This window comes from Protopterus annectens, chromosome 3.part1 (assembly GCF_019279795.1).
Source record: "Protopterus annectens isolate FY-2018-M chromosome 3.part1, PAN1.0, whole genome shotgun sequence".
Classification (NCBI taxonomy): domain Eukaryota; kingdom Metazoa; phylum Chordata; order Ceratodontiformes; family Protopteridae; genus Protopterus; species Protopterus annectens.
This window is the reverse complement of record NC_056732.1, coordinates 190,450,277-190,594,455: the sequence shown is the minus strand read 5'-3', so window position 1 is coordinate 190,594,455 and position 144,179 is coordinate 190,450,277.

Below are 144,179 nucleotides of genomic sequence, written 5' to 3'. Positions count from 1 at the left end.
AGAAGCATACAGGACACACTTTTCATGATATCCAGCCTTACACAAATAACATATCTGCTGAGTCATACTAATCATTACAAAAGATGTATCACACCTTGTTATTTGTAACAAGCTGTACATGCAATTAACTTGTGAGTTGTAGTGAGGGCTGCAAAACCGCTACTGGTTGTATAAGTGTATTGAGACAGACATTAGCAATACAATTTGGTGAAGACACATACTTTAGTTTACTCACTAATAGTCACATTTTCATTCCGGACACAATTGTAAAAAACAAACAAAAAAAAAAAAAAACAAGAGAATCATCTGGATTTGAACACTGGCTCAAAGAAAAAAGAAAGCTGTGCCATAATTGCATTTTCTACACTCAGTACTGTCCAGAGTGCTTACAGCCATGCACCACTGCAGAGACTATTTGTGTGAAGTAAATTAAATTTTGCATTGTTTTCCTTAAGCAAAGAACACATTTGCTCAGCACTTAATGTCAGGAAAACAGAGAATGCATGGCCAACAGTTATTTATGTAATAAAACTTTGGCCCAGACATTTCAAAGATAGACTACAGAATGCACATCATACTAGATGCCAGCAATTTCTCGAATAACCTATTTTGTAAGCCAAACACAGGGTGCATTAACAACAAACACATGTATTCTGCAATTAACCCCAGTCAGTTCAGTTACTGTGTGTCCCTATTTGCATACATTTGGCAAGGAACACCAGTGGACACTGCTGCTTCTGCCATCATCTGCGTAAATCAGCTTTTCAATTATGTGCTTTGTGAAAGACGTGGATAGCATGTCTAATTGTATCTTCTTGGCTGTAATCCTCCAATACATGGTAATGCATTCATAAACACAAGAGAAAGGCCATAACATGTGCTTCATCGGACACATACTTTCTGATATTCATGTGTGTCCTGCAGCAATGCTCTCCCAAATGATGTATCAGGACTTGGGCCATTATCAAACAGACTCCAGTATTGCAGAGCATATCTGCATTGTTACATATGGGTTTATAGTGACACTGGCCATTGGTCATCCATGATCATATCCGATTGATATTGTCAGTAATTTGTATTAACGGGGACATAGCTTCATCTGAGTATGAAGACACATCATTCTATCATTAAACTGCTGGTGTTTCCAAAGTGTGTGCTTAAGTGTGTGTCTCATCTACACAATATCCTGAGAAAAAAGGTACATGTCTGTCTCACTTATGCAATAAGTATACATAATCGTATCACAAGTCCTTGCTTTGCAAATAAGTCCCATAACAGTAATGTCACCTGTGACACTATGATGATGTCATCTTCTATAAACTGCATTGTAACAGTTAAAATCAGAATTCTGCAGTGGAGTGTGTGCTACGCAGTATGTTCTCTAGCTTGTGCATATAGAGAGGTAAATGTTCTAATTTCACTGTAGTTAACATCTGTGTGTGTATGTATGTCTATGACTGAGTGTGTGGGTCTGTGTAGTCAGAAGAGGCTGAGTCTAGGTCCTGCAGGCCTCACTCAAGTTGTATTCAGAGGATACTTTAACACTGCTACATGACTCAACAGCAATTTCATACAGCTCTCCCTACATCCTCTTCTCAGCATACACTGATGATGTCATCCTCTATAAAGTGCACCGTGACACTATTAAAATCAGACTTCTGTGGTGGTGCGAGCCTTAAGTACAGTGTTCTCTAGCTTGTGTAATTAGATATGTAGGGATTCTAATTCCATAGCAGGCAAGCTATATATGTGAGTAGTCAAAAGACCATGACTCCATGTCCTGCTGCCTTCACTCAGGTAGTATTCAAAGCATAGTTTTACACTGTTACATGACTCCACAGCAATTTTATTCAGCTGTCTCAACATTTACTTTTCAGCATGTACTGCTGATGTCATTCTCTATAAATAGCACTCTGATTGTGTTAAAGACAGACTTTGTGCAGTGGTGCTAGCAACTGTATTCTACCACTTTTGTAACTAGGTAGGGGCTCTAATTTTGCTGCAACCAACATGGGCATGAGTGTGTTTTAACTATTAGGCTGGAGACAATTTTACAGCAGGATGAGAGTCCACATCTATGTCACACACTCCTTCCATAATTTTCTTCTTAGCAGATGCTGATGATGTCATCCTCTCTTAAGTACACTTTCTATATTCAAGCACAACTTATATCTATCTATGGGAAATAAAAAATTACCCCATGACTGTCCCCTGTACTACTAATGAAAGAGGCACCTCCTAAATGCTTTATCCAATGGATGGCTCCTCTCAAATTACCTATGGCATGATCCCATTTATTCCCATGGGATAATATATAATTATTGACCATGGCATGGGTAAGGCCAATCTATATCCAATTATTTTGAGCAAAAAAGGGAAATTGGCTAGGCATAAAATGGCCAGCAAGCAGAGCTAGCCCAGTACTCATCTAAGAGCCTATGAACCTATAGGATATGAAATGCTAATGGATGGTAGTGATGTATTATAATGTTACTGAGAGTAGTTCTACAACAGTTAAGTATGTGCATGCATATTACAATAATTAACCTGCTATTTTTTGCATCACCCTGCCGCAGAAGAACTTCTAATGAGATCACTATCGTGCACACAAGAGGCCTTACTTAATACATATATTGATAGGGATTTATGCTTCAACAAATACAAGAGAAATTACAGATTTGTTTGAGAAAATGAAATCTTTTGTAGTAGTTAATATGAATATTATCATAATGGGAGATTTCAATTGTGGGTTAATAAATAATAAGAAAAAGATAGTTATAGATTTAGAAAAAATAATGGAAGCCATTAAATATGTTAAATTGAAAATATGGTTTAGCAACTTGAGTACATTTAGAAGGGGTGAAAAGAAAACAAAAATTGATTACTTTCCTTTGATATTTTGATGGAGGTTGAATGGATTGTAGTCAGTAATGATTTCTCTGATTATCAAGCTATATGGCTGGAGATTGTGGAAATGGAGACATTATTTATGAAGGAAAGAGGTATAAAAAGATTGATGAAATAGATCAGTTATTGCTTGATCACATATCTGTGAGGCACTTTTATCTGCTAAGGTCACAGTGGTGGGTAATATTTAAAAATAAATACAAAAAGATATTTTTAAGAAATGGAAATAGATAAAGGCACAGGTGATTTTGTTTCTTATATAAATATACACAATTTGTTAAAAATTTAAATAAAAATTCTGATTTGTTTTAGTAGGAAAGGAACATTTCTGAGGAATATAAGAGGAACATTGGCTATTATATAAACAGAGATATTTTATAAGGGATAAGAAAGAGGCGGTGTCACCATTTTGCCACATTGATAAAAATGAAGTAAGTATCATTATGGAAATTTGAAATAAAGAGAATGCTATAGAAATAGTTATGGGCATAGAAATATATAAGAAAGTTCTTTGATAAAGGAAATGAATCTTAAGGATGAAATGGGGTATTAGAAAATGTTCTAAAAAGCTTTAGATAGTATAGAAAAAATAGGTTAGTTTGTTAGAGTTAGATTTTGTATTGAGGAAGGTAAACGTGGAATCAGTGTTAGGTTAAGATAGTGTGAGTTATGAGATATATAAAAATTTAATGAATGGCAGAAAAATGTCTGTTAAAAAGTATTTCATGAGTGGTAAGACAAGGGTGAAGTCTGTGGGGAAGTGTGTGAAGGAACTGAAAAATTTATTTGGAAGGACAGGGGAGAGAAAAGAAGATTTAACATTGGAGTGTTATCACATTAAATAATTCAGATTATAAACTATGTATGAAAATATTACAAATAAAGTTTAATGGAATTTTGCATTTGATTTTGGCAAAATGAATTTTTGGTGTTAAAGGCAGGAAATGTTAAGATTTGTTAGTAGTGGTAAGGAAGCTTTGCTGATGACAAACTAAATGGTAAATATGAGGCATGGTTAGTTATAAAATGCAGATGTCAAAAAGACATTTGATTATGTTGAAAATCATAAGTTATGGAACACTTTGGAGGAATGTGGACTGGGAGGGAAATTGTTGAATGTTATTAAATATGTATATCATAAAGAAAACATTTGAATTTTTGTTAGTTGGTGGCTAGGTACTGAAATTTTTATGAGAAGAGGTGAGAAGTTAGGTGGTCCTTTGAGAGCAATTTTATTTGCTCTGGTTATGAATGCTATTGGTTGTAACGTGAAAATATGAGGATGGATCATATGTAAGAGGAACTGTGTGTGTTCCTTTTTTTTGTCATATGCAGAAGATATTATAATTATAGCTAAGAATAGTAAGTTGTTGGGGAGAATGGTACATGGTGTACAAAATGTATTGGCACATATTGGGGTTACACGTGAGTAAAGAAAACAGTAAGGGTGAATGGAAAAGTAAATAGTAAATCTTAGTTTTTCTATGGATGAAGTGATTTTTTTGGGGGGAAATAAGGTTGGAAAAAGTAAAATTATTGATGAACAATGAAGAGAAGTTATAAATACAATTTCAGGTATAGGTAGATCTTGGAAAGCATTTACAATGTCAATTAAAAAAATAAGATAATTGATTAATTCAGTTATTTTGGGTAAAGTAAATAATTTAGCCTTCAAAGGCTAAAAAGTATCTGTTACAAGCTGTTTTTTTTCAGAGATCAAAATCAAATCCTGTTAAGAGAGGGGTATTATATCTGAAAAGTAATGAAGGTAATTTATGGTTAATACATCAAGTTGTTTATATTCCTTCATTAAACTTATGGTATATTTTGGTTTATAAAGAAGGGGAGATTCTGGGGACTGCAACAAAATGACTGTAGTGTCAGTATGGTGGATGTTATGGTGAATGGAGGGATAGTAAAGGGAAAGTTAAAAAGAAAACATGCCCTTTGAGTGCAGAAATAGGGGAATAAAACAGAACCCAACAGCTACCACAGCAGTAATAAAATATGTAGTAGCAATCAAAGAATCACTTTCAGCATCTATGGTAAAATAAAAAGGCAATGTTTAATGAAAACGAAAATGATAACAAAGGTTAACCCTTTCTCAGTACGACTATGTCTTCAGACCTAAAATAAACCAATCCTAAAACACTTCATTTCTCAGAACCTAATAATCAATTAAATAACAATGATCAGTGGTGCACTCAAAAACTTTCATGAATTGTACACTGAAAACTATATAAACAGAGGGAAACTCACCAAAAGCATGGCTGAAAATCCTAATGTCATATAGCTGCATTTACAAAAAACTTTAATACAAACTCAAATTCATGTATCTAAACAATACTTCAGCACATCCATGAAAGAAACCATTGAAAGCGGGCATGTTAACATCTGAAAAACTGCATTATCCAATAATAGCAAAAAATTAAATAAAGACTGACATTTCACCATGCATGTTTAAGGGGAGACAAGCGGATGCACTTATTGATGAATAAAATTAATAAACAGACTCTATATTTAGTTAAACATAAGTACCCTAAACTAAAACAAAAGTTATGAAAACAATCATATGCACATTCAATGAGAAAGTGGTCATGCTCTATGTACAGGTTTTAAAGAAACAACAAAATTTAATCCTGGTGCCTTATAGGAGCACAGTTGTAGTATCCACTTCTGCTCTACAGACTCAGTTTTGTTCTTAATATCTCCAGCTATCAAACCCAATCAAATTAAATTTACCACAAAAAATTTAAATATCTGTTACTGACCATATACATTAACATGTCTAGCTAACACAGTACTCATTTGGTTATTCCTAATATCACTTAAATGCTGCAAAATCCTGCCTTTTAAACATCTGTTCAGTTTTCCTATATAAAACATAAAACAAACCTGACAGAAAGCATAGTACACCAAATCCTTAGACTTTCAGTCAGCATAAAATGAACAATCAATACAATGATGTAAACTAGGATGCTCAAAAGAGCTACAGCAATAAATATACTTACATGCCTTACACCTCTTGCAAGGGAAAGTTCCCTTGCACTGTGATGGAACAGGACAAATATCTAAACCATAATGCTTATAGCACAGCTGCCTCTTCAGAGAAAGATTGTTATGGAAACAAAAATTAGGTGTTTCACTGACCACCTCTGTAAGCTCAGGATCACTAAGTAATATACCCCAATTACAGTTAATGATATCACATACTAAATTAATGTTACTAGAGTAAGTAAAAAGACACCTCAAAGCTCCTTATTTTTCCAGTTCACCAGCATCCTTGGGTGGGAATGATGCTGAGTTATGAGAGAATAGAGCTACGATGCACTACCAGCATTGGGCCTCACTCCAGTCCCCTGTGCTTGCCATTTATATTCTAAGGCCTTGTACTACAAGCCTTGAGCCTCACTCCAGTCCCCCGTGCTTGTGATTTATGTTCTAAGTCCTTGTACAACTAGCACTGGGCCTCACTCCAGTCCCCCGTGCTTGTGATTTATGTTCCAAGTCCTTGTACAACCAGCACTGGGCCTCACTCCAGTCCCCCATGCTTGTGATTTATGTTCTAAGTCCTTGTACCACCAGCAATGGGCCTCACTCCAGTCCCCCATAATTGTGATTTATGTTCTAAGGCCTTGTACCTCACCAGCAGCCTGTAAGAAATATGTATGGGCATTATCTGCAAAACAAGCATTAACGAGTCAGTTGGACTGCATTAATCCTTAAAGAGATGGAAATATATAATTGTTGTGTTGAAATTGCTCACATTTCCTATTTGGTTATCTGCTTCTGTGGTTGTAACCATAGCTCATTTTTATTCGTCAGAAGTGAAAGATTATCCATAACATTCCCTCTGATTCCTTTTTAGTGTAATTACCCAATTAACTCTCTGATAAAAAGAAAACAAATGCAGGTTCTTACCCAGTTGTAGTAGTGCAACAAAACTTTCACTTTGGGACCTAGCATAACATACAAACAGCTAGGGAATGTAATGATCTGAACCATAATCCTAGCCCATTTTAGAACTTCATTGCTTTAGAATGATTTGGAATATGTAGTATTCATGCCTTTTCAATGATCCACTTTGGAATCTTGACATCAGCTATGAATTTAACCTCCACCATTTAGTTTGGAAGTACTATAGACAGAAAGGCATACGTTATCATAATGCATGAGAGAATTAAAATGATTCCACTGAACTAATATTAATTTTAGTGAAATTATGTCATGACTAGCCTTATGAAAAAACAGGAAAAATGTGTAAATATTGAAATTGTTTAAAAATAATTAGTCTGTTGCCAGAGTTTCTGTTTCTTTGTCTTTTAAGCAAAACCAAAGTGAGGTTTCTATTTCTTCTCCTTTTTTCTGTAAGCATTTAAATAAGACTTTGTAAGTTTAGCTTTGTGAGGTGATGAGTATTAATGGAGGCACTTTGAACTGCAGGTGGTTAATTATACCATGGAAGTGGAATTACAGTTCTAGTGATGTCAGGAAAGAGATATGACTTACTATTGCCAGAGGAAATATATTATCGTGTTGAAAATGTCTTAATGCAGGAAATTGTATGTACTGACTTGTTGTCATTATAGCAGGAAAAAAATAACTGCAAATGCAATTTCCATTATTTATAGCATACTGTTTGCTCATTTCAAAAATCATGCAGGCCAAACTTATCTGCATATGGCAAAGAATAGTGTAATCACAGAGAAGATAAAAATGCAAAATGATGTCACCTCAGCATTGTCTTATAGCACTTGTTTATTGGATTGATTAATTACTTTCATTTCATTTTGTTAACCGTGGAGCACGGCTGAGCCTAGGGGGGGTTCTTCCAAAGGAAGACAAGCAATTAGATAAGAGCAACACAACATTCAATCTTCTCTGTCTGTCATTATGACCAGTTTGTTGTCTGCTGATGCTCATACCACAGTCAGTCTTCTGCAAGCCTACAGCTCTAACTCAGAAGTGAAGGCAATGGACTAGAAAGCTTGCAGCACTGAGCTTGTACTTTAGAAAATTAGAATGAAAGAACGTCATGTTTCAGCCAATACTTAGGCAGAATTATGCTCATGAAAGATCCACTGCATGTGTGTGTGTGTGTGTGTGTGTGTGTGTGTGTGTGTGTGTGTGTATCTCTCATATATATATATATATATATATATATATATATATATATATATATATATATATATATATAGTGTGCTTGACTATTCGAAGGATTAATGTGCATGCATTTATGTTTATATAGTTGAATGATTAACCATAGCCGTATTACACTTGGATCTCTTTTGAGACTTTACAGAATAAGCCTATCCAAGCACTTTTTTCTTCCTATGAAAACTCATAGCTATTAGTCAATAGTATTTTAGTTTGAAATTGTTGTGTGACTTTATAACTAATATTGTCTCTTAGATATACTTGCATTATTAATACAAATAACTGTTTGCATTAGTTGCCTTCCTATTCGAATGCTAAATCCTAAGACATGTAATGTGTGCCAAAGCTTTGTAATGTCCTAATTTATTTGTAAACATCTAAGTCTTGGTTTACTTTTTTATGTTGTGGAGATTTTCTCCCCGAGCCTCCACTGAAAATGGACATATATCCAGCTGGACTAGCCTGGTCAACAAATGTATTATAATAATAATAATAATAATAATAATAATAATAATAATAATAATAATAATGTATATGCAGACAGATATATATATATATATATATATATATATATATATATATATATATATATATATATATATATATGTACCTATATGCAAACCTCCCCTACACACCCAGCTAATTATATATACCACTTAACAAGGTCACACAACAGTGGGAAAAAGGCATAAATCCTTCTCTACTTAGTTCAGTTTTGTCAGTATTTTGTGTTTAGATATTTTTCAATTTAGATCTTTTTACTTTTGATCTTTTTACTGTTGATCTTATGATAATGTATATATTTATATATATATATATATATATATATATATATATATATATATATATATATATATATATATGGTTTACTATCAAAAGCTCTAAACTTACATGCACAACAGTTGAATGTTCAACAGTCGTAAGTCCAAAAGTAATGATTACGAACATCAGATCACCGACAATCATAACACTGTCAATCCTGTGCTGTCAGACATATAATCATCGATTAACCAGTTATCATGGAAACAAAATTACATCCTTATTATGGTGTGTATTCTGCAGAGGCACAAAATTTAAAGGGCAATCAACAGTTGGTGGATAACATCTGTAAGTGGATTTACAACAGTGGATGGCTGAGTATATCTGGTAAGTGTAAATGAGTTAAACAGATCTGGAAAGAGCTGTACATTTTAAATGATAGACCTAGATAGTGATATCCATGTATTCCACATGTAGGTCAACAGAAAACAGTGAGCATGTCGGATGTCAGGAACTCAACCCCAGGCGTAGTCGGGTCCACATACACCACCACTGAAACACAGAAGGGCAAGAAGCTGCTGAATGTAGATGGCTACCAGTACTACTTGGAGAGAAGTAGAGGTAGTAGGAACTATTGGTGTTGCACTATGAAAATCAAGGCTAAATGTAAGGGCTATTGTGTAGGGGCGACTATAGCAGAAGGTGGACGCCTATTAAAAAGTGCTGGCCATTTTCATAGTCCCACTCTGAAGAGATATGAGGAAGCTCAGGTACATTGTGACATTAAGAGATGTGCTGCTTCCTGTGAGTAGGACCCTTGCAGGATAGTATCTGAGGTGATGGCAAGCACCTCCACTGATATAGTTACCACTTTGCCAAATACAGATGCTCTTAAAGAGTCTGTATGCAGACTATGCAGAAAGAGTAGGGAGGTACAAGGCACAGAATGATCATATTGAGGGACCTGACAGCAGATATTTTGCCATTGAAGTCAGGGTCATTCCTAATAGGCCACAGTGAACATAGTGAGGGTACCCACCAGCTGTCATCATTACTACTGTGAGTAACCTCCATACACTCTGTTTGAGTGAGATAATACTCATCGATGGTACATTCCCCTTAAATACCCATGAATGTAAGCAGCTATATACTGTGCACTGTAATTTACAGGGGAATCTTACTGGGAAGGTATTTCCTGCAGTATATGGGGTGTTGGCATCAACATCTGAGAAGAAATATGACTATTTTTGTAGAGTTTTATTGTAACTTTGTCAGGAACATGGGTTATTTTTCAAGCCTGCCATTGTTTTGAGTGATTTTTGAGAAAGCTGCTGTTAATAGTGTTAAAAGGAATCTGGCAGATTCACATGATTTGGGGTGCTTTTTCCACTTTTGTCAGATCATATGGCATCAGATACAGAAGTTGAGGCTTACTGTGCAGTTTGGCAATGACATCCAGTTTGCTTCATTGTGTAAGCAGATCTCATCTTTGGCCTTTGTACCCCCTAATGATGTCATGGACACATTCCAGCAAATCCAGAGTGATATGCCTGCACATTAGAAGCCTCTATGTGAGTTCTTTAAGATGGATTACTTAGTGGGCAGATCATAGAGAAGTGGCATGAGACAGTCCTCCACCAAAGTCATTCCACCGCTTTTTGAAGTGGCTTTTTGGAATCAGGCTCATACGTGTACCATGGGATATCCACGTACACAAAATAGTGTTGAGGGCTGGCATAGGAGGTTGAGGAGTCTGCTTGGCAAGAAACAGCTATTTCTACATGATGTTCTGCATGTAATTTGCCTGGAACAGAACCATGTTGAGGATATGCGGGTCAGGCTTATGAGTTGTCTGCCATCATCCCCTAAGCGTAGATGACTTGTGGATAGGGAGGAGGTATTTCTAATGCTGCTGCAGAAGAGGGATGACTTCATCCCTAAAGGTTTCATTGAAGTTGTAGCTAAATATTGTAGCTTTTATGGTATTGGTACAGGTATATATATATATATATATATATATATATATATATATATATATATATAAATATATATATATAGAGAGACGGAGAGATATGTCTGAGTGCATGTGTTTGGCTTGTGAGTGCATGTGATTGTGAGTCTATGTGTCTGCTGTGTGTGTGCTATAGCATTAGAGTTTAAATTAAATGGCATTTATTAAAGGAATATCTCAGCAGAGCAACCTATAGCAAAAGGTAGAAATACAAAATGAAGGGCTGTGGCAATTTATTGTAGACAGCCATCCATAAGGCTTAAGTAGCACAAAAGGATTTCTCTTTTTTTACTTCACAGGAATAATCTGTTACATTTATTGCCGAAAAACAAAATTATATTTGCCAGTCTCACTTTAGCCAGTGGATATCATTAAATGTATAAACTGTAACAAACATTGGTTCTTTCTTTCTGAGTGTCTCACTAGTGGGTGTCAGAAACAATGTAGAAAAGGTAACAGTTGACTAACACTTGCTCTGTTTTAGGCCTTGAACTAATGAGTAATGGCAGTGAGTTAAAACTTATAACCACTGCCTCTCTTCTGACGCATCATAGTTTTAAGACATTGTAGCAAACTAAAGCTAGTAAAAGTTCTCTCTCTCTGTCTATGTTTTAAGTTGCACACTAGTGAGCCGGAAATGTCTGCATGCACAAGAGAAAACAAGAATCAGTTTCTTCCTCCCCAGGATTCATCCTGGCAGAGAATTGAAAGAGCAATAAAAATAAAGTTGTTTTCATCTGAGCTTCTGTAACTGTATTGGACTGCTTTAACCAGGATGCAGTTCAAGGAGCAGTCTCACTATTCTCACCAGACCTTTGACCTGCATGCTTTGTCAGTTTTGTTCCTCAGAAATTAAACATGTTAACCAGCAATGCTAACACACTGAACATAAACTGTACTAAATTTGAGGTAAAATATTTTTATACACAAAACACTGCTTAATGAAACAAAAGTATCTTACTACTAGCTTAAATAAAACAAAAGGTATTTTCTGGCAAGCAACAATTAGAAGTTGTCTGGTGAAATCAACTTTAAGGTAATAGTGCAAAACATAAGATAAGTACTCCTCTCCGGTTCACCACTCTGACAAGGAAATACAGCTTTTAACCTGCAAAACATCCACCAGAGATAACAAACACTCAGGGTACAGACTCCTCAAAAACCTGTACAGCTCTGTCTTTGTAGATCCCTCCAGACTCATTTGGAGCTAACTTCAATAGTCCTCTTAATTTCCAAAGTTCTTGCCTTCTGAAAATGTGGTTGTGGCTCCACTTTGTACAAGTATGTTCCTCCTTTTTTGCTTATACTACAGGTAATTTCTTAAAAAGGACAGTCCCATTATTATGTGACCAACTCATAACAAAATGTGGTCTAGGGAGAGTGTGTGCTTAGTGGACTTAACTACAGCTATTGGCACCAGTCACTAAGCCCTCCCAGTAGAACTGTCATGCTATTTTACAATAAAAGCACATACCGCATGCAAAGGGAATAGGAAATATTTAAGGGACTGCTTTCCAAAGATGATCCATATTTACACTAAAATACAGGGAGGGTAGGCCTTGGTGGTGGGTGTTTCTAGGGCTGATGTACTTTATAGTAATTAACTTAGAAGAGCAACAAGTACACATTCTGTAGAGAAGGGCTGTATAGTAGAAAAACAGTTTGAATTAGAAATTTTGGATCAGACCCTTTTATAAAAGTCAAGATTTGTGACAGAGAGGGAGGAGAGGCAGGAAGGTAGAAGAGAAGTCAATCACCTCTAGTCTCATGCATAAGTGAACTATGAGGAGCAGCACAGGCAAATTAAGAATGCCAGCATTGTTATAAAAGTAGGGCAGATACTCAACAGAGCTTCTGGACAAGAAATGATAAGGGAAGACAGCAAACAGTCTAATGCAAGTGGACACTTACAATCTTTAAAGTTTATGGATCAGATAAGAAGGAATTTGGAGATTTAAATAGGTTAACAGCATGCCATGAGGCTGAATAATAGAAAGAAGAGGAAAGACTTAGACGTGACAGTGACAGAAGTGAAAAGAGGTTAACTGAGAGGATGAATAAGCAGAAGAAAGTAGAGAGGTCCCATATACTGAAAGATTATGTCAGGTCAGAAGGGGGTTGCACCCAGTGTGCTTACTGGGGAGGGGGGCTGGGGGAGACTTTGTAAAGCTGATAACAGTAACCTTTCTTTTCTCTCTTATTTTGTCCACAAATGCTAAGATATGGGGTTCTATAAATTTTGTAACTGACATAATGATGGAAGAATGGGCTTGGAAGAAAAAGGGCAGTAAATATTGAGAAAATGATGAATAGGGAAAGGCAGATGTGTGGAGTAGATGGTGGTGTCTGCAATTATTGCCTAAATACAAGTGACCAAAGTAAAAGGCAGCAAGGAGAAGAGTAATATTGCAGAAAATTGCCATGTGAATTTTGTAAAAGTTCAAGTTAATGGGGAATGGGCAAAACAAAAATGGAACATGGTGGGACCATACCTCTCATCTGTCCAAATGTTTGCCTCATATTATTGACATGTTCCTGATAAAATATTTGGTTTTCTGGTGAATCACTGCGGATCAAATTCACTAAATAATGACATATATTTCAGGTTTTCACTTAACATGATTTTTTCTAAAAGATATAAAGACAAATCATATTATAATATTAGCTTTCTAAGTTTATAAAAGTAATATTTAAAATGCGTTCTTATTTTTGGGCCTTTGTTCTGCATTGTTTTAGGTTCTGTTCAGATTCCTTGCACTTTCCCTTCTACCCTGTCTCAACTGCTACCATAGAAAACACTTACAAAACCTCAAACCAACAACGTTAGCAGCTGATAACCTGCCAAAAGAATACTAGAAGCTCACTGCCCATGCTCTAGCCTTCCTTGTCTCAATACTAATTAACTGATGAATAACAAAAAGCCACATCCCAACTACCTGGAAAAAATCATTCACAATATCACTACATAAAGGAGGAAATTCAATTGACCTGTCTAACTACAGACCTATAGATATATTGCCAGCACTATCAGAAATTTTAGGAAAAATGTATCCACTCTCAACTCCTCAAACAATTTAGAGACAAAAATCTTCTGTCTAAAATCCAACATGGTTTCTACCTAGTCATAGGACAACAACCACTCTTCTATTTACCAACCAAAATAGGAAATAATAGCTCTCTAGTCTCTTGGATTTGTCAGAAGTCTTTGACACAGTATCCCATCAAAAACTTCTCATCTAAGTCTTACATCTATGTCTTAATTGATCTACTCTCACCTGGTTTCATAGCTATTTCACAAAAAGACAACAATCAGTAAAATGGAGAATTCGGAGTTACACAAGGCTCAATTTTGGGACCACTACTATTTAACATATTAATTAATAACCACCATACCACTATCAAACAGGCAAGCATAGTTCAGTATGCAGATAATGCAACTATAATCTGCTCTGCCCCAATGCTAAAAACCCTCCAATAAACCACCCAAGTGTCTCTCTCCTGACAAAGAACTTTAGACCTATCCCTAAATGCTAAAAAGATCAAACTGATGATCTTTATACCAAAACAATATATTAATCATCAAAATATGATCCACATTGTCTCATCTGAAAATACAATAACAATAACTGTGACAGAACCCAAACTATTTGGACTAATCATAGATGACAAACTCAAATCTGACTAACATATTCATCAAGCTATCAAAAAAAAAAAAAAAACAAAACACAAGACTAAGGTCCCAATATAGAGCAAAGAAATATCTTAAACAGTCTCCACAAGAAGATCCAAAGCATTCATTTACTGGGTCTATATTACGATGCCGAAAGACAAGTTCACTGAACTCGTCTTAATCAACACGTAAATATCGACCTTTTCAAACGGAGAGCTACCACTTCAGCAAATTTTTTCCTAGGGGAAAAAAAAATTGCTCAGTCATACACAAACAAACCAAACTTTCAAACCCTACATAGTGGGGGGATTCACCCCCCAGCTAAATATACCAATGCTGAGATTGCATTAGAGTGGGGAGAAGGGCAAATCCCCAATGATGGCCAAGCAATATTTTTCCCCAGGAAAAAATTTGCTGAAGTGGCCATTTGGCATTTCAAAAGGTCAATATTTATGTGTCAATAAAGACGTGTTCGGCAAACTCATCTTTTGACATCGTAATATAGACCCCATTTACCTACTCCCAACTCTTTCTATGCATCCCCCATTTTCAAAAATGTTAACAAAATCCTCTTGTCGACACTTGAAACATGCTATAATAAAGCAGAAAAATTTGACACATATTCACCAACCAAACCCCATGTTTGCACAGCCCTGAAGGAGCTAACCTGCTGGAACTCCCAAGCCAGATAAATTACTCTCAACTCACTACAGCCCGCAGACTTATCCATAAAACAGATAGCTGCCCCTTTCTAAAAACTATAGTGCAACCATACAGTAGTAGCAGGACACTACAATCCAATAACAAATCCTTCCAGTCTGAAAGTAAATCATAAAACTCTGTGGGAAACTCACTGTACTCTTACTGTATTAAAAACTATGAAACTCCATTCCACTACAGCTAAAACTTACAGATAATGACAAATTATTTAACAGCCTACTAAAATAGCAGCCCCAACACTCCTGGGCTCTTCTCATGCTCTCCACCTGGTTAACATGTACCAAAATAATTATTTAAGCTACTGTATCTCAGACAAGACCATACCTGACTCTTTCTAACTCATCAGATATGCTAAAAACAGCCAGGAAAGAAAGACGAGAGCCATGAAATCCTGTTATTTAGTGCTTTCGTTTTTTAATAAAAACTTCTTCAGAAGGGGGTTGCACCCAGTGTGCTTACTGGGGAGGGGGCTGGGGGAGACTTTATAAAGCTGATAACAGGAACCTTTCTTTTCTCTTTTATTTTGTCCGCAAACTCATCAGATATGGAACCCATCATAATGATGAGCTTAGCATGATTTTACTTATCTTTCCTACTGTAAACAGTCAATACTTCACTGTTTTTCCCTTTCCTCTCCTTTCCTGCCCCCTCTGAATCTATTTTATTTTTCTTTCTCATTCTTACCTCTACTTTGTAACCACAAAACTAAATGCAAATGTAAATGCATGTTTTTTCCATTTGTTTTACCTTTTTCTTTCTGGACATAGTATTTTTCTAAACAGCTAACTATCATGTTTACTTGCACAACATAATAATCTGAGACACAATACTATCTACAATGTAAAATAATGTAATACAAAAGTCTATGTATTGTGAGCAATTGTAGCTTCTGAATATAAATGTGAATCTTTTCTCCCAAGACCTCCACTGAAGAAGGTCATTTGTATCCCAGTTGGACTTTCCTGGTCAACAAAGACAAATAAATCAATACATTTTATGTCAGTATAGGATGCTTAGCCTAGGAAAGAGCCTGAGGGTGCTGGAAGACATATGGTAAGAGAAAGTTATATCTTATTTATTTGTTATAGTTTGTTATATTTGTTGACTGGGAAAGTCATACCATGCAAAATGGCAAGTACAATACTTGTAAGAATAGCAAAAACAGTCCTTATTTGAAAATACCAAGAAACATAAAGAGAAGATAAGGGAAGTATTGATTTTGTTAATTTACAATACCAGTGGTGAAAGACAAAATCTGTTGTGCATTAATGACTGCAACAAAAAGTGGGGAGGTAACTGAGAAAGACTATTTAGATGTAATTGAAGATAAATGATTTGGGAAAGACCATTGAGACTGGAGTACTTGGAACAAGAAGTTTAGTTGTGAAGGGTAAGTTAGTGGTTAGTAGTGGTACGGCAATGGGAATAAAGTAGGCCAGATGAAATTATTTCCTATGTTGATTAGCAGCACACATCTTTCTTCTTAGCTGGAGTGGTTAAGTGGAAGTTTGTCTTTCTCCCAAAGCTAGCCCTGAGGGAGCAGTAAGAAGATGTAGCATGGGAGGAGAACACAACCACGAGGACTCCCACCTGGAATATGGGAGCATTTGGGAATCCATAAAAGTCAGAAAAGGAAATTTAGACTAATAACACAAGAAGCAGAGGTAGTTCTTATAGGTGCAGAAATAGGCGAGCTAGAAGAAGAAGATGGAGTTTTAGTGGTTAGGAAGGAATACAGGTAAATGAGTGAGGCAGAGAGGAGCAGAGATTTTACTAAAGCGGTCTGTATCATATGTGGGAGAAGAAAAATTGAACCAGGGTGCTAATGCAAGGTGGGTAGTAGGCAGATGGGAAAGACAAAGGCATAATATAGTAGAAGCAGTGTTTTATCAACCAAATGAGAGCAAGAAGCAAGTTAATGAGAAATATATAGACTGTGTGGATATTTTTTTTAAAATGAGGAAACACGTTTGCATTATGAAGGTATTTTAATAAGGTTATGTAACCAGAAAAATGAAAACTTCATTGATAAATGGCTATTTCATTCAAGGTGTGAGGCCTTCCTATTTGAGAAGAGGTGAACGTATTAAACTTAGTGACTGTTTGGAAGGTATTAGGTATAGGAGTACACTTCACATTTTCAAAAGATGAGTAGAATTAGGCTGATGAGTTGGATAGAATCTTGGCCACTACAGCAGGAGGAGTGGAAACAATGGCTATTAAGACACGAGAGAGAGAGAGAGGGAGAAAGTGAGATCTGATTCTAGTGGTAATATCATACTGGGCTACTGAATCAGAAGTAGAAACAAGAATAGATGAAATCCTTGGCATTGATAGGATGTCAGGTAGGTAGAGTAGGTGCAAGAAATGAAGGGAGGTATTAATGAATTGTTTGGTATAAAGGCAGCTTGATGAGGTAGGATCATGAGAAAGACAGAGAGTGAGATGTGAAAGAGAAAGGAAGGAAAGAGAATTTCAGAATAGGTTAAGATGGTTTCAAGAAAGGCCCAAAGACACGATGAGCAGAATAGAAGAGTATATAAAGAGTCTTCGAATATAGTTAACGGAAATGAGATATTTCTCACATAAAACTGGAGATAGCTAGGTAGGGGAGAAGTTGTATGGAAGTGGGGAGGTAAAGGTTAAGAAGATCTGCTGGACTTAATACATTAAAAACGGAAAGCAGATAATGTGAGATAATACATAAGACTAAAAGTTTAGGAAACATTTTAGTGAGCTTTATGGAATGCTGTATTTAATAAGTGAAAGTTGGGGCAGATCTCTGGGAGTGGAAAGGGATGATATTAAAACAAAACCCAAAGCAGCTGTTAGACAGAGACATTGAGACAGGGAAGTTGAGGGCACATTAAGATATCTGATGACTAGGAAACAGGATATCCTAATATTTTCTTCATTAACTTTTATAAGATGGAGGAAATACAAGTAAAGGAGCAACTCATTATAATCTTTTAAGATTTTGGCTGATTCCACATACAAATCAATAGTCATAATTATAAAATGAAAAGGGAAGATGAGGACCCAGGCCATTACAGAAGAATTTCTTTGTGTAATACAGACATTAGAATTTTTGATCGAATACTGGAAATGCATTTGGAGTAGTTGTTACTGGATAAAATGGGGAAGAAAAAGGAAGGCTTACCAAGGGTAGATCCTTAGTTGACCATTGGAAAACCTTGATAAATTTTAACAGCTATGTTCCACTTCAGAGGGAGGGTGCTTTTGTGACAATGTTAAAAAGTATTCAAAAGTCTTTTGATAGTATAATTTTGGACCAGGAAGATGGAATGGAAAATGATTGAATATGGTGTGGGCGTTTTATAAAAACACTGGGGGTGATGATGGTGAATGAGCAATAGTAAGAACTATGTGACCTCATAGAGATGAAGGGGAATCGGCAGAGGGGAACAAACTGGGTGGTTCCTTATCCCTGACTTTTTTATTAGGATTAAAGAGCTTTAATACAGATTGTGAAGATATAGATGAGGGAAGGCGGATATGGTGGGAAAAGGTATGCATTTCTTTTCAGATGATTGCATGCTTGTATTACAAGGTGTACAGTAGCAGTTACCTGGGATTCTGGTGCATTTTGGCAGATATGGGGAGGAGTCTGGTCTGATATTTCATCTGAAGAAGTCAGTGATAGCTACATTTGGGGAAGGATGAGCCAGAAAGTGAGGTTGTCTTGGCTGGAAGGAGAAGACACGTATTTGGGTGTCAATGTGTACGGTTCAGTATGTGACACTTGCAGGAAAAAAAAACTAAGAGGAACTGATAGAGAAAATGGGAAGTATGTTAAACATGTGGTCAAGTAGTGCTGATTCATTGAAAGGTAGTGTTGAAGTGGTTATAACACTGATTCTGCTAAATGTGATATACTTGTAAAGGGATGTGAGCATAATTCTGAGGGATAAGTTATTGTATATAATACAGAAGTTGGGAAACAGAGATGAAATGCAGGCAGAAAGAAAGGATAGTGGCTGGAGGCTACCTGATATCAAAAATTATATTGCTGCTATTAATTTGGAACAAAGTCAAAGGAGGTTTTGAGAATATGGGATTAGGATAAGTGTGTGACCAAGGGACTATGTTTAATTTGATTGAAATTCTATGAATGAGGTGTCATATATGGATATTTTTGAGAGGGGTAGGTAGGTTTATAGAAGGAAGGATTTTTAATGTGGTTTTGAAACTAGGAAAGGATATGTGTAGAACAGAGGATATGGGAGACATGCTAAAACTGCCAGTACACTGTCTGGTATGGATGGCAGAAATGGGATGTGGAGAAAGAAAATCTATTCATGGCATCAGCTAACTGTGGAGAGGATGAGTGTTGTGGATAAGAGTGCGGAGAAGATGGATAAGCTGTGGGAGTTTAAGCAGCTGAAGAACTTGTGGAGGGAATCTGATATAGGTAGAGGATATTTTATGTACGGCTGGAAAAATAATTAGGAATTAAGAGGCAGAAACACTCGAAGAGACAAGCCTCAAATTAGTGACCATCCTATTGACCACAATAAGGACAAACAGGATGCCACTACCAATGAAATACTGTTGGTGTAACAGGCCTGTAAAGGTATCCTTGGGTCCACAGAGATACAAGAATATAGGAAAAGGGTCATAGACTTTGAAAAAAGAAACTAAGGAAAAGAAAATAGCCAAAATCTACAGAGACACTAAAGATCATGAAGAACCCAGTAGCATTTTGGAATGCAACATTAGCAGATGTACCAGGGGTCATCAGCACTCCAACAGGAGATTTTGCAGAAGGATTACTCACAGAACCACCACAACACAGCAGAGCAAGCAAGACAGCAGCGCAATATGAGATAGTACCAACAGGACCACCAAAGCAATATAGGACAGCAAGCAAGAGGACAGAACACTACTGAGGCATATCAGGATTTTCATAGGACTACGTCTTCACCCAGACTGGACTTAACTAAAAAATCAACCATCAGCCCCAATACCATCTTTTAAAGGATATCAACCCAGGAGAAACCCAGCTGCAATGAAATCACACAATGGTGCTACCACATGAAGGAACAAAACCACCAGAGGATCCCACAGTCACCACAGGGACACTATGGGTAGACGATCAGAGTGTGGACAGGGAAGAGAGAACCCAAGGACTTAGGGAACCACCCATGACACAGGGGGAACAGAAGGATGGACAATGCAATGTTAATATCTGGAACCATGTAACAAAACCCCTCACAGCAAAAGAAGAACTGGTTTTAGGTAGGGGAATGACTTTTATCCCTCACAGTTTTTTTTATTTTTTTTTATTTTATTTATGTTTGATGACCAGGGAAGTCCATTGGGCCAAGAAGAGCCCATTTTCAGTGGAGGCCTGGGGAGAAAAGCTCCACAATAATTGCAAGTTACATTTCACATGTTACAGAAGGACATAGCTCCTACAGCTAATTAAACATTTACAGATAACCTCCATAATATTTGCAATTGGCTTGTCACAATGTTACAAAAATGAAAAGACATAATTCAATACAGAAATTTCAACATTTATATAAAGTGAATATTTTTGTTATAAACTTAATTGTAAGTTTAACATTTCAAAATATATAGCTACTAGCCATTAGTAAGTTAGGAAAATATTATTGTCAAAGGAAAACTATACTTTAAAAATGATCAAAACATGGTAGGTTCAGTTTAAGGCACTTTAATCTTGCAGCAAGGAGACAAAAACGTGCTAATACAGAGTTTGTCTAACCAGAAACAGGAAATGCATTCATTTTTATAGGTTATCAAATTAATCCTGTCCTACCATGCTGACGTAACAAATTACCACCTTTTGGTCATCATCTGCTGACCATCTTTCCCGTGATTTTCTGCTGATTTAAACAATTTTTATGGCCTTGGTTACTTTCAGTTAGATACTTGTTATGTTACATTCAAGATACTATAGCTAAATCGAACACAATGCTAGCAGTTCATTTCTCTAATAAGCCTTTGTCTACCTTATCTCTAAACTACTGCAGCTGCAGAGGTTCCCATCCTCTGAACAAGACTGTCTGTCTGGAATCATTACATTTATTAAATGGTATATTGTCTATTCATATGCTTCTGACCTAGCAGATTAACACCTGCTTCTCATGTACATTTCCACAAGGCATAAACAAGAATATTGCTGTGCTAGCAGTTACTAGGTCAGAGGGCAACTTGCAAGTTTCAGTAAGCATGCTGCAGTTTCAATAAGGCATATTTTCAGTCTCATATGAAACTCAATTTATATAAATCACAGTGCATGAGAAATAGAATGAAAAGCGTATTAAAAACACTTGATTATTAATTTGTCATTAAGCATACACATATTAATACATATTTTTCTAACAATTATGCATGGAGAGGGTAATAGTATAATTGAGATTGGAGAGTATAGTACAATAGATATTAGAGAGAAAATTAGTTTTTGGTAGGGGAGGGATTGTTTGGGTGGGATGAAGTAATAGTAGATGTAGTTGGATGAGTCACTGCCAGGTGGAATGAGTGGGGGTTAAGTTGGAGCGTGGCAAGGGCATTCCCATTTGGAAAAAAGATGAGAGAGTAGTTGTGATTTGAAATTTGTATGGTTAGGTAGGTTGTGTAGGTGTGTGGGGAGAGAGTTCCACTGTTTATCTAAGGAGAGGTACAGCAGTAGATGGCCATTAGGTCATGCAGGTTTGTGGGCCTGAAAGAGATTTTGGTTTTTGGATCTGAGTGAGCGGTTGGGATTGTAGGGTTTTAAGGAAGTAGCGAGAGCTATACAGGTGGTGGGATTAAAGATGAGCTTGTGGGCAATGGTGAGTTGTAGGTAACTGAGGAAGTTGGGTAGTTTAAGCCAGTTGAGGGTGAGGAGGGAGTGGCAGTGGTGGGATGAGTTTTTTGAATTGGTTGCAAACTTAGAGATCTTGTGGTAGCATGATTCAAGTTTGGACCAAAGGCAAAGATGGAGATTGGTTAAAAGAGGGGCACCATACATAAAGGAGGGGAGTAGGAAGATGGATGCAAGAGTTTGATGGGTAGAGGGGTTTAGAAAGTGGTTGTGCCTGTAGAGGAGACCTAACTTGTGGTGGGTTTTCTTGATTGTGGAGCGGATGTGGGCGTCAAATTTTAGTTTTTCATCAATAATGATGCCAAGAAGTTTGGTGATGGGAACGATTTCAAGGAGGGTGTTGTTTTGGTTCTGTATGGTGAATGTGGATTTGTCAATGGAGTTTTTGGTAGGGAAAAAAACATTAGTTTGGTTTTATTTGCATTTAGTGTCAGATGGTTAGACTGCATCCAAGTTTCTGTTTTGGAGAAGGCTAGTTGGGTTTTTGCTAGGAGCTTGGAGGGAGAGAAGGCTGAGCAGATGATTGCTGAGTACAAGTAATTTAATTAACACTGTAATAGATCTTAAACTTTATGCTGGAAACCACAACTTGCATGCATTTTAAAAGAACAATATGAACATTCTGAGTAATATAAGTTCAGTCAAGTGGAAATTAACCAACAACTTTTGTCCACCAGTCGATCCACCACTTGCAACTTTCGAAAAACAAATTGTACATTTCATCCCAAGAAGAGATCAAGGCTTTGGCTTTGAGAAAGCTAAGCAATAACAAGACTAGAAAAATCATGAAGGCTGATAATGGTGGTGGAATCATAGTGACAGAAGCTGTCAGTTCTGTTAACAAGATCAAAAGCATGCTTAGCAATGAAAAGTATCATGACTAAAAGACCTAGGCACAGTTCAAATGGCTTGCAATAATACCCTAGAAGAACTTAGAAGGATGCATGAGAATGATCTATTATATGAAACGTTGTTTGAATTTTTTTATCATAGCCCACCTAAACATCCCCAACTTCTTTGGAATCCAAAGCCCTATAAGAATATAGCCTTATAGACTTGTTGTGGCCAATAATAAGTCAACAACATAATCTATCGCAATATTCCTTGAAGTTCAGATCTAACCACTTGCAGAAATAAATCATTAGGATTTCCTTGGAAAAATGTAATGCATATCCATCAGTGATTGCACTATCTTGGTTACAATAGATGTGGAAGCATTGTATGCTGTACTTCTACATCAATACTGCATACAGGCCATCATTGAATAATATCTGAAAGAGATGTCAGCCCTCCATGGAGAGACTGAGATCCTGGGCAAGCTTTTGGACATCCTTCTCAGTAACCTCTATTTCACTTTCCATGGAGTGTTCTACATACCAAACACTGGCATAGCCATGACTGCAACCATGGCACACAGCTTGGTCAATATAGCACTTCAGAAATGGGAAGAGGTGACAGTGTTCCAAAGCAGGTACATGGATTCCATAAAATGTTACCTACGCTTTATAGATGACATTTTTATAATATGGGAAGGAGAAGAATCTACCTTGAAAGATTTTTTTACTTCATTAATCATCCACTAATTGCCTAAAATTCACATGTGACTACAGCTAAACAGCAGGTCGCTTCCTGTACCTCACCATAAATAAAGACCTGGAGATAGGTATTCTAACTAACAACCTGTTTAAGAAACCCACTTGAGTAAACATGCTACTATACAATAGCAGCATGCACCCTCAGGTCACTACAAAGAATGTTGTGAATTCCCAGGGAATGAGAACTGCGAGAGTTCTGAAAGAATTAACAGATTTTTCCACCAATCTAATGAACTTACAAAGGGACTTTCATGTCAGGGGCTTTAGGGAAAAATGCTTCAGAACATCCTGGAGCCAATAAGAACTCTGAAGCAACAAAATGACCCAAGTCTAAATGAGCATCCACATAGGACAAATAGGGAGTTTTGATATAAATATAATGACAAAAATAACAAAATGTGAAAAAGGAGCATGACTTTAATATTCACCACTGAGTAGAAGAAATATATAAAATAATTACAGACAGCTGAATCATTATTTCCAAGAACAAAACAGTTGAAAATATTTGAACCTGATTCCTCTTTTCATTTTAGAAGAGCAAAGAATGTGAGAGACTGGTCGAGAGCAAAGGCAAACCCATGGAGGAAGACAGTAGAACCTTCAAATGCAGACCACTCTGCTGCACCTTTTGTATATATCTGAGTGGTTTCCCTTCAGAATTCTGAAATATCACAATCCTGAATTTCATAAAACTTTATAATCTGGAAGCCCAAAATCCAGAAAACTCAAAATCCTGAATCCCAAAAGGCAGAATACATATACTGACTACAGAGAACACAAACCAGATTACATTCCACTAAATATAAGCAGGAGGGAAATCCACCCTGCACCCCCCCACACCCCCTGCGACTTAAATATATCAACTCCAAGATTGCTCTTCCCTATACTATCATGAGCTATGTTGTAATATAGCAAGTTAAAAGGGACTGTTACTAAGGTTACAACAGGCAGTCATTAACACATGTGATGGTATGTTTGCCATTTTTTTCTGTGGAGTGCAATCTTGGAGTTTATACATTTAATTAGCAGGGGTGTAGAGGTGCAGCGGGACTTGCCCCCTGCCCATACTTGGTGAAAAGTGCTATCCTTTATCTTGCATGTGTTTCTCTGTGTCCTTGAACTGGAATATTGACATTCTTTATGTCCTGTATATTTTCAGTATTTTGTGATTCAGGATTTTGAGTTTTCAGGATTTTGAATTTTCAGGATTTTGGGTTCTGGATTATGAATTTCAAGATTGTGATATTTCAGGATTCTGATGTGAAACCATCTGAGTAACTCTGACCTTCTATATTGCCCCATCTCCAGCAAGACTTACTGGAGTCACAGCAGGTGCAATTGTAACAGTTTGTCATATACAGGGTCCAATGTGGCTCTGGCAGAAGTTTCTATGTGGGCAAAACTATTAACAAACTTAAGGTCAGAATGGCCCACCAGTTATCAAACAAAATACTTAATGTGCCCAAAAAACACTGGTGAAGCACCACCTGGATAAACTTGGAAATGAATGATTCAGCTTTCATGTATTGACAAAACTAGAGATGGGGCCTCTTGAAGGCAACAGAAATGCAATCTTAGAGAAGATAGAGATTCACTGGATTATCAAACTAAATGCCTGCAAACCACTTGGACTCAATACTTGCACTTCTATAAAAAGTGTTTTAATACTTAGAAAGCTAAATCACAGTCTGTTTTATTGAAAACAAGATATATTGGTATGGAAATCAATAAAAAAACGTCTGTTAAAAAAGTGGGTACTTAAGCACTTACACTGCTATGTTGATTTCTCAGATGGATCTGAAGAAACCATAAGGTGAAGTATTTTTAAAGTGTTACAATGTTAGGGAGCCCTTGGTCTCAAGTAGGGCAATTTGTTCACTTAAAGTAGTAACACATGGTTCTGTCTAAACAAGAAAAAAGGAATTATCTTGCTTGAACTGTCTGAGTTACTGTTGGGCTTATTCTGAATAAGATTAACTGATACTGATATATAACACATGCACTGTAAGAGGATGGGGAGGATTAGTCTGTGTGAATAACCCCGCATTGTTGGTAAATATTTGGTCATAGTCAGATAAGGTATGTTTACCTCCATCAATCAAAACCCACCACCATTTTAACATATTCACATTTGGTGTATTTTGCCTCCACCAATTAAAACAGTCTTAAAACTGTTCTGACCCATCCTCTCACAAAGCACTTATAACCAGGGCAGAGCTCACTGTAAAACCATTAAGATTTCACCACAAGCATGCACACCCATCTGTGAAGATTAAATAAAACAATTTGTCTAAACACTGCACCAGTTGTCTTATTCCTCTGGATAGGAGGAGTAGATACTGTAAGCCATCTAGGGCCAGCTGTGGATCAAATTTAATTGTATACCAATTGATATCAATGTATACATTATTAGGTGCTTGGATAATTTAGGGTAGAACATGCAACAGAGCAATTAAGGAAGATGGGAATACTATAAGTGAAAAAGTTGAAGAGAATTTTTGAGAAAAAATGTGGGCAAAACTATTAACAAACTTAAGGTCAGAATGGCCCACCAGTTATCAAACAAAATACTTAATGTGCCCAAAAAACACTGGTGAAGCACCACCTGGATAAACTTGGAAATGAATGATTCAGCTTTCATGTATTGACAAAACTAGAGATGGGGCCTCTTGAAGGCAACAGAAATGCAATCTTAGAGAAGATAGAGATTCACTGGATTATCAAACTAAATGCCTGCAAACCACTTGGACTCAATACTTGCACTTCTATAAAAAGTGTTTTAATACTTAGAAAGCTAAATCACAGTCTGTTTTATTGAAAACAAGATATATTGGTATGGAAATCAATAAAAACGTCTGTTAAAAAAGTGGGTACTTAAGCACTTACACTGCTATGTTGATTTCTCAGATGGATCTGAAGAAACCATAAGGTGAAGTATTTTTAAAGTGTTACAATGTTAGGGAGCCCTTGGTCTCAAGTAGGGCAATTTGTTCACTTAAAGTAGTAACACATGGTTCTGTCTAAACAAGAAAAAAGGAATTATCTTGCTTGAACTGTCTGAGTTACTGTTGGGCTTATTCTGAATAAGATTAACTGATACTGATATATAACACATGCACTGTAAGAGGATGGGGAGGATTAGTCTGTGTGAATAACCCCGCATTGTTGGTAAATATTTGGTCATAGTCAGATAAGGTATGTTTACCTCCATCAATCAAAACCCACCACCATTTTAACATATTCACATTTGGTGTATTTTGCCTCCACCAATTAAAACAGTCTTAAAACTGTTCTGACCCATCCTCTCACAAAGCACTTATAACCAGGGCAGAGCTCACTGTAAAACCATTAAGATTTCACCACAAGCATGCACACCCATCTGTGAAGATTAAATAAAACAATTTGTCTAAACACTGCACCAGTTGTCTTATTCCTCTGGATAGGAGGAGTAGATACTGTAAGCCATCTAGGGCCAGCTGTGGATCAAATTTAATTGTATACCAATTGATATCAATGTATACATTATTAGGTGCTTGGATAATTTAGGGTAGAACATGCAACAGAGCAGTTAAGGAAGATGGGAATACTATAAGTGAAAAAGTTGAAGAGAATTTTTGAGAAAATGCTTATATTAGCTAGGAAGGCTGCAGCCTGTGGTCTGGAAGGTGGTATATTTTGGAGATTTTTGCACAAGTGGTACATGACACCAGTGATGGAAAAAAAGGAGTACAATATTAGATGTATGAGCAAAAAAGAGCAAAGTGAATGAATTTGGTAGGATTATGGAGAGATGCAAGGACTATGGTGTATAGCTCTGAAGGCCAGTGCATGAAAAGCATGGGAAATTAACCTATGCCTTTTTTTTTTGTGTGTGGAATAAAGATGGAGGGTAGAATATGGTAGAAGGAGGAAGGAGTGAAGATTCTAATAGCAGCAGCAGGTATTATGACACTGATAATGCAGACATGGAAGGGAGGAGAAGCAGAGCCATTGGAAGTCAGAGAGTTAAGGAATTGGATGTCAAAGGTTGTTAGGTTCAGAGAAGACAAGAACCCTGTAGACAGTCGGTCTGAAATGGAAGTTTGATACACGGGGAAACAGGGGAATTAGTGTTAAACCCAAGATGAGATTGTAGTATTAGAACACTGATGAGGAACAAATACCAGGGATTAGAAGTGATAATGAGATACCAAATTTAGTAATTTGGGTATGAACTATGGATAAAGAAAAAAGTAAAGGAGGGAAGGAAGGGGAGGTCAGGCAAATGCATTGCTACATGTTACTTGCAGAATAAAATGCATCATGTTTTATAAATGTTACAGCTGTTGTGATGTGAAAAGTAAAACATTTCACATAAGAATGACTTTATAAATTACAGGTAATATAATATAAAAATATGTATAAACAGAAAAAAAGTCAGACTTGCTAACTTACTATTTTTAAGAACAGTTTGAACAGTTCTTATGAGAACAACTGTTTTGGTATATTGGCAGGCTAGAAGGACATTATTCCATATGTTTGAAATATTTGCATGTATGGATGTATGTAAGCAACACCAAAATCAAAAAGATCCCTCCTTAAAACGTCCTTTTGCTAGATGTCAGATACAGTCTTCCTAAAATCACTCTTTACTCATACACAAATTCAAATGCAGTTCAAAAATGTATAAACACTGTTTTCAGATTGTTTTAGTTGATCCTAGAAACCATCACAATCTCTTTGAAAATTGTACTGTTTACCTATGACAAGCACTTGTCGCAGTGATATTAAAAGTAGTCAGCCTCAGTCAATGCCCATCTATAGTTTCCAAAGTAATAGCCAAGATAACTACTTACTCTATTACAGTTGGCAGTGAGCAAGCCACTGGTGAGAGAGGGTGCCTTTCCAAACATAGCACCACTATGTTGATATCAGTGTCTATCTGAGATTAGAAAACAGAATTCCAAGCTAACTGTATGGGCCACCTTTTCCCCAAGTTAAATACAGACATTTCAGAGACTAAGGCTAACATGAAATTATACAAAGTAAAATTAAAAAAATAAGTTAGCATGCCTACTTATCTTAATTCTTGAAAGCACACAAAAAATGATTTACTGTAAATATGTATATACTATAAGGCAGTCTCCCTTTGTTCATTCAAGGATCTTCACTGCAAGCCTCAGAACTGTGAGAATTAAGATGATTATGTGGAAATATATACTAACTCTGAAAATGCATTATTTAGAGTATTCACATTTCTCTGAGGTATAGCAGTTATTGAGCTAGTATATCTAAGCAACAGAGGTATGAGAGTATAACCCCTTGCATCGGGGGTATAGGGGGGTAGCCCCAGCAAAATGTTTAATTTGTTAATTTGTGTAATGGAGACTTTCAAAGTTCTCTGTTACTTGCATTAATCATAAAGTTTTATACTTTTGTTACTCACATTATCAGATTTTAAACTTTCTATAAATGGATTACTGAAATTCCACTTGTGTTTGCATATTTAGCTTTCTCATATGTTTGCCTCTTATTATTCTATAAATTATATGAATTTTAAAATGAATGCAATTGTATTCTGCACTTTACACTGTAAATTTCCTGAAATATAAATAATTATATTAAAACTTGTTTAAATTTACCCCTTTCTTTGTCCAGGTCATGGCTGAAAAGATTTATAAGCCAAGCCCACTTACCAACTAAATAAACGTAAATAGAAAGCTAGATAGTTAGATAGATAGATACACAGACAGAGAGAGAGATAGATAGGTAATAATTAAATATGATAGTAATTTTGCATCCTAGTTTAGACAAAGAACTAAGACTTTTAGCCTCAGGCTTCCTTGTCATTTACTTCTAGTTTTGTACAGAACCACGTAATAAAGCTGAATTTTAAATCCCACCAGATCCACCTTTAAAATACTTTAGTTTGTCTGTAACATTTAAGTCACAGAGCTGTCAACTGCAGAATTCAGTTTTAAATATAGTAAATAGACTTATAAATAGTACACTCACAGTTAAATAGCTCATTTTATATGTACAATTAAAAAAAAAACGAGATTTTAATGACCCTGTTACATGATTTGCTTTTGAATTTTTATGCACATTTTATGTGTTACTAAATCCTACATTTTTTTTTCACTTTAAGCAAGCTTCATAGCTTTTTTTTTCTTAAGGAAAAAGTTATGTTATTGCTGATAAATCTGTCCTGGAATTCAAAAACATAGTGGCCACAATGACATTAGGTTGATCTTGCTTTACCTGTGAGGTACAATGAGGCTCTAAAGCCATTAACAAATAACATGTTGAATAAGCTGTGTGAACACAGCAGCTGATTAAGGAAACCATTCCTAGCCAGAGCAGAGTATATATATTGTGGGGGTACATATTCCCTAGAAGAGGCTACAAATGCAGTCCTATAAAATGTTATAGGTGCAGCCTCTATAAACAGAATCAGTTGTGTATGAAGCACCAGAAAACAAATACAAATAAAATAAAATACATACATAAAGTTATCTTAATTCATTAGGGTAAATGCTATGGAATCATGTAAAAAATCATTGGAGCTGCCACAAAGTTACAAAGATTTGGCCCCATTAAAGTTTCATACAAAGGACTGTGATTGTCCAATGAGATTGTGTGTATGATTAGGATTAAATACAGTAATGTCATCATGTGGAAATATTTAGGCATATCCTACTGAATGCACTAAATAACTTGTCCTTCGTATTGTGTGCATGTCCCATAGGTATCTGCTGTTGAGCATGTAAATTTCATTAGGTCACTGGTCTCCTGCTAGTGGACACCCAAGTAGTGATTCTACTGAGTTTGTGAAATTGCACAGTGCACCAGTGAGTCACTTAACCAGTCACCACTCCAGGATGAGTTTTAAAAAGGTCTGTGGAGATCAGTGCTCAACCCCAGAAAACAAACAGAAATACAAATAAAATAAAATAAATACACAAATTTATTTAATCATTAGGGTAAATGCTATTGAATAATGTAAAAATCACTGGAACTGCCACAAAGTTACAAAGATATGGCCCATTAAAGTTTCATACAAAGGACAGCACACATAGAAATGTTTCTTCTCTGTACTACAGTGTGTACAACGCAGATAGAATCAAAGCACATATTGTGCAAATAGAGTTCACATCCCTCTTGAAATGCAACATGAAAGGTGACTATACTAGCTGCTGAAACACTCTGGAAACCCTACAGAAGGTAAACACCCATAATAACAGACTACTACAATGCCCTGACTGACATAAAAAGCTGACAGGCTATGCACACTAACCAAAAGTTTGTAACATGCTCTCCACGAATAATTTGAATTACAAGTATTTGACTGCATTATAAATGTGTCTGATATATATGCTGATAAATGGATAACTGACCTGAAACTGTACATTATGAAACAAGTGTATTTACCCCTGTTCACAGAAAGGTCATCCAATCACTTCTCCTTTCCTCTGTTGAAAGGACTCTAGTCTGTCCTCCTGTGTTATGATGCAAAACAGAGATGCATAAGTACAGTGCAGTACACATTAGCAGAAAGATATATATATATATATATATATATATATAAAAATGACAGGAGCTCTCACACTGACCTCTTCTTATCAGTGAAGAATATCTTGATGGCAACTCTTCAGGTCACTGTGGTGGTGCCTGTGTTGCTTGCCAGTTCAGAGATTGCCAGTAGCATTTGTAACCACCCTGGAAGATTATGACAAGCGGTTATCTTGAACAGGGGACCCTTATAAGTGTCCCACAGCAAACACTTAATATGGCTCACACTAGAGAATAATGGCTGGCATCTCAAGGTGATACCCATTTGCCATTGAGAGAATTTCCATGCAACATAGAGCAACTTAGTCATATAGTCAGCGGTAGGGTTCAAGATGGATGATGCCATTTTGGACATGTGCAGACGGTGTGAAATATGGCAGTCACAGTTCGGTTATAGAACATGTACTTCAACTACAAGAAAGATAGCGCTTTCTGGTGATCCCATGCCTATTATTATTAGCCAGGAAATGCAGGGTGCTTTCTGATGACATTATCATACACTTTGTAAGTGCGAAGCAACTCAGAGATGTTTAGGTGTGTGAATTACAACTTGTAGACCTAGCAATTCAGTGACATTCCTGAAGTCAGACTTCATTTGCATAACCATCATGCTCAGTGGCAAGCTCATCTCACTATGAAAAAAGGCACAGAGTTGTGTTGTGCAGACAAACTTTACTTGCTGAAGTCAATCAACCCCAAGCCAAGCAGAGCTACTACCTTCTGAATGTTGGTTTAACATTTTCCTTGCATTCACTTTTCTGTAGCTATGAATGAATGTTTTGTATTAGAAATACCTGGTTTGGGGAACTGTGCAGTGTCTGTTAGGTGTTTTATGAAGCATACAGTATGCATCCAGTGAAGAACAGAAAAGTTATACACAAATGCTAAGAAGGTTAACGGGATGCATGCTGTAAAGGAATTGTGAAATTTTGCTCTTAAAGGAGTTAGAACAGCACCACTTTGTGATATTATGAGCCACATATGTACCCTTGTACAATTTTCCCTCGAGACACATATAGGTGTGTATAACATGAGCTTTGCAGCCTAACACTTACATTATACCAGTACTTATAGGTTCATAGGTTCATAGGTTCATACTAGGTTATCTGCCCTGGGGCAATTACAAGCCTAGCCCAATTTTGTTTGGCTTATGCCACCCCTTGATTTGAGTATACTGTGCCCTTTTTAAGGTTTAGTTTACTGTGCCTCTGTCTAATAGTGACACAGAAGTAATCCCCGGGACAAACCTACTATCCCCCATCCACTCATCAAGATTCTTCTAGAAGAGATTCAGTGAGGTGCTCTGCCTAACATGAATTGGAATTCTATTCCAGAGCGAAGGGAGCCTCTGGGTTATGAATCTGTCCCTCCAGCAAGTTCTATTTATTTCTGTGCTGAGGTTCAAGTCCCTTGAGCGTGTGGCTCTAAGGGATTTAGATTTACTGAGGTGGAGCATGTCCATTAATTCTGGATTGGACATAGCTTTATATGTCAGGCATAGAGCGCCTCGAAGTAGGCGATATGCAACTGAGTAGAGCTGGAGTTTTTTTAACCGAGCAACATATGGCATCTGCTTGAGTCCCTTGATCCTCTTGGTGAGGTACTTTTGGGGTCTTTCTAATTGCTGCAGGTGTCGGGTAAGGTACATCCCAAAAGGGGCATTATATTCTATGATAGGCCTGATGAGGGATGAATAAAGGGGCACGATTACCTCTCTTGATCTAGATGTGAATCCTTTCATGATGAGGTGGGCTATGTAGAAGGTCTTTCTAACCACTTTGGCAATGTGGTTGTCAAAGGAGAGATTGCTATCAACTTGGGTCCCCAGATCCCTAATTACTTTCTCTGTACTTAATGGGTTACCACCTATGTGGTAATTTGTGGGCACATTGTTTTTGCCAAAGGGTATGACTATACACTTTTTGGCATTTAGCTTTAGACCATGGCTCTGGCACCAGTTATCCGTCTCTGTGAGACATTTTTGAAGGATGTTTGTGTCAGCTGGAGAGTCAATTATGGCGCTCAGTTTGCAGTCATCTGCGAACTTGGTGAGCCATAGTCCTCAAACGTTGGTCTGTACCTCGGAAAAGTATATACCGAACAAGAGCGGACCCAGGACAGAACCATGTGGAACGCCACTTGTGACCGGTTTCGAGTCTGACATGGCTCCAGCAACTCTCACTCTGTGGGTTCTGTCTTTGAGCCAGTTTGCAACCCATCTTGTGACATAGGGGTTTATATTTAAGCTGGATAGCTTATCTATGATGCCCGAGTGGGGTATTGTGTCAAATGCCTTTGCTAGGTCCAGATAGGCTGTGTGGACTACCTTCCCTTCATCTATGGCTTTGGTGACTGTTTCAAAGAAGTCAACCAGGTTCAAAACGCAGGATCTGCCCTTGACAAAGCTGAATTGGGTAGGATCTGGTGTCTGTAGGTCCCCAATGTCTTTGTTTATGAGCTCCATGATGATCCTCTCCATAGCCTTACAGACTAGGCTAGTCAGGCTTATGGGGCGATAGTTTCCAGGGTCCGTAGAGGCTCCACCTTTCTGGAGTGGGACCACTGTTGCTGTACACCATTCTGTGGGCACATATCCTGTAGTGAGGCTGAGATTGTACAGCTGTTTTATTTGAGGGGTTAGTTCTTCTTGGAGTTCATGTAGGACGCAACCCGGAACGCCATCTGGTCCCATGGAAGCAGTGTTTTTTTGCTTTGGAGAGGGCAGCCTTCACCTGAGCAACGGAGATGTTTGGGAGGCAGCCCTCTGCCAGGATAGATACTTGCTCTTTTGGGGGGGAGGGGGTGGAGAAATTTGCACTGAACCTGTCTGCCAGGATATTGGTGATGTCTATGGGTTCAGTGTATTTTTTGTCATTTAGAATCAACTCAGAACAAGTCTGGGAGTTGCATCCCAGGTTCCTAACATAACTGAAAAAAAGCCTTATGATTGTCTTTAGTGTCCTGTAAAATTTTTCTCTCGAAGCTGGCCTTGGAGGATTTTATGAGGGATCGTAATTTTTTGCTAGTACTGATCAGAGCTGCCTTCCCTATTAGGGATTTTGCTCTGTCATGTAGTAGCTTCCTCCTTCTGTTGTACAGTTTATTTATGGCTGGGGTCCACCAGACTGGACGCCTGCCTTTGGATGATTGAGTCTTGGTTTTGTTTGGGATAGCATGATCCATGCATTCCTGGAGATGGCCGTAGAATGCATTTATATAGGATTCTGCAGTTTGGGCCGTAGTTTCCACTGGCCCTGGGGCCTTGAAGGATTCCACTTCAGTTTTGAGAAGTGAGAAGTTCGCTTTTGAGAAGTTTTTCACTGTGGTTTTCTGGGTTGGGGGTGGGGTCGGGATGTGGATATCCAGTGAAATTAATTTATGGTCTGATCTTACCAATGAGGGATATACTTCTGGTATGGAGCATAAAGTACCCATGTTGGTAATGATCAGGTCTAGTATGTTATCCCCTCTTGTGGGAGTGGTGACTAGTTGTTCCATAGCATTTGAGTTTATAATTTCCAGGAACCTTTGGGCTAAGGTGCTGGGGCTTGAGTAGTGCTCCCAGTCTATGTTTGGGTAGTTGAAGTCACCCAATATAATGGTGTTCGGAGAGATCTTCATGTTCTCCAATGTTTTCAGGAAAGCCGAGTGGGATTCCTGACTTTGAGAGGGTGGTCTGTAGGATGCTATAAACTGAAAAGCAGTCTTGCCCACTGTTAGTTGCACATGGGTGATCTCCGATACTTTGTGCAATGCCACTAACCTGGAGGTGTGGATATCCTTGATAAATATGGAAACTCCCCCTCCTTTTGTGGTTCGGTCTGGGTTTTGGGGCCAAAAAGCATGATATGAGGTATAACCTGGTAGTGCTGGGGTGCTCTCTGGAGCCTTGAACCAGGTTTCTGTCACTGCACAGATATCGATGTTCTCCATACTGAGAAGAGCTTCGAGTGCGTGCATCTTGAGGTTAAGACTTCTGGCGTTTAGTAGCATTACCCTTAGTTTCTTGTCCCTTGTGCTGTCTATGGAGGTGGGTTTGACTTTTGAGCCTTGCCTAAAAAAGACACAATGGGGGTGGCAAGAGCCTTTGCCAATATCCGAAAGCCCAGTGGTGACAGGTGCAAGCTGTCCCTAGCGAAGCAACGTGGCTTGTCGAGCATGTCATCCCAGGCTGACAGACACTGGATCCCCTTTGAATGACACCAAAATTTTAGCCAATTGTTAAAATCGATCATTTTGTCTTTGTACTGTGGCATCATTCTAGGTGAGGGTAAGATGCTGCTCAAGGTCAGGGTCATACCGGCCTGGGCTACATGATCAGAGAGCTCCTCTATGTCTCTTTTCATGTAGTCCAGGGAGGTACGTCTCAGGTCATTCACACCAGCATGTATGATGACTGAGACATATTTGTATTTGCTTTGGAGTGACCTGAGTGCTTGCGTTATGTGGCGGATCTTAGCGCCCGACAGGCAGCTCACTGTGACCTTCTCTTTGTTCAGCTTGGTGAGCGGGACATCAGTGTGTCTGACAATAGAGTCATCTATTACAAGAGTATCAGGTGTGTTATTCAGCCTTAAGGGCTGTGGCTGCTTGGCACACTGACTTTGTGGGCTATGTGTTGTGCGTGTTTTGTTTTGGGGTAGCGTTTGCTTGGATGTCTGCTTTGGAGGTCTCTGTTGCTTAGGTAGATTTTTATTTAGAGCCTCTCAGTATGTATTTGTGTATTTATGTGTTTGGTTCACTGATGTGGTGGGACTATGTGATACTGGAATTGTGTTGTGTGAGGTTACCTTCTCCTCCTGACTGGTTTCACCAGTTTTGAGATGAGAGAGCTCAGCCTCCAGTTTGGCTATATGGTTGCATCTCTCACATATATTTGAACCTGTTTGGAGGAAGAGGGGGTTGTCCGTGTACATGAGACAGTTGTAACATTGCCTCAAAATTCCCAGATTCACCAGCTGGAATGGAGAGGAAACCATTGACTGACCTTTGGACATGCTAGAGTAATGTAGGGAAACTGAATTAAGACGGACCAATAGGGGTCAAGGTAATCGTAGAGAGTATAAGAGTAAGTAGTGCTTATGGTTTAATAGTGCTAACTTGTAAGATTACTTATTTGGACCAGTGAAGGGCCTTAGAATGAGAATATGGTGTTTAATTTGAGAGATAGAGCAGTTCTAAGGGAAAAAGTGAAGAGCAGACTTCGTGGAGCCATGAATAGTTTAAACCCAATTAGGCGGCACTGCCCGTTGTTGCGCTATGCACAAAAACGTACAAAACCGCGCAAAAGAGGGTTTTAAGAGAGGGAGATCAAGGAGTTTGGAATTGACCCAAAATGGCCAATAAAACTACAGTTTCAAGGCAGTAACCACTCCCACAGGGACAGGCAGGCTGCTCAATGTTTATCACTGCCACTGATGAACAGAGAGACTTCCCTTTAGCCCAAGCAAAAAATGGCCTCCAAGAAACTTACAAACAGTTCAGAACAGCAAGCCTGTAACTGCACTTTTTTAAATCTCAGAAAAGTGGGGAAAAAAGCAAGTTGTGGTGGTTGTATACCTGTGGAATGTGACCACAGTGGGTATTTCCTTGTGGTGCGATATATGTTGCAGAATGTAGACATTAAAATACTGTGATGCTGTTGGGAGACCACTGCCAGTGTGCTTAATTGCATGGGTGGTGTTTGTGTGCCTGTTGATTGGGTAAGGTTTTCCAGCTACACCTGCTCTACAACAGAAGGAAGAAGCTGTTGCAAAAAAGAGGAAAATTCCAAGATTGGAGGAACTTTCTGATCAGCCTCAGCAAGAAGCTGAGATCCCTAATAAAATCCTCCAAAGCCAGTTATGAAAATAAAATTGCCACTGATTCCAAAGGCAACCACAAAGCATTCTATGTCAAGAATCTCAGTGGCAACACTCAGATCTGCTCTGAGCTACAGCACAATGGCACTAAATATAGAGAACCAACCAATATTGCCAACATCCTGGCAGATAGCTTCAGTGCTAACTTTACCCACCTCTCACCCCTAAAGGGCCCATCTCTATACCAGAAGAATGCAAAGCCCCTGTAATCATGGATGAACAAGTAAAGACCGCATGGCAACACTCAGATCTGCTCTGAGCTACAGCACGATGGCACTAAATATAGAGAACCAACCAATATTGCCAACATCCTGGCAGATAGCTTCAGTGCTAACTTTACCCACCTCTCATCCCTAAAGGGCCCATCTCTATACCAGAAGAATGCAAAGCCCCTGTAATCATGGATGAACAAGTAAAGACAGCACGCTCCAAGGCCAAGAATAAAGCATCTATCAGACCAGACAACCTCCCAGGCTGCATACTGCATGAACTATAGAATGAACTGGCACCCCACCTAAGTACCATGTTCAATCATAGCCTCACCTCAGGCTATGTGCCTACTGAATAGTGCACAGTGATGGTTATCCCACTCCACAAAGGTGGTGCCACCTTAGACCCCAGAAACTACCATTAGCCCGATGAGCCTGGTCTGCAAGGCCATGGAATGTATCATCTTGGAGCTTATAATCAAAGACATAGGTAACCTCCAAACCTTGGACCCCACTCAGTTGGGTCTATGTCAATTAAATGAATGCTTGAAATGTCGAGCATCATATGGTCAAGACCATATGCTCGACATTTCAAGTGTTCAAAGATTGACTTTTAACAGCACCATATGGTGCAGAATGGGAGAATTTCCCTTTTCTGCACTGACGTGCGGACTCTCAGTAGGTATATTTAAGTAGGGGGTGTGTGTGGGGGGGCAAAGCACTGTATGTTTTTCTTTTCTTTTTTTTTTTTGTTACATATTCGAACTTCCAAATATTGACCATATGGTCTCGAGCATATGGTATTCTACATTTTGGAAGTTTGAATATTTAACATACACCCACTCAGTTTGGGTTTGTAAAAGGTAGATGATGTCTACTAAACCTGATTGACTTCTTTGAAACAGTCACTAGAGCTGTAGATGAGGGCAAGGTAGTGCACACAGCCTATCTTGACCTCACCAAGGCTTTTGATACCATCCCCCACTCTGGAATTATAGATAAACTCACTAAACTGGGCATAAATTCCTATGTCACAAGATAGGTGGCCAACTGGCTCACTGACAGAATCCACACATCAAAGTAGCCAACTCCAAGTCTGACTTCAGACAAGTGACGAGTGGAGTACCACAGGGTTCGGTCCTGGGACCTCTCCTTTTCTGCATCTACTTCTCTGTAGTGCAGGCCAACACAGAAGGTCTTTGGCTAAAAAAGTTCACAGACGACTGCAAACTGGGAGCCATAATAGAATCACCTAATGATGAAGACATTCAACAAAAGTGCCTCACAGCGACAGATGCTTGGTGTCAAAGTCATGGCCTCAAGCTCAATGCGAAGAAGTGCATTGTCATCCCCTTTGGGAAAAACTTGGTACTCATGAACTACCACATAGGTGGTAGCTCACTAAACACTGAAAGTGTGATAAGACACCTCAGGACACAGGTGGACAGTAGTTTCTCCTTTGATAACCACATCGCCACAGTAGTCAGGAAATTCTTCTACGTGGCACACCTCATCACAAAAGGGTTCTCCTCTAGAAAAATGGAGGTCATTGTTCCTCTCTACTCATCCCTCATCAGACCCATTATAGAGTACAATGCCACATTTGGCATGTATCTCACAAGACACGTACAACAATTGGAAAGGCCACAGAAATACTTCACTAAGAAGATTACCTGCCTCAAACAGATGCCATACGCAGACCATCTCAAAAAACTCCAGCTCTACTCCATCGCAAATCGCCTACTCATAGGCGATCTCTGCCTAACAGACAAAGCTATCTCAAACCCAGAGCTGTTGACCATGCTACACTTAAAGAAATCCCAATCTCTCTGAACCACATGCTCCAGGGACCTAAACCTTGTCACCACGATAAACAAAACATCCTGGAGGGATAGATTCCTGTCCCAGAGACTTCCCATACTCTGGAACAAACTACCCATTCATGTCAAAGCAAAGCTCCTCATTGGCCCTCTTTAAGAATAATCTTGATGACTGGATGGGAAATAGAAAATCCACCCTGAGGATCACTTCTGTGGTACTGCTTGACATGGGCATAGGAAATAATTTTCTTGGGTGGCGAAAGCTAGGGAACCTTTTTTTGGCTAGGCTTACATAGGCCCCAGGGCTGATAGCCTAGTACCTACCTATGAGTCTTTGAACCTATGTCTAATATTCACATTCCCAACTGAGTATACAAAAATGGAGCTACACTGTAGATCGACCAGCTGAACAGACAACCCTTACAGTTATATTCACATAGCAGAATGTCTCGCAAGGGGCAAGCTAAAAACAGCAATTTCTCTGAAGCATTAAATAAATTGTTGCTACAAACCTTTATCTCCATGTTAGTGTCTGAGTGGTCAGAAGCCTGCTGACTGGCCCTACGCTGTCAGTGCTTGTCAGGATCTTTTTGTAGTCATCAGTGTGGTCAGTGGCCAGTACTGAAACTATGACCAGGTAAGATGGAGGGCCACCAAAATTATCTGTGATGTAGAAAACCATGCTGTCTGCTTGCAGATGTTAGCAGGGCAACAGGATGTGGGCCATCTGTTGAGTGACCATTGATATTAATAGAGGAGTTTCTGAAGTCTCTGATAGGGATGTTTGTTTAAGTTGTTCTTCTCCTGCTGGTACAAAAGCATTAGTCCCTCTTTTCCTATTATTATTTCTTTCGTCTCCATACAAACAAAAGCAGTGTTGATGTTGTTCTGGCTCTTGGGCAGGTGGAAGTGGAGGAAAGGATCTGGAATCCTGTTCGGAATCTGTAGTATACGCCGTACCTTCAGATGAGGCAAATGAGACAGAGAGCCACAGTGGGGTGTTGAAATTCAGAGCCAAGCTGCAGTGTGCCCCAAGGGTATTTGCTGAAGTTAATTGGAGATACTTACTTTGATTGACTCTTAATTGTTTTCTTAATGATTTTATTGTTTTGTTAATATGTGTATATAAAGGGGATGCTTTTCTATGTATTTTACTTCTTAAAGGCTATAAGAGCCAAGGCGCTAAAGTTTTATAAATAAATCTTTTGGGACTGTTGCGGGTGGTTGTTATTTTTCCATTTTGGCTTTTTCTTTTTTTGTGTGTGGCTGTTGTAGCATTGTATAATGGCAACAGACCCAACTAATAATATCCCTCATGTTTTCGTGATGATCTTATGCCTTCTATAGCTGGTTTGGGAAATGGATGTTCACAACATTCTATGGAAACTTCTCTTTTTCAAAATTCACAAGGAGCTGTGGCAAGTGGTTCTAATGGTCAAAATCAAAGCATTTTAAATGTGGGGGAATCTTCTAATTTTTTTTAACAAGTTTGTCACCGAGAGACCATATAGGGTGAATAACCCTTTTCCTACCATGGGAAGTGTAAGTACTGCATCTTTTTCTACTTTAATAGATTCTCAGTCGGAACAATTTGAGAAACAAAATGCCATTTTAATATTCTTGGGCTGCAGCGATATATAGAGCTGGATATTTCCCCCTTGAGGATTACCTGCTTACAAATCTCCGTTCACTCCCTTTGATGTTAACAATGAGGGAGATAAGATTTTTAGGGATCACTGGTGGGCTGCAGCACATAAGTGTGCAATGGAATAGGTCTCTATTCTTGTTGAAAGAGACCTACAACATCAATTAAATATGAAGGAAGAGATTACTAAGATGCATAGTGACTTGGTGACTAAAATTGGTGTCTCATGTCTTCATGAATTGCTTAATAATAATATAAATGATAAACTTAAAATACTGAAATGGATTAATCAAAAAACAATAAAATACAGAGAGATATACGTGACTATAATGGAGGGCGGGCTTTTCTTTGGAAAGCCAATCGGAAGGTTCTAAATCCGGCAAACCTCCCACGTCAGAAGGGAAGTTATAAAAAACAGCTCTCTGTCTCGTTTGCCTCATCTGAAGGTACGGCGTATACTACAGATTCCAAACAGGATTCCAGATCCTTTCCTCCACTTCCACCTGCCCAAGAGCCAGAACAACATCAACACTGCTTTTGTTTGTATGGAGACGAAAGAAATAATAATAGGAAAAGAGGGACTAATGCTTTTGTACCAGCAGGAGAAGAACAACTTAAACAAACATTTCAAAAGGGTAGATGGCAATAATGCCACCAGTAATAATGATGTATCATTAATTGTTAATTTGTCAAGTATATCATTAACAAATGAACAATGCAGTATTTTATATTTGGGTTAAAGTTTGTGCCAACAGTTTTGCCTTGCTGGCATGTTTTGGAGCAAGAGTTATTTTGTTTTCTTGCAAGTTCATAGGTTCATAGGTTCATAGGTTCATACTAGGCTATCTGCTCTACGGCATTTATAAGCCTAGCCAGAGTGTGTTTGGCTTTCGCCACCCATTTTAAATTAATTTTGCTATGCCCTTTTTCGAGGTTAGTATACTGTGCCTCTGTCTAACAGTGGCACAGAAGTGATACCCGGGGTAAACCTACGATCTCCCATCCACTCATGAAGATTCCTCTTGAAGAGAGTCAATGAGGGACTCTGCCTAACCTGGACTGGGATTTTATTCCAGAGTGAAGGGAGCCTCTGGGTTATGAATCTGTCCCTCCAGCATGTCCTATTTATTTCAGTGCTGAGGTTCAAGACTTTCGAGCGCATAGCTCGATGGGATTTGGATTTTCTGAGGTGCAGCATGTCCATTAATTCCGGGTTGGACATGGCTTTATACATCAGGCACAGATCGCCTCTGAGCAGGCGGTATGCCACTGAGTAAAGCTGGATTTCTTTAACCGGGCAGCATATGGCATCTGTTTGAGCCCTTTGATCCTCTTGTTGAGGTACTTTTGGGGTCTTTCCAGTTGCTGCAGGTGTCTGGTAAGGTACATCCCAAAAGGGGCATTGAACTCAATTATGAGGGATGAGTAAAGAGGTACGATGACCTCCCCTGATCTAGATGTGAATCCCTTCATGATTAGGTGGGCTATATAAAATGTTCTTCTAACCACTTTGGCCACGTGGTTGTCAAATGAGAGATTGCTATCAACTTGGGTCCCCAGGTCCATAATTACTTCTTCTGTACTTAATGGATTACCACCTATGTGGTAATTTGTGGGCACTTTGTTTTTGCCAAAGGGGATGACTATACACTTTTTGGCATTTAGCTTGAGGCCATGGATCTGGCACCAGTTGTCTGTTTCTATGAGGCCCTTTTGGAGGATGCTTGTGCCGGCTGGAGAGTCGATTATGGTGCCCAGTTTGCAGCCATCTGCAAACTTGGTCAGCCACAGTCCTTCCATGTTGGCCTGTACCTCCAAGAAATATATACCGAACAAGAGAGGTCCCAGGACTGAGCCTTGTGGGACGCCACTTGTAACTGGTTTGGAGTCTGACATGGCTCCAGCAATTCTACCCATGTGGGTTCTGTCCTTGAGCCAGTTTGCAACCCATCTTACTGAAATAGGGGTTTATAATTAAGCTGGTGAGCTTATCTATAATGCCCGAGTGGGGTATTGTATCAAAGGCTTTTGCGAGGTCCAGGTAGGCTGTGTGGACCACCTTCCCCTCGTCAATGGCCTTGGTGACTGTTTCAAAGAAATCGACCAGGTTTAAGAGGCAGGATCTGCCCTTAACAAAGCCGAACTGAGTAGGATCCAGTGTCTGTAGGTCCCCAATATCTTTATTTATGAGGTCCATGATGATCCTTTCCATAGCTTTGCAGACCAAGCTAGTCAGGCTTATGGGGCGATAGTTTCCAGGATCCGTTGAGGCACCACCTTTGTGGAGAGGGACCACTGTTGCTGTACGCCACTCTTTGGGTACATATCCTGTAGTAAGGCTGAGATTGAACAGTAGTTTTATGTTTGGGTGTAGCTCTTCTTGGAGCTCATGTAGTACGCAACCCGGGACACCGTCTGGTCCCATTGATGCTGTGTTTTTTGTTTTGGAGATGGCGGCTCTTACCTGAGCATCTGAGATGTCAGGGGGGCAGCACTCTGCTGGGATAGATATTTGCCCTTTTGGTGGGGGGGGGGAGTTTGCTCTGAACCTGTCAGCTAGGATGTTGGCAATGTCTGTGGGTTCGGTGTATTTTTTGTCATTTTGGACTAATTCTGAGCATATCGGGGAATTCCCACCCAGGTTCTTAACATAACTAAAGAAAGCCTTGTGATTATCCTTAGTGTCCTGTGCAATTTTTCTCTCAAAGCTGGCCTTAGACGATTTTATGAGTGCCCGTAGTTTTTTGCTAATACTGATCAGAGATGCCTTCCCTTTTTGGGATTTTGCTCTATCATGTAGTAGCTTCCTCCTTCTATTGTATAGTTTGTTTATAGCTGGGGTCCACCAGACAGGACGTCTGTCTTTGGAGGATTTGGTCTTGGTTTTATTTGGAATTGCAAGATCCATGCATTCCTGAAGGTGTTCATAGAATGTGTTTATAAAGGATTCTGCAGTCTGGGCCGTATTTTCCACAGGCCCGGGGGCTTTGAAGGATTCCACCTCGGTTTTGAGGAGTGTGAAATTTGCTTTAGAGAAGTTTTTCACTGTGGTTTTCTGGGCAGGGGGTGGGGTCGGGATGTGAATATCCAGTGAGATTAGTTTATGGTCTGATCTTACCAGTGAGGAATACACTTCTGGTCTGGAGCATAGAGTCCCCATGTTGGTGATGATCAGGTCCAGTATGTTTTCCCCTCTTGTGGGAGTGGTAACAAGTTGTTCCATAGCATTTGAGTTTATAAATTCCAGGAACCTTTGGGCTAGGGTGTTGGAGCTAGAGTAGTGCTCCCAGTCTATCTTTGGGTAGTTGAAGTCGCCCACTATAATGGTGTTTGGAGAGACCTTCATATTTTCCAGTGTTCTCAGGAAGGCCGAGTGAGGTTCCTGGGTTTGGGAGGGTGGTCTGTAGCAGGCTATAAACAGGAAGGCAGTTTTACCCACTGTTAGTTGCACATGGATAGACTCTGATGCTTCGTGCTGTGCCACCAACCTGGAGGTGTGGGTATCTTTGACGAATATTGATACTCCCCCTCCTTTTGTGGTCCGCTCCAGGTTTTGGAGCCGAAAAGCATGGTATAACCTGGTAGTGCTGGGGTGCTCTCGGGAGCCTTGAACCAGGTTTCTGTTACTGCACAGATATCGATGTTCTCCATGCTAAGGAGAGTTTCGAGTGTGTGCATCTTGAGGTTTAGACTTCTGGCGTTGAGTAGCATTACTCTTAGTTTCATTTAAAGCCTCACTGCTGTGTGAGGTATTAACTGGAAATTGTCCACTTTTATTAAGCATCTGTTGGGTTGTTTGTTTCTGATAACTTATTGCAGTTAAACTCATTTGTCTAGAGGCTCCTTTAGCTGTTTAAAACTTTCATTTAAAGGCTCCCTGCTGCTTTTCAGCTGTGAGAAACATTTCTGCAGTTTGTTTCCCACCCTTACTCCCTGTTGGTATAGTGTTTTTATAGTTGGTGGCCTTGCAGTTGCCCGCCCCTAGTGTAAATTTAAACTGGAACCCTCCTCCCAGTCTAGTGTCATTACCTCATTCTACCCAGTACAGGAAGATCATTTGAGAAGGCCAATCAGCTTAGTTTCTGCTACTCCTTTCTCTCTTTCCTTTCTCTCTTTCCACTTAAAAAAAAAAAAAAAAAAAAAAAATTATCTGATTTTACTGTATTTGTGTTTCTTCCTACTTTACTTTGCTTTTGCGTCATCTTAAAAGTACTCAGTTGTATTTATTACTGCTTGGTGTAACTCATTCTAAGCCTTTTAGTTTAAGCACTTGGGCTTCAAACCAGTTGTTTTACATTAAGAAGGTTTGTGGCCTGCACTGTGGTGGCAGGACAGGTAGCTTATATCCTTCTAAGTTGGGAACAGCTGATTGAGGGCTCAGTGTCTGTTATTCTATAAGTGTATTAGTTCTGGTTTAAGCACTTGGGTTTTAGGCCAGTTATTTTACATTAAGAAGGTTCGTGGGCTGCACTCTTGTGGGAGGAGAGGCTGTACTCTGCCCTTCTGAGCTGGGAATTTCTGGTTAAAGGCTTATAGTGCCTGCATATTTGAACTGTTTCTTACTGAAAATGGTACACCTTGTTTGCTGTAGCATAGACTAGATCCAGGCCTGCTGAATCTAGCTTTGTTTGTATGCTTGTTGTTTGTTTGCTTATTTCCCTGAAATGCTAATTTCACCTAAAATGTGGCTTTTCAGCGCTTCTGTGGATCCCTAGTGATATCTGCATTGATTACTGTACTTATTTCCTTGTTTCACTTGAAAGAAAGTTACTGTTTGTCGTTTTTGCATTTAAGTTACCTGTAACACATTGCATTTAAATCACCTGGCACTTGCTCACTAAGTCAGCACTAAAAAATTAAAAGCACTACACCCTCACAAACTCCCCTTGAGTACCTTGTTCCCCATTGGCCCTTTTTTTTCAATTATAAAGGAATTCCCAATACTATTCTAGCATGTCCAAAGGTCAGTTGTCAATCTCTTCTATGGTCCAGCTGGTGAATCTGGGAATCTTGAGGCAATGTTACAACTGCCTCATGTACACAGACAACCCTCTCCTCCTCCCAACAAATTCCAACACATGTGAGAGATGCAACCATATAGCCAAACTGGAGACTAAGCTCTCTCAACTCAGTACTGGTGTAACCAGTCAGGAGGAGAAGGAAACCACACTCACTACAATTCCAGTCTCACATAGACCTACCACGACAGCAAACCAAACACATAAACACACAAAAACATACTCGGAGCCTCTAAATAAAAATCTGCCTAAGCAGCAGAGACCTCCAAAGCAGACACCCAAGCAACTGCAACCGCTACTGCAAAACAAAACACGTGCAACACATAGCTCACAAAGCCAGTGTGCCCAACAGTCACAGCCCTTAAGGCTAAACAACACACCTGATACACTTTTAATAGGTGACTCTATCGTCAGGCACACTGTTGTCCTGCTCACCAGGCTGAACAAGGAGAAGGTCACGGTGAGCTGCCTGTCGGGCACTAGGATCTGCCACATAACACAAGCACTCAGGTCACTCCAAGGCAAGTACAAATATGACTCAGTCATTGTCCATGCTGGTGTGAATGACCTGAGATGTACCTCCCTGGACTACATGAAAAGAGACATAGAGCAGCTCTCTGAGCATGTAGCCCATGCCAGTATGACCCTGACCTTGAGTAGCATCTTACCCTCACCAAGAATGATGCCACAATATGAAGACAAGATGATCAATTTCAACAATTGGCTTAAGTACTGGTGTCATTCAAAGGGGATCTAATGCCTGTCAGCCTGGGATGACATGCTCGACAAGCCACGATGCTTCACTAGGGATGGCTTGCACCTGTCACCCCTGGGCTTTTGGATATTGGCAAAGGCTCTTGCTACCCCCATAGTGCCTTTTTTAGGCAAGGCTCAAAAGACAAACCCACCTCCATAGGTATCACAAGGGATAAGAAACTAAGAGTGATGCTACTCAACGCCAGAAGTCTAAACCTCAACCTAAGTTGCAGCTTAGATGTTATTTTGATGCCGATATGTTGAATAGTGATGAGAATCTTACTAATGATGATTCTTTTTATTCTTGGGAATCTAATTTTGAAGATGAATTTGAGGTAGATATCAATGAGAATGTGAATGCTTATTGTTTATTGAACACTTGTAAAATTGTGTCTAAACGTTGCTTTATACCACCATATGACAATGAAAGTGTTAAGAATTTTATGGCTATATTACGTTTCTCCTTGGAACAGTTATTTAAGCAATTTTGCAATAACAATAAGAATAAGTGCTATAATTTAACTAAATCTGAATGGGTGGCTCTTAAAGAGCTGTCTAGAAGGAAGGAGCTGGTTATTAAACCAGCTGACAAAGGTAATAAAATTGTAGTGTTACATTTTTCTCAGTATATGCGGATGTGCTACAAACATTTAGATAATACAGCTGTCTGCAAAACTGTTGATATTAATGTTTATTACAACGCCATGGAACAATTCTCTTTGTTATTAGCAAAGGGTATTAGGTTGGGTTATTTTGCTAAGGAGGATGTAAATAAGAAATTGAATCTGGAGGGCTGTGCTATGGCAACATTTTGTCAAAAAATCATAAAAACATGCACAACCCTCCAGGATGACTGATTGTGGCAGCAACAAAATATTTTCTTCATAATATTGGAATTGTACTGCATAATTTTCTTTTACCTTTTGTGCAAAATATGGATTCTTATATTCAAGATACTTCTGATTTTTTACAAAAGATTTCTGTGGTTAAATGGAATTCTAAAATGTATTGGATCACTAAGGGTGTTACTAGTCTATATACTAACATTAGACACCATGACGGTACTTTATTCAATATTACAGGATAGTCCTTTGTCTAACTATATGTTATAGACACACACGCATATATACACACACAAACACATGTAACACACACACTCACACACACACACACACACACACACACACACACACACACACACACACACACACACACACACACACACACACAAATACAGACAAACAGACTGAAAGGCAAACACGCCCATACACACACACACACACACACACACACACACACACACACACACACACACACACACACACACACAGACATACACAGGCTGACAGACACACACAAATACAGACAGACAGATAGACACACATGCATATATACGCACACACAAACACATGTAACACACACACACACACACACACACACACACACACACACACACACACATCACACAAACACAGACTGACTAATAGACAAACACACACAAATACAGACAAACCGACTGAGACAGATACACACACACACACACACACACACACATATACAGACACACACACACACACACACACACACACACACACACACACACACACACACACACACACACAAACACATGCACACAAAGTGCAGAATTATATTTGTCTTCTGTACAGCACATAGACATTTCTGTGTAGAAGACATTGCATACTTGTGATCACTTCCTCACATGCCTGATGTACAGTGTGAGCAGCACATGTATGAGGTAGCACAGCCTGGTCTTATATTTACATTTATCAATTTTATTGCAGTGTATAGGCTTACCTGTGGTCATAAGCAATGTGCCAAACCTGCATCTTTGCCAGTACCATGGCATATTGTAGCTGGCTCCACCTCCGTCTGACATGTTCATCCCCTGCTGCTCAGCCCTCCACTAACTCCTTACTGGGATCACTCTGTACTTTCCTGTGTGCAGGGAGATTTTCATCCTGCAATTTGCCTCCATGTTGTAAATGCTTCTTGATTATCACGTTATGTAACATTGTGCACACCGAGACTGTTTAGCACATGTGAAGGGTCACACTTCAAGGCACCATAAGATACATCCAGTCACAGGCATCAAAAGCTTCCCTTTTGCAGCTTAAACAAACAATCCACATTGATCCAAGTTTGTGATAAGGCATAGTTGTATCCATGGTCTGTCACAGTTTGTGGGTTTTGTATAAACGTCATCAACCAGTGCTTCAGGGCAGATCCATTATTGTTAGTAAGATGCCCCTGGGGAAGTCACCCATCAAAAAACCTTGGTAAAGGTCTGACATGTGCCATATACATGAGTCATGGTGCCTGTATAGTGGCCTTATTCACACAGTACTAGCCCATAATATTTATTTATTTCTTAGCTGGATAACTGAACTGTTCCAAACCCATTTTCAGTAGAGACTGGGGGCAAAAGCTCTAAAAGGTTTATAGTCTGACATTTTATCATTTTTGTAATTGTATACAAATAAACCAAAAGACTAGAAAAAGGTGGATTGTGCATTTGTACATTTGAAAGATACTCAAAGTAGGTAATAGAATAGCATCATTCATTCATTCTGTGATAACCTGCTTAATCCAGGTCAGTTTCTCAGGGCATTTGGAGCTCATCCCAACAATTATTCAGTAAAGGCAAAACATTTAATTATGGGTGTGCTACTGCTACCAGTCCATCTCCGGATATGTGAGTATAATCTAGTACACATACATGATCTCTCAGAAGCATACATATACACATACACACATATACATAAACATACACATGCATTTGCTCACTCACACCACAAGCCTCCAGGCAGTTTTGAAGATTGCTATTTTGCCTATTGCATGTCTCTGGAATTTAAGAAGAAACCAGAGCACCTGGTGAAAATCCACATACATCCAGGACATAAAGACAAGAAACAATAACTATAAAGACCAGTACTGAGGTTAGGAAACCACTATATGCTAAAGGGATTTACACATATTTGGGATTTCTTATGGAGAGAAAGATATATCTGCAAATATTGTAGAACACCACAGATACAGTAGCCATTTTCTAATTAGGAAAACACAGAAAGCTTTCTTTACCTTATCTGTAAATCCTAATTCAATGCCTTTGTTAGTGATGATGAATTTACATGAACAAAAAATGACATCTCCAAAGCTCAGAAGCTCCATTTTCAAAACTCTTATAATCCATCTTACGCAATGTTATGCTGGTGATTTATACTTTGTAGTTTAGGCATTGAAATAGAACTTCCTCACAATTTCCTTGCTGTATCCAGCCAGACCAGACATCTTTAAAAACTAGCGATAATGCCTGATTATGCATCTTTCTATGTGAATCATGTCATGAAAAAGGTGGAACCTCTTGGATATGTTTCCCTCAGCAACCCTCAAACGTATGCTGAGTCAGTCTTGACCATCAGGCAAATAATCATGTAAAACGTACCTGGTAAATGGTTTAATATCATAGAATAAAAAGTGTAAATATAATCTTGTTCTTGAAATATTAACTATGCTAGTGCTATGCAGTACATATTAACTGCATGAGTATTATTATTTCATATTGTGCTGCCACACTGATTAGAAACAGAAATCACTCCATCAGAGTGATAGTGCTTAATCCTCCCCCCATGGATGCATTGCCCTGAACCACTTTTGCATGATATAACACAACTGTAGCTTTTCTTATACCACTAATAATAAATAAATATATGTAGTACATTTAATGTAGTAATATACTAAAGTTTTTTTTGTTACGTTTTACTTTCTAATTTTCATTGTAGCTATGTTTTGCAAGGCTATGCAGGATATGCTTTGGCATTATTAAGAGAAGCTTATTTTTGCTTTAATAGCCTGCATTCACAACTGTTCAGGAGGTATTGTGCAACATGTTCATAGGCAGCATAAACCATGGAATTTTTTTTAACAGGATGGTAGTCTAGAGTCATGCATCTGTGTAAGGTCCCTTTGCTGTGATCTAAGGTATGGTCATGGCTTGTCTACAGATGATATATTATAGTGCATGCATATGTCTGCAACAAGGCAGTACTTGTCTGTTTTCTGTGACTTACAGAATGATACAAGTCATGACAACCTGGGGAGAATGGAAATATACTTTAGGAGACATACATCATAGGCAGTTGTACTGGGGAACAGTAACGCATGCTAAATGAGATTGCTATGGCCCGGATAAACAAAAGTATGGTGTGAGACTAATAAATGAGGAAGTAAAACAGACTGCAAGTGCACAGAAAGGAAAGGCATAGTATTTCAGGAAACATAAGACAACTGAGGGGTAAAACCACATATATCATTTTGCCAATACCCACACGTATGCTGTACCACCCTTTGTATGACAGGCAAGGCAGGTCAGTCTTGAGGCAAATGTCTTGGCACTTATCCAATCATTCACATTTAGTTTAAAGGACACTGTGTTGTCACTTTGTTAAACTTGTAGGGGAAGTTTATTTCAGAGGTAGGGTAGGCTTTGCGTGATCAATTTGTCTCTCTAACACTAAATTTTATTCATGTTTTGGTAGAGGTTTAAGTTCTGACCTTCAGTATTACTGATGTTATTTGGTTTGCAAAGATACAGGAGCTTGAGAAGGATGGAATCCGTACATTATCTTCATTGTAATGTACCCCTGAAGTGCATAAATATGGCTGCCACTTAAAAGCATGAGGGTTATATATTTGGGGATTTTAACTACTGTCAAAAGATACAGTATATGTGAGGAAATCAGTAAGTATCACATACATTATACTAAGAATTGAAAAAAAGAAATTCATGGACTACGCTGGACAAAGGAATTCCTATTACACATTTAAAATATTACTACTTTACACATCTAAATAGTAGATATTATAGTTGTATTATGTCGATCTATCAAACAGAAACAGATGTTGCAGTTTAAATGCAACCTGCAGAGATATTAGAAATAAGAGGGATATCCTTTACCACACACACAGTTGTATACGAAAAATGCCATGCAAATACATGACTCCTCAACCAGTATATGCTGACATTTTAAGAATAGATCACAGCAAATTGAGGTATAAACAGCATAAAGTTAAGACTAACATGGCTGACTGTCTTTCAAACTTTCATTAAAAAACAAGTAGATGGTACAGAGGGCTAGTATCTATTGTTTTGCTCCTGTGCACTAACATACATGGAACAGGCCAACTTCTGATTCAGAAACACCTGTGCAGCATGGTTGTAGAACACTATGTTACTAACACCAGAATGTCAGCTGATATGCAGTACAAAAGCTAATTGTGTACATAACATGTATATGAGTGGGAACACAATTTAATGAGCTATACTGTACAAGAAGTAAGTAAGAAACAAATTATGTCTGTCTTACAAAGTTGCACAAGGTCATACACACACACACACACACACACACACACACACACACACACACACACACACATATATATATGTGTGTGTGTGTGTGTGTGTGTGTGTGTGTGTGTGTGTGTGTGTGTGTGTGTGTGTGTGTGTGTGTGTGTGTGTGTGTGTGTGTGTGTGTGTGTGTGTGTGTGTGTGTGTGTATATATATATATATATATATATATATATATATATATATATATGGAAACACTTTATAATCTTAAAATACTAAAATGTCGAATTTTAGTATTTCAAGACTATAAAGTCGAAGTTTTGAAATAGGAAATGTGCATAATTGCAAATTTGAATATCTTGAATTCGTGGTTATGGCTTTACACTACGTAATGTCTGGGGTCGTATGTGGATGGTGTGCGGTGCCATGTGTGGATTTAAGTGTAATATCAGGTAAGTGAGTGTTTTGTAAGGGTTTTGGGTGGGTGTTTGAGTGTATGCGAGTGTGCTGATATGTGTGATGTGTGTGTGTGTGTGTGTGTGTGTGTGTGTGTGTGTGTGTGTGTGTGTGTGTGTGTGTGTGTGTGTGTGTGTATGTGTGTTTGTCTGTAGAATGTGTGTGTGAGTTTGCTTTTGTTTTCTGTTTGTGTGATCTCCGAATTAGTATATATAAGTAGGGGGAGTGCAGGGGAGATTGCCCCCCTACGTATTTGTGATGTAGGTTTGTGGACGTGTGTTTTATGTTTGTTTATTTTGTGGTGTGTGTGTTGTGGTATAAGCGTGGTCCAGTATTTGCTGTGTTTTCAGTGTTTTGGGCTTCGCGGTTTTGGGCTTTTGGTGTTGTGTGGATTCGATTTCATGGTCTCGAAAAACTGAAATTCGAGACTTCAGTCTTTCGAGATTATGAAGTGAATCCATTTAAATATATATATATATATATATATATATATATATATATATATACACACACACACACACACACACACACACACACACACACACACACACACAAGCAGCTATATAAATGATCTAATCATCAGTCAGAAAACAGAAATTAATTGTTGTGTTGCATTGTCTGCTGAAAATGCTGCTAAAATACATTTTTAACATATATATATATTTTAAAATCAATCATAAGAGCTTTTATCCATTTCAATGAATTACTTCCTTTTGTATCTAACTTATCCTCTAATTCATAGATTCATAGATTGTTAATAGACTAACTACCCTGGGGCCCTTCTAAGCCTAGCCAAGTTTTCCCGAAAGAATAATGATGTCCCGTATATAAATAGCACATTGAGAGCCAGGCATTTATAAGCTACCTCTGTCATGGGTGACAGACCCGGTCTATATTTCCTTTTAATCATCCGCTGGTCCCAGTTGCACTTAGACTGTTTACTAGACAACTCAGCTTCACATGAATGGGAAGTCTGTTCCATAGGAGGGACAGATATCTGTCTCTCCAGCATGCTCTGTTTAACTCATAATAGTACTCAAACTTTCTTTGAAGTCATGTGTTCCAAATTATGTCAGGTGACACACTCTAAGTAATTGCCACTGGAGTTGTCTGCACATGACAAAGGCACATCTAATTCCAGCATAAATAGTTTTGTGTCAACGGCCCTTACCTATCAGAAGTTTACTCACTGATTCTGGATATAGTCCAGTTGCACCAACAGCTAAGCGTATCACTGTTTTTCTTCCATGCTTAGGTACACACTTAACCGTTATCAATATAGAATGTAGAGCAATAATAATAAGGAAATATAACACAGAAAGCAAGTATTAATGGTTTATTCACCTGTCACAGGAAACAATTATCTTTTGAAATAATGTCTCACCTAAAATGTGTCCCCTAATTAAAATACACTTTTTGCCATTTACTACAGAATAAAAACATATAATAAAAGAATTCTGCAGCTAATCTTAAAACAGGTTTAATACAGTCTTAAAACTAAACTACATGTTGGTTCTCTCCTTCATTATAGTGTGACTGTTAGTTGTTAACCATGCCCCTCCTCCCTGCCCCAGCTGCTGTAAGGAGTATAGTTAACTATTCACAGGAGTTATGGTACATGGCGTACTTGCTACAAAAGGAGAAGAATATACCTAGACATCTCCTACATTCAAATCCTGACAGTCATACCAGGAGAGAGAGAGGGAAGGAAGGAGGGTCAGTGTAGCCAGTGTTCCCATGTGGGGAAATGTATTTCAAGTGTAGTTAGATAGCAATAATGGAGAATGTCCGGCTGACGAGGACATTAGAAAAGATCTCAAGAAGTGGGATGCAAATGGAAGAAGCAATCTTAGGCATGGAGAAATGCTGTGGGAAAGGGGATGACTTACTTGAATATGACATGATAACCTACTAATGTATGTGACTGCCTTCCTGCATTTGTGAGCATAAAAGTCAAAACATTCTAGGCAATTCTTTCTGTCTAGACATTGTATTTTATATACCCTATTGGGTGAGATCAGATTGTTAAATCATGCAGTATAGCCATATGTGTGGTGGTCCAATGTTGAACAGGGTGTGACTGTATGGGTCTTTATGATAACAACACTAGCCATGCTGAAGTGATATCATATAGGGTCATGCAACCTTTGTAGCATGTATAGATGTTTTTTCATGTATCTTACTGCTTCAGTCAGATGGATTTGGAGTGTATCAAGAACCAGTATTACAACATACACTGTGACCCTGGGCAACAAACAGACCAGCAAAAAACTGTTTGCTGGAAGGCCACATGCACAGTGAATTTTCAGGATCAGACTGTTTAGCTGGAGTGTTAAGGGGCAATAAAAACATACTGAACTTAATTAGGGTCCTCTGGGAAGGGGCCACTTAATCTTGTTGCTCTGTGAAATGTGAAGCTATCACTTGCCATCATGTATGTGAATAAATTGAAAATTAAATATGTTCTCACCAGTAGCTCAGACGTAGTTTGTCTAACAAACAATTTAAATATATGCTTGATTTGTAGTTGCTTAATAACTGAAGATATCTTGTACATATGCTTGAAAACAAAGTGAGGAATTTCTTGTTTTGTTCAGTTTGATCATTATCACTGTGGGACACTGTCACTAATGAGCAGGATGACCTCTGAGAGCATTTTTAATGTACAAAGGCGAAGAAAATGTAGGTGATTGTTACTGGGGATTTTGACCATTCTAAAAAAATGTAGCTAAGCATGGAGGATATCAGCATAAGCCAGGCTGACCCCGTGTTCTCAATGCAAAGGTTTTGCCCAGGCAAAAAAAAAATGGGATTAGTTAAGATCCGACATATGAAGCTTTGCACTAAATAGCAGGCATGTCCCTAATTACTGAATTACAGTGTTAATAAAACACGTCATTAATGGCACACTGAAATCCTTAAAAAGTGTAAGAGGTGAATGAGATATGGTTAATGAGGATGCCTTGCAGTGTACCATTTGTGGAACATTAGCTTGCATGAGTAGGCAATACTCCAAATACATAACAAACATGCATGCATACATACATACATACAGATATTTCAGTCACAAGCAATGATGCTCTTCTAACTTGCCAGTATACCAGAACAGTCATTTCTAAAATAAGTATCTAAGTTGTTTTTAAAAATATCTAAGCCAGTGCTTGCTTTAATATAATTTGATAGCATCATATACTGTTTCTGAGAACCAGCTAGTACATTTCTTATTCCTATATAATCTTCTACATAGATTGTCTGCTGGATGTCTCTGTCTGTTTGATAACCCCAAACATTCCCAGAAGTAGTTATTCCTAAACACCCTCTATACCTAAATAATACATCCTCTTAAATATCTATATGAAGCACTGTACTTATTCAAATATGTGAATCTTTCATGATAGCTTAAATCTTCAAACACATGGATGTGCTCAGTTTAATGCTGCTGTACCCTTTCCATTTTACTCATACTTGATTTTTTATAAGGTTTCCATATTCTTATTCCTTACTGTAATTCGGGTCTAATGTAACTTACAAACAGTGATTTCATCATTTTGGATTTGTTAGATTTTTATCAATCTTTTTTACATAGAATATAGTTTTATAACTATCATTAACCAATTGTTTGATATGATTGGAAAAACTCAAAGTTGGATCTACCTATATGCCCAGGTACTTAAATGACTTAACGTTTCTATCACTGTGTGCTGTATTAAATACTCACCTTTCAATCTATGTATTCCAGAAATAATATACTTAGTTTTTCATGTCTTTATTAGCATATCATTCTCCTGTGTCAAAATGGTCAATTTTGTCAAGTTCTTTCACAGACATGCCCTATCTATAACAGATGCAATCAGTTAACCCATTTTCAAGTTATCTGCATACAGACTATAAAACCCTTCAAATGGAAAAAGATAGATCTGAAAGATACACCCTAAACAAATAATCGCTAGGACAGAGCCTCATGGAACACTTGACTGCAACCTAGAATTTCACCTGTCCAGTTGCTGCATGATACCTGCTATGCCCTGTTTATAAGCCATGCAGCTATCCATGCTATGAAGCTTACATCGATACATAGTTTTTCTAATTAATTGATTGGTGTTTTATATAAAGGGTGAAGCTAAGTCTATATATTACCCTAACAAAGGGTGAAGCTAAGTCTATATAAATTACATCACTGCATAATTTCTCATTTATAGCTGTTTTATATTATTACAGAACATCATACAACAGGTCATTATACATCTATTTTCAGCATGTGTATGTTGATACATGGTTTCTAGTTCCAACTTTTCCAGTTCTGTCAAAAATTTATCCAAAATGACTGCATGCATTATTTTTTCACAAGAAGAAAGTAAACATATGGGTCTATATAACTCTGGCATTGTCCTATGCCCCATAGTTGGGCTTAACAAGTGCATGTTTCCAATTCTGAGAAATCGTCTCCTGCATAAATGATCTAGTGAATAGCAAGTATAATGGGACTGGGAGTTCATGCCGAAGTGTTCTCGGGTCATTGTTACTGGGCCTGTCTCGTGCCTGTGATTTGTTGTTTGGGTCCAGCCTGGAGAGTTCTTTTTCAATGTAATCAATTTTAATTCAGTATTTAAAGTTGTCAGGAAGTTAATAGAAAACTATCCAAAGGAAATGAAGATCACGCTGTAGAAGAAATGCCAACATCAGTGTTTTAGTGTTTCTGTTTAGTTTAATATAAGAAAAGCAACATAAAGTGAATTGTTATAACCCCATTATCATTGCACATCATCAGTGGTAAAACTCTACATGAATTAACAGTCATTTCCTTGGGAGCAGAAAGAATGTCCAGTATGTTCCATTCCGTGGTAGTTTTTTTTTTATATAATCTGAAGCAAATGTTGTTCCTGAAAGTATGTTGTAAACAATTTGTTGACTAATGCTATTGAATCAATATTATTATAGTCTGTTTAAAATAAAATGTAAGTCCCAGCCACTATTATTTTCCCCATTCAGTGAAAATGTAAAATTGCGTTAGATCAGCAGCACTTGACTGTGGTGGTTTATATGCTTCAACAATTGTTAACTACATGAGAGTTATTTTATTGCCATAGTTACATACCATATTGGTGTTATCATCAGGTATATAACAATCACAGGTCTCATATCAGTCTTTAATCCTTATCATAACACCTCTACCAGATTTTTTTAGAATGTTTTGTTAAAGAAAAACATTTATACAGTTTCAGAACTGGTTTGCAGTCATTAACTTTAACCATGTTTCACAAACAATAACAACTTCAATGTTTTGGAAATGCAGCAATTCTTTTAAAAAATTCATAAATAAATAAATAAATAAATAAATAGATTTTTAACATTAACCACCAGTGCATATTCATCAAATGTTGCTTTTTATGAACTGATATATTTCTGTCCTGGCAAAAATCCAGTCTTATTACAATATATCTGCTGCAAATATTTTACTCCCTTGTTTTGACAAGTGCATTCAATACTGTTGAGATACATGTGGGTGCAAAATTAGGCTTACATGCCCTTGCCCCACACATTTCCACTTTTTTAAAATGGATGATTTCTTTTCATGTTGGTATTTACGCAAATAAATCTGTTCATTCAGACTCACCTGACTCTCCCTTCTGTATACGATTCATGAACAATACTTCCTAACACCCATACAAGCTATGCCAGCTAAGAGGGATGGATGTTCCTTAGTAACAGTCAAAGAACCCTCGAAGATAAGATGTTTTGTTTCAACATGAATAAAAACAGCTTTAAACGCCCTTACTTTAAGGCATTCTAAGGCTCTTCTCCCATCCTGAGTTTTTGCTCCTGGCAAGCATAACACTGTTTGATGTTCATTATCTTGTATTCAAATTTAAGCTTCAATTCCTCTGCTAATTGAACCACTAATTACTCCTATACAGTTTGTGACCGGATCTGAAGAATCCCCTAGTTGTAACTCGGTAAGGTCTGCGCTATCAATCATTGTAAAGGAGTTATCATCATTAGGGTTAGTCTTATTCATCTCCTCACTTTCATTCTGTACTTCATTTACAAGCACACAGTTCACCTCCCGCTGTCTTTGTGCTTCCACAGCTTCAGCAACGTTGTCCACGTCAGCCTTTCTCCAATGTCATCTTATAGCAATGTTCTTTAATCCCTTTTAGCTTGCCCATTGCATCTTTTGCCTTATCTCTGTGTTATCAAAACAATATAATTTTCTGTAGACTGAATGTACTATTATTGAACAATGTCATCATTCTCTGTAGTATGCGTAAAATATAAACAAAGTAGTGTCCTTTTTTAGTACGTATTCTCTTTGCATTAAAGACATTAATCAATTTCTTTTTCTTCCCAGATATGCTTCCTTTCTTTATTTGCTACAGGATCTGAATTCTCAGATTGATTAAATACTTGTATCCTGAATTCCAAAATTGTCATTGGCAATAATGGTTAGTAGGGCTTGAGTAATCTATACTGACACTGGACATTCCCATTCCAAAATATCTTCTATGCATTTTGCCTAATATTATTTACATTGCCAGCCTAATTACTGACATATACATACATACATACATATATCTATGCATATATATATATATATATATATATATATATATATATATATATATATATACACACACACACACACACACACAAACAAACATATATATATATATATATATATATATATATATATATATATATATATATATATATAAACAGTTTTCCAAGCTTTGCCAATTGCACAAGTGCAATCCTCATCAGTAAGAGTAAGCAAATCATCAAACTACTGACATTAGATACACAGATCTCCAATGTTATCAGGGATTAACCTTTATAAATATGCACAGCATTTAGTACACAGGACTTTAGCACATCATTAATGGCATACTCATTTAAGGAATCCATTATCAGCTACAAACTATTACAATCTAAAAAAAGTAATTAATGCACTCAGATCATGGTTTTCAATAATGCATACCATACACCTGTCCATCTTAACAAATTTAATCCATCTAAGCCACCCTAGTGTCCCTTTTGTCCTAATAAAGAAGATGATATTCTACATATCTTCTGGAGCTGCAAAAAAGTTTATAAACTGTGGTGCTCACTGAAATTCCTCTTAGAAAAAACAGGCTATTCAAAATCTACTTTATCATGGGAAACAGTGATACATATTTTCAAGAACAATAATAATAGCCTCACTAAACACATCACTATCATTATCTGAAGAATCTCATAGTTCTAACTCAGTAATGTCTGCACTATCAGTTATTATAAAGGAGTTATCTTCATTAGGGTTAGTCTTATTATATACGGCCTGTTTTTTCTAAGAGGAATCTCAGTGAGCACCACAGTTTATAAACTTTTTTGCATCTCCAGAAGATATGTAGAATATGAACTTCTTTATTAGGACAAAAGGGACAATAGGGTGACTTAGATGGATTAAATTTGTTAAGATGGACAGGTGTATGGTATGCATTATTGAAAAACATGATCTGAGTGTATTAATTACTTTTTTTTAGATTGTAATAATGTGTAGCTGATAATGGATTCCTTAAATGAGTATGCCTCCAGGAAATAACATCACTACTATTGAAAACTTCCTTTGTTGGTTATCACAAAACCTTCCCCAAGAAACCATCATCCTAGGTGATTTTAACATTGATTGGAAATGTTGCAACAACAACTACCCCACTAGCCATATTAATCTCTATGGATTTACCCAAATTATTACCTCCCCCATTAGAAATAACAAGACTAATAAGAAAGAAAGTACCTTAGATTGGATACTCATCAATAATCAACCCCAGACTTACAATTCTGGAACCCTCCCAGACGACATTAGCGACCACTTACTAAACTACATTATCAGGGTTAAAACCTATCCACCTTTTCAACTCATATTTAGGACAATTAGAACCAAGAAAAATTTCAACTTGGATCTATTCTTAACTGAACTTAGAGCATGTAATTGGTCCCCATTAAAACACCTTTCTCTTGATGAGGCTGTTGACTACTTTAATGCTAATTTCCTAGCCATACTCAACCACCATGCTCCTACCCGCTCTATTAGGATCAGAACCAAATCTGCTCCTTGGCTTTCTAAGGAAACTAAGCAAAAGATCCATCTCAGAAATAAATATTGGAATAAATTACACTTAACTAAAAACCCCATTGACCTCCAAAACTTCAATAAATTGACAAATGAAACAAAAAAAGCCATAATGTCCAATAAACAAAACTATCACCTACATTCTCAACAGACCCACCATAATAAACCACAAAAATTCTGGGTAAGTATTAATCAATTATTACACCCTGGTCAATCTATTACACCTAACCCACAAGGCACTGACAAGGACAACCTCAAACAAACTGCCGATGCCTTTAATACATTTTTCACCAAAACAATTCAAACTCTTGCCAGTCAACTCTCTCTGCAAAACATAACCATATCTAAGTCTGAATCTAACCCACCACCTCCATTTGTCTTCCAACCTGTATCAACAGCATTTATTCTCAACCTTATCCAAAAACTCAAACCATGCACTCCTTCTGCTGACCAACTACCTGCAGAATACTTACAGTTAGCAGCCAAATCTATTGCTTACCCCATCTCCAGTCTCATCAATAGAACCATTACTGAAGGATACATCCCCAGACTTTGTAAAGTCTCCCAGATTATTCCCCTTCATAAGGGGGGAGACTCCACTGAACTCTCCAGCTATCATCCCATAGCCCTACTCTCTCCTTTATCTAAGATTATGGAAAGATGTATCCACAAACAATTGCTAAACCACCTTCTCCATAAGAACCTGCTCTCCAACTCCCAACATGGCATCAGACCTTCCCATAGCACTACTACTGCCCTACTTTCCTTCATGGACACCATCAACAAAAACCATAACCTTAACATGTTTCCTCTGCATTTTTCATTGACCTGTCCAAGGCTTTCAACATGGTAAATCACAATATACTCATAAACATTCTTAAATCTCTGTTACTTGACACACTAGCTATAAAATGGTTCCAGTCATACTTAAATAACAGACATCAAGCTGTGCTCTGGAACACCATTCTGTCTACCCAACTCCCTGTCAATATTGGTGTCCCTCAAGGGTCCATACTGGGCCCTCTCCTGTTTTCTATATTCATCAATGACCTTCACCAAGTAGTTCCCCAAGCTACATGTATACAATACGCTGATGACTCCACACTTATATGCTCAGCCACATCTGTATCAGAACTTCACTCCCTTACACAAGACTTATTTAACTCAGCAGAACTATGGTTTACAAAACGCTGCCTCATACTAAACCCAAAAAAAACTAAACTTCTCCTTTTTACTCCTACCAATAAATCTCCCCCAATTGACTTCACTATAACATCCAATAATGACACTGTCATATCCCAAGATCTTAAACCAAAAAAAGTGTAGAAAGGTAATAACGAATAACAACTCAGCTTCCCGGATCAATAAAGGCAATCCTCCTTTTCTAGAAGGTACCACCAATAATTCCACGTTGTAATACAGAGAATGTAATAGACTCGACCTCAAAAATTCAAGGCTTTATTGTGTAAATTAACTACAGATTTAGCGCTTTCTTCTCCTCACCGGAGACCTCTTCAGAATCAAATTAGTAACCACTGACATCACAAATTTATACAGTGCTGATCACAGTTAATTACCTTCAATAAAACAATTTCTAAAATTGCAGTCAATTATCTTAAAGAATTCTCTTATGTTAAAAAAATCAATTTGTGAAATCACTATAAATGCATTCCTAAAAGGCAAAAAATATATATAATATATACGATATACTGTACATATGAATATATATATGTATAAAAATGTATGACAATAAATATATATGTATATGCATATATCAAATCATCAAAAACAACAAAAAGTCACACAATCAAAAATCAAACACTAGTATCACACAACCTTTTATAATATATGATAACCATACAATATTAATTAAAATACTGGATTCAAATAAGTTAAAAATAGTGTTGTCCAATCTATATTAAATATACAGAAATATATACGAGTACAAATATAATTATGAATATAAATACAAATATAAATATGTATAAAAATATATATATATATATAAATATTATATGATAGTGTATACACTGTGTAATGTCAAATTATATAACCATAAATTATTAAAATCCTAACTCTGATAATTTATTGGTGACTGTATGTTTACACTTTTTTGGATCTTGTGACAACAATTTTAAAGCTGGTGTAATAGATATATGGTCATTCAGACCCTTCCCACTGCATGCATCCAATTTTAGCTGCCAAATCATTTCTCTATATTCAAGCTTTGTTTCCCAATCCCCTCCTCTGTCAGAAATCTCAACTGTCTCCAAAACCCAAAATTTAAAATTAGCTTGTGAGTGAGTGAGTGTCTGTATAAGGCATTATTTTCATTCCTACGATTTATGTCTCTAATATGTTCATAAATACGCCTTCTTAAATGTCTTTCTGTTTTACCTGTATAGAAACTCAAACAGAATGTGCAATAAGCTAAATACACTACCCCCTTAGTATAACAGCTGCTATATTTTTTAGCCTTTAGCGTTAATCTTATACTTGGAAGTTTTAATTCTTTTTGGCCTACAATAAAAGGACATTGGGGGCATCTACCACACCGGAATGTACCTCTTTTATTACATTTATTACTTGTGATTTTCTCTATCTTCCCTTCTTTATTCTTTTCCAAAATGTTTTTCAAATTCTCATTCCTCCTATAACTGTAGGTCAATGTATTCTGGAAAACAGTTACTCTAGTAGGCATGGACTTAAACATGTCCCATGTGTCGTTGATACATTTTTTCAGCCACCTAATGCCTTTGTAATAGGTTAAAGTCAAATAGGGCAGTGGCCTAGAATTGGTACTATCCTTATTGCCCATATTTTTCATATTTTCCTTTTCTAGTATCACTCCTGTGTTGTAGTTGGATCTAATTAAAGGGGTATAAACAATTTCCCTTCTCTCTATCACAAAATTCTTAATAGTCTGTGTTAGTTCAGGAGGGTATCCTCTTTGATGGAACATATTTTGCAAGACATCTAATTCCTTTAAGAAGACTTTATTTTCTGTCGTCATCCTGGCCACACAAATCATTTGTCCCTTCACTACATTTTTTTTCAACTGAATGGGGTGGTCACTATCAAAATGAAGATATGCATTTGAGAAATTCCTTTTCCTATAAATAGTAGATTGATAACTTTTAGCTACCTTATCCTTATATAGCTTTACATCCAAATAATGAGTTTCATTTATGTATATCTCGTGTGTAAAGCTAAGAAAGGAGGTACTTCCATTAATGAATTCAATAAATTCCTCTATAATGCATGACGGACCTTCCCATAAAATAAATATATCATCCAAAAATTGGAAGTAGCTTGTAATATATTGTGAAAACTCTGAACCAAAAACATAATGCCTTTCCCAGTATAACAGAATCATGTTTGCATAAATGTGGGCACAAGCTGCCCCCATAACTACTCCTTCAGTTTGGTGATAATAATCACCTTGAAAGAAAATGTAATTATTCCTTAGTACTAGTTCCATATTTTCCAACACGATCTTAAATTCATCTGGTTTTAAAAAATCCATTTCTGTCAAAATCTTTTCAAACCAGTCCATGCCAGTAGAATGGGGTATAACAGTAAACAAATCTTGAACATCGATAGTAACAAATACTGCTCTACCATTGTATGTCACCTTACTAATTTTCTGTAAAAAATCCCATGAGTCAAATAAAACGTGTTGATGTTTAGCATGAAAACCTTTTAATTTTGTGTCTATGTATATTGCCAATGGTTGTGTCTTAGATCCTTGAGATGACACAATGGGTCTCATGGGTGGGTCGTATACACATTTATGTGTTTTGGGTATACCAAAAATTGCTGGAATAACTGGCTTCCTAACCTTCATAAAATCGTGTAAATCCAGGTCAATAAGCCCCTGCATCAAATTATCATCCACAATATAATCAATTTTTTGGTAAGAAATATTAATTTCATTTTTAGAGACCAGGGAATACCTTGCACTATTGTTAAGTATGTCAAGCATCTTCTTGGTAAAATCTCACTGGTCCATAAGGACCATACCTCCACCCTTATCGGGTTTCATCACGCGTATTCTATCATTATATCTAAGTTTACTAATAAGTTTAATTTCATCTTGGGTTAGATTACTTTCTTGTCTCCCTATATTCTGAGAGTAATTACTTCTAATTTGTTTTATCAGTATATTTTCAAAGTTCATAATATCATGCTGCAGTGGAGGGTTAAACGTACTACATCTCTTTAAATATCCTATTTCATAATAAAATCCTTCCTCTTTAAACATAACAGTAAAGTTCAATTTCCTCGTAAACATTTTAATATCTAATAAAATGTTATCAATACTAGTTATTCTGTGTGGTACGAATGTGAAACCTTTTGCAAACAATTGAAAAAAACATCTTATTTATTGTCATATCAGTATAATTGAAAATATTAAAATTATCTAAAGAATGTATAATAGAGTTAATTTCTTTTTCCCTCTGTATGTTATCATTCTGTGTGTTTATGTTCGGTGTATTATCATTCTGTATATTGTCAGAAAAAAAGCTAGTTAAAAAACTAACATTAACATCATCTACTACTTGTATATTCTCTTGTTGTTGGAACTGTAGTGATATGCTTCCGCTATCTGAGCATATAATTGACGTTGAGGGGCTCGGTTTTTTATCCTTTCGGATCTCCTGAGCCCTATCTCCCCTAAAGGGGTATTCACATCTCCATTGTAAATATTCTCATAATTTCCCCCTAACTCCCCATCAGGGTGAAAATTAGTATCCATAAATTCTCCAGAATCTATACATATATCCCTCCTATAGTTGTCTGAATTATGTGTCGGAACTAGATTGGACTTGTGGTAAAACTCTCTAGTAGGAAATAATTTCTTATAGTCAGTTATATATGCTGTACCAGACTGGTACTCATTTAAATCCCTTTTTAACTTAGATAATTTCCTATTGCAATTACGTGATGTTGTACTATCAACATCTTGTATAATTCTAAAATACACAGTTTTATATTCTTCCACAGAAAATAATAAATCATCTGTAATCTCTTTATACAATCTATCTATGTCTATCTTGTCCCGTTCCATCCTATTCTCATTATATTTTATTGACAACCATATAATAGCCAAACCACATTCATTAAAAACATTGCTTATGTTTTTAAACAAATCATCATCCACATCATAGTTAATATTGCTGGGAAATTTAGAAATTCGAAGTCCTTTAGGCACAATATTGTCGTGTAGACACTTGTTAAAATACCAATTTTCCACTACCAAACTTTTGGATCTTGTAAGCAGCTGTTTTAAAGTCTTACATTTCTCGTTGTAGGTCATATTGTTTTTCCGTTCACTTTCAGTTCCTTTCGTAGTGTTATTGAATGATTTATTCAACCACGTTTGGAAATCCATGTTGTTGTACTTGGAAAAACTATTAATCCTATGATGGGCAGACCCATTTTGTCCCTGTCCATTAGAATAATTTTGAGAAGAGCCAGGCGTACATTCCCTCGACAACGGTAAGCCACTTTTCGCCATGTTGCTTCCATCTCTGGCGTCTGACATCATAGCGACATGCGCTGTGTTCCTCGGGCTACTTTGAGCACAGGGAATGCCATTGCCCGATTCAAGGGGTGTATTACTATTCTGCGAGTAGTTTTAAATTACTTTAATTAGTTCAGTTAGCAGGGAACTGTTATCCATGCTAAAACCAAAATAGAGAAAAAGTAGAGAAAAATTGTCCAAAAACACACTGTCCCAATACAACACGCTGATAAAGTACTGTTAGCACCGGTAAAATGCACAGTCCTGTATAACTCCACTTGTGTAGGAACGGTGGTAAATGGAAATAACCCAACCAACGGAGACTCCTCGAATCCAGAACTCTGCACAAACCAAGAACCAAAAAAGTGTAAAAAGGTAATAACCAATAACAACTCAGCTTCCCGGATCGATAAAGGCAATCCTCCTTGTCTAGTAGGTACCACCAATAATTCCACGTTATAATACAGAGAATGTAATAAACTCGACCTCAAAAATTCAAGGCTTTATTGTGTAAATTAACTACAGATTTAGCGCTTTCGTCTCCTCACCGGAGACCTCTTCAGAATCAAATTAGTAACCACTGACATCACAATTTATACAGTGCTGATCACAGTTAATTACCTTCAATAAAACAATTTCTAAAATTGCAGTCAATTATCTTAAAGAATTCTCTTATGTTAAAAAATGATTATTGGTGGTACCTACTAGACAAGGAGGATTGCCTTTATTGATCTGGGAAGCTGAGTTGTTATTTGTTATCCCAAGATCTTACTACCAAACTGCTAGGTATCACCATAGACAACAACTTTAACTTTGACACTCATATCAACAACATTTTGAAAACTACTAACAAAAAAAATTGGCTCTCTTTATAGGATCAAACCCTTCCTCACTCCTGCAACCAGAATAACTATTGCCCATACCCATGTAATCTCTACGCTTCTCTATGCCTCACCCATCATTATTAATCTATCAAAAAATAACATTAAGAAACTAGAAAACTCCTACAATATAGCCAGATTTGCCACAGGTAACCCATTTAAAACACACCACTGCCTTAATCTAAAGTACCTAGGGTGGCTTGATTTACAGCAACAGCTGAAATTTAATCAACTGACCATTGCCCATAAAATACTTTATCAACCTGCCAAAACACCAATCCTAACTAACCTTATTCACCCTTACAATAACCTGAAGTCCCTAAGATCTTCTCAAAAACTTCTCGTAAATATCAATAAATCAAACAATAGAGCTGGAGACTCTCTCTTCTCTAACACTGTTGGGAAAAACTGGAACCTACTTCCCTCTGAACTTTTCACTCTTCCCTCTATAACTCTGTTTAAAAATAAACTTAAGCTCTTCCTTAAAGCACATTGGATGTGCCCCTGTACGAAACCTGACTGAACAATGCTCTTGCCACTTGATTCAACCCCACCTTCACATCTCTGCAACAATCTCTTCTTAACAACTACCATTCTACCTCTCCCACACAGTCTTACCTATTTGTGTACTCACTAAAAAGGGACATGCTTTACTACTTGATTTTTTAACCACCTTTAACTCCATTTTACTTTCCTTTTATTCCTCCTTTCCTATCTACAATTATATTATACAAGTTCTGCTATTAATCCTTTTGAACATCTAAGTCTTGTCAATATTTTGTATTTTTTTTATACTCTATATACCTATGACCACTTATATTGTCTTCGTAGTGATGAATGTAATTGCATCTGATATATGTACTTCTGTAGATGTGTACTTTAGTGAATCTGTTTTGGAGCTTATCTCCCCAGGCCTCTACTGAAAATGGACATATATCCAGCAAGACTAGCCCCGTCAACAAATGTAAAATAAAAATAAATAAATAAAACTATAACATTATGTGCCCTACTAAAATTTTACATAGCTAAAAACTGGCTGGACAGATCCAACCTTACTTGGACTGAATATACGGACATGGCTAAAAAACATGCATTAGCAAAGAAGCTGTATACCAAAAGTCAAAAGAACCAAACATATTATCAGAAATAATGTAAAACTTTAATTGATATTTTATTATGAATGGCAAAGTATGTGAAAATACATAAAGTTATTAAATACTCTCTTTAGTTAAGAGTTGTAACAACATCAACTAAGGTGACATTTTTGTAAATATATATATATATATATATATATATATATATATATATATATATATATACAATAGTTTATTTTTTGTGTATCATTATGTTGGTGTTATGCCTTATGATATACTCATATTGTATTATAAAAATGTATAGATTAATTGCCTTTCTATGTTCATACCTCCTGACTGTACCATAACACAATCATAACTTCATGGCATTCCTATGTTGTTAACTTTAGTTAAATTGAAAGTGTTTTTTTTTTACAGTGTATGAACACCTAGTTTAATAACTTACTCATGCTATGCAAATTGTAACATCAATAACTTCTGTTGTACTGTATATCACTTTTTGATTTCATATTATGAAAAAATTTAATTAAAAAAAATTGAAAAAAGTAATCAAAATCATTGACCACAAAATTCAAAGAAATTAAAACAACTAGTAATTTGAGTCAAATTGTATGAAGAAATCACACAATCAATATTCAACTAATATAACATTAGGTACATTGAGCTAATGTGTAAGTGAATGTAATTCATAAAGTTGCCAATCTGTCATCCTCTACTGGTTGTCAGTCTCACCAAAATACTGGACGTCCTTTACGTCATGCACAAATGTGAGCAGTAGCTTCTGCTTGCTATCTCTTTCATTTTCACCTCATTATAACAGTAAAAAACAGAGGTAAAAAAAATAAAATATCAATCAAAATGAATCTTTTCCTTACAAACAGTTGCAGAGTAAATCAAAAACCAACATTGAATGGTTTCATAAAAGCTCTGGATTATCATATCTTCAATCTGTGTGAATTTATAGCTGACTAGGACCCTTGAGATGGCCAGAGTTTGACTGTCTGCAATCTATCTCTTTGTTCCCACAAAAAGTGAAACTCAGAGGTAAAAAAAAACAAAATATTATATCAAAATAATGTTTTCTTACCAGCTAATTACACAATAATTTACAAACCAACATTGAGCGGTTTCAGATGAGCACTGAAGTAGCCCTTCTACAGTCTTTGTGAATGTATAGCTGAAGAGACCTCTTGGGATGGCTGCAGTTTGTCTGTCATCTACCTACACCTTTGTTCCAACAAAAAGTGAAAATCAGAGGTAAAAAATAAAATATAATCAAACTAAATCTTCCTGTGTTCAATCTATCCCTTTCTTCTTACAAACAGTGAAAATCACATGAAAAAAAATAAAATATAAATCAAAATAAAGCAATGACTAAAATTAGGATTACTTAACTGTACCTGGAGGATAAAGGGGTTGGTTTTCCGTATTAATCTGCAGTTGCTGAACTCAATACAATGTCAATATTTATGCATCTGTTTATGCCTTTGATAAATTAGGTTCTCACTAAGTCTTCAAACTGCAAACATTTAAACTGCAAGTATGACTGTCAAGGCACTGTAATATTTAACAGATTATTGCAAGTATTTAATAAAATGTGATGAAGTGTGAGTAATGATATACAATTTTTCCATGCTTTAGCTTAATGGAAGCGTATCCTTTATTTTTACTTGGCTATTTTCATCTATAGAATGTTATCAACACACATCAAGCTATATAACAAACCATCTTGCTTCAGGAAAGAAAAAGGGGAGAGTTAGGAACTCAGTAACTGTATTATCATTTTGAGGGAGTGGTGGCAGTTTTTTCCAGTTTTCTTCTTTTTACTTATGTTCTTTAGATCATGGACACAGACACAGATGAGAAAGCAGCATGCTAGTAGAGTTCTGTCAGGCAAAAGTGATTATTTAATAGGGAGGAGAGTTAGTATTAGAATATCTGATTCAGACGGTCAAAATATAAACCTAGATCCGGATTTCACATTAGATGCATTATAAAACTGTGTAACAAAGTATGCACCTTTGTGATATAAAATGTGTAGTTTAGTGGTACTCTGGAACACAAATAGGAAGTTGATGAGTTCATTACAGATCAAATGGGGGATTATGAGTAGAGGGACCTTGGATGGGATCAAAACAGGGATGTCAAGGGTTTAATTCCAGCTCCCAGACTCATATTAAACCATGACATTTGGTGGAGGGATGACACATAGTTTAGGCCTAAAATGCTTTAAGCTATAGAGCTTGGAGTAAAGTGTGGATATTGGGATACAGATTCCAAAGCCAGTGAGGTACGTTTGAGAATTTGCTAGATTATAGAAACTAATTACATGGATTACAGTAGGGGTATCTTCAGCACACTAAATGCAAATACATATGTCAAAATCTGAAAAGAGAGAGTCTTGACATTGTTATATGAAATTTAAAGTGAAGGAAGGGGCAAAACTATTAATCTTTTAGTTTTCTGAAGGATATTTCAAACACAGAATGGAAGGGAGAAAATGAGATGATGCATGTTTAGTTGAGATTTACAGGTAATTATGGAGAAAGTCAGGAAAATGTGGAAGGAAGATGATATGATACTGTTGAGAATTTATGAAAAAAGATGTAAGTTAGGTAGCAGTTACAGATCTACTAGAAATGATGGAGAATTATTTGACAGTTTTGTTTTTCACAAAGTGGGATTCAAATGAAAGATCCAAGGAGAGGGAAGACAATGGAGGTGACTTCACTTTTAATACTGACTCTCAAGTATGACAGGCTTTAAGGCACAACATAATATATTGAGAATATAAGACAGACTCAGAATAAAGATATGTGAATGAGAGGAACTAATAGACCTCTGGTAAATTATAAACACAGTGAAAATGGAACTTAGTTTTGTTAGGAGCTCTCTAGTTCACACTAGCGCTTTACTTAAGTCTAGTTCACACTAGTACTTTACCTAAGTCTAGTTCACAGTAGTACTTTACTTTACCTAAGAAGTCTAGTTCACATTAGCACTTTACCTAAGTCTAGTTCACAATAGTACTTTACTTTACTTAAGAAGTCTAGTTCACACTAGTACTTTACCTAAGTCTAGTTCACACTAGTACTTTACCTAAGTCTAGTTCACACTAGTACTTTACCTAAGTCTAGTTCACACTAGTACTTTACCTAAGCCTAGTTCACTCTAGTACTTTACCTAAGTCTAGGTCACAATAGTACTTTACCTAAGCTCTACATATTGGGATCAGTAAGCATCAGCTGGTAAAAGTGAATATTAGGGATCACTGCATGTTGGACCATGTTAAGGTTGAGGATTATGAGGGAAGCTGCGGCTGGGAATTTCAGGCTCTTTTAAAAGGTTCTGTCCTGTGTCATAAAAAAAACAAACAAATTGTAGTAGTGGAGGAAACAAAGAACAATGGTGGGCTGAACAGACTTTCACATTTGAATGAGTCTAATAGGTGTATAAGAATAACAATGGATGAGATATGACTGTTAGTCAATCAATAGGAGAGGGACAGAATATTCAGGTGTTATCAAGGAGCTACAACAGTGGACTGGAACTGAAGCTAGGGGGTTACATCAAAAATAGAAGGAACATGAATATATTGCATGGATTTTTGGTGAAATGAAGAAAAAGAAACATGCATCACAAGAAAATTTAGGGAGTATTGGGAGAAGAGAAGGGAAAAAGATGTCATTGTGTAGAAAGGGTCTATATTAGAACACCGAACATTTAAAATGTCGAGTGTTCTAATATCGACCAGTTTTCAGCGAACGCTGAAAATATCGAAGAAACAGAAAACCAATTTTTTTCCTAGGGAAAGAATTTGGTTGTCTGTTTCTGTTGCTTTGGTATTTTCAGTGCTCTGGTGGAAAGTTACGGGTTGGGTTCATGTAAGTGTGCGATTGTGTGAATGTGAGGGTTAGGGCAGGTTAGGTGAGTTAGGGTTAGGGCACTGGTCAGGTAAGTGTGCAATTGTGTGGACATGAGGGTTAGGGCGGGGTAGGTGAGTTAGGGTTAGGGCGCAGGTGAGGTGACTGTGTGATAGTGACGGACCTTAGGGTTAGGGTTTGGGTTAAGGTAAGTGGATAGTTAGTGGTGTATGTATAGTTTAGTGTAGGGTTAAGTGTAAGAGTTTAGGTGTATGTGTGTGGATTGCTGTTTGTTTGGTGTGCTTGTGTTGTATGTATGTATTTTGGAACAGCAACTTTTTTCCCTAGGAAAAAATTTGCTGTTCCGAATGTTCGATGTTTTGAATTTTCGATTGCTAGGGTTTGATATTAGAACACTCGACATTTTGAATGTTCGGTGTTCTAATAAAGACCCTGTAGAAAAGACAAAGTGGTGTGGAGATGGACTGATATTGCAGAAGTTCCAGAAATTTATGGAGATCTGTTCAGTAAAATGGAGGGCTAATGCATTCAGGGCTGACAGAAGCAGAGCATAAAAACAGATAACATGAGAGGAGAATGGATAACTGGACACAGAGGTAGTAGAAAGAGAATCAAGATGGGAAATTTGGAGAGTCAAGCAGGGGACGATGTCAGGAGGGACCAAATGGGCTAGTCCATCAAAGGCTGTTATTCTCCTAAAGAGATGATGACTATGAGGATTCAAGCAACTGCCATAGCATCTCATTTTATAGCACTGATATTAAAATAATGGAAAAGAGTTTGGAAGCCAGAATTCTACCCATGAGAAAATTCAAAATACTTTCATAATATAAAGATTGGGTGTAGGTTACTGATGGGTGTGGTAGACTTTTTTAAAACATTGGGACAATGAAGAAAAATAGAAGTTTAGGGCTGAAATTGAGTTATATGTGCTTAAGAAATCTTTTCCTTCCTTGTGGTAGGGGGTCTATATTATGTAATCAAAAAGTGAATTTGCCAAACTGCACCTACATCAGAAATGGGGTCTATATTAGATGAACAAAATTCATCTTAGCAAATGCTCACATGAGCGAATATCCAGGTACTTGAAACTGCAATTGTGAGGGGGCTGCATCCCTCACCCCCCGCTAAATATATATTCCAACTCCGAGATCGCACTACAGTGAGGAAAGGGCAAATATTCCCATCTTCACTGTACCACGATCTCACAATTGCAGTTTTGAGTTTCGCAATATTCGCTCATGTCAGCGTTCACTAAGATGAACTTTCGTTCATCTAATATAGACCCTTTAAAATGCAGTTCAGTGAATTCACTCTTGTGGGGGGATGCGGACCCCACACCCCCCTAATTATATATATATATATATATCAACTCCAAGATCGCACTACAGTGAGGAAAGGGCAAATTTTCCAACCATCACTGTACTGCAAGCTCACTATCAACAGTTCGCTGAACTGCATTTCTGATGTAGATGTAGGTCGGCAAACTCACTTCTCGATAACATAATATAGACCTGAGGAAGGAATTTCCTTAGTAGAGCTTGAGAATGTGCAAATTTGGAGGATTATCCATTGAATGTGTTAATATTCTTTATTGTAATATGGAGTTGGAAGTCAATTTCAAAAAGAAAAATCAGATGGGTTCCATGAGAAGAAAGGAATTGATAGTGCCTAATAACTGGCATGAAGCATATGTATCTATTATGAGAATTTAAGAATGGTGGAGCAGTACTTTTTTGAGGGAAAAGTGGATTTATAGAACTGATTCAAGCCACAAACATATTACAGAGAGCACACCTGACCTTGTCTTACTACCTGTAGCCAATTAAGGACCAAAAATATGACTTTTACCTTATGTGTTCTCAAATTAAACTACTCTTGTGGGTCTGTACATTTTGCCTTTCTCATTCACTTTCCTCAATCAGTTAATGTCTTAGTGGGGATGATTTAAAGGAAGATTAGGGAAAGAATAGACCATGTGGTAATGACTGCACTACAGAGAACGTAGAGTTGGGAGAAGCAGTCAGTCAAGTCGATAACATACGAGACAGAGTTTGGGCAAAACGTATGCAGTAAAAAAATAAAGGCACACTGTGTCAGCAGTTAAAAGTGATCATAGGTGCTTTTTCATCACAAAGGCTAGAGAAAGAAGGAGAAAGAAAGAAAGTTTCTACTGGATAAGTAGACAAATTAATACTTGGGGAATATACTGGGAAACCAAAGGCTAAAGGTCAAATTCTCTTTTCATATATACTATATATGCTTTCATAATTTCTTAAGAAATGTCTGTTTAGAGAGATTATTTCATGCAAGAAAAGAAAAATTGCAGTGAAATGTCACTAAAAGGATTTATATACAGGCAAGGCAGATGACATTACTGAACAAAGAAAAGCTGTTGTATAAAGTTAGTACTTGCTAAGTAGTAACTTGTCTTCCTTGTGTTATATGGGTTAATGCCAGATTGTGAGGATATTGCTCAAGACATAGCAGTAGGAAAAACAAAGACATCTGAGATTTAGCTATAATAATGAGGTAAAAATTGTCTCATATGCCATGTTTTCTGTAGCAACATCAATGAAAACTAGCATAATTTTCTCAGGAAACTGTACAAATCTATAAATATTCCTGTATTTGAAATAGGAGCCAGCAGTTCTGCCACTACTTGGAACATATCAGGCTCCATGTGTAATTCATGCAAATGAGACACAAATGAATTTTAACATCAAGTTTGGTGGCAATATAAAATACAAAGCTTGTCTTACAACTGCTTCTCAAAGAGAAATTAAAGCTTTTTAAGAAGTTAATTGTGTTTCATTATATACACTAATGTTACATTTTATTCAGCCCTCATCACTGAAGCACTACAAGTGATGCATCTCAGCAGAAAAAATCCTTTCACCAGCATTTTCTTTGTTCTGTGAAACCTTCTAAACATTGTCGGCAGGTAGACAGTTTTCTGTACTAACAAAATTCATTTAACAATATTGTGGCGAAGCAGACAATGCAGATGTACTGGAAAATATTAATTATGTAATTTAAAGTAAAAAAAGTCAACGTGAACACCCCCTCACACAGACACACACACACACACACACACACACACACACACACACACACACACACACGCACGCACGCACGCACGCACGCACACACACACATTATAATTGTGTAACACCGAAGTCAGGATTCAGCAAAGCAGAAAGATGTTTATTGCATATGATTACGGGAGACCAAGGAAATTTGCCTTCATATCTTTTAACACTTCCTTGATCTTGAAAATAAACAAGTTTAATCAAATGCAGAAAATGTTGCGTCTGTATGAAGAAACAAAATTTTACTCATTCAAGCCTATGGCATCTTTTGTATATACAACCATTTAAGACCCATAGCTCCTTATTGAGGCTGGATTCCTTAAATAAGTGATTTGCAATTAATGTTAGGCAGTATTAGGAAGGACAAGATGCTAGCAATAAAATAGCATTATGGTTGTTAATCTTGGATACTCTGCAGTACAGATATTAATGATTATTGCCATTTGCTGATTGTAATAGTTATATTCATATTTTTATAACTGAGTGGTCTACATTTTATATAAGTGCATTCTGTGAAATACATTGACCGGCTAGAGAAAATCATAATGTTATGTAATGCGTACTTATAGTACACTAGTGAAACCTTAAACGATGTCGAAGAAAACTGTCACTGATAGTTGCACTGTAAGTTGCACATCTTGAGACATATTCAGCATCATTTATATTGCCTATACAATTAAGCATAATGTTTCACATGTCTGTAAATATCTTAATAAATATGCATTCAGACAGAAATGTCTTACTGTCATGTAAAATCATATGCATGGCTAACAAAAGTGTCCTCATAGTATGTGTCCAAGTTATGCAGGTTCTAAGATATGGCAATTTGCTTGTGAAATTTTAGACAAATATATTATTTTAAGTGTGTATGCATTATAATATAGTTGTAACATAAAGACTCGAAACACTCAATATTATTTCTGTAAAGAAAACATTTTACTGATATCACTGCTGTATGTACTTTTTTAAAAGCATTTATTTTGACTGCATTTATTTGTCAGGTGCTTTTTAAGTGTTGTTCATGTGCAGACACGTGTCCCCAAGCCCTTGCTTAGTAAAAGGAGCATGTCATCTGCATGAGACTCTGTAGGGAAGATTTAACTCAGAGCTAGAGATAATTGGTTGTCAAACTCAGCAGCGGTGGTACTTTTCCTATCCTTTCCTTACTGTGTGTTGGCTTACTGTCCAGCAACTGAAGGTAAGTAGTCATCACTAATAGAAAAAATATATAGGAATAAATAATAGAATATTACATATGAATTAATAAGCTGCAGTTGTTAGCAACACAGGTTCAGGGTCATCTGTAAGGAGGACTGCAGAAAAGAGCGCACTATCAGAAACATACTGGATAGTGAGAGAAATGATTCTAAATATACAGGCTTCAGTATTAGACCCAAATGTTCTATCCTGACTAGAGTGCACAATCTTTCTGGCGAACCTCACATGCTTAGTTTGTCAAACTCAGAACTACCTGCACAGCCAGACAACAAGGAATATCAATCACTGGAACATGAAATAATGCAGTCCCCCCGCAAAGTTCCCATGTAATGAGCAGGTTGGTATGAGCCAGTTATGGCCCTCCTTCTCAACATGGCTCCTCTAACACCAGTCATCACTACTAAATCCCAGATTGGATGGGGCACAGTGAAGAGTCTTTAGCTTTACAAAACAGAACCTGCAAAGTAATATTCTTATGTTACAGCTTTGCTGTGAGAGTCTTTGGTAAAGATTAGACATACAAGTCTTCCCACTTGAAGTTTCCTCTGCATCATTTTTTGTTTTTTGCTGTTATTTAATTTCTGCTTAGTTAACAACTGCATGAGTTTTATAGATAAAGAGTGCATCATATTTTACACATTCTTATCCATAAGCCTTTTGGAGGCATGCATTACATTGTCTTTTGTATGCCTTATTTAGTGCACTGGCTATTGTAGATGCCTGAGTGAAGGAATCTGCCAGTATCTGTTACACTCAGTGATAAGTGTATCCCTTTATTCCACATTATTTGGATTGGACATTGTATTATGTGCATTTCTGCTATGCTGATTCTGTTGCCTACTGTTTATTCGGATCATTACCATACAACAGTACAAGGTTTCTGTGTCCTTTTATCTGTGAATCCAGCTTTTACATTTCAGCATGGCATCCAGCCATCCATTCATGCATAGGCTTTTCCTTCTACTGTGTTTATTATCTTGGAATCAAAGCTAATATGTATACAGTGGCTTTCTAAAAGCATTACAAGATTGAAAACTTTGTGCAAAACCAAGAAAGCTGTACAGATAACTATTGATAAAATAACATGCAAGTAAAAACAAAGATAAACTTTCACATTTAAAAGGGAAATACATTGAATCATTTATGAGTGCCTAGAAAAGAGAACTCGTTTCATCTGCAAATACAATTTGCAACCTGTCAGCAACACTTCTTATGTGTCATTGTTTCTAATTGTTTTTCTTTAAAATTATTGACAACGTTAAAATTGAGAAATATTTGTAAAACAATTTTCTTTTTTAAACAAAGCAACATTGTGTTAATTTCAACAAAACAGCAAACGTACACATTTTTTATGCTCAGGGCAGGATAGTTGACATTAAGAGCATCAAATTGGTGCACTAGTAAACGTAACTAAACTTAAATGACATTACAGAACATGATGAAATAGTAAACCTAAAATTTTCACAACCTTCTCCAGACTTTACTTAGCCTGAATTATAGTCTGAATATGGTTTCACCTAATTAAAGTATATGGTATTGTTTAACACAGAGTGCATGCAAGGCTCAGGAACTGCTACATGAACAAGATATTCTTTGTAAATGCTGTCCAAGGAATAGTAAAAAGAAAATAATCACCTTGAAATGTGCTTTGCTCTTTGTATCACTTTATGATAAGAAGTCACATGTCATGTAGTTGAACAGGAGTTTAAATGTGATTGTCATTAGAGACTTTCTTCATGAGATGTCAGCATTATTGTCTTTATCTCTCTCTCTCTCTCTCTCTCTCTGTCTCTCAGTAAATGCTCAGGAACAATCAACCCTCAGTCCTACTACCCTATAGTAACTGCACTTCATAAGCCACAAACAAAGTAAGACATTTCAGTTCTAGTGAGAGTTATAAAAGTAAACGCACTAAGACAGTAAACAATAAATCTTCTATTAATTCTTGTACTATATGATTGTCATCTACAATAACACCTCAGTTACCGGCGGTTTGTGGAGTTACCTATTGCTTTCTGTAGTTTAACTTTATACAGGTCATCAGATGTTACTTTTTTGCCAGTGTGTAGGATTTGCTCAATGGTCACCTTAGCTTTGCTTCATCAGCTCATTCATTCATGCTGTGAAGTGACAGACATCTCTGGACAGGGTAATATCTCTCTGGCCCATTTTCTTCCTCATCTGGAGGGTCTTAGCAGCCCACTCATTCCACTGGGAGGTGAGATTCAGATAGTAGAGAGTGGGCCAGTCTGCTGATCAGTTGGACTTTTTTAATTATTCCTTTTTGTGGGTGGCTTGTAGGCTTTGCATTTGTTTACACTCAGAGAAAGGCATCTTATGCTACTATGCATGCTTTCTTTGGTTAACTGTTCCTCTGCTAGTGCAACACTGGCCTGCTAGGCTGTTACAGCAGGTGACAGATATTGTCAATAGAGTGAGCATAATCATGTTTCCTTTAATGAGATGGGAAGACTGGCATTAGCTGCTTATTCTTCTCCTCCCTGCTCAGAATCTCAAGAGCCTGTTGTGTGACTCGAACATGGGATGTGTTTGAATCATAGTTTTGATTCCAGCAATAAGTGAAAATAATGTTCAGCTGTGGCCTTATGAGTAATGCATATTGTTATAAGATTATTATTAATGATTCTTTTTTTTCTTTGCAAGTCCTTTTATATATATATATTTTTTTTTTATTTGCATCTAGTATGTGAATGTTCTAAAGTCTGAGTGGGACTCTGACAGACTGGTGGTGAATTCTATGACTCACAGTTATTGTCTTGCCAGCTTGCAGATTCTGACTGAGAAAATTAATCTAGACTAAGAAGATAGAAAAAAGTTATTGCAGCACTATGCTAAGATAGTTCAACATGACCAACATGGACACATAATTTAACATACAGTATTTGACTTGTTTAGGGACACTTCACTTTATGACCCAGCTTTTAAGGAGAAAAGAAGAAGGGTCAGTTAAGAGCCCCTGATAGAGAGAAGTGACCACTGAATTAGCAATCAGTTTCTTCTTTTTCTTCAGTGAAAGAAAGACTTTGCCCATAACAGAGTAACAGTTACATGGTAATCAATGGGTAGATAATTGTTGCAATATATTCCCAGATCCCTGACTACAATAATGACTTTCATGGGTGTGTTGTCAATGTTATAGTTATAAGGGAAGACATGGTTGCTGATGGATACAGTTATATATTCTTAGTATTTAGTTTTAGTTCCTGGTTTTAACAACAGCTGCTGGTTTGGGAAAGTCCCTTTTGGGAGGATTTTGGTGTTGCCTGGGGAGTTCATGATGGCATCAAGTTTATAGCCACTTGCAAACTTGATCCACCATCAACCTTTAACCTTTACTTTGACATTTGAGAAGTAAATCCCAAGGAGGAATGGCCTAAAGACTAAACCCTGGGTTGCACCATTAATGACAGCTATTTAGGAGGAGGTGGAAATGCCCACCCTCATTTCCCAGGTTCTATTTGTGAGCCAATTTGCAATAAAATGCATTAACGGAGATGTGCTTTAGGTGGGAGAGTTTATCTAGAATACCCGAGTGTGGGGTGGTGTTGAATACCTTTTCAAGGTGTAGGTATGAGGTGTCTACTGATTTGCTTTCACCCATTGCTTCAGTAACCTTCTCAAATAAGTTAATCAGGTTAAGTAGGCATGATCTGTCCTTGACAAAGATGAACTGGCTTGTATCAGAGTCTACAGATTACCTATATCCTTATTTATTAATTCCATAATGATCCTTTCAATAGCCTGACAGATAAGGCTGGCCAGGTTTATGGATTTATAATTGTGGGTCCATTGATGCAACATCTTTGTGCAAGGAGATGACTGCTGTTGTCCTCTGCACATCTGTCTTTAAACCTGTTTGGAGGTTGCTATCGAATAACCTCTGTAGGCAGCCTAACAATTCATGCTCTAGGCTAATCAATAGTCACACCAGCATTTTACTGAACCCCAGAAAAGTAGTATTCTTAACCTTAAAAAATGTCCTGAGGACTTGTTCTTTCAAGTTGTTTTCTATTTGAATAAAGTGGAGTGTTTATGGCATTACATTTTCAGCTGCTTTCTTCCTTGGTTGCTCTTGGTTTCCAGAGGAGTTTTGCTGCTTAGTTCTTTACCTGAGTGGTTCTTTTTAGCTCATATCTGGTTTTGGTCGATTTGATCAGGGTCCAGAGTTCCTTGTTAAGTTTAACAAGAGCATTATTGTCATCATAAAACTTACCTTTGCATGCGATTAGTTTTATTTTTTTTTCTTTTATTATAGATTATGCTTATATTAGGGTTCCACCATAGGAGTTTATTTTTGAATTTGACATTGTACTTACTTCTTAGAGGGACACATGCATCTACTTAGCTACTTACATGTGGATAGAATTTGGTGGTAATGTGTTCTGCATAAGTAATGGGATTATTGAGGAGAAAAGTGCTTTCGAATATATCAAGGTCCTCAATTAATTTTAGTAGGTTAACCTTGGCATATTCAATACTGATGTATGGGCAAATGCTTCCAGCTTCCATTTTAAAATTAATTTGACTGATTTGTGGCCTGATTTGAATAGTGAGGAAGTTACATTTGGTGGGGAGCAACTTTACCTATATTGGTTGGGATGCAGACTATCTGGTTCAGAGAGCTTGCACTGATGAAGACCAGAAATCTCTAGGCATACATGTTAGAGGATGTATAATTCTGCCAGTCAATGGACAGGTAGTTGAAGATCCTTAGGGGAATGATGTCTGGTTTAATGCATGTGGACTACATACTGGTTAGGTAGGTAGGGGGTACAGGCTGAGGGAAACATGTAGGGTGGTATTATAGTTAGTTATGATATGAAAAGGGGTTTTGTTAATGTAAGTTAGACATGTTGGAATTCTAAGGCATTCTTTTCTCTACTGAGTCTATTTTAAGAATATGTATATACTGCCACTTTTATTGCCTTCATTTAATGGGGTGCCCATGAACATGTGATAGACATTGAAACCCTGAACTAATGGAGTCATCTAATTGGTCTTGACCAGTCTCTGTGATGATGCAGATATCAATGGTTTCCTGGACAAGAAGTGCTTTTAGGGAAGGGAGTTTTTTGTTAAATCTCCAAGTGCTGAACACCAATGGCTTTTTGTTATGGAGATTCTTTTTTTTTTTTTTTTATCATGGAAGCTTTTGAAGACTGCCATAGCCTAAAAAGACATTATACGGATGGATAAGTTTTTAGTCAATGTACAAATTCCTTAAGGTAATATGTACAAGCCATCACTGGCAAAGCAGTTAGGACTGTCTACTTCTCCTCCTAGGCAGAAATATATTGTACCACCCTTAGAATGACACCAGAATCAAAGCCAATTATTAAAGTCAGCAATCTTTTGTTTGAATTGTGGCATCATTCTTGTTGATGAAAGAATGCTACCCAAAACTAAGTTTTAACTGTGACAGACACATATTCTCAGAGCACCATCATTTCTGTCTGCATATAGTCGAGGGAGGTGCTTCTCAAGTCATTTACACCTAAATGTACACTGAGTCATATGTGGTCTTGTGATACAAGGACTTTGGTGCATGTGTGATATAAGTGAATTCTGTAGAAAACTAGCTGTGACCCTCTCCTTGCACAGCCTTAACCCAAATGTTGCTGGGATCAGTATACTTCCTATAGTCTTCTCTTGATACATATGCTGGATAGAACCTATAGCAGCTGGGCAAAACAGAAAGGCATAATGCACAAAATCCCTAAAGAGGGTCTCACCAAAACTGCAACCAGTCCAATCTGTGAAGTCCCATATGCTCTGCCCAATCAGAGATCAGCATGAATCTATGCCCTTCTGCTCCTTCTCTTTCTTCAGGAACAAAGCAGCCTCCTGGTGAGAGAAGAAGCATGAAACTTGAAAGAAATAGTGTAAATGGTAATTTTGGAGGATAGGTTATTCCAAGAGACAATATATTTCAACAATGGCTAAGAAAAATGTGCTTTATTTCAGTTTTATGTCTAACTTACATTGTAGAATATGAGAGGATACATGAACTATTGTTCTGTTAGCTATAACAGGACACAATACCCACAACATTTCTCTTGTAGAGTTATTGATCCTTGCAATATAGGTACATAAGTACTTTTTCAGCGGACAGAATTGCTGAGATCTCATTTGTGCAACTGCAAATTCATCCACACTGTATAGCACATAGATATAAGAGAAGTAAGCAAGACAGCAGACTAAATGTATAAATGTCTCAACATGTTTGGCACAAAGTAAGGGCTGTGAAAGTGAAATAACCTAAAACAAGACTCCTTGAGAATAATGAATCAGAGCAATATTTCTGAAAATAGGACTGAGTGAAACAAGAAAAGACATGTGATTAACAAAGGAAAGATAGTGAGATTATAATGATATATGTTGTCAAAAGGAAGTTAACAATAACAGAAAAAAGAAAAAAATATATAAAAGAAGAGGAAAGCAAAGCAAAATCACCAGGTGATAACAAAGTTCTAACGGTGGATAAAAGCATTGAAAGTGATCATTCAACAAAAGGAGGAAGCCAGCATACAAATACCATTAAGGAGAAAGGAAAATGAGAAAAAGAAGGAGAGAAGGGAGGCACGCGCATAAATCCATCACAGCTAATGCAACAAAAAGCACGAAGAAGAGACAAAACAACAGATGTTTGGATAGCACTAAGTTGGAAATAATCCACAGAATGGTACAGACGAAGATTGATTATGGTGGTAAAGGAAACTATCAGATGAAAGGGAAGTTAATACTAGAAAAGACATGGATACTGAAGGAATCCTCTTGTTGTAATTGTCACAAGATCAAATCAAGGAATCCACTTTTATTTTGGTAATAGACAGCAGATGGGAGTTGAGCCCCTCCAGAAGTAGATCTACTTGGTTTCAGATGACATCTTCATAGTTCAGTGAGGTAAAACCAAGGAAGAATGACATGATAGGAAATGGTAATAGTACTATACAGAATACCTATAAGGACTTTATATCTGATGTGCTAATTTAAAATCTGAAAAATAAAAAAAAAAATACAAGTAGCTGACTGCTAATTATAGGAATGTAAAGAAGATGAGGTTTAAGGCTGCAAGCTTTAACAAGAAGTTAGAAGTATGGAATCAGAACTCTAACAGAACAAGCAAATGAGGAAAAATAAGAGTGAAGATGAAGAGAAATGAAGAGAAAAGAGTAAACAGAGAAAAGGTAGGAACGATAAGAAGAACAATATTATTGAGAAGAATACATAAACATTGAATAATAAAAGCACTCATAAAAAAGAGCTGCCCCAACACAACGATGAATGAATAGAAAATGCTGATAGACGAAGGCACAGTGCAAATGGTGGGCAAGGTATAATGGAATGAGAAAAAAATAATAAAAATAATAATAAAAAGTCAATCAAAGAGAATAATGTAAAAAGAAGAGAATGAAATTACAACTTCTTTAATAAGGACAACAATAAAAATAGACAATGAAGTTAATAATTTAAGAGGCATATGCAATACTATAACAAAAATACAGAAAAAACAGAGCTGTTGTTTTTTCAAGATTAGTTTTCATTAAGGTAAATGTGGATATAATATGTGATATGGAGGTAAATGTGGATATAATATGTGATATGGAAAACTAATTATCTCCTTTTTCGAAGTCTAATACAATCTGGTGCTGAGAAAGACGATTATGATTGAAATTGTAAATTAAACGGAGAAAAAGGGCAATCCTAGGATGGATTATGAATTTACACTCAGGAAATCTAGCAATTCATACTGCAAATCACACACAGTTCTTGCATGCTGGAAAGTTAATTTTGACAATTCAGAAGAATATGTGATGATAGGAAATTTTAAGAGGAAAAATTAAGAAATATTGTCATAAAACATTTTTGCAGTTAACAAATTTCAATATTAACAGTTGTTAAAAATCATAATTATGGAAGAGCAAACTAAGAGAAGTGTACAGACACAGTATAATAGGTATCAGTGGGTACAAAAGTAGATATAAGAAGAACAATTAGTCATATTCTCAGATTTTCAATAGTAGCATGTTATCATGGTAATGGAAATTGAAATATGTCCAGTTTAGAAGAACATGACGTGACGTGATATATCATCAGGTTTGCCATATTTGATTGCTGAGGAGTCATGTTATATATCTTAAGGTTTGAGATATGCTATTGTTGAGGACGTGTATGACATATCATAAGGTTTTCCATATATGGTGGTTGCCAAGGAGTCATATATGGCATAAGGTTTGCCATATGTGATGGTTGGGATTAATGTTACATACCACAAGCTTTGCCATATTTCATTAGTGAGGAGTCATTGTAATATACCAGAAGGTCTGCAGTATGATATTGCTGAGGAGTATAACATTTTCCATGGGATTGCTGAGGAGCCATCTGATATATCATAAGGTTTACCATATGTGCTTGCTTCTTAATATTGTTTGACTTTTAGAGAATGTTGAAAAGACAGACACACTTTTAGCCATTAGTAAGAAATTTAATTACTCCTTCTTTTAAGGTGGTTGATACCTGTACCGGTACTTTCCAGATATTTCGAGGTAGAAAATTCTAGGCTGTTTTCGTAATATTGGACTTTTCCTTTTTGGGGTATTTTCGTGTAATCTACTGGTTTATTAAGGAGAAAACATGGGGCTTCTATATTAATGAACTGACAAAATGTTTGAATATGGCATTCAGTTTGAGAGCAACTAATAGCAGAAATAGTTGAGTATTAGTGGAAACAGAGGTGGACGATGTGTCATCTAATATTGAAGATTTATTGCAGATTTGAGATTCAATGCACTAAAAGAGGTAAAGCATTCTACTAATATTGTGCTATTACAACAGCATTTGTTGTGTGAAATAGTTCCACAAGGTTTGACTGTGTCTGTGAAGCCTTCTTTTCTATTCAGAGCTGATTTTGCTGATCTTAAACAATGCTGGGAGCAGACTGCACTAAATTCCTCCCTTGCATTTGTTAAAATCTTGATTGATTATGACAAAAGACAGGTTGTGTTACTAAATACTAAAATTGATAGCTTGTTTGGATTTAAACCAAACGTAATGGATATTTTGAGGGGATGTGTCAACCAACATGATGATGAAGTCATTGTGGAGGTTATAGCCCTGGAGAAGGAGCTCCCTTTTATAAATGATGCAAGCTGCAATGAGATCAGTGGCACTTTGTATAAACTGATTCATTCCCATGGGAGTGTACAGCACTTCAGTGACATCAACGACCATCATCAGGAAGGGGTAAGGTGACCATTGGAAATGAATAGTATCATCCTCATTCTTTTGGAGTATACCAACTACAAGGCCAGCTGAAAAGTCAGGCAAGATGCGAGAAAGAGCAGTTGCTGAATATTGTTACATATGCAAATGCTGTAACCAGATAAGCAGATGTGGGGAGGAAAAACTCTTGGAATTTTGAAAGGGACATAAAAAGAAAAAATACTGATGAATGCAATGTTTCCTGTACTTTTCTTGGTGACCGTATTTTCAGCACTTATCCTTTTAATGTTTCTAATTCAATTGTAGTTTATAGTGTTCAAAATATAAATGACCACATGTTTAATGTGTTAAGACAAGGTTTAAACTTTATTCTTGTTTCTAGAATATTTCTTCTGGAAATGGTGGACTTATGGCTTTTTTTACATAAGTTACAATTAAGACTTTTTTTTTTCATTTGAGAAAGGACAGACAGTGTCCAAATTAATCTTGGTTAGACAGTATTGTTACAAGTTTAAATTTTAAGAGTCAAAATAAATTTGTTCCTCCTTTTCTTAATAAAACAGCTTTATTTTTTCTTGAGTTAGTAAAAGAGCAGATTATTACATATGTTAATAACACTTAGAAATATGTGATTAAGTTTAATCTTACTAAAGAGGAGTGTAAGGCCTTAAGAACTTTGGAACGGGATAGATCTGCTGTAATAAAACCAGCTGATAAAAGGGAAGATACAGTGATGATGAACATTGATTTCTATAAGAAAATGTGCTTTAACTTATTGCATAATGAATTTGAATATCAATTACTAGAACATAATCCTTTGCAACAAATACAATTGGGTATTGTGATGTTATTGGAAGATTTGGTTAACAGGGACATTTTGTCTGAAAGGTTGAAAGATGTACTAGTCATGGTGAATCCCCGTGTTTCCTTATTTTATGCCCTCCCCAAAGTTCATGAAAATATGGAGAATCCAGAGGAGAGACTGATTGTCTCTCAGGTAGGGGTTCCCACATAAAGGGATGGGGAGATTTTAGATTAAATATTACAACTTTATGTGATGCATCTTCACTCACATGTTAGGGATACGCAGCATTTGGAAATTAAACATATCAACTGGCAGAGAGGGTATTTCTTGCAACATTTAATGTTAGTAGTTTGTATACTACTATTGAACATAGACATGGACTAAAAACCATTGAACATTATTTAGTGAATGTTAATGTATTACAGGGTCTTTAAAATACAACTAGTTTTATTTTGAATAATAACTGTTTTTATTTTGATGGATCTTGTTATAGACAACATAAGGGTATGGCTATGGGGGCTAAGTATGTTCACAGCTATGCTAATTTGTTTATGGAACAATTTGAGGCATTTTTGTTGTATAGTGCTTCTGACTTTGTCAACAACGACAATGCAGTGTTTTATAAATGCTACAGTTATGATTTATTGTTTATAGCTTAGGGCTCACAGGAATAGTTTGTTGGTTTTATGCAGGCTATACAGAAGAATCCCTTTGGTTTATATTTTACTTATAACATGCATGATGTTGTTGTATCTTTCAGCTTTTCTCGGTTAGGGGTCACCACAGTGGATCTCAGGTCTGCTAATGATTGGCAGTAGTATTTTATGTACCGAGTTGCCAGCCCTGATGCACAACCTTCAACGAAGGTATGCCCATTCACGCATGTCTCCACAAAGAAGACGCTTTAGCTGAGAATCGAACAGGACAACGTCTTACTGTGAGGCAACAACGCTACCGCAGCACTACCACTGCACGTGCATGATAATACCATTAATTATTTGGATGTTGAGTTGTATGGTTAATGATACAATCCATTTGACATTATACAGAAAAGTAACTTCTGTGAATTCTTTTTTGTATGCATCTAGTGCCCATCCTGGCCACTTGATAAGATCTCTGCCCTATGCCTTATGGTGAATTCTATAGGGCTAGAACTTTATGTTTCAATGAGATTAATTCCAGACAGTAGCTGTGGATATAGTTAATAGATTATTATTTAGGGTTACAATCGCCTCATCACCACATGGCAGAAGGTTGTAGCTGGAGATAAGCAATTTACTTGGAAATATAAATGTGGTGAAAAGGTGTTTGGAACTTATAAAGGGAAATGAGAGTATATATATTTTGTGACCCGTTATGCTCCATTTGTTGAAGGGGTATCATGTATCTTGAGGAAACATTGGTATATTATTACAATGGATGTGATATATAAGAATTTGAAATTGAATCTTTCATACTGAAATTCAACCAGCATAGCAAGTAGGGTTGTACACACACATATGGATAGTGAGGTTTTGGAGTCTCAGTGCAAGGGATGCACTACTTGTAGTTACATGGATCAGGGAACTACACACGCCATTAAAGGGAAGCTGTTCAAAGTTCCAGGAGTATTTAATTGTTATAAATAATTGTGATTTATGGGTTAAAAAAGCACCAAAAGGCTGCTGTTCCAAGTTTAATACAATTCAAAGAAGAGCATACATACATCTCTAGTGCCTTGGCTGTATAGCCTTCAAGGTTTATAAACTTACAAACATAAGCAACTACATATATATATATATATATATATATATATATATATATATATATATATATATATATATATATATATATATATATATATATATATATATATATATATATATATATATAGTTCCTATTTAGAACATCAAAAGTACGGTTCATCGAACCGTACATTCGCAGACCCACGTTAGCGAAACTGCATTTTATCAAAAATGCACTTTCGCTAAAGAAAACCAAAAAAAAAAACATGCAGTTTGCATGTAACGTTAGTTGTACATGTATTATGTATTATGTAGACTGTATTATGTTCAATATCTAGTGTTGATGTACAACTAAGCAAACTCTTGTTGAGATCATGGTACAGTGGGGATAAGGGAATATTCCCTTTTCCCCATTGTAGTGCAATCTCGGAGTGAGAATATTAAAGTAGGGTGGGTGTGGGGGGCACAGGGGGGCTTGCCCCCCTGCATAGTCATGTTTAGTGTGTTTTTTTATTTAGTTTTTATTTTTAGTTTTCTGCAAAAGTGCATTTTCGATATAATGCACTTTCGCGGAAGCCAGTTATCGGAAGTATGGTTTGATAAACCATATTTTCGATAATACAATATAGATCCATATCTCTCTATATATATATATATATATATATATATATATATATATATATATATGTATATATATATATATATATCTATATATATATATATATATATATATATATATATATATATATATATATATATATATATATATATATATATATAAATATGTATGTATAGCGAAGTTAAAACTTCACCATTGTCACTCCACTTTAGTTTTACATCTAAATATACAATATTATTCCCCCACCGTGGTTCATCGAAAGACAGACCAAATTTGTTTTCCCCTAGACTGCTAACAAAATCAGAGATCTGGTCTTGGCCACTATGGCAAACAAAAAACAAATCATTACTTTAACAAAAATAATACATTACAAAATAATTAAAAATTATGATTGATTTATTTGGTAAAAACTCTGTACCCATGAACTACCACATAGGCAGCAATCTACTTAACACTGAATGCGTGATAAGAAACCTTGGGACCCAGGTGGACAGTAGTCTCTCCTTTGATAGACACATCGCTACAGTAGTCAGGAAGTCCTTCTACGTGGCACACCTCATCATAAAAGGGTTCTCATCCAGGAAAAAAGAGGTCATTGTTCCCCTCTTCAAGTGACTCATTAGACCCATTATAGAGTACAACGCCCTTTTAGGAATGTACCTCACAAGACATCTGCAGCAGCTGGAAAGGCCACGGAAGTACCTCACAAATAGGATTACTGGCCTCAAACAAATGCCCTACAGTGACCGCCTCAAAAAACTCCAGCTTTACTCCATCGCATATCACCTACTCCGAGGTGATCTCTGCCTAACATATAAAGCTATGTCAAATCCAGAGCTGTTGGACATGCTACACCTAAAGAAATCCCAATTCCTCTGAGCTACACGCTCTAGGGACCTAAACCTTGTCACCACAATAAACAGGACACACTGGAGAGATAGATTCCTGTCCCAGAGACTTCCTATAGTCTGGAACAAGCTACCCATGTATGTCAAGCAAAGTTCTTCATTAACACTCTTCAAGAAAAATCTTGATGAGTGGATGGGAAATAGGAAATACACCCTGGGGATCACTTCTGTGTCTCTGCTGGACAGTGGCACAGGAAAATAACTTTCTTGGGTGGCGTAAGCTATGGAACCTTGCTGGCTAGGCTTGCATAGGCCCTTGGGCCGATAGCCTAGTACCTACCTATGAACCTATAACTATATTCAATCTAAAACAGCCCCAATAATAAATTAGCATACATGGGGTAAACAGCTGATGGTAAAGGGCAATATTATATTCCTAAAAATATTAATTAAACCAATTTGCAACAATTCAATAACAAAACTAGTAAGTGGACTTTCCCCCCAAAGACTCTTCCCATCTAAAGTTAACCAGTGCATATTGGTTGTCTACCTTAAATCCTTAAGTTTTGACAAGAAATCAGAAGTATCCCTGATATATGATGGCAATTTATTAACAAAAGGATAAAGAAACTCATGAAGTAACAAACCAATATTGTGTAGGAAATATGCACATGCTGAGACTATTGGTCAACCTGATGGGTTATTAAGACTTTTGTGAATTTTGGGCAAACAATAAAATGTGGCCATACTGCATCCTTTAACTACAAATCTATTTTCTACAGCTTCCTTAGAAAACTGTCTTCATCTATGTCCCTTGCACAGTAATAATTCATATTGTTTCATTGATTCCACATATACATCTAAAGAAACTTCTTCATATACATTTCTATAATTTAAATGCTCTATGCAAGGTTTTAAATATTTCATTTAATGCATAGTCACAATCTTGTTGGCCTTGTCAGCAGGCTTAATAATTAATTCATGTTGAGCACAAAAATCCTTTAAAGCTGTCCATAGTTGAATTATAACAAATTAAATGTTTATTACTGATAAATCCCCCTATATTGTGTTCTACAGTAAAATTAAGCATATCTAAAAATTGTTAAAATCTTCACTGTTTAAAGGAGGCATAAAAAACTGTAATGCTTAATATTATTTGTTTTAAATAAGGAGTATACAGTTACTTCAGATTCACCTCCACCTCTGACTCACATGGATAAAAACTGTTATCACAGCTATCATCATTAACACAATTAAAATCACTGGAGGCATCAATCAAATGTTCACTATCCTTATAAAAAGGAATAAATCCAGTTTATGTACTAAACAAAATATCTCGCATTTCAAAACATATACGCGAGGTAAAGTAGCAGGAACAAACTTCAACCCCAGGTTAAGAACTGCTATTTGTTCATTACTCAAAGAAAAAACAGACAAGTTAATAATCAAATTAGTATTGGTGTTCTCACCAGTAGAAAAAGAAAAAAGTTCATTCAAACAGTCACTGACATTTACTTTCTTTGTAGTTAGGTTGAAATGGTCTGTCTGTGTTAGCTGGATAACTGGATTCATTATTGCCTCTCCCGCTCTTCTTATCATTAGAAATGGTTGGCTTGCTATGATTGTGTCTATTCCTAAATCTTTGTTGATGTGCTGTACTGTCCTGAGCTGAAGGGAGATGGGGGGGGGGGCATTTCATCTGTTTCGCATTCACTAGAGAAGCCAGTCTCATCTGAAGATGCAAAGGAAACCCTGTAGGGCTTTCTATGAATGTTGCTGGATCCTGATTGGCCAAGTGGCTTATGTTTCTGTTGACTGACTGTTCACATGAAGGCTCTACCATTTTTATAATCACAGACATCTCTTTTCAGTTTGTTTTTTTTTTCTTTCAACCAATTCTCTCTCAAAATTCTTTAATTTATCATTAGTATCTGTCAAAAAATATCTAAACAAAATGCATTGGAATGTGTGGTTAATTCAGAACGTAAAGAATTAATTTCTTCTTTCAATTTACAGTGTTTAAGAACATCCCTCTCCACTAGTATGTTGACCTATTCCAAAGAGCATCTATGAGCGGCAGCTATCTACCTTTTCTGAAATTTCTTATCTCCTTCATTGGATAAATCAAAAGGTATAGTGGGGCTTTTAAAAGCTCTCAGCCAACTGGATGTTGTATCCAGTTCCACATAATGTTTTAAACTCAGAATATTAAAATACACAGCTGTTTCTTTATGTAATAAATGTTGTGATTTATCAAACATACCATGAAATTCTGGATAGGGACTAAAAGCAGTTAGATGACCCACAGAGATAAATGAGTTATCAGTTCTCTTATTTCTTTCTTCTTCAAATTTGTCCAGGGCTGAAAATATATTTCAACCTTCCACTGTCCATTTCAGCCAGTAACAGGATAAACATAACTATCCATAGTTTGTTGGGATAAATCAGCCCATCTTCACAAAAAATTCATGGTATGTTGCAGGAAGGATTGGTTGTCATGAATATGCATACAACCAGGGATCCGAAGACTAAAAAAGCACATCAAAAGTTTGCTGTTCCATTTTTAATACAATTAAAAGAAGAGTACACATAAAGATCTAGTGCCTTGGCTGTATAGCCTTCAAGGAGTATAAACTCACAAACTAATTAAATCAGCTGTCTCCAGTTAATGATTTATGGGCTACGCTGCACCTGTAATAAGCTTGACATTGATAAGACCATATGTCAACTTAGAATGAGGATATGTGAACACATCTGAGATGTCAAAAATAATTCTCCTACCAGCCCTGAAGTGTCATGTTTTTTTCAAATATCATAATACTGATTCAGATTTATTGAATCTCTTTATAATGTATGTGTTGACATGTTTTGATTTATATTTAGAGCCTTCTAATATGTTATTACAGAAAGAGGCTTGGTTTATTTTCACTTGCCGTAAAAGTGAATTACTTACGAAATATTTAATATAACAGCTTTGGATCTTGAAACCTCATTTCATAGAAGTTAGGATATGTGTATTTTTGTATTCAAATGGCTTATTGTTATTATTATTACTGCTAATAATTATTGCGTTTCAATGAACTCATTTGTTTCAACTGAATTATTTCTTCTTTATGTTTTCATTTAAATCCATATGCATGCTGGTACATTCTATTGTTCTATTGTTCTATTTAGAAATGTTCTAATTGATTAACTATTTCAGTGCTTTAGTGTGTTTAAAACTTTTGAACCTTGAAGGCGTATGCCGAGGAGCTAGTTTATTATTAGTTTTTACACACTGTTCCTGGTTTCTAATAAAGTTGCTTTTTTGTACCAAATGATGTTTTTCTAATTTTGGAGTGTGGAAGAGTTTATATTTAGCAACAGTCATGAAAGTTGTGTTCATAATAGTCAGGTATAACATTTTTCTTTCATTTATTGATTCATTCACAGATTCAGTTTCCAAAGCCTAAGTTATTCTATTCATAGTTTAGACTAGGCTAAGTGCCCTTGAGGGCCATTTTAAGCCTAGCCAGTTATCCCATGTGAAAATCAAACCCTGCACCTTGTATGTGTACGGTAAACACCTTAACCATTATGCCAACCTCCCACTCCTTCAGATTTGGCGATGACAGACATTATTCTGATAAATAACATGCATTAAGCAGGGAATCATTCCTGTATTTGATGTCTAGAATACAAGCATATCCTTGGGATATGAAAAAAAAAACTGGATCTGAAGCAAAATTCCATGCAGATACAGAAAGGATGTATAGTCTTGACACAGAAATCACTGCAGATTGGAACTGAACCAGAGGACCAAGTATTGTAAGATATCAGTTCTAACAGGTTTGCCATGATGCTGCTCATGCCGAATATGACATCTGAGTTTGAATATATCTGTTTTAAAAGTACTCCCAAAATGGTCATCATTCTTTTCTTTTATTCAGTACTTAAGCAAAAAAAAAAAACTGTCTGACCTAATATTGCTGACACCCATCTGTATTAAGAATACATTACAGTAGCCTTAGGACAGCAAGAATCCACTTAATCTAAACTTTCACCATGACATACTTTTCTTTCCCTGTGGAAGGCTGAGAAATTATATACTATTCTTTCTCTATATCATGAGTACTTTCCTTTAAGATACTGATTTTTCTTTCTGAGAAACTTAAATTGAGTTTATGATTTTTGAAAACCTAGCAGCCAAATCTGTACAGTGACATTCATAGCTTACTGATTTAATCATGATGAGTAACCCCAGTCTTGATTTATTCATACTGGGATATTATCAAAGATGTTAGATATTTTGTATGCTCAGTTCATCCTTTATTGCTCAATAATCACGATCTTCGTTTAGTTATATCAGGATGCAGAAGAGCATTTCATCATATTGAGAAACCATATTTCCAGGCTAGCTAGCTTGACTGTTCTATCCCTTTCCACCTTTCTATGCAGCTACCTTTACCATTCTGTACTTTTATACAGACTTTGTATACAACCATATTCTAAGCTTGCAGGCCTCTTGCTAAACTATTTCTCCTTCCTATACATTCCCTTGCATCATATTACATCACATCAAGAAATAAAAGTTCTTAGTCACTGTAAATGAAATAACACTTCCTTCTTCCTGTACAGTAACACATTCATTGTTGCATAATCAGCTTCCTGTTTCCAAGCCTTAATTAAATACCCTGCAGCTGACTTCTTTGCTCTCTTTGTTCGTCTCCTACAGTTTCAACCTGCATCAACTTACATAAAACCGCTTTCCTTATTCAAAACCACAACACTTCCTTTACCTAAAACACCATGCATCTCTCCCTTTTCTCTTCATAACACCTACCATTCTCTTTCATGACACCTATTTTTCTCTTTCCTCTCTCCATGGATCTCACTCTCTCATTTCTGTCTCTGTCTCTATCTCTCTTTCCTAACATATCAGTTGTAGACAACATAACTAACACTTGCCCTACTGTTTTGACATTTGTAATTTCTCACTGATCCATTGTTTTGAATACTATTTTAATACTCCTGTTGCAGCTTTGAAGTCTCATATTTATACTTGTAAAAGCTTGTTTCACTGCATTCTTAATCTATGTATCACACCTATTGTTAATTGTCATCATTACTGACACACTCTTGTCAAGTGAAAAAATCACCACCATATTTTATTCTGAATATCTATCTGCAGTTATTATGAACTTGTCTTCTCAGGGATCCACTAAAAATGCGTTATTGCTGCCCAGTCAGACCTTACTGGCAAACAAAGGTAAACAATAATAGTAATAATAACAACAGCAGGAACAATAATAACAACAGTGGCAGCAACAATAATAACCATAATAATACTAATAATAATAATAACAACAACAATAATAATTTCAGACCATTTCTCTGGTAGTTAAGTTTATGATAGCTTGGGTCATTGAATTGCAACTATATATATATATATATATATATATATATATATATATATATATATATATATTTCCTTTATTTTAGTTATATACTGTTTTTTTCTCAGAATAGAATGCCACGGTGGTACAGCGATAGTGCTGTTACCTCACAGAGAGAGGTTCTCCCGTTCAATTCTCAGCATGGCTTGGGAGTGCCTTCTGTGTGGAGTCTGCATGTCCTCTCTGCAGTTGGGTAGTGTTCAAAAGACATGCATGCATAAATGGGCGTGCCTTCGTTGAAGGTTGGGTGTCGAGCTGGCACATTGGCATTTCGTAAAAATCTACTGCCAATCATTAGCGGACAGGATTTCTGCTGTGGCAACCCCCTTACTGGGAAAAGCCGAAAGACAAGCAACAACAAATGTTTTTTTCTCAGAATCTGAAATGGAACTGCTTGAGAAAAGTTTGGTAAAATCTGTAAAGCCTCAAATCTGTCTGTTGTCAATACAACTGAAAAAAAAATGTTATGGAATTATAAAATTATCTGATGCCAGCAAGCAGCAGGGCAAAGTTGAATTAGTTTTGTTGAGAATGTTTATAATTTATTTATTTATTGAATGAACTGAGTTTTGCAAAAACAGGTGAAAAGTGATAATGTTTACTGGTGATATTTAGAAATCTGCTGAAAACAGCTGTAATGCATGAGAAAAGGCATCTTTTAAACCAGTGGTAGATCAGTAAACAGAGCATGGATAAAGGCTATTCTCTATTTTAGGATTCTTAAAAATAAGACTTCAGGAAGAAGATTGTATAATATAACCTATCTTTCTGATATTATGCTTAACCATGTGAAATGGCTGTATGAGCTACAGAGTGTCATTATAAACAAGCTGTGCTAAAGTGAGAAAACAGTAACAGAAATGTGTTAGTATTACATTCTGGTTGTGACAGTAATTATGTTTTGAGTACTAAGTGCAGAAAGCACTTTTTGAAGTAGGTTATGTCAGTGATAATTTTAATTTCCTCAAGGTACAGCAGTGTTGGAGATGATCAAATGATAAATGAGTTAAGGGGGTACGCAGGTGAAATACAATTTTATAGGGCTGGAGAAACATTTCCTACATGTGAATGCAGAATTTTAGTGCCCTACAACTCTTGGTTTTGAACATATGCACCTATAAATTACCAATATCCTTAATAATGGCATGGAGCCATTTTATAATGGATTTTGCTGCTCAAAAATATTTTGACTTAATTTTCCATGCACACACACAGACACACACACACAAACATACATCTCTCTCTCTCTCTCTCTCTATATATATATATATATATATATATATAGAGAGAGAGAGAGAGAGACATGCAGGAAAATAATGTTACAATAATTACAGAAAATATGAAAACTCGACTCGTTTAATGTCTAATTAGGTCTTACTTCTTTTATGCTCTGCAGTCATTTTTACATGAAGATAGAATTAATGAACTGTTTGCATTTATTTGGAAATGTTTGATATATCTATGAAGAATAAAAAAGGATGCATTGAAAAATCTCAAACCTGTGTTTATTCCGGAGTCCTGGATAAACACATTAAGAGATTCGCTCCATAAGGCATCAATAACTGAAGAACATTCAAACAAATTGATTCAAAGAATATTGAGTATCAGCTAGGTGAGGGAATTCTACTTCACTTTCTCTTAGAATAGGCATAGTAAATTACATACCTTATCTGCAAGTTTACAAGGAGACCTTCTAATTTAATGATGGTTCAGAACTGGCTTCAGTACATTGCAAATATCAGGTTTTGATGCAGTGATTGTATTTGCAAATAATTTTGAAACTCCATTTAAAATGAACATCTAGTGGCTGAAATTATCAATTTAATTTACAACCAACTTGTACTTATTAAAGATAATTTGTCTCAATGTGCTAAACTTTAAGTTTGGTACTTATTAATAAATAATGTGTGGATATAGACCAAAGCAAATCTAATAGTCATCCCAAGAGTTTGTTTATTAGATATAGTAGTATAAAAATACCTCATTTTTTATTAGGTAGATTAATATAATGCCTTACTGGGATGCTGTGTTAGGCATGTTGTAAATGGAAACCCCTGAAGAAAAACATGGGGTTATCCTTTTCATCTTCTAAATCCACTTTGCTGTTTGAGGTCATGAAAAGGAATTTAAGTAAATTCAAAGATGGGAAGGAAGCTTCCATTGCACACTGATAAAAGCAGTTAGATCAGAAGGTTGTAGGTTAAGACTTTTTCCTCTATTCATTTTATCAGCACTCTCATCTGGGCATGCAGGCTTCTTTGGTGACACAGAAGGTTGTTAATCTAAATGGTTTAATAAAGTGGTATACCATGCAAAACAATATCATGGTATGGGATCCCACTGATTCGATAGCAGTAATCACTTGTATATGTCTCCATGTTTTACAAAAACTGTTTCTACCCATAATGACCTCAAATCTCTGCTGCATTTCTGAGCTTCAGTAACAAGTCTGAAATGATTCCTCACTTATTTATGTGACCCCCAGGTCTGGGGCATAAGCAGGTTTTATGAATAAGCTTCTGGCTGGCAGGAAACCCATTTCAGAAGTTATGTCTTTCAGTGCAGTATGATGGCAGTGTGATGGCTTGGTGTTCCCTGCCTGTTCTACTATCGGCTTTTTGCAACCCTTCCCCATGTAGAGCTTCATGGTGGAAAGATGGATTGTTCCATAAAGTCTTATGCTTGTCTCTGTGTTCATCAACTCATATAATCACAAGATTAGTAGAAAGGAGCAGCTGTTAGAAAGTCATTTTATCACACTGTCATCTACAGAACTGAGGTTGTGAAGTTATGGTAAATGACCCCTACCTCCCATCCCCTACACGCACACACACACGCACACATGCACACACGCACACACACACACACACACACACACACACACACACACACGCACACACGCACACACACACACATTGAAGTGGAAATACTGCATAGTTTAAATAAGCAGACTTTTTTCTGGTAATACCTGAATCACAGCTTACTGTGTGCTGGAATGACAGGAAGAGAAGTGAGTACTCTCTGATCTTAATGTTTTTGTTCCCTTGCTACATTAACAGTTAGTTTTGAAGAGATGACACATACCTCCAAAACCAGTTGTTAAACAGCGGCTTAATCTTCTTCAAAGTAAGGCTTTTGATATCTAATAAGGTTCTGTGATTCAGCATTAGATGGCATGGGTTTGAAACCTGCTAGAAGTTGAAACAAAGTTAATTTGGTGCTGAATTCAAACTCATATTTTTTCTTACAGTGAAAATCCCAATACTGTATCAAGAGGCTTTTCCCCTTGCCATTGTATAATAATTTCTAAAATAACTTCACCTCAGGGAAAGAATTCTCATTTGAGGTACGTTTCTGTAGTCAGAACAGTATTCATCTGTGACATTTACAGGTACATACTTTAAGCTAAAGAAACTAATCGGTCACTGGATGTTTTCCCACCTTCAGCTTCAGGCATATTTAAACAGTATATGTCTGGTAAGTCACATATTTGCCTAGTCCAAAGGAGTTTATTAAAAGCATTTCATTTATTTTTTTGAATATTATTCTTGAGCTAAATTATGTAGACCCTCCATACTGGAACATCTATCTCAATAGCGTACAGAAAATAAAGAGTCCAACTGATGAATGCTATACTAGGACAGAATTGCATGACTTTTTTTCTAAGTATAATCTCTTTCCAGTGGTTGTAATGGAATGTAAGCAGATACCACTAACCAATTGTTCATTAACCAGTACAGGTAAACATATATTATTTCTTTAACAAAGTTCCCTACTGGGCTTTCACATCTGCTGCAGAATATGTAGGCTCAAACACTTATGTTTAATATCATACAGAAAGAATTGATAATTTTGTCCAAAATGACTACGTGATTTACTGGCAAATTACCTTAAATCATATACTGCTGAACAGGCAGACTTTGTTACCATCTGGCATGCATCAGTATCTTAGATTGTCTTGTCCTTAAAATGATTGTTTTTCTTCTGTAAATATTAGCTCATTCACCAGAAAAGTAGCCCACAGGGGAAAGTTTAAACAGTTCCTTAATATCTCCAAATCATTCAAATAATGCAAGGCAGCACAGTGTGCAAAACAGTGTCTATATTATTACCAGGAAATAAGATCTGACCAAGGTCAGATTATTTAATCACACAACAGGGATATATGCTGAGCACACTGCTGCTAGATGGGATAAATTGCATTCCAGTCTAAATGTGGCTATTGCAGCATATGATTTCAAAAATGTTCAAAGGAACAGTTGTGGGTGAATATGGACTGCATTTTCTGCTTCCAAATCCCCAAAATACTTAACAATCCACTGCTTTGTTTTCATTTCTTTGTAACCACAGTACATAATTTCAGTCACTATGTAGTCACAGAGAAAGTAACACGTTAAAGAAAGAATTCCCACATAACTGTTATTTAAATGAACATGGTAGAATAAAATACAATGAATGTAACACACTTGGAATGCTAACAAATATTTCAGTTTCAGAGCTTTGCCTTCCAAATCATTTTTAAAATAATCTTTACTAGTGCCTTCCAATATCTATTCTTCCTCCACATAAAGATTTTTTTGCAAAATTATGAAACAAGTTTACAAAGTATATATGTGTTGCTTCTCCTTGATTTTCTATATACAGTCTACACCTTAACAGTATTAAGAACTTAAATTATCTCCCATTTTCTGTGAAACTATCTACCATTTCACATCTCATCACTTACCCTTTCTTTCCAAACACCCTTTAAAGCTACTGCTGTGACACTGCAACTATTATATGACTCACAACACTAGCTTTCACCTACAAATGTCAAAGTGCTGTTAAGTCCACCAGTTGTCTGTGCCCCAGCAGTCATCAGAATGTTATCACATGCTGCTGTTACCGACCCTTCCCCCACTTACAATTCTAGACCCCTTTGGGTGGAATGAAACTTGAAAACATTAATATAATTTTGCAGTCCTTACTTAGCTCTCGGCTCTTGCTCTTGTTCAGTTGCTTTTGCATTCTGTCAGTGTGTTAATATGTCAGAGCTTTCTTTAGCACAGGTGTTGTACCGAGTATTCAAACCCCGTGTCTCAAAGCTAGGGACTTGAGTGCCTTGTAGCTTGTTTGGGCTGGTGCTCATACTCAAACTACAATATGAGTTTGGGCAAGCAGCTGTGGGGAGCTGGCATGAAGGACATTTATGATTAGGGAGAAGGGGGGAGGGTGAAGAAGGGGTTAGGGTTAGGGAGTGGAAAGGGAGTTTTAGGTCAAGGGGGGGGGTTGGAGCTTTAGGTTTAAGGAGTGAATAGGGACTTTAAGGTTAGAAAAGGGGAGTGGACATTTAGGGTAAGGGACCAAGAAATCAGTTTGGGAACTGGATGGGAGTTTTAGGTTTAAACTTTAGGTTCATATGTAAATATTAGGCTAATGACTACTGGATCCTATATAAGCCTAGCTAAGTATCCCAATTGTATCCCACAAGTTTATGTGCCTTAGAGGTTATTTAAGGGTCATGTGTAAGCTAGGGCAAAATTTACAGGCTGCCTCTTTCCAGCAGAGATATAGGTGCCACATCCAGGGTGCATTTCTGATTTCCCATCCACTCGTGCAGGTTTCTCTTGAATGTGATTAGAGAAGAGTTCTGCCTCACATGAATGGGAAGTCTATTTCAGAGAAGTAGAATTCTCTGAGATGCATACTTGTCATCCCATGTGTCCTGTTTATGTTACAAGTAAATTTTACAGCCCTAGACTGAGTAATTTTGATGCTATTTGCTTTGTGCATATGCAAAAGGTTGTGGTAGAGCTATGTGGCTCTTGAATTGGAAGCCAGGAGGGCTGTGTAGAAATGGGAGATCAAGCTACTGGAACTTTGAATATTTGCCTTTTCAAGCAACTGGAGGTACTAGGCTGTGAGTACCTGTAACAGACCCTGCTATTGATGAATGTCTTAGGTTATCTTAGGTTACTGAACTCTGAAACTGCCTGGGCCATCTTTGTAATGGGTGCTGACCTTAACCCTAACACTGCCCTTTTCTCCAACTCTAATCCTACACCTTAGCTTAATAAAAATCTTCCCATAACACTCTCAGTACACAAGGCACACTCACACAAACAAGCATGCACACACACACACACACACACACACACACACACACACACACACACACACACACACACACACACACACACACACACACACACACACACACACACACACACACACACACACACACACAGACACACACACACACACTAAAAACACTACATCTATCCCCTTACCTAACTCTGACCATAACCCTAAATTATACACAGTTGCACACAAACATACAGCACCTATCCTTCACAAATCCCAAACCCTAACTCTAACTCACAAAAACATGCACAACCTCTCTCAGCCCCTACAAACCCACTCACCTGTCACAAGAAAACATACCATCGACCTTTGTACCCCTTGGCTGTGTGTATTTTCAGCATTACACAATACCCCCTGTGCTTGTTGACAAAACATATGTTTGACAAAATGTAGAGGAACTATATATATATATATATATATATATATATATAGAGAGAGAGAGAGAGAGAGATATCTGTGTGTGTGTGTGTGTGTGTGTCTATATATAGTTTTTGATGAAGTTCTTAAATGAATAAATAACAGAAGTGTGCTCAATCACAGGTTCTAGTTGCTGCATTCTTTCTTCTTGTGTTATACCTAGTTTTATTTACATTTTACAAGTGCCTTTGGATGATTTTTGTTATTCATATATATATATATATATATATATATATATATATATATATATATATATATATATATATATATATATATATATATATATTATTTATACAGATATCTATATATATGTGTGTGTGTGTGTGTGTGTGTGTGTGTGTGAGTGATTCAATATCAGAGAGGATGTTCAATTTGCTTGGTATTTGGACTGTCTGTTTTCATGACTGACCAGTTTTGTTTTCAGTGGTGATTTGTGATATATTTGCCTCCACTTTCCCAAGGTTGGCTGGAGGGAAATGTTTGACTGGTTGCATATTTGAGGGATGGACTGCATATGTTAGAGGCAAGTAAGACAATGAATTTGATTTCACCAGAAGGAGATGCTATTAGTCACTGGAGGAAGGTTGCTGAGGTTTAGCAAAGTATAATGTAACAGTATTCTGAGCACAAAATGTAAGTAATACTGCTTGCCATTGTTTATAGTGACAGTGAAAGTAAAAACATTTGTGTTAAATAAAGTTACCATATATATGTCTCATGATTATAATACAAATGACTTTTTGTTCTCATGGTTAGCATACTGGTTAAGGTATTTGCCTCCCAAGCACAATAAGCAGGGTTCGGTACAATATATGGAGTTTGCATGTTCTCCCTGTGTAAAATGTAGCCGCAGTGTGCCCTACTGGAAGAGAACAGTAATGTACATGCACTATTGTAAATGTCTAAAAATACATGTTAACAGAGGAAATTGGAGGATTACCTTCAGTCCAGCAAACTTTAGAAAAATATCTGAAATTAAATGACTTTATAGGCTAGGCCATAAATATGCTACAATACAACAAGAGACACGTCTGTACTAGGAAGATTTCTATATTGTCCTTAGGGTGAACTAATTCCTACTTTGAAAGCATGAAAGAATGTAATTGTTTTTTGATTTTCAGCACCTGCCAAAGATCTGAGCAAAAGCCCTTGTCTATGTACTTTTACAGGTAGATGCTAAATACTGCCAGCAATGGGGGTTTGTATGAGAACTGGAAGTCAGATGACCAGAAATTATGTCATTCTGCAAGCTATCTCAGCAGTAATATTTTAGATATTATTTTGAGAAGTGTCTGAGTGAGACACAGCATTGTGTGTGTGTGTGTGTGTGTGTGTGTGTGTGTGTGTGTGTGTGTGTGTGTGTGTGTGTGTGTGTGTGTGTGTGTGTGTGTGTGCATCAACGACTTGGGCAGGGACATGAAGTACTGGTTGGATAAAGAGGGTGCTGGAGGCCTTGGCTTGGTCTCTCAGTTGAGATCTCAACTCTATAGCTGTGCCAGTGGGGAGTCTTACTGGGGATCTGGAGAAAGAGGGAGAAATCAGCCATGGACTGACTGTGGTCTCTTTGTGCTCATAAGGGAAATTACACTTGATGCAGAGAGCTGCATCTTTTAATACTGTGTCTGTACCTGTTATCATCTTAGTGAAAATCCCCCACTGTTGCCAGTGATGAGGATTGAGGCTCCTTGATTACTGGTTAGCAGTAGTGGGTCAGTACAGAGGCATTCAGTCATAAACCCACAGATGGTAGCTTTGTACCATTGGCTCCTCAGCCAAGCACATACAACAAATGTCTGAAACTACATTCCTCTCATACTGAGCAGGATTACTGTTGCAGCAACACATGATCAGTAGGGTAAAAGTGACCTGTCTCATGACAGTCTAATCCTACTTCAGAATATCTTACATCAGTGGGTGAATGCTCCAATGCTTGGTGAATTCTGCTTCACAATGATAGGAAAAGCTGACACCGAATAATCAGACAGCAATGTCATTATGAACACTTGACAACCACAAGCCAGTTATCCCTGTGGTAACTTTTCTGACACATACATCACATCACACATCACCTCCTGCTTAAAACCTAGAAAAAACCCAAAAGGATCACAAGGCCCCACTTTCACAGTCTGTATTTATACTGAAAATCAAGATCAATCTAGCCCTTCTGCTCCAGAGGAGGCTTCTTTCCTCCCTGAGCTCACGTTAGGACACCTGCATTACTCTTTGACAGATGTATCGCCCCAATCAAACTCCCGTCCTGACACTGTCCCTTAAGTGGGTCATGTACGAATGCCTGGGTGCTTGGATCTAGAAGCTCTCCCCCTGCCTCACCTGGTAAGTGAAAAAAATGAACAGTTCTGTTGAAAAATCTGACCTTACCTACACCATATATAGTGAACATTTAAAAAGCAAGCCCTTATAGTGGAATACCCCTATACGTAATTTATAAAACAGGAGAAAGAAATTACTCAGTGTTTGTAAGATGTCTCATTCTACCTACCTTAAGAGCACATTTATACAATCTAGTAAAAAGCTTAAGGCAACTGTTAGGAAATCGAATATGAACATAAAATAGCCACTAAAACCAAAACATAACTATTCATCTTTCTTTAACTTTGCATGAAAGTTAAGGACAAACACCCAACAATGCTCAAAACTATTCCACAATCATTCTACCATATCTGATACAAAGGAACTAGGTAGTATCCTCACTAATAATTTTAGAACATATTTTACTCCACCCACAGTTATCATCTTCCTGCAAACTCCACAGTCACTGCCACTCCTTTAATTACTATGGAACAAGTCCTGCCTCCCCCCTCAAAAGCTAAGAACACCTCATCCATAGGCCCAGGTAACATACCAGGTTGCCTCATGATGACCACCAAATACTGTCTATGTGGAACACTACTAAACCTCTGTAATCTGAGCCTATGTGCTGTTTACATATCTGAAGCCTGAAAAACAACCATTGTAATGCTGTTGTGCAAGGGAGGCCCAAGAAGAGACCCTGGCAAACTAGAGATTCATTAGTCTAGCTAGCTAAATATGTAAAACTATGGGTCATATTATTGCTGATCTCATTAATTTGGACATTGAAAATATTTTAATCCTGGGATCTCATCAGTTTAGTTTTGTCAAAAAGAAGATCCTGGATGTTTAACCTCATTATCTTCTTTGATAAAAATCACTGAAGGAGTGAATACTGTTTATGCAGTGCATACAGCATATCTGTGCCTGTCCAATGCCTTATGAAACTACTCCTCATACATGTATGATTGACAAATGTATTCTTCTGAATATTGACCCTTAAGTTGTGTAGTGAATAAGTAAATGGGTGTCAGACAGAACCCAGTTGGTTAGTCATAGGAGCCCCTTCTGAAAGTAAAAAATGTTGTCAGTGTTGTACCATAGGGCTAAATGTCAGGCCCTCTTTTTTTTGGCATCTATTTCTCAAACCTTCAGACCAACAATCCCGGTGTAAGGTTACCTGTGCTTACAAGACAAGTGCAAATTGCTCTTTCATGGCTCAGAACTGCTTCAACATGGCTTAAATTGTGTTCACAATCTGTTTAAGAATTATGGTCTCAAGTTAAATGCAAACATATGTTATTCTTAATTCTGATAAACAAAACATTTTCTTATGCCATATAAGTGACACATCCCCTCCAATCAGACACTGTTATAAGAGGTTTAGGCATTATTGTTGATAATTTTTTAACTTATGACCATCGTGTGTCTGTGGTAGTTAATAAAGGGATCTCTGTGGCTTACCTAATTGCAAAGATATCTCCTCTAGAATCAGAGAAGTTTTTATTTTTCTATACTGTAAAGATTTGAATGACTGTGGCAGTGCAGTCATCGAAATATGTGTCTAAGGAACTGTTTTTTTACCTGCACAGATACAGCAACTACAGGGTTACTATATTTAAAGATAGAGGTATGATCACGCAGGAAAGCATGCTTGTAAAATCACTGTTTTTTTATATAACTAGTTTTGAACGGTTGGGAGTAGATGGCTTTTATTAATTTGATTCATTGGTTTCTGATCAATTTGCATTAAGCCATGTGACTCTTACTCGTAACATAGTGCAGAGGTTTCCACATTAAAAGGGTATAATCAGTTTTTTGTTATGTCTGTATGTAACCTTACACTTGAGCTGTTACTGACATTTTCGTAGTGTGCTAGAAACTGTGATTAACCCTTTGGGGGGGTGGGATACCAGGTGTTATGAAATAGCCTTAAGTGCAGATTTTATGGCGTGAAAAGGAGAAACAGACAGAAAGTCAGAGCAAGAGTGGTTTTATATGTATCTAGAAGAAGTCTTAAACAGAAGAGTGTAAACCAGAGTATTGTCTTCTTAAGGAGATGCACCCATTTTCCAGAGGAGAACTCTAGTAAACTTAATATCAAACTTGTAAACAGAGGTACAATGTTTTTATGGCTTTATTCATCCCTCAGGTGTTGCGACTTTAAGTTAAAGACAGCAGTACTTTGCTTGTCATTATACAGCACCACAGAGTGAGTGGAGTAGAAAAACCATGGTAGCTGTAAATATATCCATGCCTACACCCCAAACTGTAACTCACTGAAGCAACTGATTCAAAAGGAGGTCCTTGAGACATGTATAGTTGTACATGAATGAACTGTTAGGAAGGCTCAGACTGGCCATTTGGGCTCAGATACCTGTAGAACAACTCATGTGAGAACCTCTCCATGCCTTCATATTTAATATTTATTGAGGAAATATTAATGTTATGTTTCTTAAGGTGAGGAAATGTTTAGAATGTGTTTATTCAAATTCTTGAATTAGAAAAAATGGCAACAAGATACAAAAAAATAATAAAGTAGACTAATTAGCTATTTTTAACAGTGGTAAAAATAATACCTTTCAAGTCTAGCTGTCAATTTAGCTTAGTGTAGGCAAGGTATGACACTTGTAACAAACTGATCCCAAACATTTATATTACGTTGTCAAACCTAGACATTTTCAGTGCATTAAAATGTAAAGCAGACTGCCGTAGCACAGCATTTTACAAGCTGTAAAATTATTACAGAATACTTGCATTCTGATGTGCTCAACTGAAGTGGAAACCTTTTTCATTGGATTTGCTTTTATTAGTGCTCCACTGAATAACTGCACAGTGAGTAACACTCTTTGCATTTCATCACACGCTCAACTTTCATTTTTTCCCTGTAGGATATGTTGTAAAAACTCCAGTAGTTTGACAGTGGGGTGGTCAGGGATAAAACAGATACAAGATGATATAGCTAACATTACACTGCAGGTGGAGTAAAGGTCAGCATTAATCTTCTCAGCAGGAAACAGTTTAGCAGCTTCACTGCAGGAATCTAAATTCCAGTATTTCACTTGTATTAGCCTTGATTATTACCATACTATTTTCGGTGTCATGAAACTTTTACAGAACTTACTTCTTGCACAAAGAATTAAGCGGCATTGCCCTTACTATGAATAGCTCTTGCTATTGCCTCCTGACAGCTATTTTACAGATATAACCCTTTGGATACCTCAAACCCTAATGCAATGTTACAACATAAGGCGCCTGATAAGGCATTGTGCCCATTTATTTTTCCTACAAAATCCTAGTTTCAGTGAGGGAGCATCAGAAGTTTAGTTTAATCATGTTTATAATACAACTGCTGCGAAAAACACCACATATTTAATAAATAATAATAAATAATAATAATAATAATAATGGTGTACATGAAAAGTGTTTGAAGGTGTATTTATAGGGGTGGACAGTCTGCTCACTGCAAATAAGTGTGACAGTACTTCCAAAGTCAGACCAAGTTGTCATGACAGAAGGTTCTAGAATCATTTTCATACAGCTATGGATGTATTAGTTTAGAAGCCCTAGTTGTGAAATTTGTGTTTGCAATTTAATTAATTTCATCAGAGGTGAAACCTTATGAGGAAGACATAGACTCCTTTGATGAGAAGGCATTACTCACAGAATTGTCAAACTCTATAAAGCTACAATACTGGTTAGTTGAAAGTGGAGAATTCATATTCAATGCCACAAGTGTCTTGCTCTGCATCTTTTGCGAGATTTGATGAATAGACAGTATTAATTCAATAAAGCATGGTTGCTTAGATTTAAGCTCTCTGCTCACCTAGCATCTAGAGTTCCATCCTAACTTGTTACAGACTTTGTGAAGTTTTACATATTCTTATTATGTCTGCACTGCTTTATTTGGCTTACATCCACACCTCTTTAAGGTTTGTTGATTTACTCCCCTAAATTTTGTATATATTTTGCAATTACTCATGTGGTCTTTGCTATTAATGAAAAAGATCTAAGAAGAATCTGATCACTTACCAAGTTTACAGAAAAAATGATAATAGTCAAATCATGAGATTGGAGAAAACATGTTTATTATAGCAATAACCCACGCCTGGGTGTGGGTAATGCTGGATTTACCCATGGTTGGTGTGGTTTGGTCATGAGGGCGAAGCCCTCGTGGCCAAACAAAGCCAACCGTGGGTAAATCCAGCATTACCCACACCCAGAAGTGGGTTATTGCTATTATACAATGACATTATTTAAGGAAAAAAAAATTACTTTTCTTAAATAATGGCATTGTGTAATGCCTCCTTGCTGCCCTTCCACAGCTGTCTGGTATTTTGTGGCAGTTCTGATGTACTGCGCATGCATATGCCTACGCAGTACATCAGAGCTGTGGGCAAAAGCAACGGAGAAAGCAAGATCTCCATTGCTTTTTACAAACTATTTTGTTATGTTAAATGGGTTTAACATAGCGAGACAGTTTTGAAAAAAGCAACGGAGAAAGCAAGATCTCCGTTGCTTTTTACAAACTGTCTCGCTATGTTAAAGGAGTTTGACATAGAGAGACAGCTTTAAAAAAAGCAACGGAGAATCTCCGTTGCTTTTTTTAAAGCTGTCTCGCTATGTTAAACTTGTTTAACATAGCGAGACAGTATGAATCAATGGAGATCTTGCATTCTCCGTTGCTTAAAAAAAGAGTTATAGTAATGGAAAAATTTCTGGGGACTGGACCTTTCTTCCATTACTATAACTGATTTACAATGTGCACGCTGACCAATCAGCGTGCACCTTTTTGAATATTAATGGGGGGTCGTTGTATAATAATACAGTTAGTCCCAACTTTGACTGTAGTGCCACACATTGGAAACATGGGTTCATAAAGCATTAAACATAAAATAACCATCCTGGTGAATTGCAGATGATAGATCATCATGTAATGTAATAGGGCAATAGATGAAAGTTATGTGCTCTGGCCACTTTTCTTTAATACAAAGTTTGCTTGAGGAGCTTTAATATGCACAAATACTTGAAATATGCATAAATGAAACAACTTTTTCACATTATTGAATCAATGCTGCCACATCACTTCTCTGAGAAACTCCTGGCTTGTTGTTTCTGTTTTATGGTGGACTAGCTTAGAAGAATAAAAACGTCATCAACATTCTTTCATTATAGCATCTGAAGAACTGAATATTTATTATTTATTTTTTCATTTGCATTCTAACCACCTAAGGCACAGTAAACGTACGTCCTTATTCCGGGGTACTGTGAGGAAACTATTTGGTTACATGGCATGCTCAGTTTGACACAGATTGCAAGTGAAGACTGTGGGTATTAGATTAAATATTACATGATGAAACTCTTTAACAGAATGTAGTATTAGAAAACAGGTATGATGATAAATATTTTTGATGTAGAAATACTGAAATACTAAGAAAGGCATGGTATCATTGTGTGATACTGTCCTGTTGGAATGGCAGTAGTAAAACAAGGTATGAATGATAAAACAAGCCTAAGGAAATGTTCAGAGCACAAACAGATCTGTCTGGATTCAGAAAGACAATCGACAACATTCAGGACTGATCACACCAGTGATTCATTTATTTAATTTACAAATAAAAAAAAAGGAGTGATAATTGGATAATCAAAACTATGGTGAATGATGCATCAAACAATATGAAACATTGTATTAGACAGATTGTCACATATCAGATGCTTCGACAATTGATTGTGTAGAAGAGTTATAACTGTGGGTATAGTAAAACTTACATTACATTGGTCAGCTAGGATATTTGCTATTTCCATTGGTTGAAAGAGGATACTATTATGATGGGGTACCTCTGAATATTGTTTGGTGTTAGTTACTGGCTAATTAAATATTTAAAGAAAGACTTGCAGTTAATTTTGACTTCAGTGGCTACTTTAATTTTATATTTAGCTTTGAGCTTTCTAATGGTCCACTTAAATTCATTACTAGTTTGCTTAAGTATGCTCTTAAGGTAGATAGAAAGAAACCTTTTATTAGCATTAAGTTCTTTCTTTCATTGTTATATAGTTTACTTCTACAAATATTCCACCACATTTTTTTTTTAAACAATATATCTGGTAGGAATAGGGATTGTTTTATCAAAACAAGTATTTAAGGGGCAGCAGAAGTCAAAGGCAATGGTAATAGCTTTACCAATGATTTCCAACAGAGGAGGATTACAGTGAAATTTCCTTCTGTGATCAGGTAATTGAAGAAGATTTGCATTTGAGAAGTTCCTAAATGCATAAATATATGCAGGTAAAGTACCACCAGTTAGGAAAGAACCATCACTAATATCTAATCTGATTTAATGAGGGAAGAAGAAGACAGGCATGGAGGTGTACAGGAACTTGTCATTTATAAGGACAATATTCAAAGTATTTGGGTCCCTATTAGGATTGTTAAGTATTTGTTCAGGGAGGTAAGTGCTGGGCATGCTGACTGTTGGTGTGTAGGTCAACTAGTTTATTGCTGAATAGTTGAAATCCTCCAAAATAAAGGTGTTGAGATTATTGTGGATTTCAACTAAGGATTGAATACATCTGTTGTGAGCAGAAGGGGGCATATATGTTGTTCTCTACCTAGCAATGAAGTGGTAATTAATCATGTTTAGGGTGACATGGATATATGGAAATATGAGTTCATATTTGATGTTAAGAGGAATCAGTTATGCGGTCGCAGTATCTTTGAAAATGCCAGTAAGTCTGAAGACATGGTAGCCAGTAACATGAGAACAGAGGTAGTAATTTTGCACCATTTTTAAGAAAGGGATTTGAAACAGTAAATGAAGTAGGCAAGAGTTCCTTTTCATTTTTTTTCATATAACTGATAACATAATATTGTTGTCAATATGATATCCCTCTCAAAATTGTAAAATATTCCAAAAATGTAAAGAGTCCTAATGGCCCCAGACAATCCTTGCTACTGCATTGCAATTGGTGATCATGGAATGGGAAGTCCTGTACCATGTATAATCCTGTATACTAGCAGTTTTTAAATAAAGAAACTGACAATAGGTGTGATGTTTGCCATTCCAAATCCGGCAGATTCGGAGTGGGGTTTGAAAATGATCAGGAAGTGGAATCAGTAATCAGACTAGTTTTTCTGTAAGTGATGAGGTCATGCAGTCTGTTTCATAAGTACAGGAGTCCCTAAACTAGGTAATGAGGCAAGCTACTACAGGATAACCATTGGGAATACAGATTCAAACTGAACTTACCATGAATTATTATGAGAGGGAGGCCATCTCAAAGGTCCTCTTCTCTACTTCTATATTTGTCTGGGATTCCTTCTTGTGATTTTGTTGCAGAATGTAAATGCCAGAAGCAGAATTTCAAAGAACTGTTTAATCTTTTTAACATGCAACTTTCCATTGTCTCGTTCTCATGGCTGTCATATTTCTTTGACAAAAACAAGAAAAACAGTCCCCCGGATTCACGAACCCTCCGTGTAAGACTAAATAAATCTTACTCAGAGGCTCTAGTTGAACGGTATGATGTCACCATGCCATGAATATTCATGAGGGCACGCTGACTCAACTCCAAGTCTAACACGGACCGTGCAGGAAAGCAGGGGACGTGTCCGACTGCCGAGCAGTCTAAAGATCCACGCCCCTGCAAGTGTCCGAAATACAAAATGTAAACACACAAGAGTGAGTCCGCTCAAATGTCCATGTACCCAACACCACACTCCCTGACATTGTAAACCCCAAGCACAGTTATAAAAAGGAAAACATTCATTTTTTTTTTCGAATTCCCAATATAGCTGTCCGTATTTGCGCGTGTGTGCGTGGGTGTGCTCATTGCTTAGCTGCAGTTAGCAATCCCAACATGGAAGAGCATAAGAAAGAATGTTTATGCAAATTATGCCAAATAGCAGTAGCGTAATGGTAGAGCATTCGCACAAAGAGGAGGCATTCACGGTTCGAGTCCCACCACTCCCCTTCCTATTTATGTTTTAAATTAGTATATGAAATAATTCCTGACATATACGATTAAAATTTTACTAAAAAGCATTGAAATGGCCTATGTATCAGTGAACAAAATATATATTTATAAAGGATCCTGACATATAATTGCCCGTAGTTAAGCAGCGCTTTACCGAGAGCAATATAGTTGCCCATGGTTAAGCAGCACTTTAGCCAGTGCAATATAGTTGCCCTTAGTTAAGCAGCACTTTACCCAGTGCAATAGAGTTGTCCATAGCTAAATAGCGCTTTACCCAGCGCAATCGGTTTGCGCAGAGGTGCCCGCCGTGCCAACCTGCCCACTGTAGGGCAACGTGGAGCAACGTAGAGCAAAGTTGCCTAAACACAGCCACACCCCCTAGCCTGTCTGGACAGTAGTAAAATAAAATGCAATGACAAGGTTCGAACCCAGGACTCTGTGCACCATAATCAAAATACTGAACTACTAAGCCATGACAGCTTAGGGTAAACAGCTGCTGTTAACATACATATACTTATAAATGGTAGATTAACCATTACTAAGCAGGTCTGCAGTCAGCCAAGAATTTTCAAAAATGGCCAATCACAAAAAAGTGCGGGAAATGCGGCATATTTAAGCCCCATAGGTGGGAATACTCACCATAACTGAAAGTAGCTCCCATCTGAAGTTCGAATGACTGGTCCTGGAGAGGGTACACGCTTTAGAGTGCAACACTGGGGCGTCGAGGAGTCGAAATACATGGTTTGGCTCCTTGTCCACCGTTATGAGTCAAGACTCCTGCAGGGCCAGTTCCAAGGGATGGAGTACAAGGCAGAGGCTTGGAACCGGTTAGCTCATGACCTCACCAGTGTCACAGGCATTCTTCGGACTGGTGAGCAGGTCCGTCACCACCATGCAGATGTGAAGAGATGGAAGCAGGGCCTACTGAACCAATGGATGCAGGAGGCCCATGGGATGCAAGATGCCCCAATACTGAGTAGGTAGCCATGGAATGCAGTATGTAAGACATGCTAATTGATTCTGTATAATGGATAGGTATGTCTCAATATCCCTTCATTTACTTCCCAGCTGCAGGTGTCCGTGCTGCGAATCAGCAAGCCTATGCAGATAGGCTGTTAAGGCTGCACCACCAGGCAGGTCAGTGATTATTCTGCATGTATTGTTATATAAAATAGGTGAGAGAGCCTGAAAGAAAGTGTTGTAGCCCAATAATACAGCCATAAAATGCCCTGAATAATTCCTCTGCATGTACTGTTATATAAAATAAGTCCGAGAGCCAGAAAAAAGAGTGTAGTAACCCATTAAGAAAGGTAAAATATGTCCGGAATAATATCTCTGAATGTACTGTCATATAAAATAAGTGAGCGAGCCTGAAAAAGAGTGTTCTAACTTGTTAATAAAGGTATAATATGTCTTGAATATGTCTGCCATATGCACTGTAATATCAAATAAAGGAGAGAGCCTGTGGAAAAGTGTGCAATGTAATTAATAAAGGAATAAAACTTGGAGTGTGTCTTTGTCACTTACTTTGAAATGTTGTTGTACCCTTGCATTATACAAATAGTACTGTTTTAATAAGTGGTGGCAACCCACAGTTGGGCAGTCCCATCTAAAGTGGTTGATGAAAGTGCCAGTAGCTGTGAAGCATATATACAGTCCTCAACAGTCAGTTACTGGCTGGCATGCATAAGTAAATCTGGCACACGAGTAGCTCGTTAATTTGTTCCCCAGAAATGTGAGTGTGCTACACGAAATGCAGGGTTCTGTACAAATTGAACTGAAAATGTCATGTGAACACATCCAGATATGTAGATAAAGAAATATAAATAAAATCAATAAATATGTAGCAGTAATATCTGCATCTTGGACAGTTAGTGTGTCAGATATAGGTCAGGTATATAATGAACTAGCCAAACCCATTACACAACCTAATGCATGTTGGCAAGTGTAATAATACATGTAGGGGATATACACCTGCAGTCAATAGGAATGGAGTGTAGACTAAAAGTACTTATAAGATTTTAATTGAGGTTTCTTTCTACACCCTACTGTATGTGCATAAACCATGCAATTCCACACCTCAATAGGTATGTGTAATCTCAAAACATTTGTTGGGAAATATGTCCTATTGTTCTATAAATATCTGCATTCACTTTGATGCATGTGCCCTCTTCAAACACCACAATCATGGTGGCCTGTTGCTACCAATCATCCCTGCACGCTGTTGGAATGTCCACTGTTGTTCAATATATGCATGTGTTATGCTTGCTGTTCAACTGTTGGAACCTTGGTGTGTTGGGTCAATGGGAATATTACTGCATGCTGTTACAACTAATTTGGAATGCTGTTGTTTATTTTGTAATTAAACACACCTAATCACAGAACGTATGGGAAGGCCGGTCCCAGTGGACCAACCTGTCCCTCCTCAGCTGGCGAGTGCACCTGGCACCAGCAGGTCCGGTGCCCAGCCCGGGCTCCCCTCCTCCATTGGTCCTGTGCCACCTTTGGATAGAAGCGCTGCAGGGGATGGGGCTCATCCCCCCCATGAAAGCGTGGGTGGAGAAGGGCCACCTGTCACTCTTCAAAGGGTCCGGGTTGAGGTGCGTAGGGAGATCCAGCGTTCAGTCGCTGATCCCCTATGCCAGCTCAAGGCGAGAGTGGCGCATCTCACGGGTGAGCCTACCCATCCTACACAGCCCCAGCACAGCCACCCTTGGGGCTGTGAAGGTGCAGTGGTGACTGCCCATGGGTGGGGATCTCAGTTCTACTGTTCCCATCTGTGGACTCATGGGCTTGCTATTTCCAAACATCCATCCTTGTCAATTTTGTTCACTCACCCCATGTGTCATACACCGCCCCTGTATGCGTCTTGTTTGTCTTGTCTGTTTACCTCCCCAACCTACCTCCCCAAATATACCTACTTCCTCTACCTCACTTTCCACTCTCACCTGAAAAAAAAAGGGCAATCTGTACCCCAAAAAAATGATGCCCCATACATAGCTGCCCATTTCGCACACATGTCCGCTGGACATGTAAACTGATAATTATAATTGGCAGTACAACATACTTTGTTGTCATCACCCCTCTCCCAGGGGTGGAAGGTTTCAAATTTCACTCCAAATTTATTGCATATGCACAGCTGTTGCTGGTAAAGAAATGGGCAGCTATGGACCTTCCCTACACCCATCCTGTACATCCCAAGCTTGTTTTCCTACTGTCTTTCCCTCTTTGTGCCCCCTTTTTCACCACTTTCCTATCTCCCCATTTTCTTTTCTTTCAAAGAAATTAGCATGAGGGTTAGCAGGAGTAAGCACTTTTAAGCAGTAGTAAGCGGGTTTAAGCGAGTGTGCACATGTGCACGCTTAGCTAAGCATCACTAAGCATCGTGCAAACTGCACAAACCCGCTTACAACTGCTTAAAAGTGCCTTAGTCACTCTATGTCAGGGCTCTTGTTCTGCTCAGCAGCAAAATAAAACAACTCTGTCAGTCTCGAACCCCAGACCTTGGACACACTAGACTGCATAAAGTACCACTAAGCCACAGCAGATATACAATAGCTTGGTGCTGAAATAAATATATCCTGCATTACAATGAGGGAATGTAAAGGGAAAATAGGAATGCCATAACACAAATCTTGTTCTGTGGGTCTTTACCAGCAGTTGTTGTGGAATTGCATGACATGACTGGGAAAAGAGAACCAGCCATTCTAGCAAGGAATAATGTTACAGCAGCACCTTACAAACCCCACACAGTATCAGACCAGGATAAACACTGGCATAGTTGAATAGGGCAGAGGCCAGACTTCCCAACTGTGACTGGTTTACAGGGATGTCCCTGATTCATAAACAAATGTTAGCTGTGCCCCTCTGAATCACTCTGAAAAGTACTAACATTAGGCAGAAAAGTGGGGAATCCCACTTAATGAATAATGTCAATAAGTGAGAGTAGACACTGCTTGCACATCAGAAAAGGTGTAGTAATAAATATGCTCCGATTCCCTCGAAGTCTCAACTGAAATATGTCTGTAATATATTACAGGTATATCTCACTTATATGTACCTTTCCCTGAGGCTGTTCAAATATATACCTGAGAGTATCTGAGGCCTGGCAGGGGCAGAAACACACAGACATATCAGCATTTCTGCTGTTACACACTCTGCAAATAGCTTTGGAAGGAGTTCCACAAGCATGCCCTTATGTAGGAGTACAACACAGAAATATCACATGATGTAGCCATGTACTGCTAGCAGCCAACTGTGACAATGCCATTGTTCCAGTGCTGAAAAGACTGGTGTGGTGCACAGACAAAGCATAATAGGCTAACCTCTGGCTACCATCTGGATATGTCCACAGGTGGGAGCTACGCAGACAGACTACTTGCCTTGATAGACTAACAGGTACACAGCAACCCTGTATGCTCAGCAAGATAAACATCACACGATAATAAATAATGCTCTCTGCAGTTCTGCACCCCTACCCAAAATACTATATACCTGCAAACCAAGGGTGTAGGTAGGCATACTCAGTACTGAAATATGTCCAGTTGTCTTGAGCAGCCTGTGCTAATGTCAACACAAACAAACCACAAACTGTACAGAAGTGAGTAACTTAATAATTACAGTATAGCAGTTCACAAACAGTGCATGTGCCAGAGGAATACACTGCAATAACTACTTTTGTACGGCAGTTAATTGTCTAATTCAAAAAGAAAGTACATACTCCCATGTATCCTGTGTTAGCATTTGGAGGGGTGAGTAAAAGTCTACACTGAGAAGTGTGTACTGGAAGCAGCAACATTCAGGTTTGAGTACAACATGCATATCACTGGCTACAACCCTAGCTTCAGATATGAGACATATACCAACCTTCTGACTGACACAATGGTGTCCAGAGCAAACAAGCATGGGCCCCACCTTGGAAAGCTGAAAGGGCTATGCCTACCTAACCTAGCATTTTATAGCAGTGGGCTGCAATCACAGTGAGTACTGAAATTACCACACAGCAGTCTGCATGCAATTACTAAATGGTGAGCAACAATTGGTGCATAGGTCGTCACATGCACATGTGCAGATACCTAGAAAAGCAGGCTGTACCTGCTGTCCACACATGCAATAATATCATTGCAGGAACAGAGAGAGAGAGAGAGAGCGAGAATGAGAGAGAGAGAGACAGAGACATAGACAAAAGAGACAGAAACAGAAAGAGACAGAGAAACCCAAAAAAAAAAAAACAGTAGCAACAGACGGAGCAGAGAAATACAAAGGTAAGGTATGTAACACATATGTATTTGCCGGCACGTAGTAGATGTTCTTGAAGAGTACTCTACATACTGTGAATCATCCATATGTGGCAGCAATACGTATCTATATGTATCTACACATGTGCATAGGACAAGGGACATACTGCAACTGTTAGTGAAGGGTGGACATATATATGTTGTTGAAGGTTGTTATGTGTATATATCTATGTAGGTTGTAGTGTGTGGCATAGAAAAGAGCATGCAATGCTGGTATATGTCATGTGGTGGTTAAACGTTGTGGGACTGATTTGTCAGATTTGCTGTGTTACAGCCAGTGAGGCCTGCTAAAGCTACATGGGCTGAGGACACCAAAATGCATTCTGCACAACACTGTGCAATATTATTACATAACTGTATATCTCACAACTGTCGCATAATTGATATCCCCACCAAGGTGGACTGTATATGTGCCTATATGTACATCTATATGTACAGCAATGGATGTTTAGATGTATGTGTGTGTGTATATATATATATATATATATATATATATATATATATATATATATATATATCTAGAGAGAGAGAGAGAGAGACACGGGGTCATACGTACTGCAACAGGAGCGTGGTGACCAAGGCATGGACTGAAGACCAGTGTTGATACTGCAGTGCCATCCCTCCTTTCCAAAACACTGTACCCATTAACTACCACATAGGTGGAAATCTACTGAACAATGAAGGTGTGATGAGGGAACATGGGACACAGGTGGACCGTAGCCTCCCCTTTGATAATCACAGTGCCACACTAGTCTTGTAATCTGTCTATGTGGTATGTGTCATCACAAAAGGTGTGTCATCTAGGGAAATATAGGTCAGTGTTCCCCTCTACTCATCACAATGCCCCGTGTGGTATGTACCTCTCATGACAACTACAGCAAGTGGAAAGGCCACAGACATACCTCACAAAGAGTAATACTGCCCTCAAACAGATGCCCTATGCAGACTGACTCACAAAACCATAGCTAGACTGTGTTGCATACCGCCCACACAGAGGGGACCTCTGCTGGACATACAGAGGTATGTCACACCCATAGCTGTTGGACAACCACCATGTCAGCGTATCACAATCCCTCCGGTCTACACTCTCTAGGGCCCTAAACCTCGTCAGCTCACTAAACAGCATATGCTGGAGGGATAGGTTCCTATCTCAGAGATATGCCATACTCTGGAATAAACCACCTATCAATAGCAAACAAGGCTCCTCATTAGCAGTTGTCATAAATACCCCTGATGATTGTTTGGGAGATAGATAATACACCCCGAGAATCACCTCTGTGGTTCTGGTTGACAGGGGCAAGTGAAATCAAATTACACGTGTGTCAAAGGCCAGGGTAGCATATGGCTAGGCTGCTCTAGGCCCTAGGGCCAATAGCATATTACCTACCTATGACACAATGCACACACACATGTACTCAGTGCAATACCTGCTATGTGAGGTTGAATGATTGTGACGGTGAATGTGTGCAAGGTCTGTAAAGGTGTGATAGCTTAGTGTGAATGTGTTTCTGTCATGGTAGTTTGTGTCCTAGTTGTGAGGCCAGCAAAAGATGTGCATGTTATTGCTAGGCAGACATAGTAGTATGGCATACGTTGTGACGTAGTTCCTTGTTGATGACTGTGGTGTCCCATTGTAGGTAGGTTAAAGCAATACATGTATGCTTATTGAGTGGTACTGCTGGTGAATCCAACTCCCATATGAACTGTAGTACTACCTGAAGCTGTAGGCCTAAACAGCACAGTATGGTGTATGTTCACATTGCTTGGAAACACTGTCTTGTGTCTTTCCTGTGGTCTGCACAGATTACATACCTCTGGCATAAGGTTTTGTAAGTAGTGGCACACTGTACTGTATGGTACACAGGTAAAGCTCATCTGGTTTGGCATTCATTTGTGTGTTGTATGTATGTCTGATGTGTGTGTAATTATGCCTGTACCATGCCCACAATCATATGTGTGTTACAGGGTATACATGTGTATCTAGCAACATGTATACTCTGTTACAGCAATATGCCACCTATATTAACAACTATGCACATATGTTAGGCAGGGGTATGGCATCAATGACTAGGGTGGTTTACTGGTAATACTGTAACTGTACTTTACATTCATTGCAATGGATGACATCTTTCTTCATGCATTAGCTTGATATATACCCCTGTGGCGAGGTTGTGCATTGTGTCACAAACAGTGTGCTGGGTACTGGTGTATAGTGGTTTGATATATAGAGTGTGCATGGCACTGTCAGTCAGTTGTGGCCTGAGCACCAATATGTGGTATTGAACGTGTGTATCCTCTGACAGACAAACGGATGCTATATATGGCAGTTAAGTGATATTTGTAGTTAAGGGTGTAAAGTGTGCCACATGACTCGCTCACACATATTGTTCATTTCTCTTTCAGGGCGATGACCCACCAATGTAATCCCTGTTACACAGCAGTGGAGGAACAGGAAATCCACCACAGCCTGGTGCAGCACTACTCACTGCTGTTTTCCAGAAGCAGCCAGCACCAGCATGAGCGGACTGCACTGTGGCAAGATCTTGTTTGTCGGGTAAATGACATATGGATGCATAACTGGACATATGAGCAGGTACGCCATCATTGCAGTGATTTAATTAGACATGTCCGGCGGCATGCGTCTGATATCCATAGACAACAGCTTGCCACAGGTGGTGGGGTGGCCATTCATCCCCCCTCACCAGAGTGGAGGAGCTGCTCCTAAGCGTGGTGGCTCCTGGTCAACAACAGCAACAGCAACAGACGTGTCATCATGGAGGCTGGAGCCACCCAGCATGTTGACATGGGGCGTGCAGGTAACATGCCCTATCTATAGACTACTGTTACCTGTATTGTTAGATTATGCATATGTGAGATGCGTACTGTGTGTTTAGCAGTTGTGCTGCCTAGTGTTGTGCAATACTGATATTTGGAACATTATCTGTATACCTGTGACTGTCGACTGTTGTTCTACTGTAGTTTAGCAAACCCACAGTAGCAATGCCACAGTTGTGGCCACTGACAAACTGTCTCATATTCTTGTAGGTCCCTCTGGTGTGACAGCAGGGCAGATGATTCATGCTGGTGAGTGTGTTATATCTTTAATATTGGTAATGAAATGTGCATGTCATAGGTGAGGTGTAGGCCGTGTACACGTAACACACCTATGCATAATGCATGCTGTGCATGTTTGCTGTGAGACGTTGCACATCTCAGTAATGTCAGTAGCTGCCTCAATCACATGCAATACACAGAGCATCAGACACACTTGTGGCAACACCGTACTGCACATTGGATAGGCATAGTTGATACACATGTATACAACATAACACGTTTGTCATACGCAGTACACCTCAACATGCTACACATGGCATAACCACACACTCGCTGTAAGGTCACACTTCAGTATCCCACATGTCATCCACACAGCACACATGATATACCTGAGGGGTAGAGGCCTATCATGGGGCTGTGCAACTCTCTTGAACACATAACACTGTCATGTTAGGCAATGCTCCCTATTGGACACCTCACACACCCATGTACAAAGTGGCTGTGAAATTGTGAACATAGCCATGGCACTGCAGTTCAGCTACAGCATGCTAGGCGGTGGTTTGTCACACATAATAGCCTTGAGTGACCACATGATGCATGCTGATGATGGCACATGGTACTACACCCCATCCAGTTACAGTGACCACAGTACTACACATAGCAGTCATTGCTTTGCACCTCAGTGTTGTGTGTGTGCAAACATATGCACCTATACCCAATATGCATAGCATGTTGTGTGTGTGCAAACATATGCAACTATATACAATATGCATAGCAGTCACCATCTGTACAACGTGACACATATATGTCCTGGAATGCTATTAGGTGTATAGGTCACATGACACACATTGGGTATGTGTGATGTTTAATGTTGCAGTCATGCAGCATGCCATGTCATGGCTGGCACTGACATATCTGCAATATGTCCCACACTCACCATAACCACTGTACAATGGCCATGTTGAGCATTGGTATTCCATCACGTATACATGCACCACTCATCCCGTGTGTGTACATAGCATGCATGTGCTACACCTGTGCCCACAATTATCTGCTACAGACACAGACATTGTAATCAGACATGGAAATCTATGTGACACACAGATAACACATGCAGCCATGGTATGTATACCTGTGAGTGATGGTGCACAGGACATTGCAGAGCTTATAATACTTGCACAGCAATGTTGTGTCCTTGTACACATTGTGTTCCAGGGTGTAGCCAATCACTGAACAACTACACACATGCATCAAAGCCATGTATACTGTCATTAACTAGGGCTGTCTACACTTGCACTGCATGGTCTTGAGCAACACATATTCTCCATGCTGACACGTGTGAGGTGACTGTTTGCATTGTGATACTGTCTCCCACCTTCAACCACTATTGAGTATGTTTTGGATTGCTGGTGTGTGTGTGTATCTGCTGTAGTGAGGAGTGTATTTGTGTGCATGTGTGCATGTGTGCATGTATGCATGTGTTGATGTGTGCATGTCTTCATGTGTACATGTGTTCATGTGTGCATGTGTGCATGTGTGCATGTGTGATAACATCATGTACAGATTGTAAAGTGTGCTTCCTGTCTTCCTCTCACAGGTGCTGAGGTTGGGTTGGCTGAATGCAGCAGGGAACCTGAAGTCACTGCCACAAATAGTGGAGATGATGATACATGTATTGTGGCACAGGCAGGTTTGACAGGGTCTGCCGTTGGTCCGCCAATCAACAGTACACAGCTTTCCACCCCATCTATGCGCACACTCATGCTGCCAATACATCCCTCATCATCATTGGCCTTAGCCGAGGGATAGCATACAGTTGGCATTGACCAGGATAGTGTGGTATCCATGGCACATGCATCCCCTCACAGCAGCCATACCCAGATTCCTGGAATGGTACCACATAGGCGGATGTCCAGGGGTTCTCGTGGGAGCACCGCTGGTCATAATGCCCCTGGCAGACGTGCCCCCACAGGTCTTACAACCTCACGTATGTTCCGGGCTGTAATGCAGGCACAGGCACGTATGGAATGGTACAGCAGACAGGGACTAAGGGCGCAGAGGGCCCATAACACCACTATCAATGACAGTATCCGTGACCTTGCCGGTGCCATCAGTAATTACACCGAGGTCATTGATAGACGTTGGGGGGAGACATTAGATGCCCTCCACAATGTGTTTTCCATGAGCCAGGACCATGCGGGATGGTTGAGACATCGATACGGACATATGCCAGCAAAATCAACGGCTGGCAGTCGTCGCGGATGACCCACAGATCACAGCCGCTCCCATAGTGGCAGTACCAGCCTCAGTAATGCTGGGGCTGGCCTGTCGATTGACTGTCCTAGTAGACCACGTGCACGTGGCTCTGGCCAGTCCCAGCAGGGACATGGGTCCAGTCGACATACCTCTGCCTCTGATGATAGTACCCAGTCAGGCTTGGTACCCGATACTGTCCGTAGCACCCCTGCCAGGCACAGGTACTGTGTCCATGCCCAGAGACAATGATCTGTACAGCCTGGCAGGTACAGTCTGTGGCTGTCCCATAACCTCCCGTATATGGCAGCCACATGGTGGAGCTGTGTGCATGGAGACACACACACATAAACCAAACACCTAGGGCTCACACATACACACACACATTACATCAACATTGGCTCATGCTGTACTGTTGTCCCACACACACACACACACACACACACACACACACACACACACACACACACACACACACACACACACACACACACACACACATGTCGATTGGATGGGTCAATGTCGGGCTCTGGCAAACCAACAACACACCCTGTGCATATGATGAAACCTGTGCCACCTCCTGTCATCTGTAACATTGATGCAGGAACAGGCTAACATGGTGCTGATGCACAGGGTGACATTATAGTAGTGTAGCAATGTTAGCATGTTGTCAACAGGAAAGTGTAATGATATCCTTGTAGGTATATCTGTGCAGGCATGATGCATCAAAGCTATGATTGTCAATGTAGTATTGTTTACACCAGTGTTACGTCTGAGTATGTATTGTCCACCCATGTGCCACTTGGCTGAAGTGTATAGTGTTGCCAGCATGTGTTAGTGAGTGGACAGTATGTGTGTGATGTGTGCAGTACAGATTAGCAGGTATACATCTGTGAGCATGGTGGGGGTGCACTGTCTGCATGTACGTGCATAATGGACACATGGGACGTGTGACATACTCTGTAATACACAGTGTTAACATCTCATAGTATCTCTCGGTGGCCAGTATGCATTCTACTACAGATATGTTCTAACATGGGTACACATGTGTGTATGACACGGTTTGACACTTTTGTGTTGTGTTTGTGGGTGATACTGTTACTATCTGTCAATGTTTTGCATTCTGGTAGTATACACAACCTCAACAACCTGACTATAACCTATCATTAGATGATGTCCTGACAACTGACACACAGATGTAGGGAACTCAGTAACAGTTGGATCCTTCCCATACTATACTATAACAGTAACCAGTGGTATTGACCGCCACCCGTTCCTGGGACCACACCTGTTTGGCATATAGCCCTCTTAGGTACATGCAAACACACTAGGGATATGTCCATCCACATCTGGAAATGCATGCATTGGCCTAGAATGCATTCTCTGGATGGGACACATATCCTACACAAGGGTATCATACAGACAGATACCTGTTGTCCAACACATGCTGTATAGCTCTAAGCCAACTTTAGCATAGTCATCCACATTTACTATACATAGTATCCTGACAGTGCCACATAGGTGGTAGCCCCCAACATGTATGTCGGGTACCAATGTGTACATACAGCCAAGTGGTATGTCATCTGTCCTTTGGTATCCACATATCCAAAGGTATTGTGAAGTCCCTCTGTGTATCACATAAGAAATTAGGGGCCTGTATGCATATCCACAAAGCTATTGTACAGCTATAATGACTGTCCATTATTGCCAGACTTTGTTGTGTATGAACATGTCTGACATATACCCCAGGCATGTACCCTCACTCACCCTTGTCTATGGAAACTGTCATGTGTGTGTGTGACACAGATGACCTTGGCCACAGATCACTACAGTGGCCAGCCTTGTCACATACATACATATGTAACCTATGTTCTGAGAAGCAGCGGCACAATCTGTGAAAGGTAACAAATATATTCATGTAGTATGCACGCTTCACACCTATGTACTAATTGAGGTCACATGTACATATATTTATTTGCCACACAGATACCTGATGTGTGCAATGCACATACTGTTTTAATCCTGAAATGTCATACTGTAGTAAAAGCAACACCCACAACACATTGACCAACAGTGTCACACACACACACACTCAGCAATTGCAGGATTTAAACCCCTACCTAACTATGCTATGACACCAGAGACATATGCATTAACACAACGCGCTCCATGCTTTACTAGGATTATCCTTTGCACTGCTATATTTGTAGGATGCTGACATCATCAGACTTGCCAAAGAGGAATAAACCTCTTTTAAGGTGTTTCCCTAGTCTCCAAAAAGGGCATTCCTCTCAGTGGAAGTCACACAGACACATAGATCCCCACCCATACACGCATTCAGCAGGATTCAAACCCCTCCCTAACGATGTTATGATACTAGAGACATACGCATTAATACAACATGCTATATGCTTTCCTGGGGCTTTTATTTCCACTGCTATATTTGTAGGATGCTGACATCATCAGACTTGCCAAAGAGGAATAAACCTCTTTTAAGGTGTTTCCCTAGTCTCCAAAAAGGGCAATCCTCTCCATGGAAGTTAAATAAACACATACATCCCCACATACACACGCACTCAGCGACTGCAGGATTCAAACCCCTACCTAATTGTGTTATTACACTAGAGACATATGCATTAACACAACGCACTGCATGCTTTACTGGGGTTGTCATTTCCACTGCTATATTTGTAGGATGCTGACATCATCAGACTTGCCAAAGAGGAATAAACCTATTTTAAGGTTTTTCCCTAGTCTCCAAAAAGGGCATTCCTCTCAAAGAAAGTCACATAGACATATACACCCCACAACACACACACACTCAGCAATTGCAGGATTCAAATCCCTACCTAACTATATTATGATACTAGAGAGATACGCATTAACAGGATGTGCTATATGCTTTACTGAGAGGTTTCATTTCCACTGCTGTATTTGTGGGATACTGACATCATCAGTCTTGCCAGAGAGGAATGTACCTCTTTTAATGTGTTTTCCCAGTCTCCAAAAAGGGAACCCCTCTCAAAGGAAATCATACACGTACACCCCCCCCCCCCCGCACACAGAGTCAGCAATTGCAGGATTCAAATCCTTCCCTAACTATATTATGATACTAGAGAGATACGCATTAACACAACACGCTATATGCTTTAGTGGTGAATTCTGTTTCCACTGCTGTATTTCTGAGACACTGACAGCATCAGACTTGCCAAAGTGGAATCTACTTCTTTTAATGTGTTCCTAGTCTCCAAACAGGGCACTTCTCTCAAAGGAAATCACACACACACCCCCCAACACACACACACGGAGCAATTGCAAGATTCAAACCCATACCTAACTATGTTATGATACTAGAGAGATACGCATTAACACGACATGCAATATGCTTTACTGTGTGCTTTCCTTTCTCCTCCTATATTTGTAGGATGCTGACATCATCAGACTGGACATGGTAATGTGTGTGCACTTTATTTTATGCAATCCCAGGAATGAACCATGTGAGTCAGCAGGTGTTAACAGCTTGAACAGAACTCCACAATTCTTAGCTTGTGTGATCTCTCTGTGGACAAATTGCCATTCCTTCATATGACAATACATATTTATGCACAGGTTGCTGATTTTGTGGATACAACATGTGTCTGGGATGTTGATAAAGGGCTATTCAGAGTCTATGTGGGATGTGTGTAGCTCCCTTCAGTGATGTGTGTCCTGGATGGCTGCCTTGCAAACAGTCTAGCAGGTTTGGGAACCATGATCTGCCCATGATCATACCACTGTTGGTAGGGCTGTGTGTTTGTTGGCTTCCAATAGCTCTGTATATGACTTCAATCATGATGGACTCAATGGCCTTGCAGATCAGACGTCATAGGCTTATAGGACTATAGTTCCCATGGTCTGTTGTGCACCAACACTTGTGGGGTGTGCCATATGTTGCTGTAACACATTCAACAGTTTCAGATCCTGTAGAGAGGGTGAGGCTCAACAGACTGTTCAGGTGGAGGGTCTGTTTGTTCTGTACTTTACTTATGGCACATATAGGGAAAAAATGTAATCCAATTGATGCCATGTTTTCGGCTTTGGAAGGAGCTGTTTACCCATTCTACATGTGATATCTCCTGGTATGATGATAGGGACTATTGTCAGTGGGAGGTGAGTATGTATGTATGGGCCTGTCTGACAGGATGTCAGCATTGTCAGTCAGGTACAGTTGGCCTTGACTCAGGACATATATGAGTGTACATTGCTATGTATAACATAGCTGAAGGAAGTGTCATGGTTCTGTCTGGACTCCTTCACAGATAATCTTTCCAAAACACCAACAAACCTGAGCACTAAACCCATTATATTCTTTTACACACTTAACACCCTACTGATCCCTTTTGATCAGTCAACAGAGAGTATGTCATCATAATATCCTGGCATGTCCAAAGGTTGGTTTTGTGTGTACTCTTCAGTCCAGCTGGTGAATATGGGACTTCTGAGGCAATGTTACAACTGCCTTATGTACACAGACAACCCTCACCTCCTCCCAACAAACTCAGATATATGTAAGAGATGCAACTATATAGACAAACAGGAGGCTGTGCTCTCTCGACCCATGACCTGCACAGTCTATCAGGTGGTGAAGTTAACCACACACACCACAAATCCAGTCTCACAAAGACCTATAGCGACAGCAAACAAAATACATTACCACACAAATACATACTTGGAGGCTCTAAATAATATCTGCCTAAGCAGCAGAGACCTCCTAAGCAGACTCCCAAACAACTGCTACCCCACAACAATACCCACATATCACATGGTTCACAAAGTCAGTGCGCCACACAGTCATTGCCCTTAGGGCTAAACAACACACCTAATACAATTGTAATAGGTGACTCTATTGTCAAACACACTGAAGTCACACTTACCAGGCTGAACAAGGAGAAGGACACTTTGAGCTGTCTGTTGGGTGGCAGGTTCCACCACATTACACATGCACTCAGGTCACTCCAAAGCAAGTACAAATATGGCTCCATCATTGTCCATGCTGGTGTGAATGACCTCAGACGTTCCTCCCTGCACTACATGACAAGAGACATAGAGGAGCTCTCTGATGATGTAACCCAGGCCAGTATGACCCTGACCTTGTGTAGCATCTTAACCTCACCAAGAATGATGGCACAATATACAGACAAGCTGATCAATTGTAACAGTTGGCTAACATATTGGTGTCATTCAAAGGGGATCCAGTGTCTGTCAGCCTGGGATGACATGCTCGACATGCCATGTAGCTTCGCTATGGGCAGCTTGCACCTGTCACCCCTGGGCTTTCGAATACTGGCTAAGGCTGTTGCCACCCCCACAATGCCTTTTTTGGGCAAGGCTCAAAAGACAAATGCACCTCCATAGACAATACAAGGTAAAAGAAACTACGGGTAATGCTGCTCAACACCAGATGTCTAGACCTCAGAATGCATGCACTCAAGACTCCCCTCAGTATGGAGAATGTCAATATCTGTGCAGTAACAGACACCTGGTTCAGGCTCCCAAAAGCACACCAGCACTACCAGGTTATACTTCATACCATGCTTTTCGGCCACAAGACTCAGACCAACCAACAAATTTAGGGGGAGTATCCATATACATCACAGATACACACACCTCCAGGTTAGTAGCACTGCAGGAAGCATCAGAGACCATACATGTGCAACTAACAGTGGGAAAAACTGCCTTTCAGTTTGTAGCCTGCTACAGACCACCCTCCAAAACTCAGGAACCCCACGCAGCTTTCCTGGGAACACTGGAGAATATGACAGTCTTTACAAACACCATTATATGGGGTGACTTCAACTACAGAAACATTGACTGAGAATACTACTCAAGCTCCAACACCCTCGCCCAACGGTTGCTAGAATTTCTAAACCCAAATGCTATGTCACAACTGGTCACCACACCCACAAGAGGGGAAAACATATTGGACCTGATCATCACCAACATGGGAACTCCATGTTCCACACCAGAAGTATGCCCCTCTTGGTAAGGTCAGACCATACATTTATCTCACGGGACATCCATATCCCATCCCCACCCCCATCCTAGGTTCTCTCGGTGAAGAACTTACCAAAAGCAAATGTCACACTTCTCAAAACCGAGGTGGTATCCTTCAAAGACCCTGGGACAGAGGTAAATGTGGCTCAGACCCTCTGAATCCTTTACAAACACATTCTATTGACACCTACTGGAATGCATGGATCGTGCTATTCCAAATAAAAACAAGACTCACTCCTCCAAAGGCAGGGGACCTGTCTGGTGGATCCCGGCCATAAATAAGCTATACAACAAAAGGAGGGGGCTACTACATGATAGAGCACAATCCCAAAAAGGGAAGGCATCTCTGATCAGTACTAGCAAGAAGCTACGTTCACTCATGAATTCATTTAAGAACCGCTTTGAAAGGTAAATTGCACCAGACACTAAGGACAATCACAAGGCCTTCTTTAGTTATGTCATGAACCTGGGTGCCAACTCCCAGATATGCTGTGAGTTACTGCAAAATGACAATACATACACTGAACCCACAGACATTGCTAACATCCTGGCAAACAGGTTCAGTGCAAATGTCACCCCCATCCCCCCTAATGAGCAAATGTCCATCCCAACAGAGTGTAGCCTCCCTGACATGCTATGGAACGTATCATCATGGAACTCATACACAGACATCGGGAACATACAGACACTGAATCCTACACAATTCGGCTTTGTTGTGGGCAGAACTTGCCTCTTGAACATGGTCGACTTCTTTAAACAGTTACCAGGTCCATAGATGTAGGGAAGGTAGTCCACACAGCCTACCTGGACCTCGCAAAAACCTTCAAAACAATACCCCACTCGGGCATCATACATAAGCTCACCAGCTTAGATATCGACACATATGTCACAAGATGGATTGCTAACTGGATCAGGGATAGCACTCACATGGTAAGTATTGCAGGTGCCATGTCTGACTCTACACCAGTTACACATGGGGTCCCACAAGGCTCAGTCCTGGGCCCTCTCTTATTCAGTATATATTCCTCTGATGTACAGGCTAACACAGGAGGAATATGGCTGACCATATTCGCAGATGACTGCAAACTGGGTGCCATATTTGACTCTCCAGCTGGCACAAACATCATCCAAAAGGGTCTCACAGAGATGGATAACTGGTGCCATAGCCATGGCCTACAGCTAAATGCCATTTAATGCATAGTCATCCCCTTTGGTAATAACAAAGTGCCCACACATTACCACATAGGTGTTAATACATTAAGTACGGTAGAAGTTGTTAGGGATTTGGGGACACGAGTAGCTAGTAATCTTGCCTTTGACAATCGCATTGCCAAAGTGGTTAGACAGACCTTCTATATAGCCCACCTTATCCCAAAAGGTTTCCCATCTAGATCAAGTAAAGCCATTGTGCCCCTATACTCATCAGGCCCATGATTGGATACAATGCCCCATTTGGGATGTACCTTACCCGACACCTGCAGCAACTGTAATGGCCACAAAAATACCTCGCCAAGTGGATCTAGGGACTCACACAGATGCCCTGTGCAGTTCGGCTAAAGTAACTCCAGCTGTACTCAGTTGCTTACTGCCTACTCGGATGCGATCTGTGCCTGTTGTTTACAGCCATGTCCAACACAGAATTAATGGACATGCTCCACCTCAGGATATCCGGATCCCTTAGAGCTACACACTCCAGGGACTTACATCTCAGCACAGATATTAATAGGACATGCTGGAGGGACACATTCATATCCCAGAGGCTCCCCTCACTCTGGAATGGGATCCCAGTCCCGCATAGGCAGAGCCCCCCACTGATCCCCTACAGGAGACATATTGATGAGTGGATGGGTGATCGTATGTTTACCCCTGGGATCTCTTCTGGGTCCCTGCTAGACAGAGGCACAATAAACTAAACATAAAAGGCCTAGCTTGTGTGACCTACTATTCACAGGCACAGTCTACTAATTTAACAGGGTCTGCGAAAGCCAAACACACTCTGGCTAGGCTTATAAATGCCCTAGGGCAGATAGCCTAGTATCAACCTATGCACCTATGGTAATGTTTGGGATGCACATTGTTTATTGATGATACTGATTGCAGGTTTTTTATCTTCTTTGCTTTCCCACTTTCTACGAACAACCTAAGTATCTGCAGAACATATTTCATTATGACAGGGTTCCAATATATTACATATGTGTCTGTTGTCATATAACTGTGTGCACAAGGCGGATTGGTGAATAGTGAGAGGTTCCTGGGTTAACACATGCAACTGCCGGATATGTGTGGCCCACTGCTGTACTCAGACATGGCCTAAGTGTGTGAGCATGCCCAGTCTGTCCTTTCAGTGTTTTGCTGCCTGACATTTGTCTCATTTATTCAAGTGTGTGAGCATGCCCAGTGTGACCTTTCAGTATGTTGCTGTCTGAAGTCCACTACATTTGTTGATGTGTGCGAACATGACCAATAGTAACATTTATACTATATGTGTGTTGAAAATCAGGTTCTATTCTTACTGCAGGGTTCACCTTTGTGTCATAACTCAACAGGGATTATGCTGTACCTGCAGGGTTTCCATGAGATACTTTGCATAGACTTATCAACATTTCTTCATACAGTCTGACCAGTGCAATACTGTCATGGTTTAGTGGTTCAGTGCTATGACTGTAGTGCACAGTATCCTGGGTTTGAGGCCTGTCACTGCTTTACATTTTCATACTGAGCAGACTAGACTGCTTAAGGGCCAGTAGAGCAAATATGAGCATGTTGGCTTTTGTTCAGCTATGCCCAACCTAGACCAAGCTTGTCCAACATTGCTCAACGTTAACCAACATTGCTGAATGTTGCCCAATATTGCTCAACATTGACCACAGTTGTGCTAGTGTTAGTGTGTGCAATTGCTTTACATATACTAAATGGTGGTGAAAGCTGTTTAGCACTGCTTTATATTGCTTAACACATGGCAATCATGCCTCAGGTGGTGCTGCAGTGTTGCCTATGTCGAATGCACATACTGCACTCCCTATACATGTTTGGAAACAGGTAGTGTCAAGTTAGGCATCCTTTTTACTATATGTGCGAGTCAGAGAGAGGTATCATTTCCAGGGTTCCTACTGAGCCAGTGTATGTGCTATGTGTTGCCTCTTTGCCAAGGCCAAAGCATACTGGGCACGCTTCCTTCTGCCTACTGGGGCAGGTTCAGGTTGTTCCTCCTCCGAGTCATGCACTGCCTGTGATGGCCTTGGCAATGGTGGGGGGATGTTTGGCCCAGGCCTATGCTACTCCTGCTGCAGCTGTTTTCGAAGGATCATATTATGTAGCATAGCACATACCATGACAATTTGGGTACATGTAGTTGGTGAGTACTGCAAGGCTTCACCAGATGTGTCCAGGCACCAGAACAGTGACTTGAGCAGGCCAAACACACACTCGATTACATTTTGTGTTTGTGCGTGGGCCTCATTATGATGTTCCGGTTCAGGTGTGTGTGTGTTTCTGATGGGTGTCATCAGCCACGGCTTCAGTGCATAGCCAGCATCCCCCACTAGATGACCATGAGGGATGTCCCCATTGGCAAATGTCTGGTACAGCTGTGTCAGATGCCAGATATGGGAATTGTGGTAGCTTCTAGGGCAGCCAGCACACACATTCAGTATTATGCCCTGGGCATCACACACGACCTGTCAGTTGATGGAGGGGAAGCCCTTGCAGTTGAAGTAGACCCTACCCTGCTCACCAGCTGGTGCTTTGATGCGTATGTGCATGCAGTCTATTGCACCCACTACCTCAGTGTATTCCGCCATTTGCTGGAAGAGACGCATATTGCTGGACAATACCTCACGGGAATTGGGGAAATATACATGATCACTGACATGTTCTGACTTGGCATCCAGGAATTGGTGCAGTACCCTGGATGCTGATGCCTGTGATATCCCCATCATATCACCAGTTGGTCACTGGAAGGTACCTGTTGCTAATATTCTTAGGCCAACACATACCTTGGTTTCCACTGGGATGGGTTCCCCTCTGTTGGTTCTGTGTGTGAGGCATGGCCTGCACAGCTCAACAATTTTCTGCAAGAGGTCTCTGTCCACTCTATAGCATTCCACTATCTCCAGCTCATGTAGCCCCTGATAGGTTACCCTGGGCCTGTACACTCTTCTCCGTCTCCTCACTGTGGGTTGTCCAGCAGCATTTACATTGTCTTCACATTCAGCATGTTGCATATGTTGCCTTCTAACGGCAATGGCAGCCCCTAACATTTCTTTGTCTCAGTAAAGCTTTTTCAGTTTTCACTTCTATTAGCTTACTGCAGTGTTGCAGTGTCTCTTGAGAGAAACATAGTGGAATGTTGTTTGCAGAGTTTTAAGTGCTGGGCTGGGCTAGTGTACTGCCTGTGTAATTGCCTGATTCTGATTGTTTTCACCTGCTAACTCTGCTAGTACTCCCTGGTTAACTTCCTACTATTTGTTGTGCCTCCTTTTTCCTTTCTGTTTCCTCAGGGGGGCAGCACCGTGCACACAAGCGCAAACACGCGCACACCAGCTCACACGCGCGCACACATGCTTACACGGACTAAAACTTGCTTATTCTTGCTAAAACGCAGGCACACCGGCGCAAAAGCGCTTACACAACTTTAAACAGCCTTAGACATGCTTACTCCAGCTTAAACGCCTGCACACAGGCGGACACACGCGCACACAGTCTTACTCAGATATACAGGTGCACACCCGCGTGCATACACATTGCAGGCACTTCAGCAAGAAACTTTAGTGTTATCCACGGCATACACCTTCAATTTCTTGCCTTTAGCTAGGCTACCTGTTGACACACCTCTTCCAGTGATGTGTAACTGACAGCAGACACATGCCACTCTGCTCTAATGAACTTCACTTCTTTCATGATGTCACCTATCTTCTCCTCTGTTACTCCCCTTATCCTACTCCTACACTCCCTGACTGTGCTCATTTGCTATGTAATCTTGGGATTCACTATCCAAACCCTCATTTGCATAGGATTGCCTACTAATGCTTGGTTACATCTCTTAGACTGAGCTTCCCACCTTAGCAACCTCTACTCGGTAGCCATGTTGTCTTCAGCCTGCCATTCTTTTGCATTGTAAATTAAGAATTACAATAAAATCCACATTTGTGGATTTTAATTATTGGTTTTCTGCTTTTTATAGCACAGCGCGTTTGCACGGTGCTGCGCTACGTTTAAACACCGGAGAGCGGGATAAAAAAAAATTATTTTATTTTTATTTTGCATCGGTGAACATTGCCAATGGACATATTTTTGGCCATTGGCATGCTTCCTCAACTGGATACATCCTTTTTTTGGAGCTGTCACGGCTCCGTTTTGCTATTTGCAGAACCGTACTCAGTTGTCAACGGAGTACATTTCTGCAAATAACACTACTCTTACTCGGACAAGTTCGGGTTTCCTGGATCGCAAATTTACCTCATTTGCATAGCTTTTGCCTGCAATTGAGGTAATTTGCATATCCAAGCCCTGTCCGTGTAAGACTCGTTTAAGGAGCTCTGTTGCACGCCCCTACCGGCTGTTCCTGGATCGCTCAGCGGACATGTTGACTGCATGGAGTTTTTCTCTACTCTTAGACTCTGTGCAAGCCTTCGTGAATCCAGCCCAGTATCTGGCAGAAACACTTTATTAAAACAAACTCAAAAAGATGAGTGCTTTTACAACAAGATGTTGCTTCATCAGATCTAATACCAACAAAGAATTCAGCCCTTAAATAGAGACATTCAGAGGCACTAATTGATATCAATTAATGTTTTAAAGCCTTAGATCTTAGGGCTGGCTTTAAGGGGACATTACCATTCAAACTGTTCTCTTTATTGGCTGCAAGAATGAATATCCATTTTATCTCTTGACATTCTGCATACGTCTTAATATCACCACTTCTATTCTAGAGTCTAGCCATTTCTAAAACCAGAAAATTGAATGCATGTTCAGATTCTTCACTAAAAACATAACTGGCTAAGGCATTTCTTGTATTTCTTCTGTTAATGGCATAGATGTGCTCTGTTATGTGATCTCTCAAATGTCTGGTGGTCATCCCTATGTAATAAGAACCACACAACTCACACACTGCCAAGTATACAAGGTTACTGCTGTCACAATCAGCAGAGGCCTTGAATGTAAACAAACTTCCATTCAAAGGATGTACAAAAGTGTTTTCAGTCCTAATATAACAACAGACATTACACCCCCCACATGCATGAGTCCCATAGTGAACACTTATGACATTGTTGTGGAAACCACTAACTGAAAGAGGTTTATAGCACAATAATTTCTTAAAAGAAGCATTATTCTTAAAAGTATAATGAGGCTGTCCATCAAGGACCTGCCTATATTTAGGGTCTGCTGTAAGAACCTTCCAGTGTTTCCTGATAATATCACATATAGGGTTGACATCTGTCAAGTAGGTAACAGACATTCTAAGCTGACCACATACTAAGCCAGATTATAGTGGAATCATAGGTGTATTGAATGAGGGTTTCAGGGTGAAAGGCAGTGTAAAGGTTGTTTGTGAAAATGTTGAAGAGTAGGCGTCCGAGGATGTAGCCTTGAGGGACTCCAGTAGGGTTATGAAGAAGGGGTGAGAGTTCATTAGACCATTTCACTGCTTGTTTACAATCATTGAGGTAGCTCTGAAACCATTTTACTGTGTTATGTGAGAAGCCTAAGTTAGAGAGTGTGTTCAGAAGTAAGGGGTGACACTGTGTCAAAGGCCTTGGAGAGATCTAGGAATACTGAGGCAGTATAGCATCTTGCATCTCTGGCCTTGTTCACAGTAACTGTAAAGGATAATAGAAAGATTGTTTGTTTTCATAACTACTAACAACAGCAAGCAATATATCAGTTATAATGTGATATAAATGGACATTAACAGTGAATTTTTCTGTCTCCCACAATAAAATGTGGGGCTTTTAGTTAAGAAAATATGAAAGTAAATATGAAAAGTTGAATAATAAGTGACAGACAGTGATTAACTTCTCTTCTGTAGGATATCCTAAATTAACAGTCTTGGTGTCATTTTGTTGCAGAGTCCTTGCACTTTTTAATACTGCCTATTAGTTGGTAAATTGCTTAGTTGGATAAACCAAACCCCCCACTCCCAAAAAAAAGGTATGGATGCCATAAGGTGCAATAGGTGAGGATTGGAAATATGCAAAAAGACATTACAGGCTTGAATGAATTAATCATACATTAGCTAAAAAACTTCTCTAACAAATGTGAGTTTTGATGCAGTGAGATATGGATATCTAATACATGAAGATCCCTTGACACTAAGTAGAAGGCAAATGCAAAGATTTGAAATAGAATGTATAAGATGTCTAAATACTTCAGTACCATATGGTTTAAAAATGTTGAAACTTTCTAAATCCTGAAAAATAATAATTACAGAATCAGTAGTGTAGGGTAATATTTGGCAAGGAGTATTGACATTTAAGTATAAAATACATTTCAGTAGGAACACACACACACAAACAAACACATGCATATACATACATATTTTAGACTAAAACAAGAGAATTAAAGATAGAAATAAATACAGTTCTTTTTACTCTAGTAGACTTAATATCAATAGTTGCACTAATCAGAAGTGTTACATTTGAATTCTAAGCAAACACATGAAGGAAAGTAAAATAATTTACTGTGTCCTCCATTTTTGCAACCAGAAATGATGACCCTTTGTTTGGAGCTCATTACTCGAAATCAGACAAATAAAATGTAATGAAATTCAAGACATAAATGTTTATCATCAGCTGCTGTTGTCAAGCTTAAATTTATATTCTATGCCTGATGTCTGCATTAATGGGCACCCTGAAGCACTACACTGAAGTTTTCCAATTTTTCTTGCTTACCTGTCACATGTTGGGATGTGGTGGCACAATGATGGTGACAATAAACGTATCTATTTATGCTGACTGGACATCCAGGAGGGCTGTGATTGAGTAATGAATTATCTGCACCAGGGGTGGCCAGTGATATTGGACTGCAAGACTGCAGCCCATCCAGCTGTAAAAGAAAATAAAACAAAATTAAAAGAAAAAGAAAAACAAAATAAAAAAAGAAAAGTGTGTCCCAGAACTCCCGCACATGCGTGTTCACATTCCCGGAACTCCACGCATGTGCACAGGACTCCGGACTGCTGGTGAACCAGTCCAGAGTAGAAAGACAGCATTCAGACTATAGACAACCCAGAAGTCTATGCAGTTACAACTGCATAGAGTGGAAGCCAATTGGACTGCAAGTTCTGCAAGCTGAGTAGGGTAGCTTGGCCTCGCAGGAAGGACTTTAGAGACTGTACTCTCGTGGGGTTGTTTGAATTCTCCTTTTGACTTGGAGGAATTAATGGAAGACTTTGAAGTGAAGCTGGAAATATCGAAGCAGGTAGGGTGTGTGTGTGTGTGTGTGTGTGTGTGTGTGTGTGTGTGTGTGTGTGTGTGTGTGTGTGTGTGTGTGTGTGCGTGTGTGTGTGTGTGTGCGTGTGTGTGTGTATGCATGTGTGTGTGTGTGTGTGTGTGTGTGTGTGTGTGTGTGTGTGTGTGTGTGTGTGTGTGTGTGTGTGCGCATGCGTGTTTGTGTGCACTCAGGTGGGGCTGCTTCTGTTTACTTCAGCATATGCTGTTTTTTATGTGGAGGCCGACAAGTGTTCTACTTGTATCAGGTGGTGGCAAAAGGATAGTCCAGAAATGATGCCATCAAAATTACATTCATTTTGGCACTTGCTCTGTTTCTGTTTGTACTGTGAAATAGTCATTGCTCCTGCATAGGGTTTTCTGTCTTCCTGGCATGGTTCCTTTTTCTACCTATAACACACCATTGCTGCAATGCTATCCATGGGTTCATAGCTTCAAAGAGAGTATTTAACAAATTTTTCTGCAAAGTTAACTTGTTAATCGCTGTGAAGTAACACCATTGGTATACCAATGTTATGTGCTTTTATTTATGCCAGACAATGTCAGGCACTGCCAGTGAAACATGATTACTGTTTGGTATATAGTCTCATTTTTTTCTCTCTTACTTGTACATACTTGACATATTTATATGTATAGCTGTGTGCATTGTTTCCTAGTCAGAAATTCAGAAAACAAAATATATCAGGTCTTGTCACTTTGAAAAATAAACTGTAATTTAACCAATAACCAATATAACAGTGAAGTCCAAAGCTGCCTGTTTTACTTTTCATCACTTTTGAAGGTGGATCTCCCATTACTACTGAGTCTGGGATACTCTTGGGTTACCACAATTGAATACTAGTGCATACTCCCCTAGTCACACACAGCTTTTTTTTTACAATTATGAGAACAGCGATTACTGTCCTTGAAGAAGTTCATCCTGGCAAATGTGTGTTGGTGAGAGACATTTGCTTGAGTCTTATACTCCTTTTTTTATGTTTTTTTAAGTTGTTATAAAGATACTCATATCTTTTGTTTAAACACGAAAAGGGCTTTTTTTGCCTTTTTTGTAAAATTATCTTTGCCTGTAAAATGTCTCTCTCATTATTTAAGTGCCATTTTTTCAGGTTTTTTTTTGTGTTGAATAGCTTGAGATTAGACTGTGAGGTGATTTATTTTTTAGTTTAAGCCATGAGGTATTTGAGCAGTGGTCATTCGTAATGTAGACAAAACTTGTAAGACTGCACACCTACCAGGAGTGCTAGTGTCCTCCCAACCAGTTGAAGAATGGTGAACTGTGATGAAGCTGGAATATTTGAATGAGTTGACCTATTTCCTGATGAATGAGATCTTGCAGGTATGGTAAATACTTTGACTAAGTTACAGAAACCAGTTAAGGTTATGATCCTTCAGGAGAATAAAGATGGATTTGTGTGCCAAACTGCAAATCTTTAAGTACAATTTCCAGGATAGTAGGCAAGGATGTAGCTGGAATGCAGGTGTTTCAATTTTTATGTTTGGTGCGCCTTGCCAGTAACAAAGAATATAACTATAACAGCTACCTATTTAGGTCTTTTTTAATTTTGAGGAGGATTTGTGGAAAGTGCCACAGAAAGGATTTGATTTTTCCTCTAAGAAAAGGAACTCTCAACTCTTTCACCAATATACTTATACCTAGAAAAAATTATATTGATTGTAAATAGCGTGGGGAGAGAAATGTCCATAACTGGCCAATTTTCAGAAAGTGTTGGTTTATAAGAACCCTGTCCTAATGTATGTTCCATTAAGGATCATTTTGAGTTTAACATTCCCAGGTTTTGCCGTATATCCATAACACCTCTGTGGAGAAATAATAAGTTTGTAGGGAAAGTTACTGCTACTTGCAAAATTTACTCTGGTTCATTACTGCTGCCCCAGTCTAAAAAGGAAGATTGTAGAGCAGAGAAAAGTGTACCAATACTTCCTTATTGGTGCGTTAATGAGTAACGATATGCATTAAAAGTGTTACTGAGGGCATTTATCAGAAGCAAGGTGTAATATGTTTGAATGTAGAGCAACAGAGGGCATTGGAGTGATACAGACAGTGAAGTACAAAAAAGTAAGAGATGTTTAATGACTTAAGCATTGTTATGAGTGTATATTTCATTTTGACAGAGCAGCCTTGTGACATGGACAGTTCAGTCAGCAGCATGCTTTATTATTTTTAAGTATCTTATGCTTGTAAGTTATCTTTATGCATCTACCCTCACAAATATCCAGTTTTATGTTACAACTGACTGCATCCCATCCCCAGTACAGCTGTTGTCAAAAATAAGTTTGTACTATACTTCTCCTGTCCAGATTTTTGTTTTTGCATTTTTAATCTGTTTGTCATAAAAATAGAGGCTTTCTGGCAACTGAGTTCACTAAAAAAATGACAGACATTTGAGTTTCAGACCTCATATCCTTTAGAAAATGCATAACACAAAACAGTTTATCCTAATAACTTTCCAGGTTTATACGAATAAGATTTAAAATGTGTCCCTTTTTTGGCCTTTTGTCCCCCCTCCCCCAATAAATGTTAGCTTTTTCTAGATTTCTTATGCTTCAAAGTTGAGAGATACAGTTGAGTGTCGAGTGGATTTTACAAGTAGCTGAGAGCTTGAAGAGAAGTTTAGTGCTGTTTATGCTAAGTTTGCTTGCATTGATAATAGCACAGCAGGTAATATATTTGCTTTTGATGCAGAAGACTGTGGGTTCTACTCCCACAGTATATAGATGCCTTGCTGTACTGTGTTGTACTTTTAAAGGGCGTGAGTGCTGCTCATGGGTGCTGCAGTTCTGAGAATGTCCTCTTTGCCAGAGATACCTAGTAATGATGAACCTGTTATCAGTTTGCCATCCATTTCCTATTGCAATATTACTAGCTTATCATTTTTTTAAAGTAACATTGGCAATTTATTCCTCAAGGGCAACAGGCACTTTATTTGTAGATGAAACAATGAAATATAAAGTTGTTTGTTAGCAGCAACCTCTTCATTAGTTACAGAGCTCTTTAATGTAGAATTATTTAAATTACTTTTACTTCTGCAGCGATTGTGCATATTTACTGATACTGGTGGATTGTAGAAGTTTAAGTAAACTTTTATGATGGAAATGCTCTGAATTGAGCAGTTTTGTCATTACTGGTGAATGCATTTTGTTTCATTCTTTACTGGCAACATTTTCAAAACAATACATTTAAAACTACCTCTAACTGTATTGCATTATACAAGGAATGTAATTTAATACAATCAGGAAGGTGTATCAAAGAACATATGTATGTTTCCTGTGCAAAGGGCCTATGATTTGAAAACAGCCCAAAGTTAACCTATATCTGCCACTGGCCAAATGTATTTTTTTTGAATATGGGTTCAATGCTGTTTCAATGAATGTGAGTTTCAAGGACACAGAAGTTTTAATGCTAAGTCTATTTTCATTGTGAGACTGCATTGCTTTGTTTAGCAGATGTCTATTAGTTAGTCTTTGTGCTGTAAAATGTAAAATAAAACTTTTAAATGAAATCCAAATCATTGTAGAAGTAAAGCAGTATGCACATTACAATGTTTATGGTAAATGGGGTAAAATAGCCAAGTAATGGGACATTGGAATAGCTGCAGAGGGGACACCCATTCGACCATGATTTTTTTGAAGGGGGGAAGGATGGCAAACCCAGACAGCCCTGGCTGAACTAAACCTCTCAACTGTCCAGATTTTTGAAGAATGAATAGATTTTTGCTTCTTATTTTTGGTTTGTTCCACATAAAACTCATGGTTTTCTGGCAAATCATTTAGGAATTAAGTCACTAAATAATGACAGACATTGAGTTTCAGACTTCATATCCTTCAGAAAAGTGCATGATAAAGCAAGACCTGTTGTTTTGTCAACTGTCTAAGTTTATCCAAGAGTAATTTTTAGCACTGTTTGTATGTCCCCCAAATATATTTAGCCTTGTCCAGATTTCCTACGTTAAGAGGTTGAGAGGTACGGGCAAATAAATAATTTCATATAATTATGTATATCCAACCATCTCAACTGTGCCTGATTTTAGCTGAACATGTTGCTCTCTCCCTAATAATCCTTCTGCAAAATGCCACATTTGGAAGAAAATGCGGAGGGTTTACAATTAATAAATAATTGTAATGATCAGAGTTATAGATTACTTTTAATTTCAGAAATGCATGTAGATTCTCTTATTTTGTCAACTGCTCAAGTTAACAGTACTAATGTTAAAAACATGTCCTATCTTTGACAGGTTCCCAGCTGTATTGTGCAGCTATTTTATATTTTTGCATCACATTCTTGGTCCATTTTTCATAAAATTGTGGTTTTCTGGCAAGTTAGTGGCAGATCATTAAAGAGTAAAGTTAGAAAATAATGACAGACATTTGAGTTTCAGATGTCATACCCTTCAGAAAATTCATACTAATGCAAGACCTAATATTCTATTATCTTTCTAAGTTTGTAAGAGCAATATTTAAAATTGTCCGTATTTGTGGGCCTTTGCCCATATCTTTTTATGGTTTTGTCCAGATTTCTTGCTCTGTGGTTGTGAGGTATGGCAAATGTGTCAGGGCCATCACTGTCAGCCAGAGAAATTTCAAATTTTGACATACTTGTTGCACCCCACTCCCCCATGTAGTGACTCTGGATGTGTCCAAGCAAGGCAAGGAGCAGTAATGCAGTGTAAGTGTGCAGAGTATCCCCCCATCCAAAGTACACACAAGTACTACAGTGGCTTTTCATCTGTCTTTGGTTTTGCAGAATGTTCTGGTTTTCTGCCATATTTTTATACTGTTGATTTATGCTTCTTCTTGTTCAGAAAATGCATGTTGTTGCAGTGTCTGTTACTCTTTGTTTAAGTAGCAATACTTTAATCACCATCAGGAAAGCTTAACTGAGACTGTAAGATGCAAGTAAGCTTTAATAAGCATTCTGTTAAATAATTACCAACATTGAAAGCCTTTTTGTTGTTGTCATGCAGAGAATATTTGCATAACTAGATGGCGTATAAGCCTTAGGTATTGAAATGCATATGACAGTATTTGTAATAAAAGACAGGATTACAATATTTTCAGAGGCTCATTACATTTGTTGGAGACAGTCATCTTTGCAGGCTTTACCTATAAACTAAACAGAATGCCACTCTATCATGTGTGGTCCATAACCTGTGCAGTAATACTTTAACTCATTCCATCCAGAGCAGTTCTTTTGAGTGTGTACTTTTAACTCCTAGTGGGTGTGGCTCCAGCCTTTAAAAAATGAAGTTATCACCTTACAGTTCTAACAAATACTCATTGATAGAGGTCATATACCAACACAATTGTGTTTGCCACCATGAATGCTTCAAGATAAACTATCCTGATACCTTGTATGTAACATGGTTTTGGAATTATTAATGCAAATATGAACAGGCAATATTTGACGCCTAGAGGCGCAGTAGGAGGTAAATGCAGAAACACCTGGAGACATCACTCAGCTGTAATGAGTTAAGCAATTTATCTTGAGCTTGTTTCTTGTTTGCTGTTCATTTTTTTACTTTAATCATGTTTTCCCATGAAACAAGTAGATGGCTGTCAGGCAGTGGGTCTTTTTTGGATAAGAAACATTTTTACAAGTAGGGGCATCACAGAGATTGCTACTTTCAGCATGTTACATGGTTCTTTTATAAAGCTGAATATAAATTATAATTAGAACTTCATTGCAAGGAGAAGTGGTTTGAGTTGAGTGCTGCTTGCTTTTTGCACTTGATTTTGACTGGCATTCCAGTAATTTCATGCCTCACAACCTTTTTGTTTCCATCTAGATATTAAGTAAGCTCTCATGTAGCCAATGCATTGAAATTTTTTTTTCTTCTATACTTAATTTTGTCTTGACTGGACTCTCATAATGACAGTTTGGCACCCTGGGCAGCGTATTCAATTAAAGTCCCAGTTTTTGCTTTTTTTAGCATATCTTCACCCCTTTAAAGCTGGCCACACCCCTTCCTTTTGGCCCCACCCATTCAGCTGTCTCCTGCAGCGCCCCTTTGTTCTGAAGTCACCAGCTGCCATTGATATGCATGTGTCTTAATTGTATGCTTACTGGTTGTGAACCTGTTGGATGAACAGTCCAGATGACCACCTCTGAGAAGACAGATGGGGGGGGGGGGAGTTAAAGTCTACACATTTTTTTTCTGTGTAGGCATTGCATGGCACTGCAAACACAGCCCCAAACAGACTTATATTCAGTAAGCACTGCTGAGTGTTGAGCATGAGTGCACCAACATGGAAACTTCAGTGGCATGCAAACCAAATCTCATGCAAATGAGGCAGGTAGAGTGATCCAGCAAGCTGATAGGCAGATAGCCAGACCCTGTGTCAGTGTCTATAGTGTACCTGGAAAAATTCTGTGTACAGGACTATGGACAGAAAAAAGGGGCTGTAAAAATGTACATAGACAGAAATGGCATAGCACACACAGATATGAGCAAAACTATACTCTGTGTGTTCCATAAGTTACAGTAAATATGTTAAAATAGTTTTTTTTCTAATAATCTTGGCATGTTTGCACGGCACGCGTCAGTGCACAAACATGCCTTTTTAAAAAAAATGTGGAAAAATCAAGTATTAATATCATGAGACATAAATGTATTACAGGACCCTGCATGCAGTATCTATAATGGTACATTGGTGTTGTTGCTAATGTGGAAGGGCTTGGAAGCATGTAAGTGTGCATGGATTCCTATGCAAATTTAGGTGGAGTTACTGAATAGCATAATGAGGTAACTGTCAGCATATCCCCTCCATGTAGGCAGAGAACCATGTTGGTGTCCACACAGGAGTTAGCTGTCATCAGGAGAGGATGTGTCAAATAACTTCTAAGCTGACTGCAGCTTAGTTGCTCCTGTTTGCTTGGCATGCTGCCATGCTGATTGTGGAAGCCTGGGGAGGAGGGTGTGCACTGGCATCTAGACATCTAAGCTTTGTTTACCTAAGGGGCATGTGTTTCCATGCATTTGTATGGTGCGCCGCTGTGCTGAGTGTGGAAGTTTGGGTGAGTGTGCACTGATTGCTAAGCAGTGTTTACCTACAGGGCATGCATTTGCGAGGTGTACCACAGTGCTCAGAGTATCTGTAAAGCCAATGATGTATTAATTAGTGTTGATCCTTGCTTAACTTAGACTAGGACCATTAAATGATGTCAATTATATAGTAAGCATGTGCACTGCATCATAGTTAGCCAATCACACAGGCAGCACCTACAGTAGAGCACTATAAAGTATGCATACACCCTACAATCTGATTTTTCAACCATACTCTGCACCACTGGAGTATAGACTTGGGAATTTTAACTGAAAGAATGTTAGCGGCTGCTGCAGGTCTGCTACATTTGTATGTGTTAGATGCTGAAGTCAGTGCTGCTGCTGCTGCTGACAATAGGCCTAGGCAGAAAAGGAGGAG